Consider the following 144179-nt stretch of genomic DNA (forward strand, 5'->3'; position numbering starts at 1 on the left):
GACCGAACCGACACTCTCCGTCCCCGGCTTGCAACCTCCCGTCCCGCCGACAGCGCATGCTCTCATCTCTGCTGCCGGCATTATGTGCCCGCAGGCCCGCGACCGTCCCGCCGACAACAGGTGCTCTCATCCCCGCCACCGGCCAGACTTTAGATTCTCTGCCCGGGCCGACCCTTGATCAAGCATTTGTGCGTGTGTTTTGTAATAACTCAAAATGATGACTGTATTTCTAGCTACAAAAGGCATCTCTCTCCTCCCTCCATGTTGTTTGTGCCGCTGCGTGGTTTTACACGTGAGTGAGTGTCCTCGTGCAGAAAACGTGACTTGCTATTGCTTGATTAAAGTTTTCTAGTTTTCTGCTGTGATAATTTTGGGCATACTTCTGTTTTAAAATCTGTTCCAGGACTCTTGTGTTCTACCTGTAACTTGTATTATACACCTTTCTCTATATTATTTAGCCATAGTTTGATATGGTACTTGCCTTTGTTACCTCCAATGTCACCTCAGAGTGTAATGTTCATAAATATCCTGCTATTTATTTTTATAGATTCGGTGTCCTCTAAACATCTAAACTGACTCAAAATTAATCAAAACTGGGAGTTGAAATGTGGTTTAAACTGCCATTTTGAATTTTGAAAATGTTGGATATTCCTGTCAGCATCAGATGTTGATACTTCATGGAGAGCACTTTGATCTATGCCACCCTCACAGAAGAAGCACTTGTGAATATCCAGTCGTTGCATTTCATCATTACATCGGCTTTAGCTATGTACTGTCACACACAAATAGGATTTAATGTGATGTGATGCAGAACTAATGGCCAAACTATGAACTCAGTAGATGGCTATATGAATAACCTAAAGATGAATTAAAAAATAAAATAGAAAACCCAAGATCTCTTAACATTTAAGCAATTTTTTATTATTCCGCCTATATTATACGGGGCTTTTGAGGTTTTTTGGGGTCTAAGATGTCTTGGTACTCTATTTTACCCATATAATTTGGAAGATCTACTGGCCAGAGCACAAATTAACAAAAGGAAGCTTATTCAGTGGTCTTAAATGGCTATTACCATGAAAGTTTTACTCGAGAGGAAAAAAACGTTTTTCTTGGATATTGTTTTGAGAGTGATTTGACACTAAATTTCAATATTTCAGCTGGGCTCCTAGGCTGAAATCATTCAGGAGGTCCTAAAGAAGCTTCATGTAAAATTTGGTGCTTTTATCACCTCGGTAACGGCATTATGTAATTTGTGCGCTACCCCACTGGACTATATGAAATAAATCAGCCATCACAACATTCAGTTTTGTAATCAAACCCACTTTTATTGGTAGCCTGTGGTCACAGGAAGGCTGTGGCCGCTCTACACAGCGTGCAGGGCTTTCCAACGGGACAGAGGGCCTCTGCTGGGGATGTACTTCACCCCACAGCCATCTGAAATCAGACGCTTCTCAGCCATCATGTCATCAAAGTCGCAGGCATTGAACTTGGTGAAGCCGTACTTCTTGGAAATGTGGATCTGAATGTGAGAGCAAAGACACAAGTTCAACACAAGATTTTATGAGTAACTAACATTAAACACCTGCAAGCAGCTGAATTCATTTAACAGTGTAAGCCTGATAAGGCCCTTGACAAGATCTGTCTCAGTGGTCCCTTAAAGCACTCAGCACCTCCCAGCTGAGGACATACACAACCAAAGAGTCAATGTCTGCAGCCTTTGCACACCAGAACCACACTTCAGTGAGACTAGTCGGCTTAATAAGCTGCAGAGCTGTACCAGGAAGGTAAAGTGATGCTTGTTATGCAACAGTTCAAACAAAAATCAGAGTTCATTCAATATCTACTCACTCACAGCACAACAGCATTCTCTTCAATAACTCAAGGGTTTTCAGATGGCGAGACCAGAGGTCCCAAAATGATTTTTTTAAATAGACGTCATCCTATCCCTGACGTTTGGTTGGGTTTTTTTCAGATTTCAAACAAGCCCCCAGCCACTGCAGTTGTTTACCAGAATGCTACAACTGTTTTACTGTGAAGCTCCAGAAATGTTTTGTGGACTACAAGACTTCTGACTTTGCATCAGCATGGAGGGAGGAGATGACTGACTTTTGCTTTTCGGGTGAAAGTTTCAGTGCTTTAAGCTTAGCATTGCAACATTTAATCGATTGTGTATATTTACATTGTTATTATATTGATTGTCAAATCCTTTAGTTCTTGAATGCAAGTATTAAGAAAAGTCAGAATTGCCAGCTTCCAGCTTCTTAAATGTTAATATTTTCTGCTTTCTTTCCTGTTGCAAGATGACAAACTGATTATCTGTGGGTTGTGGACAAAATTTGAGAACATAGTCTTGAATTTAGGGAAACATTTTTTAAAATAGTTGACATTTTCTAGATCCAGCAATAAGCTGAGTTATTGAGAAAATGATTGAAACAAAGAATTGCAGTCCCAGTCAAGTTCTCTAGCCTGTGATATCCAATTGTTCCATATAATTGATTTATAAATACAACCCCATGGTTTGAGTGTTGAGAGGGGCGACGTGCTTGTTTACCTTCTGGCGTCCAGGGAACTTGAACTTGGCTCTGCGCAGAGCCTCAACCACGTGCTCCTTGTTCTGGGCCTTGGTACGGACAGACATGATCACCTGACCGATGTGCACACGGGCCACGGTACCCTGGGGTTTACCAAAAGCACCGCGCATTCCAGTCTGGAGCCTGACAATCAGAGGATGGACCAGAGATTAATGCACATGGTGGAATTAAAATCTGGATTTGGCTGAAAAGCTCTTCATCAATTCTTAAAAATCCCTCACAGCAACGTGATTATTTAACAGCTCACACTGTGACAAAGATTTTGAGATTCTTACCTATCAGCTCCAGCACAGGATAACATTTTGTTGATACGGATGACATGGAAAGGATGCAGACGCATGCGGATGTGGAAACCATCCTTACCGCAGGTCTTCACCATGTACTTGTTAGCACAGATACGGGCAGCCTCCAGAGCTACAGGAGGACATGGAGGTGGACAAAGGGACAAAAAAGAAAATGTTAGTACCTGAAGGTTCAGTTCCAGCATTAGTTGATCCTTAGCTATTTTGTGCTTCTTTTTGGGGAGATTATTTTCTCATTGAGTTTATGCGTACTAAGATGGATACAATACAATTTAGTAAACCACTGTAGCATATTGTTGCTGTAACCCATCTGCAAAGTTCTCAGAAATCTCCCTACCAAGTTACATACCTGCATTTCCCAGTTTCAACACATGCGAGCACCAAGCACCCATAGTATTCTGTGGACACCACTCAGATAGTGTACCAAGGAACCCTTTTCATAGGCATTCGTATGCACAGCCTAAATGTACAAAATATGCATATTCCAAACAACTGTTTCAGGTGTGGGCATGCATGCATGTTCCACTGAAGGACTTGAAAGATTTCCATGCTTTTCTCACCAATTCTTCAACTTTCATCCTAATCATTTAAGAACAGTGGCTTGCAACAGCAATTTAGGAGCACCATAAGTATCAGTTTCTCAGCTCCCCCAAAAAAAGCCTCCTTAACAGGTTCCAGAGGGCACATCTATGTGTGGTCATGGCTCCTCAACTACTCACCCTCTGAAGAAAGCTGCTCGTACTCATCAGACACCATGTGGCCGCACAGGGGGAACTCATCGACCTTGGCCTTCTTCCTGCCCAAATCAAAGATCCTGATCTTGGGATCTACATACGATCGTAAAGAAAAGAAGTTAACAGATCTTTTACCATTTAGGCATTTTCTTCCAGACAGCAAACATTGATTACAAAAAGGGAAATCTCCAAAGCCCTGAAATCATGCAGTCAGACACAGTTAAGAGCACTTATAAGGTGGATGATATCTGAACTGTCTACTACAATATAATGATCTAGTTGTATCACAGACATTCATACCAGTGTGTATAACACCACAAAAGGGTGAAAAGGCTCAGTCAACAATACTGTTTTGTCTCATGGGTCCCTTAAAGCACTCAGCACCTCCCAGCTGAGGACATACACAACCCACGAGTCACTGTCTGCAGCCTTTGCACACCAGAAACGCACTGTAGCACAACTGGTCGGCTTAATAAACTGCAGGATCATCAATAGCAGACAATTACTTAAAGACAAAAAAGGCCTGTGCACTACAGGTACCACATTTTCAATTCACGCTACCACAGACAATTATTGAATGATAGAATAAATTAAAGAATCATTTTTATCATTTCCACCAAGGAGGTTATATTTGTAAGTTTCATTCTTAATTCTTCTTGGCAGTATGATGAAAGCACACTTCTAATAGCAGATTGATCATTCCACATGGCTGTACGGATTAGTTAACAGTTAACATGTGTCATGTTTACGTTCTGAGCTAGGCTATGTCCTGAGGGTGGCTGAGCGCAAGCAAATATAATGGAAATGTATTATTTGTATCATGGATTACTGCAAATACATGTTTTCAAAGTAGCAAGTTGTCACAGCGAGAAATCTGATATTTTGAAGCATCATTAACAGTTTTATAATGGTTTCATAAACCTGTGAGTCTGAAACTTGTCCACATTGTCACACCTACTAAATCTACAGTCCATAACTACCATCATTTCAAGTAGGCATGAAACCCTGCTGCGACACTGCCACTTGCACTGACTATTCAACCAGACTTCTTACAATTTTAGGACATATCACATATTAAATCTGGTATGGAAACTGCTTACCAGGCACTCCCCTGCAGAAGCGGGACTTTGGGTAGGGCTTGTTCTTGCAGTAACGGTAGCTGTGAGAAAAAGTGGTGGATGGAACTATTTAGTTACAAGTCATTTATGAGATTGCATCAGCAAGACCCAAAAGACTGTTAATTACAAAAAAACTCAATCACTTCCTAAAACAGTTAATACTAGTTTTAGAGCCCGTTAGTCAAACAGGGAATGGTCCCTTCACAAAATACATGGTGTGTGTTCACCTTCATGTCGATTTAACATGATATCAGGCTGAAAGGAGAAATCCAACATTGAAGTTAATCCTTGAGTGGAAAAGTAAATACTAGAAGCCTGATGCCTACGTAATAGCGGTGGCAATTCCCTTTCAGAAGCTGGTGGTTAACATAAGTCGTGAAGGCTCAGACCATTTTAAAATCGGTCGTACAAATGTACGTAACGTTAGATGATAACGTTACGGACTTTTAGTGGCCCACCACTTTCGATTTCCAAAATAGTACAATAGTAACGTTACAATAGCTTGCACTGACCCAAAACAGAGAGCTTGATAAATAGGATTATCCGGAGCAAAGTCTAGTAGTTGCCACTTTCACAGACGTTAGCTTCTGGATTGATATGCTAATACTAGCTGCCGTTAGCTGGAGGTGCATTCGACAAACTAGCGTCAGTGAAACTTCATGACAATCTTGATAGAGGTAAAATTTACCTGTAGAAACACACCATCTAACAGACACAGACAACAAAACTACCATAGACAACAGTGTGACAGAAGGCCTGCCGGCATGCCAGCACAGTGCACATGGTGCGGACCGGAGCAGCTGCCATTTTCTTCTGACTGGGACTACATTTGCCCTGATCTGAAACGATTAAACACAGAACTTACCAGCGCGCTGGCCGGCGACCCATGGCTGCGATCTGTAAATTAACAAATACAACTTTGTTATTTGGTTGAATTTATGCTTCGATATGTGAAAAAGATCTTTAAATATGCATCTTTTAAGGAGAGCCACAGAAACGCGTTCCCACCACGCACTCACCTAATGGAGGAAAGGAAGATGAGGAGACTTCCGCCTCGTCATAAGCACAAGGGTCGTCTGGGAAAAAACATTTTTTAAATCATTATCGCGTTATTTTTGTGTCGGCATGATTTCGTTGCTTTACAAACGGGTTTGTACAAAACATTTAACAAATATATAGTCAAAAAAAATACGTTTAATAATAGTTGACAGGCATCAAATGCATTCTGGGAAGTGTAGTTATTTTCGCGATGACATCGGTTGAGGCTTCTGAGCGACATCTGCCGGCTAAACATCCACGTTACATCTACTATAATCTGAACGCCTTCGCCTCCACTTCAGAGTAGGCCGCTTGTTTGATTCCTTGTTCGACCAGCTGCACAAAGGTGTTAAATTATAGTTTATCAAGCTAATTCACTTCAGGACCAACTCTTAAATTAATAACATTTGGCGAAATGACTTGTGACGTGAAAACTGCTGAGATAGAATTAGATTGAGATTCATTATAAACGTGACCATTTATTAAAATATCACCAATAAACCGTATAACAGTATCAAGTAGTTAAAATTAGATTTAGCCTGTACTGACCAACTTTGGAATGGAAATACAATATGAATATAGGCTATAATAATCTATCATTAATAAGGACAATTCTGCAATTACTCCTCTTCTGCCTTTATTCATATGTTAAGTAGCAGTAGTAGTTGTGATGAATACTGATCTAGCCCTAGCCCTTGGTGCGAGTTAAATAAGACTTCATTCTTGAGGCTTGTGACATTCAATGCACTGTTATGTGGCATATGATGATCAAAACTTCTGCTGAAAACAAAGCCTACAGTAAGGAATTCTCCAGGCCATTAGGGGGCACTATTGCACCATATATGCACACACATGCACACGCACAGACACACACACAGACACACACTCATGCACGCACGCACATACACACTCACACACATACACACGCATATATGTTTTCCCCCTGCTTCTCTGCAGCTTACTTCCCTACCTAGCTAATTCTTAAAAAGGAATGGTGAACTCATATAAACTGTTATTAATGCAGAACAAATGTTGCCCTCTAGCTGGGGAATGTGAGGAATTCTGACCTCATTCTGACTCTGCTCAGTCGCAGAGATTGAGACATAACATAAAAAAGTGTTTCAAAATTTTAGGGGTCCTGGAGGACTTGTGAGAGTTATTTGTTTCTTAACAAACACCTCTTTGAATTTAGCGCAAGTAGCTGATGTTTAGGTTTTGATATATTTATTTTTTCCAATGTGAATTATACAGTCAACACCAGGCATTGACTAGTGGAAATGGATGATAGATAAAGAAATACTGTAAAGTTGTATTACACAGCCAGAGCTGAGAGTGAATCAAACACAGAGCAAAAATCTCTGATTCTCTGAACTCTGACTGGAATCCACGCACAGCCTCAAGTGAAGGTCAGTTATCAGCTCTGCAGCCACTCGTCTCAATCTCCTTCGGACTTTGCTGTGTCTGGGCTCAACCTCACTGAGGAGCAAGGATGACGGTGGAAAGGAGAAAGGACCAAAAATGGTCCTTCAGTATGTGCCAGTTTCTGGTGACCAATGACACACACACACACACACACACACACACACGCACACACACACACACGTGTGCACACACACTTGCACGCAGACATTAACACACACACACTGAGACAGAAGTAGCCTGCTAGTTTTCCAGACAGGACAAAGTCTTCCATTTTGATCTGAGCTGCAAAATGAAGCACTTCTGTGTATTCCCGTAAAGACAGTTGGTTTTTTTTACAAAGAAACAGGGGAGGTAGTGATTGATTGACTGATTCATTCATTCATTCATTCATTCATTCATTCATTCATTCATTTTTTACATAACAAACCAGACAGAATAACAAAGACAAACACACATAACCAACAGTTAAACATAATGTTCTCGGCCAGTGTCAACAAACATATTTACATATACATACACACATACGTGTACATACACACACACACACACACACACACACACACACACACACACACACACACACACACACGCACACACACACACACGTGTGCACACACACTTGCACGCAGACATTAACACACACACACTGAGACAGAAGTAGCCTACTAGTTTTCCAGACAGGACAAAGTCTTCCATTTTGATCTGAGCTGCAAAATGAAGCACTTCTGTGTATTCCCTTAAAGACAGTTGGTTTTTTTTTACAAAGAAACAGGGGAGGTAGTGATTGATTGATTGATTGATTGATTGATTGATTGATTGACTGATTCATTCATTCATTCATTCATTCATTCATTTTTTACATAACAAACCAGACAGAATAACAAAGACAAACACACATAACCAACAGTTAAACATAATGTTCTCGGCCAGTGTCAACAAACATATTTACATATACATACACACATACGTGTACATACACATACACACACACACACACACACACACATACATACATGCTTGCACATAAACACATATTTAAGGCCTGTAGTGATTACAGTAATGTTCAGTCTAACTGCTAAAGTATAATAATGTTAATAATAATAATAATAATAATAATAATAATGATGATGACATTGAATGTATAATATTAATAGTAATAATAGTAATAGCACAAATAACAACAAGAACAATAATGATAGTAATAGTAATAATAATAACAATAATAATAATAATAATACAAACTGAAGAGAGACAATGAGTCTTTTAGGCAAAATAACATAGTATAATAACTACTTTAATCATGATGATAATTGATAATTGATTATATCTGGCAATAAGGAGTAGGGCTACACAGGGCCCTTTTGGTCTCAAGCAAGAGCCTGTTGATTGATTGATTGATTGATTGATTGATTGATTGACATGTGGATAACACAGGACAAACTGACCGATATCAGGGATCAGACAGACTATATGAACACGATGCTGATTGACAAACAAGAGACAGGTGAACAAAGAAGAAAGGCGGGATATTCACACAAAGGGAGGAAATGAAAAGCAACACATGATACATGAGGGCAAAACTTCAAAGTAAAACAGGAAATCAGCAAAGATAAACTAAACCATGACATGGTGTCTACAAGGGGTTTAGCTTCTGTAGCTAAACATGAAGTAATTAGAGACTACTTAGTAACCACTAGTGTTACCAACATATCTATACTATTATTGCATGGTACAGAAGGACCATAACATTAAAAACAACATATTGTTGTAGAACTGTGACAACAGTACTTTGGTTGACAGGCTGCATGTAGTTACCATGTAACTAAACATAACAAGGGTGGGCTGGTTTGTAACTACAGAGTTTGCTGTCAGTGATTCAAATGTGGTGTCTGGTCTCGTGCTATATTTGTCTTTACTCCCCGGGATGAACAGAGGTTGTACACAGAAATGAAAAAAGATTAGCTTGTATTTTGAGGAGCTGGACTGCTGGTGGAAGAATACTCTCCTGTTTGACTGTGGTTACATTGAAACACAAGTAACATATAGGCTGTGTGGCAATTAACTAGTGTCCAGTAACAAAGTTTGCTGAGGTGAGCCAGTCTAAAGAAGCTGACAGTATCAATGACAATAAGGTGTCCCCTGGACATTAATTGCGAAATAAATAAGAAAATGTACCACCAAGATTAATTTGCTTGGCTCGTTAGACATAAAATCACACAAACTGTTGAGTGACGCAGAAGTCGTCACTCCATCTTCTCTAAAATGCCCTGATAATGGAATAGGAACCCAGTAGTTGAAAAATAACTACAGTATAAATTCTCTGTAAATTAATCCCAAACATCCAGATTATTGCTCTGTAGTCTTGCAGACCCTGTAATAATAGAATAGGTACCCAGCAGGGGGAAAAAATCTACACTGTACATACAAAAGATTACACCTTAACTCCAGAGTACTGACGCTGTAAATTGCAGATTGAAAGTGTCACCAACATTTCTACAATCCAGGTCAATTCACGTTTACATAACATGCTCATGACTTGACTGTCACATCAGTTGTAGGAGGGGATGGTGGTTAGCTGGAGTTACAGCCAGGCCAGAAGCCTATCAAACCAGTCACTGCAGTTTGCAACTGCATTTCATAATTTGTAAGTGTGAAACCACTAGATTTTAAGAAGACCTCAGGACAGTTTCCAGCTCTGTCAGTGGCAACAAAAAATTTTCATTTTTCATGGGATGTCTATCTGGCCATCTCCAGCTGTATTTGTGGTGAATAAAATGAGTATTTCAAGAAAAAACATGATGATTTCCAAACCATAACCAAGTGTTTTTGGTGCCTGAACCTCACCAGAACAAAAACACAGCATTGTGGCAACAAAGTGAAAATTAAACCATAAAAGATTTTAAGTTGCAACATACTGTATCTGTGGTTTGCACGAACATACATTGCCAACAATTGTTCTGCTGTTCAGGTTGAAGCTGAGAAAGAATGTGTAGGGTTCAGAAGAACAAACAGACAATGATCACTGACAAAAATCCTAATGGTTAAAACAATAACTTGTGTCATGTACTCTGTCAGATGCTGCTCTTTTGGCAACCTAAATGGAGAAATACATTAGTCACTCACCACACCCTCACACACACACACACACACACACACACATTACACACACTGACCAGTGTGGCTGATGAGGGTGTGGTGGCAAACACCCTGTGTGTTAGTCTGAAAACGGAAGTGTGTCTGGGAGGTGCATGTTATCTGTTAGAGTGTAATCAAGTTCACATGTGAAGGAAGGTTAAAGTCAACTCAAACTACAGGAGCTATAGCATTTTGTCCTGTTCCTTGTTCTGTAGGATGGAAATTAAGTTTCAGAGAAAAGCATGATGTCTTCTGTTCCCTTATGAAAATAGAGCTTAGAGTGAAGAAGAGTGCATGGGCATATGGGTGGGGTTATAAAGCACTATAGTAATTTTAGAGTGTTAATTGTGTGTGTGTGTGTGTGCGCGCGTGTGTGTGTGTGTGTGTGTGTGTGTGTGTTTGTCTTAACTGTCATTATGCAACAGCAAAGCATCTCCCTGAGTAGCATGTTGCAGAAGAAAAAAATAATAAAATAGATACCAAAGATCGCCAGCACTTACTTCTTCATACAATATAAAAATTCCAATTCAGACGGTAATGACCTGACATTATGCTCGTTTTAAAAACATGATCAGTGTTCAAAGGTAGCTCCAAAACTACGACATAGAGGGTAGAATATCACAAGTACAAGCTACAAGGTACATTTAAACAAGGGTTTAAAAACACAAAATTAAGTTTGAGTCCTTGAGTCCTGCTACATCTATTTTAGAAATGGGATGGCTCGATACCGCTTTCTCATGTCTAATACTGATAAGATAACATTAAGTATCTGCCGATACCGATATCAAAACTAGCCTGTGAAAAAACGGCATTGGTTGTTGTGGTGCAATTTTCTCCCTTGTCACTCGTGTCACTCCAACAAGGCTGCCACGCTTTGACACACTTGCTTTGCATGTTAGCTGTTAGCTGATCTGTTATCTCAAAGTAATTCCACACAGCTGACAAGATGAGAGCCTCACTTAAGCTCACTCAAGCTAGTCACGTGACACATGCTGCTTTCTTTATGGCATGTCGCACATAGTTTAAGCATTTATGGAAGAGTTTAGGCTAATAAATCAGATTATACATTTTCCCGTCTCAGATATCTGATCCAGTGATTTTGGCCAATATCAGACCAATGACGATAATGAATATCAGATCAGCGCACCCCTAATTTTAGACAATGATGTGTTGATGATGAATTGAGGTCTCACAGCCTGGGTAATAAAGCTGCTCTGTAGTCGGGTGGTGCAGCAGCAGATACTTCTGGATCCATTGTCAGGTGGCAGCAGATACTTCTGTATCTGTTGTCAGGTGGCAGCAGAGACTTCTGTATCTGTTGTCAGACGGCAGCAGGGTGAACAGACTGTGGCTGGGTGGGAGTTTTCTTTTAGTATCCTTGGGCTCCATGCGGACATCTCACTCCACTGATGTCACTGATGCTCTGTAGATGGTACCAGTGATGTTCTGGTGCATTAATCAGCCTCTGTAGAGCCTTCCTGTCCTGGGTCGTGATGAACCATGATAGTTTGAGATGTTTCCAGTCAGGATGCTTTCGATTGATTCTATTGTAGACCAGAATCTGGCTCTAGAATTTAGCCTTCCTAAGTTTCCATAGGAACTAAAGCCTTTTCTGTACTTTTTTAATCAGGGTGGTGATGTGTGATGACCATGAAAAGTTCTTAGTGGTGGTAATTCCAAGGAACCTAAAACTGTTGACCTGCTCCACCTCAGCTCCACTGATGTATACAGGGGTTTGTGCCTTTGCCTCCTTCTTTCTAAAATCAATAATAAGCTCCTTGGTTTTGCTGATGTTGAGCATTAGATTGTTCTCTGAGCACCACCTGCAAGATTGTTGGTTATTAATATGGTCAATGATGGTGGTGTTGTCCTCAAACTTCTCAACAAAGTTCTCCTGATGTCTTGGAGTGCAGTCATGGAGAAACTAGAGTAACTGACACCTGCTGCTCCTTGCTAGCTATCCTTAACGGCAGCTAGCCAGCTTCAGCTATTTGGCTCATGGATTTGTTATGTGTGGAGTCAGTCATACTAGAAGTTGCCTTTACCAGGACCTCGGATTACGGGAAAGTCACCCAGGGTAACAGTGCAACACTTAACCAGGTTTAACATGCTGGAGTTCAGTTTGAAGTAGGGCTGTCAATCAGTTAAAATATTGAATCGAGGGTCATAACGGGCATGCAATAATTGTGTGTAAAATGTACGCTGTTAAGAGGAATTTGTGTTTAACATTGACAGCCCTAGATGGAGGCAAGGGATACAGTAGACCTACTGAGGTAATTGACGGGCCAGGGTTGGCTAGTTAGCATGCTTACTTCAGTAGAAATCACTGCAACACAGTACAGTGATGTCTTTGATATAATGTCAGCACTGTTGTTTCTGCACTGTTCAATGTTTTAAACTAAAATTCCTGCCGGATCTTACACATTGCTACCTTGACAATTTTTTTGTCTTCTGTTTCACTTGAGTCTTGAATATATTTACAAGTCTGTGAGAGTTCTGTCTCAAGTCTCAAATTCATTAAATTCAGTGAATTGACCTCAACCAGCAAGTGTGTCCTCTGTGCCTTAGAGATCCACCGTCACACAGAAACAGCATGTGTGTTCACATATTAGCACTTTATGAATGCATTTTATAGTAAATCAAATGGGATTTGTTCTATTACTTAAAGCAGCAGTCACCAACAATTCACAAGATAGTATTTGGAGAATGAAGGATGGCAAACAGCTCTGTGTCAGTGTGTATCAGATTGTGCAACAATGGGGGGATTTTTGCTTAGTGGGCATTTGGTACCTAAACTGTTAATAAGGAAGTGAAAATGATCTGTTGTCACAGAGACTTAGGCCAAGGAAAACAAACAAATGAGTCAGATTCATTCCTCCTTAACATCTTCCTTATTATTTGTTCTGCATTTCCTATCTGTGTCCATTTAGATTCCTGCACATTGCTTCAATCTTGTGGTCTCTCTCATATCAGCCACCATCATGGAGGGAGTACTCACTCACACCACACTGAGTGCAACTAGAGTAAACAGAAAAATAAAATGAAATTAAGTGTTCAACGTAATCTGCAGACAGGACACTTAACATGGAACATTTGGTTAAGGCAGCTTGTGTAGAATCTGCTGTTCCCCCTGTACCTGTGTGGGTTTCCTCGGGTAACTCCAGTTTTCTCCCACCATCAAAACGTGTATAATATGTTAATTCTCCTGTCAGGGCCCTTGCCCAATGCAAAGGCCTGGATCTGGTATATACATTGCTCTTATAGGGTGGGCTGAATGTGAGAACCGGTTAGGCACATTAAATCCCCTACAATATAGACAACATGTTCATTTTGTATAATGAAGTTGTATATATTAGATCAGGTTATACTGCAGCACTTGGACTTGTCTGTCTGTCTGTCTGTCTGTCTGTCTCTCAGGTCGTGCCTCTGCAGGTATGTGTGTTGGGCTCATATTATATGATGTCATGCAGTTCATGTGGGAGCAGCCTTTCTGGGCTGGCTAAATTGTGATATGCGTGTTTGTGTGTGTGTGTGTGTGTGTGTGTGTGTGTGTGTGTGTGTGTGTGTGTGTGTGTGTGTGTGTGTGTGTGTGAGTGTGTGTGAGTGTGTGTGTGTGAGTGGGTGTGTGTGTGTGTGTAACAGAGAGAGAGAGAGAGAGAGAGAGAGAGAGAGAGAGAGAGAGAGAGAGAGATAAAATATAAAGATCATAAGACCTCACAGGAAACACAACAACCTCAATGTTACAGTACAAGTTAAACATTTTAATAATAACGTTATTCTGTAAATGTAACTTCTTGCCTGTTCTCTCTTATTATGTCTCCTCCCAGCAGTCTTCTGTCCATTTATTTCTTAACCCCCTAAAAAAGTGTGGCAGGAATGAGTCCTAAAACACAGAAATAAGTTAGTTTCTTCGCACAAGTCACCTTCATAAAAGCTGCATTTAAATATTCAATATCTATATTCAAAGGGCTGCGCAGATATTAGAGTTTAACTGGATGATCATCATGGCTGAAAGAATTCAAGATGATGATGTTATTGCAAAATCTATTAAAAAAAAATAGGGAGTGGACAGAAATATATATGATTCAAAGTTTCAATTAATACTAATTTTAGGTAGACAAATCATTTAAAGAAAGAAGAAGAAGAATTCTACCTGATGGCTCCAGACTTACTGGACCCCTTTAGGTAACAAGTATCGTGTTACCTGTGTTTCGTCGCCATCAACAATCTTGTTAGTTTCTACAGTATGCACCCAGCACGTCACTGCCCAAACATTAGCTAGCTAGTTTGAGCAGCGTTAGCGAGCATTAACAAGCTAGCATTAGCAACCTTAGCTACAAACTGGCAACCACTTGAGGGGGTAGATGATAAACCTATTACAAGTAAACCAGTATAACAGCTTTGTAGAGCTAAGTAGTCTTGTATTCCAAAAGTTTTTAATGCTTCTTATGTTTCATATATGTGTTTATAGTATCAAATGTACTCAAGGGACCAGTTACAGTGAGAGCTAGATGCTATAGGCCCATGAGGAAGAGCGAGAAGCCTGATGTTTGACCATAGACAGAATGCCGGTTGGAAAAGGTTCAAATTAAATTTGCCGCCCACACTTTGAAATGCACAAGTGGCTTACAAAGATGGCACAGACCGAGAACACGGGTGCGTTTGTTTCTGTGCACTTTAAGTTAAGTTATATTAATTGCTTGTACTAGTGCAAAGTTTACTTGTTCTGTCTATGGGTAAATACATCCATATTTATTCATATGAACAAATGCATGCCTTCAATATCTATAATAACATTTAATACATACAATAATAATATCTACAGCAATAATGAGCTTTTTTTACTCAATTTTAAGAGAATCCATCCTGAGCCTGTCAGTGAGCTTGTGGTGCAAGACCCAAAACGATGGGCAGGTCCGGTCTGAGGTCCACACTGTACATGGCATATACAGGCGACATATATCCTCGCTGTATAAATGTCCTAGGTGCTTTTTTGATAGTGATGCTGCTTGAAGAAGTTTGCTTCAACATACGGAACAGTTTAATGCATTGAATGCAGGCTACTTGTTAATTTGATAAATCAAGAAAATGCATTGTCAGTTAACCCAAGTTTTTGTTTTGATTAGACACTAACATTTACAATTTAAATCAATCACTATCAACTTAAATTCTGAAGTGCGTATGAAAAATCACCATGTGAGTATTTACAGTTTCACTCTCATGATAAGAATTGCAATGGAATGAGTATTTGGTGTATTTCATCTCTCTTCTTTTTTCCAGGACAACTTTCTGAACCTTACATAATGGCATCTGGAGCCAAATCAAGTCACGTGCAACCACAGCCTCTCATGGCTCTTGTGCTAGATGGCTTTTCCAACATGGAGCTGACACGATCCAGATTTGGACCCATGTAGATCACCAATATCTTATCACTGTCCAACAGAAAGCTCCAGTGACCTCATTATGCATCACGTGGCTCCAGAATTTCCTGCCCTTCCTCTGATGCAACAGTTTGGGAGATAAGATTTTTTTTTCCCTGATTTTCAACAGCTCATGCATCTCCAGTCTCTACAAATGTCACCAGCAATGTCCAAATAGATGGAGAAGGGAACCAGGAATCAGTCCAAGTGTCCTGCATGAGCACAGCTACAGCAACCAAAGTTGACAGCCAGTCTTTTTGTGAGGCAGGCTGTCATGGGAAGGGAAGTGCAGAGCAGAGCAGCAGCCTGTAGCCTGCAGCCAAAGCAATAGCAGCTCATATGATCGGAGACTCCACAAAGCATACAACTGCAAAGGAATGTGGTCTCTTGATGGAGAGAAGTTACTGGCAAACTATGCTGAACTGGCACGTGTAAATGTCCTACCTTTTGAATTTGTCATTCTCGCTGAAGCTCTCGGAGCCAGTCCAGATTGGAGGATGTATGATCCAACGAGGTCACCCCATTTGAACTTGTTGAGGTGAAAAGCAGCTTGAAAATTCTGTCTGTCAGGTGTTACGCATCAAGGTCCAGGACCATGCAAGTCTGAGGCATTCATACAGGTATTACTTGCAGGTTCAGGGCCAGCTGGCAATTACTGTACCAGAATGGTGTGACTGTCACAGTGTGTGCAGTGGCAGCATGTTTTATTGTTAATTTTCTTGTTTTCTCCCTAGCAGTCCGTAACCAAAGACAGTTGACACCTCTGACAGGCCCCAAGTGTCTCTTCTTTTCTGGGGAACCCACTGAGCCCACAAAGTGCGTCCTCCAAATAAGAGAGACTCCCATCCACATCCAGACAACTAGGACAAGCCCCATGTGTCTCCTTTCTAGGCAACCCGTCTAACCTACAAGCCTCCCTCGAAGCAGCAGGGCTCCAAACAACATTCTGACTCCCTGGCAACAGGCTCCACGGTCTTGTGATTTTGCCGCTGCCCAGCATCACAGCTCTGGTGTCGGGGGATATAACTGAGATATGAATATGAATATTACAAAAAATACAACAACAACAACAATAACAATAACCATAACAACAACAATAACACCACAGCAGCAACAACTGCCATCCATGAGGACCTGGGAGACGAGCGAGCTCAGAGATGGTGTCAGTCTCCCGAACTGACCCTGGAAGATGGTTCCACAGGAGAGGAGCTTGATGGCTAAAGCCTCTGCCGTTCAGTGGGATAATAAAGTACTTTTAGGTCCTTAAGATGTGCAAGTGCCTGGCCACTTGCTTTGTATTGACTAATAGGGAATTATATTAATCCAGCTTTGAAGTAACACAAGTTGGACTTATTTATCTGCATCTTTTTAAGACAGAATGTTCCTGGTTTTTGGATTGTGGTAGAAGCTGTCCTTGTAGTCTGCTGTATGTGGGAGTTAAAAGACAAATCCTGATCAAGGATAACTCCCAGATTCCTTACAGTGTTAGGGGCACAGTAAAATAGCGTCTGTTTTATCTAATCTTAGAAGCAGAGAAGTATAATTGTTTATCATCTCATAACAATGGAAATTAATGGAGTGTTTTCTAATGGTACCCTAAAGGAAGCATGTATAAAGTGAGTAGTATTGGTCAGAGCAGAGAATCTTGTGGAACTCCATGACTAACTTTCGTATACAATGATGATTCATTGTTAACTTGTACAAACTGAGATGGGTCTGCAAAATAGGACTTGATCAAATCAAATCAAATCAAATCAATTTTATTTATATAGCCCAAAATCACAATCACATTGCCTCAGTGGGCTCTACAATCTGTACAGTGAACAACATCCTCTGTCCTTAGATCCTCGATTCGAGTGAGGAAAAACTTCACATTATGATGGAAAAAAAAACCTTTTAACAGGGTAAAAAAAAAACAATGGAAGAAACCTCAGGAAGAGCCACAGAGGAGGGATCCCTCTTCCAGGACGGACAGACATGCAATAGATGTTGCGTGTACAGAAAAGAGCAACAATTCACAGTTTACAAGGTACATCAACAGAAGATCGGATACAAGTTATGCAACGTTAGTGGAACCAGGAGACGACCGAGCAGGACGAGGCATCAACAAGTGGAGCCCGAGCCAGACGACCTCCTGTCCACCATGTTGACCTGGAAGAGGGCAGGCCACACAAGATCATTAGTAATAGACAGAGAGAGGCATCAAGATTTACAGAAATATAGATATGAGGAGATAGTGAAGCAGAGGAGAGCAATGATCCAGCAGAGCCCGGGGTGTGACGATCCAGATCAGTCAGTATTTCAAGGCAGCAGGAGCCTGGAAATGGTAGATGGTCCCAGGGGCCCGTGGTCCATCAGAAGGGAGCCTGAAAGAAAGAGGGGAGGAGGAGAAAGAGAAGGAGGAGAGAGAAGAGGAGGAGGAGGGGGGGGAAGAGAAGGAGGAGAGAGAAGAGGAGGGGAGGAGAAAGCTATAGAGAGTGACACAGCTTGCAGCTTGTGGGAACAGAAAACAAAAACAAAGGTTAGAGAAATGCAGTATTTATCAGAAAAAACAGATTGTTTCTCGTCGGCAGCACAGTGTAACTCTAGTAGTGTAGGAACTCATTGAGACTGACACCTGAATCTTACAGTTGATATCAGGGCTAATTAAAGGCTAAATCGAAGAAGTGAGTTTTGAGTTTAGATTTAAAGGCGTCAACAGAGCCAGATTGTCTGATGTCAGCTGGGAGGTTATTCCAGAGGAAAGGAGCCCGATAGGAAAAAACCCTGCAGCCAGCTGACTTCTTTTTGATCCTGGGAACCATCAGGAGCCCTGAATTTTGAGCCGAGTTGGAATATATGGTTTAATGAGATCTGACATGTACAACGGGGCAAGGCCGTGTACAGTTTTGTATGTCATCAGCAGCACCTTAAAGTCTGATCTTAGATGTACTGGGAGCCAGTGCAGAGATGCTAAGATTGGTGTAATATGATCAAATTTTCTTGTACTTGATCCAGCTTAATGCAGTTCCTTTAATGCTAATTACATGTTCTTGTCTTTACAATAGGATGTGATGGTCTATAGTTTCAAGAACTAAAAAGACTAGCAGAGACAAGACCCTCGTCAGATGTGATTAACAGACATTTGCAACTTCAACTCATGCTGTTTCCATGCTATGCTGTACTCTAAAGCCTGATTGGAAATCCTCATACAAATTGTTGTTATGTAGAAAGTCACACAGCTGATTAGAAACATTTTTCAAGGATCTTGGAGAATAAGGGAAGGTTTGATATGGGTCTATAGTTGGCTAAGACCTCTGCCTTTTAAGAAATGGTTGAATTACAGCTACTTGAAAAGGACTGAAAAGAAACGTGGGGTTTTCTTATTTTCTTCTTTCAGTGTTGAATAATAAGCTCCTCTGGCATTACGGAGAGCTTTCTTTTAAGTTTGAAAGCTTTCTAGCCGGACAAACCGAGCTTCTTCCAGATTGGAGGAACGGCATTTCCTCTCAAAATTTCACAATGTGTGCTTTGATATCTGAGTTTGGGGTTTGTGCCATGGAGCTAATGTCTTACGCTTGACTGTTTCCTTTTTAGAGGGGCAGTAGAGTCGAGTGTCATTCACAGAGAGCCTGCAAGACTATCAACAAGATGATCAGTCTGGGAGGAACTAGGATCAGCACAGGAGTCGACTGTTGTGTTGGGACATGACATTGAAAAAAAAGCAGATGGAATGATTTCCTTAAATTTAGCTTCAGCACTGTCGGACAGACACCTAGAATAGAAATGTTTGTGGCGTGTAGTTCAGTAAAAGGAATTCAATGGTTATCAAATAATGGTCCGATAAAGTATATGAGACATACATGACAATGTAGCGACTACTTCTCAACTCAAAAACCGCTAAGAGGCCAAGTCGTATCTGTGACTCATTCCACCAAATCCATGATGTCAGATGCAATTAACTGTTTATTTTAATGTAAAGACTGACAAGCAACACATCTCAAAGCAATAGCTGTTGAAACTTTTCAATCAAAAGCACAAATGTGAACCTCACAATAATGTGCCAAGCTACAGACTGACGTTAGAGACTGAAGAGAGGCAAGAGGGAGACAGAGGAAAACAAGATGAGGACGGGTGAGGTTTCAAACCATAAAGACAGATCGTCAGGGTCAAGAAGAAAACGACAGATAAAAGGCAAACACATCCCAACCCCCGACTCCCCAGCGCGCACACACACACACACACACATGCACAGACACTCTCCCTGAGCATCTTGTAGCAACACGCACACATAATCAGATGAGGAATGCACTGCTTTGAATTACTTTGGGCTGACATCATTATTCTTTCCTTTAACATCTGTTTCCAGTGAGTGCAGTCCAGACGCAGGTGAGCAGGAACACTGTCACCATATATTTCATCATGGGATCATGTAGCAGGTCAGTGCAGATGACTGACAGAGAGACAAAGACATTCCAGGGACACACTCTCAAACACAGTCACATAGTCGCTCAGACGTGATCTGTTCATGAGTGTGTGTCTATGGGACCTATGTTTTTCTGCTATGGTGATGTAATGCACTTATGCACACAATTCTCCCTGAGGACAAGAGGAGCTTTTGCGTGCACACAAAGTCACACACAAAAACACTGAGACACACATCCAGTCATTCAAACCTAACTGAGTGAGGCAATAGGTTTACAGTGATGTCATTGGGATTTGAAACACTACTCTGTCTGACCTGGAGGTGTATGTGTGAGTATTTACTCAAGTATGACCCCAGTGCATGTGTGTAACAGGCATGAAAACTAGATTCAGAGGAGGAAAGAGGGGGCAGATGGATGAGGGGAGGGTGAGAGAGAGATAAGTCATTCATAGTTGTTCTCTCTCCACATTCCTCCCCCCTTATATGGACAAAAAACACTGGAGTCCAACTCTTAATCTCTATACCACAAATGCGGAAGCCCCCAAACTGTAAGCAGGAGTTCATCATACTTTCAGCCCCTGACCCACATTTAAGAAATGTTGTTCAGTTCACTGAGAGTATATAAAAACACTGTATCAAGAGTCCATCTCTCTGCATCGCTGCAAGCCCCTGTTTGCTTTGCTCTCTTCCATGTTTTCCACTGTTCTCATTTCTCCTCTCTGTTTAAATGAGTTCAGACAGAGTAGAAGACCCAAGAGAGACGCATTGGTCATGAGGGAATCCAGCCTGGTTGGGGTTAGAGCCAGAGAAAAAAAAAAAAATGGAAGAGTATCACGATGCGGGTGGTGGGGGTTGGTGAAGGTTTGGGGAGTGGGGGTGGTGGTGTACAGGCAGGCTGAAACACACAGACAGAGTTCGTGAGTGGAGGCAACGACAGACAGGCAGAGGGGTAGGACGGGAGAGCTTACCTTAAAAGGCTGTGTTAGTAGATGGAGAGGGACGTCAGAGTTGTTTAAATGAACTCATGTATGTGCACTCTCAGGTTTTAAATGTCCCTAACCTATATTAGCAGATGGGTGGAGGGGATTAAGAGGCCTTATAGAGCAGCATATAGACAACTACTTCAGAGGAAATTCAGTTGTGGAGAGAGCAAACTTCTCAGAGCTGGACCTACATCATTTTCTAGTCTGTACCCTAATGATGATGTTTGAGTTGTGTGCATGTGTGTGCTCGTGTGTGTGTGTAGGTGTGTGTGTATGTGTGTGTGGTTTCAAGGTGTAATGGCCAGTAGCTACTAGTGATAGATTCCTCTTGTCTGAATCATTCAGTTCAGTCAGGTCTCCTTTTAAAGACTGCAATTGTGTTGTCTTGATGCTGAACATCCCTGTCTCATTTCTACAACACCTGAAATCTACACACACACACACACACGCACACACAGTTACTGATAGACTGGCTTTGGACAAACAGTTATTCCTCTTTTACTGTAGGTCACTTGCAAAAGATTGCATGTACTGAATGATTACATGAACACACACACAGGCACACACCCATCTTGCCTCGGCCCCATGTACTCATTACCCAACAGGAACTGAAGATCTGGGAATAGATCCAGGTTTCTCTGTGTCCCTCCCGTTCGGTTTGTCAGCTCTGCTCCCCTCCAATCTGAGCCATTTTCTTAATATGGCCAGAAAGGGAGTTGTTATGATCCCTCCCTTTCTGCCTGCAGTGGTTCAGCTGGCCTCTGTCTGCACAGGCTTTCAGTCAGGGAGGATTCTTAAAGTACATTTAATGTGATGGCACCTGTGTGGGCCTTGATCCAGCATGGCTTTAGCTACCTGCCTGGTCTCATGGTTCTCTCTCGATAAGTCTCCACACAGATTTGGTTTGATATTTGATGTTTTCACTGAACCATACATACATCCTACTCACCACTGATGCAATTCATTGTAATCTGGAAGTAGTTTTTTTTTTTTTTTTCAAATACTTAACTTGCACTATGACCTAACTTGTCTCCCCTCCTTGTCACATACATTAGTTCTCCCTGCACTTCTGTCGGTTCGTTACATCCTCCGTCAGCCTCTGTTCGTCTCTTCGTGATGTTAAGTAGCATTTCCGTCAGTCTCTCATCCTGTGTCAGCTTTTTTATATTAAAGCTCGCTTTTCTTTCCCCCTATCCTGCCTCCTGTGTGTGCGTTTGGGTCCACATCTAGTTTCACACATTATTGTAACAGAGAACAGACTGACCCTAATTATGGACCGAGCAGACATTTGCACACTTGTGGTCTGCTTGTCTAAGTGGCAGGATAAAACTGGTAGATGCACTTCAGGCCATCTTGGATCTTTAGACTAATTGATAGGCCCCTTATTGGGAGGTTCGGGGTACTTTGGAAATGGTAAGGGTAATGACAAAGGTCTGAAGGGACTTTTAGATGAGTGGCAGGGCAGTGCTTTCCCATTTAGCTGCTAGCCACCTGCCTGTTAGCCTCTTGCCAACTCTGGTGCTAGCTAGCCATCAGCCAGTTAGTCTCCTGTCCGCTTCAGGACCTGTCGGTGGTTCTCAGTCGGCTCCCAGGCCGACACCTGCCAGTGGTTCTAGGTCAGCATTCCTGCCAGCACCTGCTCCTGCTCCTCAGTTGGCGGTCCTGCCGGTGTCTCTACATCAGCAACTCGTCTGACACCGGTTCCTGTCCCTCAGTCAGAGGCCTGGCCGAGTCCAGTTCCTGCCATTGGATCCCCGTTGGCTCCCAGGTTGACTGCTGCCAGTGTTTCTCTGTCGATGGTCCTTCCGACATCCAGGAGTGTTTCCCAGACAGCAGTTCGGCTTCCAGTGGGTGACAGCCTTCACCTTTGCCTTCACCTTCACCTTCGCCTTCACCTTCGCCGCCGGCTTCCAGTGCGTCTCAGCCTTCGCCTTCACCGACGGAGGATCACTGAGTCTCAGCCTAAACATTAGCCGCCAGCTTCCAGTGGGTCGCAGCCTACACCCCTGCCATCAGCTTCCAGTGGGTCACAGCCTACACCCCTGCCATCAGCTTCCAGTGGGTCGCAGCCTACACCCCTGCCATCAGCTTCCAGTGGGTCGCAGCCTACACCCCTGCCATCAGCTTCCAGTGGGTCGCAGCCTACACCCCTGCCATCAGCTTCCAGTGGGTCGCAGCCTACACCCCTGCCATCAGCTTCCAGTGGTACACCCCTGCCATCAGCTTCCAGTGGGTCTCAGCCTACACCCCTGCCATCAGCTTCCAGTGGGTCGCAGCCTACACCCCTGCCATCAGCTTCCAGTGGGTCGCAGCCTACACCCCTGCCATCAGCTTCCAGTGGGTCTCAGCCTACACCCCTGCCATCAGCTTCCAGTGGGTCTCAGCCTACACCCCTGCCATCAGCTTCCAGTGGGTCTCAGCCTACGCCTTCGTCGCTGGTCTCCAGAGGGCTTCTGCAATGATTCTTCTGTCATGATTCTGTGTCTTGTTGTGTTTTTGATTTATTTTTGATATGCCCTTGTGTGCCTCTTCAGTTTCTCCTGTGTTTCTCCCTCTCTGTGTTTTTCCCTTTGTTACCTCACCTGTTCTTTTCCCCCTCACCTCAACTGTTTCTGATCCCCTCGTTAGTGTGTCTGTGTATTTAGTATTTGTTCTCTCTGCAGTCATCAGTTCATTCCATCAGCCTGCTGTTCATCTCTTCATGATGTTTGGTAGTGTTTCCTCGAGTCTCTCCTCCTGTGTCTTCCCCATTGGTATGTTTGGATTTCGATTTTGTGTTTTTTTTCTGTTGATTTGTACTTTGCTTTTGTTGGTACTTTGTTTAAGCCTTAAGTTGCTACTTGTTTTTGTCCCAGTGACTCGTTTTGGTCTTCTTCTCGGTTTTTGTAATTACAGCTTTTTTTATATCAAAGCTCGTTTTTGTTTCCCCCTTCCGTGTGCCTCAACATCTAGTTAGCCCCATTATTGTAACACATACCGGTGTATGTTATCAGTGACTGTCCACATCTCACTTAGTAAGGGCCATATGCGTCCCCAAGAGTTAAAGGGGCAATCTTTTTTTTTTTTTTTTACCACATAGATTTTAATAGATATTCTCAATCTATATTGAAGAGTTATACAAATGGAAAATCAGCATTTCTGGAGTTACTTAAGTAATGTTAGGTAAATTATTTTAAGCAATTACCATGTTAAGCCTTTGGCCATAACGCATCAATGTACTGAAGACACTTCCTTCCTCACAGAACATTTGCAAAACTGTTTTTTTTCATATATTTAGGGCACCAGAAGGTCCCCAGGACGCACATGCAGTACTATTCATATCCAGTAAAGGGTTTCGCCCTATTCTGATGAACAGTTCGTTGAGGTGACGTTCCATCTACACAAGGCAGAAAAGGCCTGGGACTGACCTGGACTTGGCATGTTTTTAGATTTTCATAATGTGCACTGAAATGTTATGTGAGTGTAGAGAAACAGTGGGAAAAAAAGGGATATGGGGAGGCCAGATGATGTGTGTGTGTGTGTGTGTGTGTGTGTGTGTGTGCGTGTGTGTGTGTGTGTGCGCGCATGTGTGTGTGTGTGTCTAGTTTAAACTAGGTGAGGTTGGTAACTGTTTTCTGATTGGTAACCTTTCTGTACATTTGGCTCTGACCAGTTGGTTGACTATAGCCCGGTTACAAACACACAAACACAGACTCACCTACATAATATACTTACACACATACTTGTGAGTACATCAATGAATTAATCCCCAGCCTTGTTAAAGTACGACTGATTACCTCTCAGGCTGCAAGGCTATAAAGTTGTATTGTGTGAGTACACAGAAAAAATGTAGATAAACTTTCCACCAGTGCACACAAAAACACACACACACACACACACACTTGTGTGCACGCACACACAAGTTATTCTTGAGATTCTGACGTCCTGCGTGCGTGTGAGTCAGCCTCACATGTCTGCTCCTCAGTGAGTCTGTGTGATTGCTCTGCTGGGGCCTGACTGTCTTTTATGCCTTGAAATCCACACACTACAGTTTACTGTGCTGGTGGTAAGAGGTGATACCACAGACCAGACAAACCATATGGAAGGAGTGTATGAGCAGGTGCAGGAGATATTAAGTAGTAGTTTTTGCTGTAATGACAGTGGACTGGAGTTCTGTGTTTGCTGTTGTGTTGCTTGTGCAGAAGATCGTGAAGAGGCTTTACTGTTCAGGTTATCTAAGCTTTTGCACTGTTATTTTTTTATTGTTTAGCACCATTTTGTGTTGCGGTTTCACTCAGCAGTCTGATGAGGAAAAATGTCAATTGTATTTAATTAATATTGATGCTCAATAAAGTTTTGACCCATCATTAGGCCCACAGTTGGATGCAAACGTCTTGCCCTCTGACGGGTGACTCCATTAGTTTACCCATTGATTGTCTTTGAAATCCTACCCTTATGTCTTTATTGTACATGCTTAGACTAAAGTACAGTGGCTGGTCCAATTTGCTTTACACTTGAAAATGTTTCATCCAATCCAGTGTTTAGCCTAGCTCTTCTTGAGATTTGACATTTCAAAACAGGGTTAAGAAATAGAATATGGCCAGAAATAGAGCCGGTAGAAAAAGAAAAAGACCAGGTAGAGTCTTGTAGTTTTGTGAAAACTGAAAATGTTTGGAGTACTGGGAGTACTTGGAGTAAGGTTGACTCACCCTCCAAGGGATGATAATTTGCTCTCCCAATACTTAGTCATGTAATTCATTGTTTGCTCTCCTTGTATAGACAGAAATGTGTTGTGTCTTCTAAGTAGGATGCTGATTGAAAGAATTAGAAGGTGAATTTTGAGTAGTAACAACTCTGTAAGGACACTCCAACAAAGACTTTTAAAAGCCTGCACCTCCCCTCCAGTCAGTTAGAACTGAAGAAGCCTCTTGGATGAGAGGTGAAACATCTTCAAGAAACTGAAACAAGTCCAGTTGACTACGAGACAGCACTTAGGTTTACCATGACCTAGGAGACTGATGACTAAAGTAAATGAAAGTGTTCAGTGTTTCCCACAGAATCAGACTTTAATTGTGCTGTCCAGCTTGGGTGCCATAGAGCATGTGGACTCTGTACTTCCACTGACCGAGTTGGCTTACTTCAAATTTAGCGCCAAGCTAACTTGGATGGTGACAAAATGATATTAGGCGGCTCTTCTAGAATTTTCATGGACAGAACTGCCCAAATCCTGACAGTAAAACAAGTCATTTCACGGAGGTTGTTTTACCGACGCGTCTTTAACAATGTGAACTTTTGGGGAAAAGTCCCCCGTGCATCACATGATGATGTAGTTACACGGCTTGGCCACAACAAAAACTGTCTTCAAGGCCTAGTGCTCTTTGCGGGGCTTGATACAATGATTGAGGCCTGCCGTCTTCTTTGCAGAGGAAGTTACGGTCAAGCTAACTGCGTTTAATAGTCCTTCTCCTCTTCTTTGTTGGTTTGTACTGGCAGACTAAAATCCACATGGTGTCACACCGTGGTGAGAGTTGTCTCGTTCTGGGTTTTTATTTCGTGACTTCCTGTTTTTATTTTGATAAGTAACTCTCCTCTGATTTCAGGTCATTTGTCCTTCCTCATGTGTCATCCGTCTGATTGCCTCCCCTGATTCCTGATTGTGTCCACCTGTTTCCCCTTTACCCTCATGTGTTTTAGGCCACATTTACACATAGCCGGGTATTTAGAGAAACAAATATTTCCCCCCCTCCGTTTTCAATAATAACATCGTGCACACAACATCGTTTTCAAAAAAGTTGTCATTTACATCAACCCGCATAAATATGCCGTCGAGCGCCATTATAACTATGACAAACCTATGGGCGGCAGTGTAGGGAGAAGGATAAAGCCATGCAAGCCAATCAGAATCCTCAGAATCGACAACAATGAATGACACGAGCCACTTCCTGTTCCTTTCAAAACAACAAATATGGCGCGAGGTCGTCCGTGTGGACAGACAGATAGGGCGCTCATATAACGTTAAGCATTTTCTGGTGCATAATGTGACGTTTGAGAACCTAAAACCTGTTTCTCCCAGTTGTCATGGCAGCACATAACCGGCGTTATCAGAAATCTCCACTTTGGCTGGAGTTTTTTAGAAATAATCGTTTTTCTGTGTGTAAATGAGAGGCCAAACCGCAGGGAAATATCTGCGTCTTCCCTTGGTGTAAACAGGGCCTTATAGTCTGCGTCTCCCTTTGTCTTGTGCCAGAGTGCCTCGTTCTTCTGTGCATCACAGCCTTTCGCCACAGCCCTCGTCTTGTCCAGGCCTCGTTTTCCAAGTCGGTATCCTGTATTTCATTTGCCTCTTAAAGAGTGATTTTTTGTTGATAATTTTATAGCGCAGCTCAGACTCGCAGTTTATAGCCTTTTCTTTCCTCAGTTGGAGTGATCTTTTGTTTGGTAGATTTTCACAGCTCAGCCTGTTTGTGTAGATTTGTTTTATAGCTTTCCTCCGTTGGAGTGATTTTTTGTTGTACCTTTTCATAGCCAAGTCTTGTAGTGCAGTTAGATTGTAGTCTTTTGTTTGCCTCCTGTGGAATGAATTTTTGTGATTACCTTTTTGTCTTGTTTGAGTTTCCCTCCTTTAGGAGTTGTTTTGCTTCATCAGGAGTTTTGTTTCTTTTTCTTTTTTATTTAGACTGTTTTACTGATCCCACTCCGCATCTGAGTCCTCCTTCTAGTCCAGGCCTGACACATGGCCATCCACTGTATCGGACTATATAACGTCATGATATTTACTAACAGGTCTGAGCTGCCTTGAGTGAATGAGAATGGGACGAGCAGCTCCAACAATAGAAAATCAACATGTGGTGGCCAATGTTGATTGGTGGCAGACCACCACAAATAAATTCATGCGTGGGAAACACTGGATTCTTTTTGGAGGGATCTTAAAAACCGAAAATTGGAAGTTATTTTAGTGGGTCAGAGTAAGCTTTAAAGGGATAGTTCAACATTTTTGAAAATTGGCCCATTGTCATGATCCCTCTAGTCATAGCAGTAGGTTCGTTACCTTTAATTGTCGGTCCAAGCTGCTTTTAGATCGGCGGAGCCGAGTACCAAGCGGCACAGCTACGCTACGGAGGCTAATGGAATTTCTTGCTTTCCCTCATCAAACTCAGCAAATACACAACCAAAAAACTCCAAAACGCTGTGGTGGACAAGTTGTGACCTGCACATTCACCACGCTATGAGATAATAACAGAACGTTACGAGACGTGAAGCAAATACTTGGAACTACTTTCTTCAGTAAAAGACTGGTCGGAGTGACACAGTGTGTGCACCTCAGGCAGTGCCGTAGTTACCTGGGCTCGACTGGATTATCATCGCGGGACGTATTAGAAACTTTTGAACATTTTTCAGAGTGTTGTGTGTCATCCATTAATGGTTTACACGTGTATTGTAAAATGTTGCGGTAACAAGCCGAAAAAATGGAGCAGCGTGAAGTTTCACCACATACCAACCACAGATGCCAGCTCTGAGTCTCTCCTCAGCTCCTGGCTGTTCAGCAGCCTCAGCCTCTCTTCTCGCTCTCTCTTCTTCCCAAACCTGCAGCTCTTCTTCTGTGTGTTCTGGCTCAAATAAATACAGGTGTGGGTCTTGGTTGGTTAAAAAGTCGTCCTCATTGCAAACTCCATCACAAAGTCTGCCATGATCACACTTCACTTCTTCACAAGTTTTGCCGACAGAAGTATCTGCAGTAAACGTGCGCTTTTGAAATCACTCCGCCGAGCAGCCGTGTCTGGAGTGTAAAGTCCGACTTTACCTCTAAAACAACTCTGTCTCGTAACGTTCCGTTATTATCTCATAGCGTGGTGAATGTGCAGGTCACAACTTGTCCACCACAGAGTTGGAGTTTTTTGGTTGTGTATTTGCTGAGTTTGATGAGGGAAACCAAGAAATTCCATTAGCCTCCGTAGCGTAGCTGCGCCGCGCCGCTCGGTACTCGGCTCAGCCATTCTAAAAGCAGCTTGGACCGACAATTAAAGGTAACGAACCTACTGCTATGACTAGAGGGATCATGGCAATGGGCCAATTTTCAAAAATGTTGAACTATCCCTTTAACCGGTCCTAGTCTGCTGAACAGCTTCATTCCCCAGGCTGAGACTCATGAATTCAACATCAACACTTCACTGTCTAAAATACATGTAACTAGGGTTGGCTACTGAACTCAGTACTTTTAAGGGTACTGACCAATTTACATTAAATCGATCGGTGCCAAATTCTGGTACCTGAGAGCACATCTTTACAGTGATGATGGAGAGAGAGAGACAGAAGCCCTTTTCAAACTGAGATTCCACACTATTGCCGCAATTAAGGCTTGCATTAATGCTGCCTTTGTCTATTCACACTGAACCAAGCAGTGCCTACTTAAAGCAGAGCTAGTGTTTTTCATACAGCATGCAGAACCAAAAGAGGCCTGACGGTACACATTATAACGTTGAGATCTATGTGTGTGTGTGTGTGTGTTTTTTATGTGTTTCTCCCTGGTTTCCATCTGTAAATATGAATATGTATCTGCTAACTGTTTATAATCATATGGATACTCTTATAATGTGCTGTGATTGAGATCTTCACCCATAATGCATCGTGGAAAGTGACAATGATAAGGTTTTTGCTCTGTGAACTGAATACTGGGTACGAGTAAATATTGCAGCATGCTTTCTTCAATTCCCAAAACAATTCTATATAAGAAGCATTCACTAAGCTAGCTTGATGCTAACATATAATGGGAATTCCTGTTAATGCGCTAACGGAGATGAGCATTGCTACCGCATTAAAACTATATTTACAAAGGACCCATTTCAATTCACTTCACATATTTAAAGCTGTAGTCTGTAACTATTTTTTGTTATATTTGCTAAAATTGTTATTATGATCTGACAGTAGAATAAGGTACGGTTCAGCTGTCTGTGGGTGTGGCTGTAATTTGATTTGCACAAATCTATCGCTCTGGATCAACACAACCAATCAGAGCCAAGGGGAGTGTCTGAGAAGTGTCAATCATTCTCGTGCATACCCTACTGGCAGCCCCCCTCCCTCACGCAGCGCGTACTGGGCAGTGCCCCTCCCCCGCACAGGCGCAGTGCCTGCTCTTACCTGGTCAGATATGTTCAAACTCAAACTGTAAACAACGGTGCACAATGTCCCAACATTGCCCACTTCAAAGAGAAGAAATGCAGTGTAAAAACAAAGAATTGGACCGAGCCAGAAAGAGAACTAGGATAAATATTGGAGTGTCATTTCAGAGATGGAGAGAGCTGCGGGATTTGTAAGGACTCAAGAGCGATGCAGAGTTTGCTGCTTTTCTGCTGGACAAGTAAGGACCGCTGCTTGATATGTTTCATTCTATGTTTTAACCACAAGGCTAAGATGGCGGTGGTTAGAGTAATACTCGCAATAGCGCATATCGACATACAATGTCACAGTCGAGCTGCTAAATCTAGCTTGTATGCTAACTCCGGGGTTTAGCTTTGTCTTTATGGCTACTAGTTAACAAAGTCTCTTTCAAATGACCGGGAGTTATAATGTTAGTTTGTGTTCAGTAGCTCTGAAGTGGTTGAATTGGTTTAGAGATATAACCTTACTTATGCTTCAGAAAGGCAGCATGGTGTTGCACTGGGTAATGATTAGCTGGTAACTTCATCTACAGTGATGTGAGGAATAGTGTTTGTTACTTGGGATATATGCAGTGATCTGCATGAAGCGCGTGGCATTGTAATTTAGTTGTATTGGTCAGAAAATAGAACAATCAGGGCTTCTGTTGTTGTTGTTGTTATTCTGAATGCGCCGTCTTGGTTATCTGGTGTCCTCTGTTACCATGGTTACAAGCCTGCAGCAGTCTCCTCTGTGGGAGGGGCTTAGAAGGCAGGGCTGCAGCACAGCAGAGAGGAAGAAGGAGGGACCTGGGAGCTGTATCATTCAAATATTATGGCTAAGTCCACTTTTTTCTCAAAACTTCAGACTGCAGCTTTAAAATAAAACTATATGTGTGCTTATATTTACAGGTATATATGGTATTCAATATGCTCCTGAAAACAAAATTATAACTACATTATTAACTCAATCTGCTGCTGTAGCACTGTAACATTCAGCTGCTACAGCAGGGGGTCAAAAGGCAAACTCAAAATTCCTTACACGTTGAAAATACAGCCACCAATAGTAGAGATGTTTTGTGTCAGAAAAGGGCAGCACATATATATCTTGATGTGTCTATTATATTTATTCTTACCACACTAGGATTATGAACAGGAACAGCTACATCTAGCAGTTTACTTCAAGAAGCATTTCATTTCACAGATGTATATGCAGTATAGAGCACGATGTTAGTGAAATAAACCTTAGAACGCCTGACTGGCATGTTGTATGCATTGTTACTGGAAATATGACTCATCACATATTGTCTCCAGAAGTGAATCATTTAACTGGTTATAACTGAAATTCCTCTTTTTGTTATTACTGAGATTAAAGTACCAAAAAAAGTTTCCGCTGGGCAGCAGTATTAAATTCCGGGTACTGGTTCAAATGCAAACAGTACCCAACCCTAACTTAAAAGTTGTTCCATTTTTTTTTTTTTAAACTTTGCACCTTGTATCTAGGAGGATTAGGAGTTATCGTCAGGACATCTTTATGTGTTTTAGTCATACGTACACTTGGACATCCCTCAATCCATTAGCACACAGTTCTTTCATTGCTGTTTCTGTGTAACTGATTTGTGTGCCTCAGCTGGTCATAAAAGCTGCACTGTATGTCTGAATATGGATATTTAATGAGTAAAGTTTTTCCATATTCACTCCACTTTGTCATTCAGGCACCAATTTTTATGTGTGCCTTTGAGCTCCAGTCAGATGGGTGTTTAGAGAGAGCAAGTAACTGAAGTAAAGAGACCAAAGATCTTTGTTTAATTACCTGCAAGAGGCATTTAATGTGCTGTTTATGGGTCTAATCGAAGCACTTAGGCCACGTGTCTGTATGTAATCAAATGGGCAGCAACTTAATGTGCATGTATATAGTTAGTCAGTATCAGCACGTTTGTTAACATTTATCTCAATCACGTGTGTGAAGGAAGACCAGAGGCAATAAGCAAATGCACGAGGACCATTTCAGACCAACATTCCTCCATCTCTTCCAGTGAAATAATTTACCACTTTAGTTCCTTAACGGGTGAACAGAGAGAAGCCTAGTCAGCTGGGCCCTGACTCCCTGATCTGTAACTACTTTCTCTGGAACTATTACTAGTTACGTAAATAGTTCAAAGAAGCTTAATTCTGGGGCTATTATGTGAATAGTTTTTGAATGAATGATATATATACCTACATATCACAATTTCTGGCTTAAATCAACAACTGGGGGTTGGTGGTTGGAAGTAGCCAAGGGTTGTTATACTTGACCACTTTTATTTGAAGCACCACCATTTCCAGTGCCACGCCCCTAGTATGGGTAAAGGTTCAGATTTTATTCATAAATATTTAGAATATAATTTGGATACAATTAAGCCCTTACTTTTGGGATAGTCTATATACAGGCTTCTGGCTGCAGGTTTAATCTTTGCGATGTATTGAAGCCTTCTGGGGAGTGGGCAAGGACTGTAGATGACAAGTACAGTTATTTCTGATGTTAGTGTTTTTTTGTTATTAAGCTGGAGAAAGTTTGGAAACATACAATACTTAATTACTGATGGGCCAGATAGAGCTGAGGGTCATCAGATCATCCACATGACAATGGCAGTGAACATTGTGTGACTGCAGTGGTAAACAGAATGTGTCATTATTTGTTCTTCTTTATCTGTCCTGTGTGTGTGTGTGTGTGTGTGTGTGTGTGTGTGTGTGTGTGTGTGTGTGTGTGTGTGTGTTTACCCCAACAGTCTCTGGTGATGTAACTTTAACAAGCTTCATACAGATGATGTCACTGACCGCCTGGACAAGCTTACAACCACAATGGCAAACATATGGCTCTTATTAACACACACACACACACAGTTACACACACATACACACACATGCACACAGAGAGAGAGAGAGAGAGAGAGAGAGAGAGAGAGAACTTTATGGCTTAAATGCTTTAAAGAGTCAAGTTGATAAATACTAGTTTTCTAATGGTTCTTTTATCCATCCCCTACTTCCCTCCCCCTCTGTTCGTCCTCTTCCTTCCGACTGTCCATTCAGCCTTCTCCCTTCTGTCTTCATCTCCTCTGTCTATCCCCCCACCTTCCTCTCTCTACTCACCTCCTTTAGTCTTCTGTTCCATACAACAACCTCCTCTCTCACAGAAAGAACCTCCAGTACATGCTACATTGCTTCACTTTCAAGAAGGTTTGAGACATATTCCCTTCAGAAATGTAGATGACACCAAACCACACAACACCATAAATACTGTAAATTCCTTTACTTTCTTGCCATGAGTTAGATGAGAAGATCAATACCACTGATGTGCAGTACCACGATCGCTGCTCTCACTGTGATTGAATATAAACCCGTGAGGACTCAGCAGTTAACTGCTACAGTAATGAGACATGGCCAAATTATGAGCTACATGGACGTAACTGTAGTTCTCTTGTAGTAAATGCATAGTGTATGGAAGCAAAGAAAGAGCATATTTAATTAAAATATTAAAAGCAAACTAATCGACTTTTGTCATTTCAAAGTCCTGAAAAAAAGACTGAAAAAATGGATACCCAATGAAAACTAAACTGCAGAATTGGACATTATTATGCATTAATTATTAATTAATTATTATTATTAATTATGCATTTTTTTCTAAATGAATAGCACATATCAGCATACGATGTTGCAGTTGAGCTACGTGCTTTAACACATTTCAATTACAACATTAAAGGTCCAGTCTGTAGGATTTAGGTGACAGACATAATCTAACAAACTATTCATAGCTATAGTTTCATTAGTGTTCACTCTCAGAAGTAAAAGTTCTACCTACAACCATTTAGGGATCTTGGATTTGTCCCTGTCCCATTTTTTTGCTTCCGGTAAACCTTTTTATAATAGTTTGGCCTTGAACCCAATCAGAGGGTTCTACCCAAAACCCAACATAGAGGGTGACACCCTTTAGCTTGTGACCAGAGGGTTGATGGTTCAAATCCCCAGACTGGCAATCTTGGTGGGGAAAGTGAAAGGCAGTGCTTGCTCCACCCTAGTTACCACCAGTGCCCTTGAGCAAGGCTCTTAACCCTGACTGCTATAGTGGAGCTGCTCAGTTGCTGGCAGATCAAACTGTGATTGTACCGTGCAGCTTTCAGGTGTGAATGTGTAACTGTGTGAATGTGAGTGTTCCTGAACAACAGAGCATCACTCAGCGAAGGCTGGAATTTAAAAAAGTCAAATTTACTTTACTAGACTAAGCTTACTGAACGAAAATATTACATTAAACTTAACTTGATTGAAGTTTTGTCATTTTCTGTCACTTCAATCCAGCTTTAATTACAAACTATCTAGCAGAATTTCAGGTGCAGGACCAAACCTCAACCACATCGCTTCATGCTTTTCTATTAATACCCTCCTTACCTCTCCCCCCTTTTGTTATCATATTCAGAATCAGAAATCAGAGTTCAGCGTTCAGTGCTCTTGGTTCTGCGCCAGAACCAAGAGCACATAACATTGCTGCCACCCATACCTCCACCCATCCAGCATCATCAACCCTGTCTGTCATCTTTTCAGTGACCATTGTCATAGACAACAAAGGCACTCCCAAGAAGGTCGCAAAATATGCAACGCAACAACTTAACGATGCTGGTTGCAACATGTCCCAGTCCTGTTTCTCCATGTTCGCTCTTATTGTGGTGGAGGCCACTCCTGCCCAGATTAATATTATTATTATTTGCTGGATCCTGTCAAACAACTATAAACTTCTGCTCCTCGTCCGTCTCTGTGACGATATCCTCATCATTTCCCTGCCCCTCATCACCACCAGCTTCCAGTCTCATCACTCAAACCCATTTTCTCTGACCTCAGGGTCCTTCTATCTGCAGAAAAAAAACCATTGCCCCTCTACATCTCTCGAGTTCCATGGAATCACTCTTGACACAAACCTGCTTCAAGCCTCGCTCCCACTTGAAAATATCGACTGCATCACCTTTTGATTTCCAATTTCCTTCTTGCCCTATGCTGCTACAAACATCAACTTCTCTCCCTCTTAGGCTACGTCAGGTATATCCTCTGCATCCTCATCTGCCTTCATCTCTCACCCACCATTAGTCGCTTTTCTGTTTCATCAATCTTGACCTCCATCTCTTTCCACAGCACAGGCCACCCCCACTCCACCTCAACCTCCTTGCCAATTGGAACGGGATCTTTTTAAGACCAACTGACTCAACGACATGACCTCCATCTGTACACTGATGCCACTCCTTGTGTCTGTTTAGGGGTCTTTACAACAGAAGATAGTTCACAGGCAAATGGTCACCTGAACTCAACACAAACTAATGCCAGGTCACAAATAAATCCTCACATACTCAGACAACCTTGCAGTTGTTGACAAAATCAACTAAGGTTGCTCCAATTCCCCATCATCATGCTGTTCATGCACTGGCCCTCCATCACTCACTGCCATCGCTGACTGTCGATCTCACTTTTCTATCCAAAAATTCAGAACCTTGACCCCTTTTGCAAACAAACACCGACAATGGTTCCTTCATATTTAGCTATGGCATTCAATCTGTAAATCCTGCCATAATACCCTTGATCATCGTTTGCCAGAACTCCATCATGATAGCCTTGTCTCCTCAACCTCTTTTTCTCCTTGTTAGCCTAGAACTGCTTTGGCTACTTTAATCATCTGTAGGCTATGGGCATCAAAACCCATGCTATCAAAGTGTATCTCAGTGGTATTAGCTTTTTTATCAAACTTCGACAAGCAGCCTGGGCCCAGCCCACAGCCAGCTTCAGATATCCTCACTCCTAAGAGGGGGTATAGGCCAAGAGCCAGCCCCAAATCATCACTGATTTCCACTTAATGTAGACACAGGATACAACCAATCCTCACGTCGCTTGAACCTGAGAAACCATGTTCTTCCTTGCCTTCTTCGGTTTCCTCAGATGCTCTGGATTCACTGCCTCAAACCTTCACTTCAGTGACACGCATGCATTTTTCTCAGACGATACCATGGTAAATTAATTGAAATGAACAAAAGCTTATCAATCTGGTCAACACACTTCAGTCTTCTTCCTTAATGTTCAATTATCACTGAACCCTATCATGATCTATGAGTATCTAGTATATCATGAGTATAACCTAGGAAGAACCTCTCTTCATCTCTGAGTCTGGACTGGGGGTTAATCGTTTCTGGTTCCAACACTTCCACCATGGTCTCTCCTTGCCAATCATCTTTCCTGTCCATTACTATGGACACTCACTCAGCCACTGCCTTGCCTTCCCACAATGGCATCCCAGAAGACTTAATACAAATGATGGGCCGATGGTCGCAAGCATATCACCGTTACGTTCTTTTGCATCAGAAAGACCTCAGATCTGGTCAATCTTGTCTTACATAAACATTGTTGGGGGTCGGTCATGCTCAGGTGCTACAGCAGATTCCCTTACAAAGCTTTCCCCAATGCAACTGGCTTTTCTATAAATATCCTCCTAATCCTCTCCTCCTCTTTTGATTGCATATTTTGCACAGCAAACCCCAAACCTAACATCTACATATCAAAGTACCATTTGAAAAATAGGTAAAGAGTGGAGGTTGAGGATCTTCAATACCAGTGCATTTAAAAAAAAAAAAAACAACTCAAAGAGCTGTGACTTCAAAAGAGCGTTCTTTGGATGAAATGGTTCTTAATGGTCCTACACAAACATTGAAGAATCCTTTATTTCCAAAAAAAGGTTGCCCAGAACAGATAAACCAAACACTAGCCCCATCCACACTGCCCTTTTCACAGGGCCCAATTCTCTGCACCCTCCTCTGTGTGAAAGTCCCAGATGTGGCGCGGGATGAAATTTGGGTGCGGCTCCAATGCGCCTCTGTAGGTAGTAACAGAGGAGCAGCATCGGCGAACCGTACATGTGTGAATGGATAAGTTGGCGGCGCGTATCAAGGGGGTGTCATTCTGTCAGTCTGATAACTACACAGGTCCCTCATTAGACAAAATAAAGAGAAATGTCATACAAAGCAACGTTACAGGACCGAAGAACAGTAATGTGGTAAGTGTAACTGTCTTTGGCAACTTATATGAGGAAAAAAATACCGCAGTTATACGTGGAGAAGTGTCTGTCCTCCTGCCTGTCCTAATGACTCTTCATCACATTTCTGCCTGTCACTGGCAAAAACTTTAACTCACCAAATGTTTGTGTTGAAACAAATCGGGGTGACGGTCAGTCCTCCAGACCGAGACCTCAGTGAACTTTCCCCCGGAAAACAGCCTCCCTCCCCGTGAGTGTGATGCAGTGAGGCAGAGTCAGACAGCATCCTGTTTACTGATGGTGATTATTTAATGATGTAATTTATTTAATTTTTATTTATTTTTGTTTTATATTTGTTTGGTCTTTTATGGCTTTATTGACAGTAAAGCTGAAGATATGACAGGAAACAGAGAGAGAGAGAGGAGGAGTGACACGCAGCAAAGGGACGCGGGCCGGGAGTCGAACCCGGGTCCGCTGCAGAGCCTCAGCACATGGGACGCGCGCTCTACTAACTGAGCTAAACAGCGCCCCAATTTATTTAATTTTTCAATGTCCTTTCCAGGATGTTTGGTGTGTCAGGATCTCAACAACAACACATGATGACAGCATCCATATGATTATAAACAGTCAGCAGGTACATGTTTAGATTGACAGGAGAACACCGGGGGAAACATGTTGAAAAAACACACAGACATCATCATGACATGTACCGTCATGCCCCTTTAGGAGCCGCAGCGCCGGCTTTCTGTGTGAATTACTCAGCGGTTCATCTTTATGCCAGAGCTGCTTGGTTTCTGTGTGAACAAACAACTGCGGACAAATGGCGAACCACCACTGCAGCGACTCTGTGTGAAAAGGGCTACTGTCTGTAGAGAGAGCCTTTTTGCGTTTTTTGTATTTTTTGCATTTTTAGCAGCCATTGTAAGTTCTCCTACACTCTAGAGGAAGAGGACAGGAGAGGTGTATTAAGTTGCTTCCAATCTATAACTTTACCACTAGATGCCACTAAATCCTACTGACTGGTCCTCAGTAGGATTGGAAGATTAGAGTTTCTGTGAAACTTTTGTTTCACTAGCAAGGACCACACCATCAACAAGATGAACAAAACATTGGTTCTTCGAGCTCTGTAGAGAATCCGCCACCACACCCGGGCAGCGATGGACCCCCTCATGGTCCTATGAAGGAGAGGAAAGAAAAGAAGTAGGGAGAGAGAAAACCCTAACCCTAACCCTTTTTTTCTAAAACGTGGAACTATTCATTTGAGATAAGAGGTTTCTATCAACCCACAATCACAGACACAGAAGACACATTAAGAAATATTTGCTTAAACCTTCCAAACCAATCCACCTTCACCTCACCCACCACCTCCCCTCTTCTCTGCTGCTGCCTCCATCCTCCCACCAGACTGATGAACTGTAAGTAGAGGGCACAGCTGAAGCCAAACATTCTTGTTTCCTGAGCCAATGCTCAGCTGGAGAGCTCTCAAACACACACACACACACACACACACACACACACACACACACACCTCCCACCCCCATGTTCGGCAGAGCAATGTCTTAGAGAGACACAGCTCCCCGTGTTCACATGTTTGAAATATAACAGATAAAAAAAGAAAGAGATGTGAAGAGAATGTGGGGTCCTACAGCCCTCTCTCTCTCTCTCTTTCTCTCTCTCTCTCTTTCTCTCTCTCTCTCACACACACACACACACACAAACAGAACGACACAAGGACAAACTGAAGATGAGGGTCTATCCGCACACCCCCATGGTAAAATAAAAAGGGGACGGGTGAGATAATGGCGATGCTCTGGCCGGTCACATCATACCTTTAAAATCCCGAAGGCGCGGTCATGACGTCACCCATGGAAAAAAGAGAGGCAGAAAGTGAGACAGAGAGAGAGTAACACCCCCAGCACCTCTTATGCTTTACCCGTTTACCAATTAAGGCTGTCGTGGTGTTGGATACAGAGAAAGAGAGAGAGAGAGAGAGAGAAAGAGAGAGAGAGGTCGAGGAGACGCAGATGTAGAGAGAGACATCTCTTTCTTTCCTTCACGCCGACAGTACAACCAATACACCCATTTCCCCCCACCGGGACAGTGCGCGGGGAGGGAGGTCCGGGACCTCGGTGCAGCACACAACACAGTGACTGGAAGTGACTGAGCGGACGAGCGGACAGCTGAAGAGACAGATACTACACACATGTAAGTTTGTCCCTCTGTGGACGTGATGAGTGAGTGAGTGAGACAGAGACAGATGCTGCTCCAGCTGTCACTGTGGGACACGTTCTTTCAGGGGCTTTCTCTTTAACAAGTATGTCTGTAAAAGTTGAGTCGCTGTGCTGCGGACCGGATGGCGCGCTGTGAATGGGTGTCATGAAGTGATCTGTCATGTATGATCATGTCCGTGAGTGTGTTTGGACGGGAGGGAGCGGGCAACAGACACCGACGTGGTCTGGGAGAGCCGGTACCGGACGGTCCGCTGCTCTCACCGGGTGGGCAGCTGCTGCGTGGAGGCGCGCCACGCCTTACAGCGCTGCTCTGTGGCTCTGGAGTTAGATCGCTCTTTAGGTCCGTCAGTGTGACCCCCTGTGACGGCTTGACTCCGCGGAGATCAGTCAGGACGTGACAGCAGTGATGTGAACGTGCGCGGTGCTCCTGCATCATCTCCCCTCAGTCCTGCACATGAAGTTTGTTTAAGGCCAGTCGCGCACGAGCACGCTCCTCCGCGTGCACTGCAGCAGCGGACTGGAGCATCTCGCCGGTGTTACATTTAGGGGCTCCGCACCAAATAAGGTAATCCACGGACACTGACGACTCTGAGGCTTTTTACCGGGTCGTGGAAATGGGGTGGGGTGGGGGGTGGAGGAGAGGACTTTTAGACCCATGTATACATAGTTTAATATCTACACGTTCACTATATGACATGTTTCTGATGAATTAAAATAATTTAATTTTAGGTGAAGAAATCAGGTCATATCTCACACAAATATATAAACATATATATTGCAGATATGTTTTTCAATCAAACTAATAATATGTGTGACAAACTGCTTTATAATGAAGAGCTGTAGAGCTGCAGACACCTACAGATCTTGTTCTACAGATATAACATCATAACTCAGATATCATCGTGTAATAGTTTTTCAGTGACAGTGAAATTGTGTTGGAAAAATGATGACATTCACTAATCGTGAATCATATTGCAAATATAATATCGGTCAAAGTAATGTCTCTTTTTTACATTATGAGCAGCCCTATCACACAGAATAACATGTTTAAAAAAAAAAGTGTCATCTGTATTTGCTACATATGAGAGTGCTAACAGTATATATTTTTAAAGATGTAGGGTGGACTAGGGTTGACATGTAAGGCATAACAGACAATAGATAGATAGATAGATATACTTTAGTGATATGTAATAATATAAGGATAATATGTAAGGATACAAATGTCTTGCATTTCTTGTAAGGCAGAGTAGACATTCTATGACGTCCACTGTCAATCCCTTTTGCCATCAGGAAAAAAAAGAAGTGAAAAATATATTCAGAAAAACACAGAACCAGTGGCTATATGTATGTTCAAATGTCATTTTCCAGTCCATATAAGATCATATAATGCTTTCTTGATCAGGAGCTACAGCATCACACAATACAGATACTTAGAGAGACTTATAGAATAAACAAATAATTTGTATAGATATCTGTATTTCAGTAGAGGATTCAAAGCAACTTTAGGGAACGCGTGTATTCAAAGGGTATGTTCATAATGCAGCTCGATGACTCTAGAACCGGGATTGCTGGGATAACTGTTGTTTGTGTGATTGGACCAGTAACTGCATCACCAAAGACCTGTGATGTCATGAACATGGTTACAACAAGGTTGTCCCCAATAACCAGCCTCAAAGGAAGTGACGGTGATATGTGCGACCTCATACGTCATCAGCTGAACACCAAGTAATTCACCTCTCTCAATTCACTTTTAAATCGTGTTGATGATGAGACTGAAGACTGGAATGTGCCTCTTTCATCCTCACGGTGATGTAACTGTTTGCTTAACCTTTTCTGGGAGGTGATTTCATACTGATGTCATAACATTCCTTTACCCCCTCCATCTACAACACAGTTGAGAACAATGTGTTTTCAGATTGTAGGCTGGATATTAACCGACTCTGTAGGCCTGGCCAAAAAGTTTGAGAGAGTCTTGAATGACTTATTGCAGTTTCTTGGTTTCCTAACACCTTTACAAGAGAGATGTGGTGAGAACAATGAGAAGAGTAAAGGAAGAGGGAGCTGGTAGAGAGTATGAAGTGTAAACATGTAGACCAAACCTGTCCTTATTTGACACTGTCTTGCTTTCACCCAGCAAGTGCCACCGAAAGACACACACACACACACACACACACACACACACACACACACACACACAGACGTAGTATGCAGGGGAATTTTTGCTAACTTTGCTGTAATCTCTGCATCTGACTTGCTCTTGTTCCCCAACACTATTTGTGCATATGTCAAGTGGTTAGCGACCTCGCGTGCAATGTTCATCGAGCTGCCGTGCTGAGTTCTGCTCTGGCGGGCTTGTGGCTGACTGGGTGTGGTGAGTGATGATGAGAAGTGGTTTGCACTGCAGGCTGGTACTATGATAACAGTAGTGTCCCTGGAAGGAGAGCCCACATTCATCTCAATAATGATCTTATATAAACATTGTTGAATTTAATATCTAATACATACCACAGGCTGTCAGTATTCCTAATCGTCATTTTAGGCAAATTATCTGACATACACAATACATGATGATATAATCATCACATAGCATCACACTGTGTCTCCTCACCAAACAAGATTATTATTTCTCAGGCTGTACTTAATCCTACTTTGAAGGAAGGAACATAAGTGCCAGTAAAGATATAATATATACAAATTTAGCATTAAAAAGTCTAAGAACGACTAGACCTTTGTTATTTTGTTGAGTTGTGTACTTCCAATGTAACAGATCTGTCCAACAATGTTCAAACCAGAGAAATCCAAAAAAGTGGCCTCAAGGTGACGGCTGTTCCATTCGCTCACATGTCGCTATAACTTCCAGGAGAGAGTCAGACAGTGAGCAAGTAAGTCAGGGAACGAAACCAAATTTAACAAGAGTGAAACTTAAACATTATCTTGTCCGTGAACATTGACCAAAGTCATTTAGAGAGCTGGATCATTGTGTTTATTTGTATTGGAGTGTCAGCAGAGACTCTGGTTCTCTCCCTTCTTTTTCCCCTCTCCTCTCTGTAAATTATGTCCATGAAGTAAAGTACTTTTCCCCTCTAGCTCCAGTCAACATTACCGAACATAAACACCTGACAATGGAGGCCGCCTACGCAGATCACTGCTGCAGTCAGGTTGATTCATAGGAGTGAAGATAAATCCATTTTTTAATCCTAGAATATGAAAAGCTCTGAGCGCTCCTCCTGTCCGTGAACTCCTCTGGATCAGAACAGAATGCGATGTGGCTCTGCACATGACCCTGTCCTCCAGCTCTGGCTCTGAGCAACTGAAAAAGGGCTCTGAACACATGCAAGATACCTAGTGGCAGACATTAATCATTGTGCCTTTAAATTTGCTCTCTACCTTTTGGGTTTATTAGAGAATATGAGGCTAACCCTGCTATTGAAGCTTTGGCTAAAGGCCTTGTCTTAGCTTTATGTGAAATAACAGTACAAGATACTGACCTTGGTCTCAGCTCACCACTGGATTTGGCTCAGATGTCTTCTCTCAATTTTGGCTCAGTTTATATTTTTTAACCTTTTGTTTTTCCACTTCATTCACATTCTTTCTCGGTCTTACATTAGTGAACTATTGATCCCATTGGTATCTGTTTGTATCTGAGGTTCTCAATGGCAACCTACTGGCTGTGTCTTATCAAAACTTGTGGGATCACTCCTTTTGTTATCAGTGATGGGAGAAGTAATTAAATAGGTTACATTTTTAGCAAGGCAGCTATTTACTGACCATTCAACCGTAGTCCAGTTTGGCATCTGTCTGCAGCATTTTGTTCAGCGATGCTGTGAACAACAGCTTAAAGCCAGTCTGAGACTATTGTCTCTTGCTCAGTCACTCTCTCTTTTTCTCTTGTTGGCCCCTTCATCCTCTCTGGTGTCTTTGCCTCTGTCATGATGTCCATACAGGCTGCTGGGACCAGTTTCTTTGCTGGCCCTCCCGGCTCCGGTTCTGGTGGCCCTATAGCAGATCTGAATTGCTCCTTCTGGTGGTCGAAAGCTACTGTGATAGTGGTGTAAACACCAACACTTTTTGCTGCTAACTTGAAGCTGCATTTAAAGTTTGCTTTCAGGAAAGTCTGTGAATTGAGGGAGAGAAGCCAGCCATCAGAGGGAAAACCAGAAAAACTTTTGTCCACAAAATCACTCAGAGTTGGTGCTGTGTTATGCACTGCCATAACGAAGAAGAGGAATCTTTATTTGATTGCATATCATACAATGTTTGTCATACTGAAACTGCTACTCTGCATCTAACCCATCCTGGGGGAGCAGTGGACAATGGTTGCGCCTGGCGACCAACTCCAGACCTGAGCCAGCGCCTTGGTCAAGGGCGCTGTGCCACCGTGCTGCACAGTGTGAGGTGCTGTGATGATGTCCACTCACCCTAAGTTACACAGTGCAGAAACAAGCAGTAGGGGATCCGAGTAGCTTAGACAGAGACACCATTCCCCCATTACAAGACACTGTAACATTAAGATTTTGATAATTTTGTTATTACTCTTATTATTTATTTTTGTTATTTTAAGGTGAAACAGTTCCACAATGTCGATTCAAGGGAAAAGAAAATACTCCTTTCAGAGTGTTGCTATATGTTGTGTTTGGATTGGATATCATTACTTAAAGTTAGGGAGGGCGATTCTGGAGAAAGACAATTAATTGTTGTTTTTTTGTTCAAATTTTGGGCCAAATCCCGACCGACTATTTGTCAGTATTTGACAACTTGGGAATGAGACTTAACAATTAACTATCTGTCTCCAGAATCACTTTCCCTACCTTTAATGTGGCACTGTAATGATGAGCAACCTGTTCCTGCTCACAAGTTCAGTTAAAAAGAACCAAGTGCAAGCATCATATTTTATAAGTTCCTAATATGTTTTGCTTGTAAAGTTTGTAAAGTAACCAGCAACTACTTCTGTCAGTTGTAGTTTAGTACTGTACTCCACCATATTTCTCTCTGAAATGTAGTAGAGTACATTGGTGTTATATGGTATTTGTCCTAACCCTGCACTATCATCCTGAAGTAGTTGACCTTTATTAGAATAGTGCATGGAGGAGTCTAAGTTGTGCAATATAACTATGTTAACTTAAATAAACAGTATTTTAATAAAGATTCCACTTGAATAAATTACTCATTCATTCACTTAGCCATTAAGTTCCTGTTCCATGTGGACTAATACAAATTTTCCACTTGCTGATAAAACCGTTTTTCCAGTATTAGCACACAGTTTAGATTGAAGGCAGAAAAGTGATTCATTAATAACCTATATCATGGTTATCATGTCTTCATTGTTGTGCAACAAAAAACATGACTTATACTGAAATGTAATAAAGACACACATCAAGTTTAAGTCATATATGTTTTCTTTAAACTATGAAAGAGGAAGGTCTCAGTACAGCTTTTACTCTCATCTAACGATGCATGCTGGGAAGTCTGCTAATCTGCTGCGGATCAGACCCTTCCCTTCCTTGTATAAACATAAAGTTATATGTGCTTAACGCGATCATTGCACAGCATGTTTCATCTGATTAGTGCAAGCAACTAACTAGATTTTGCAATGGCCGAGGGGTTTCACAAAACATAAAAGAATAGTTAATGTGTGCTCAAAAGTTACATTTAAATTAAATCTGGGTTTACAGTGTAGGATGACAATTCAGACTAAAATATATAGTACCGTAAATAATCACTAGAGGGAGCCAAATGATAAGCCAAAGGGATGGGTTTGCTCTTCAGCTCCTGAGGCACAGTAATGGTCCTGCTCTATGTGGTCCCGCCCTGTGTTTTGTCCTATTTACTTGGTGAATTCCACTGAAACAATAGGCTGCTGCACAGTGAAGGTTTCACCAGTTTACTCAGCTTACACTTACTCACAGACAACAGTTTGTGGTGCTCTCAGACGTTCTGTAGGATTTGAACAAATGGATGATCCCTCAAACATTTCTGTTAAAACATATGCATCCATTTAAACATTAATGCTGTCTACATCTTATCCTTGTCCATATTCAACATATTCTGCTGCTCTTAACCAGCCCTGCTGTCCTGCTCTGCTTCAAACACTATCTGTTGTTATCATTGGTCTATGTATTTTAATTATGACCAAAGCCTGTAAACTCTTGTGACACGTTCATGCTACATAGATAAATATGAGAAATGGAAAGATGTATACATCTATAGGGACCAGAGCTCAATTACTTAAATCTAAATCATGGACGTGAATGTAAAAGCACGCTGGTGTGTGTGTATTTGTGCGTGTGTGTGTGCTTTACATTAATAGAGCCCTTTTATTGGGGTGTTATTAAGGCTGGGGGCTCCAGGGTTGTTTGGGGGGGTAGGGGGCATTCTTCAGATTCTCCCCTTACCAGACACACACAAACACAGACACAAAGGCAAAGCATTCTTGATGGCTCATGGCCACACTGTGGCTCCTGGCACCGAGCTCCTTATTTAGTCAAAAAAGCTGCAGTCACATCTCTTCCTCAGTTTTTACAGCGTCTACTGGTCTGTAACTCACAGCCAGAGACGTAATTGAAAGACATGAACTTTTGTGTATGTTGTTGAGACCTGCAATTAAAAAAAAGGAGCTGGTCATATTAAGGGACCAGCCATTTACTGTTGCATTTTTGTATCTTGACTTTTAATCCCTGGTATGAGTCAAGCTTTAACAATGCTAAATGAACCTACAATTCCCCTGATGCAACTCAACAGTATGGGACACCTCAACTCATTCTGTCATTCTGTCACACTCTCTATCTTTCAAACATGTTGCCCCCTGTTTATGATGCAGGTTTTCTGTCAAATATTTAGAATCTCAGGCTGAAAGGAGCCTTCAGACAGGGAAGTCGGCAACAGCAGCTAGAATTTATGGGATGATCGTGTGAATATGCGCAGCTCTTTGCCTTTGCTGTTTCTGATGGTTCAGCTTGTTCAGTTTGGTGCTCTCACTGATGCTGACTCAAAACCCAAAATACAGACAATGTGAGATGTCTCCAGTGACATCATCTAAAGTCAACAGAAAGTCAACATTAGACGTGAGACATTATTCAGCTGTTCTCACAGGCTGTAAAGTAAAATGAACATCATGTGTTAAATTCTCTGAGTGCCTTTAATTATTTCATTATAATATATTTCCCAGGGGAAAGACCTCTTGATTATAACATCTGCCATCTCATCCCTTCTTCATCCCCTTTCTGTACGGAGCAAATTATGAGACAAACCTAATGAAACAATAACAAATACTCTTCTGTTGTGCTTTCACAGTCCACATAGAACATTTTTAAGACCAAACACAAAGAAAGTAAGACTACACTGGAAGAGCTTTCTGTGGAAATGAGCAAAAATACCAAATGAATGGGTCTAACCATTATCATACGTATTACATATTGATTAGAATGTGGCCACTGATATGAACCCTCAATCTAGTGTCAGTACGTCATATAGTGCATGCTTGGTGTGCGATGTCATCCGGATGTTTGGTCAGTATAACAAACAGAGGAGGTAAGGTCAGTGTCATGCCACTCAGTGTTTGGCCGATCCATACTTAGAAGGCAGAAATGTAGGCTGCATACTCAATAAGCACACTGTACAGACTTGGAAACACAAACAACTGCACAGAAAAAGAGGAAAGCTGCATGCAACAGACCAACAGACACAAACAAACACAGCTCTGTGACCTTATGAGGACTCACTGATGCTCATATCCCTCTGGATATCTCAAATATTTATTTCACTGCCTACTGGGACCCATGAACATGACCATTAGATGAGCTCATATACTCACAGGGACCCTGAACATGGGCCCTTCATCTCTGTACATCTGGTACAGTGTATCTTTGGTCTTCCGGCTCAGAAAAGAACACCCTTTTCTCCAGCAGACACAGCATTGTTGTATGCAAACACATCTATGTATATAGCAGCAAAAAACTAAAAATAGAGAGAAATTACACACAAGGCAAGTCCAAATAACTGGGTGCTAAAGATGTTAAATGGACATGTCAGTCATCAGCTCTCCCCCTGCTGATGGAAAGTCAGGTGAAGGTTCATTGTCTGCACAACATTTCTGAAGCTTCACAGTAAAACAGCTTCTCCGAGCAACTGAAGTAGCAGGGGACTTCTTTTAAAACGGAAAAATAGATAATGACTGGATTTTACCTTTTGGGTTTACTTGACCTTTAAGTCAACTGGGAGAGAGAGTGACAGGTGTTGGCATGAAGGTGGCGGATCACAGGCCTGTCACAGGTCCAGTGTTACACTGCAGCTATCTGCCACCTGAGCTCCACCAGAGCAGCTCTGAGCACAGGACCGATGTCACTCAGGAGAGTCCATTTTCTTTTGTCTTTGTATTTCTGTTTCAAACGGCTGTGAGGTTGGATGAATGAGTGTAGCGTGTGCTGAGGATTGTGCTGATTACAGCTTTACTCTGACATCTTTTTAGACGAGTGTCCGTTTATTGTTAACTTGGGAGCTCATTGCTCTGGAGTTGCCTCACAGGCGATCAGTGGCACCCAGAATGACTCCCTTTTCTGCTCCCCGGTGCCATAACCGCCTACTTTCTCAGCAGAACCTCTATCTCCGGGCTCGGCTATAAGTCACTCTCTCATGTTCACTCCCCTCTTTCTTTCTTTTCTCCCTCAGACACAGACAAGCTCCAAAGCGAGAGAGAGAAAGAGGGAGCGGCCACGAAAAGTTGAGCAGACTCCACCCAGAAAACAGCCAGCGAACCGAGAGACAGTCGAGGCCATAAAAATGAGTGGTTCACACCCCCGGCTCCACCAGAGCGCCGCGCCCGCACCCAACGCTCTCTCCACGGACAAGGACGCAGAAATGCCCGCCACGGAGAAGGACCTGGCCGAGGATGCGCCGTGGAAGAAAATCCAGCAGAACACCTTCACCCGCTGGTGTAACGAGCACCTGAAATGCGTCAACAAGAGGATCGGCAACTTGCAGACGGACCTCGGCGACGGGCTGCGGCTCATCGGGCTCCTGGAGGTCCTGTCCCAGAAGAAGATGTGCAGAAAGTACAACCAGAGGCCCACCTTCCGCCAGATGCAGCTGGAGAACGTGTCGGTGGCTCTGGAGTTCCTGGACAAGGAGAACATCAAGCTGGTGTCCATCGGTGAGTCACAGAAGCCACACACACACACACACACACACACACACAATGCAGAGTGGAATGAATGAGTGGCAGGATGTGAGCTTTGGTTTGGCAGCTGTCCCTAACACACCTCCTCCTCCTGTTAGGTGCCCTCTATCTCTTTTAACTTGTTCTTTCTGCGTACTGGTGTGGTGCAAAGCATCAGACAGTGGGACTTCAGAGATTGTGATGATGGAATGTGTGCCTGCAGGCTTCCTTACAGTGAAGCATGTTGCTGCTCAGTAAAATAATCTGTCACCTTCAAAAGTAAGAGTGGTGAGAGTCCACCCTGTTCTCCAGAGAACAGTGTTAAACAAGTGTGCAGGAGGGATTCTGCTGTTGGTGACATTAGCAAGTGTCTGAGAAAGCAGGCGTCTCCCTGCTGCTTTGTCTCCAGCTCCAGCTGAGGAGGGAGTGTGACTGCAGAGAGGCCGCAGCTTCTCTGTGTTCCCCTGCTGCCTGAGCTGGGCCGGGCCGGTCTGAGCCAAACTCAGCGGGCCGGGATGTCGTTCAGGCCTAGTATGATGGAGCTGATCCTGTGCACTCACTCACTCACTCAGTCACTCAGTCAGTCACTCTGAGAGAGAGCGAGAGAGAGAGAAAGAAAGAGAGAGAGAGACACAGGGCTATTGTCTATGCTCATGCCGTGCAGTGGGCCTGGGCTGGATCTCCACAGCATTCAAAAGGACTTGGCTCACGCTTTGTGACATAAAACTTTGTTTGATGGGCTTTGCCTACATTCAGCTGCCTGCTGCTCACAACACTGGTGATTTTGCAGTTGTTTATCAGACTGCAAGTTAGTTAAAGTCATTTTCTGCTAAGCTGTCATTCAAAGCTAGGAGAATATGGCCTTTAGACATTTCTGTCCCCACAGAATTAATCATCCCATTGCAGAGAATCAGGTCAGGTCCCTGATGTACATTTAAGCACACTGTTAATTCAGTCCATTGGGTTGATTACATAGGAATGAATAATCCTATCAGATGTTTCACCCTCCTCAGACCTGGACTGAAGAACACAACAACACTTCTCTCTGAGACCAAACATTCATCAACAGTGAGTCTGTGGTCGGAGGGGAAAGGGTGTGTGTGAATCAGACATGAGTGTGTCCCGCTCATCCCCTGTTGGGGGAACATCTGGCTCGCTTCATGGTTTCTACACACATGTTACTGCTTCATGCTGCAGCCAACAAGGTGAGGTGACGGTGCAGTTTGAGCCTCGTGTCAAATACTATTGTGCCCCGAATTTCATCGTAGCGGAGAGGAAGAGGTGGAGCTGCTGTCACAGATCACCACATCAGCACAATGTGCTAATCAGGGCAGCGGTTGGCAACAGAAGGCACCACTGCTGGTGTTCAGGGCACAGTACCAGGCACCAATGAGCCATCCTAGTCAGCACTGTCTGTTCCTCCAGCTGACTCACCCTCATCCTAGCTGCTAGCCTTGAGTCACTTAATCTGAAGATGAGAGAGGAGCCTGCCTTCCTCTTTTACTTCCTCCTTTCATTGCAGAAAATGGGCACACCCAGCAACCCTCACCACAAATTACCAAATTGCCATCACTGCTCAGCATGATGCACATGCTTCCTCCCTCTTTCTCTCTTGCTGTCTCTCTGTTTTCTTTTGCCAGTTGACTTTGAACTCTGACTTTATTTTCACATTTTCTGCTCTTTAAGTCATTTATGTAGTCATTTTGATTGATACCTTTTAAGTTCTATTCTGTTGGATCTTGACACAACCACACCCTCTTTCACTTCTCATTTTGCTTCTTTTGTACTTGCCTGCTAAGATGGACAACAACGTAACACTGTCTGTCATGATGAGATTCTTGCGATAAGCTAGTTTTTTCTCTCTCTCGTACCACTCACATGTCTGTATATATGAAGCTGGAGCTAGCAGTGGTTTAGCGTAGCAAATAAACACTTGACAGGGAGATATCTAGCCTGGATTTGCAATAACCTCTAAAGATCACTAATTACAATGTTGTATCTGTCTAATCTGAAAACCCAACATTAATTTGTCAAGAATGAGTTAAACCACAACTTGACTTTTTAACACTTAAGTTTTTGTATGGATTGAGAAATATAATACAGAGTGTTCATCGGTGAGCCTCAGAAGTGCTGTTGGGTGAATGTCGTTACCTTTCGGGGGGATCCAGGCTAGCAGTTTCTCCTATTTCCGGTCATTATGCTAAGCTAAGATAACCAGCTGGCTGCAGCTCACCGTGTCGCTGTTGATCCTGGAACATTATAATTAATATTGCTCAAAGACCATCATTGAAACTGATCAATCACGTTTTTGTAGTGACTTGGGGCAAAAGACTGGAAAAATACACACATGGTGTAAAACAAGTGTTTAATGTTGTGAACACGTTTTCCTAAAACTGACTAGGTATTTCTGTAACCTAAACCTCACAAGGTATATTTATTCTCTATACCTAACCAAGCATTTTTGTTCCCTAAACCTGACCAAGTCAGTTTGTTCCCCAGAACGGACCAAACAGCGCCAGAGAACTGAAATGAAAGGATAAAATGATAGGTGGGTTTACATGGGTTTCTTATACAAGGGTCAATCCTCTAAAAATCGCCTATTGACCTTATTCCCACTTACCGCAGGCAAAGCAAGTCTGTGATTTTTATCTGAAGCATTATGTTGTACGTCACTGATGTCACGTTTCATGTCACAAATGGACCAGAAACAGTTGTTACAGAAGAGAAAACAACAATAGACTATAAAAGTTTCATAATTTGAGCCATTCGGTCCTATATCATTTGGAAAGTCTAGAAAGTCTAAACCAGGAGCTAGCCGGCTCAGTCTGCAATCCAGGCATTTCATAGCCAGGATGTTGAGCTTTTTTGACTTCGAAACACCACTGAGCAGCTTTCATAGGAATGAACGGGGCTCCACTTCCAAAACTGTGTTATAAAACATCCTTAAATAGACCACATCCCAAATTCATTCCTTATTTACGTGCCACCACCGGAAGTTGATAACGGGTCATCACATCACACAGCGGAATGTAGTGTGTTCACCCTGGTCTCGTGTTTAGATCAATACCATGCTGACGTGATGAAAACTTGTGTCTACTGGAGGGTCATTAACCTGGCTGTAAAATACAGAGTTTATACATTCCCATTGCACACAAAAGCCAGATCGTATCCAGTATAAGTGGGATTTTTGACCAGTGGAAAAGGGGTTCAACTGAGAGTCCTGCACTTGACCAACTGAGCCACAACGGCTTGCCAAAAATGCAGACTTAATCTACAATGTAATTTGCAATGATGGTCCTGGAGCAACATTAATCCTGATGTTCCAGGAACAACACCAATATAAGTTACATTGCTATGGTATCGAAACTATTTAATTGGTCAGTTAGAATGATGGTCCTAAACAAGATCACTGATTATAGGAACAGCACTGACAATATCACCGGCAGATGCAGATACAACAAAGCTTCATAATGTACAGACATGAGTGGTATCAATCTTCTCATCCATCTCTTGGCAAGAAAGAAAATAAGTTACTCAAGATGTTGTGCCTTCACATGCCTCGTTAGCATCACTGAGATGAGGGTTAGTACTTGAAATGGATCCACTGTAGTTACTATGTTGGATCTTTCATCAGACTGTGGAGCCAGAGAATGTCAACAGTTAACAAACTCAGCTCTACCCTGCAGAGCATCTAGCCACAGTGGCACTCTCTTCACATTTGCAGCAAGAACTGCAGTTTAATGAGGTTTCAACCCAACAGGTAATCTCTCTTTTTGTAGTTTTGACAAAATCCCACATGATCTGGCACCGGCAGCAGACACATGATTACTGATAAATCCACAGGCAGCTCACATGTATTGAGTTAGGAATGCTGTTAAAGGCCTGCAAGGTTGCCATCTAGCAGGCAGAGGAGTAGATGAGAGAAGAGACACTGATCAAACATGCTCACAACTTTACAGTTTAGTGTGATTTAATCTGTTGTGATTAGTGTGTGTGTGTGTGTGTGTGTGTGTGTGTGTGTGTGTGTGTGTGTGTTGTTTTATTAATGTAAAATGTGCTTTCTGTGCAGACATTCAGTCTTTTAGCAGCTTCTGGTCCGCAGCATCTTTGCCTCAGTCTGTCAGTAGCCCTGCCCACATTTTTAAAACCCTTCATCAAATGTCTTTATCTGTACTTGACTGAGCCTGTGTGGAGTTTGGCGAAAGCGTATGATGGCAGCAATTATGCCAATCTCTTCCCGTCATCCACGCAGGCAGGATGTGTAACAAACAGAGCTGTGGTGTAACTCTGTACCTGTCTTTGCCTCGGAGCAAAGACATGCAGGTTGAGACAGATGCCTGTGTGGCAACAACTGCTGTCTCCTGCTGTTACACTGTTGCATAATAATGAAATGTGTCCTATATTACTGATACAAGAAGACGATAAACGTGCTTATAGCATGTGCTGCTGTAGAAATAGCTCTTACTACATGTGCTGCTCATCTGAGTTCATTTAAAGTGAGAAGAAATAATATAACATCCTTCATTTTAGCACTGAAAGGGTTCATCCTAATCAATAAATCACACCCTTGTCATTTCAGGACACTCAGAAATGTTGATGCTTACCTGACTCGATCTGTTCATCTTCTTTTCATAGCACATGAGACGAAGTACAAAATAGACTAGTAGAAACAAAATTGGAATACATGTAGCACATAATGATGGAAAGTACAAAACAATCACTTCAGAAAGAAATGTGGAGGAAGAGCCACAAAATCCAGGAGGGCTTGGCAATGGGTCCAATGGGTTCCTAAATCATAAACATAAAGTGACAGTGTTGCTATGAATAATTATCTTGTCAGGGCCCACTTGCATCAACAATGTGTACTCCTGGCCAAGTCCGTCGTAACTTGGCATTCTTACTCTGACCTGACTGTTACCTGACTGGGCTTAAACCATCTGAGACCGGGTGTAAATCTTTCGCCTTGTCAGGAGCAAGCTTAAAGTCAAAATTTAGGCTGTGTTTCCGTTCACAAAATGTGTTATTACATTGAGCTGTTTGGCAGCCAGCATGTTTTTTGCTGGCTAAACAGCCTTGTTAATTTTCTTATCTCAATGTCAATGAAATTGACTACTTATTTTGTTTGAAACGTCCGTTCTTAACACTGGTCTGAACTCCAATGACTTGGCAGTTTCGACCAGGCTTAGTCAAGACAAGTTGGTGCAGCCAGGTCCACTGTGCTGAGACACCCACAGTATGATGAGACTGGTCTGTGAGAGTGCTCAACAGGAAATGTGTCGAATAAGAGAAACGGCTGAATAATCAGACAATTCCAAGGATACATTTTTCCTCCCGTGTGTGGGGTGAGGTGTTGGGTGTCAGTGTGGGTGGATGGAAGTTACTGTGATTCACTATGACTGTCTTCTGCACATCTGCACATGGACATGATTTTCACTTGTACATGTTTTTGTTTAAAAATGGTCACACACAGATTTAAGATACAGAAAATCAATGTATCACAGCCCCTGCACTGCAACGTCGATATTCAGACACTAAATGCAAGTCCCAAGACTGTCTTCACCTCACCTCTTTGGCTTGTTGAGCCCAATCTATGGAATGGTGAATGAATGAAAGTTAACAAATAGATCAAGTCACTACATCACATGGACACAAAAATGTTGTTAGTCATGGCTGAGAGACTGTCTGTGTCAGGGATATCACAGGCTAAAACATCAAATTGAGTCTTGTGTTTTCAGATAATACAAAATGAAAGTGCATGAGTTTGGGAATGTGGTGGCTAGACATGAATGTCCGCCAGAGAGTGAGATAACGGAGAGTTCAGCCACTCTGTGACGTCAAAATGGATCACTTCCTGCCAGCTCATTATCATTAGCGTAGCTTCCTGTACGTGCAGGTGAAAGAGGGCTGGTTAATAGGATACTGAGGATTAGCTGAGTATGCATTCCCATTCAGCACAGTGGTATTCAGCCTATTGCATTACATCAGAGTTGGATACATGCCCCAACAGCCCATGCCTCATGTTCAGACTGAACAAGCTGATATAAAGCAGCATATTCTCAAACCAACTGGCAAAATCCTGAAGTTAAGTCAGATATTTCAATAAACTGACATATAAACTACACTGACACCTTATGGTGGAACTGTAACAGCTTGTTTTCAATGTAAAATGGTGAAAATCAAACCAAAGAAGACTGCAGTCAAAGATCACAGTTTTTTATGCTTTGCTTATCGTCACTATATTACATGATTTTACCTACAATCAGACGGACTGGGCTCCAGTATCAGAAGAGTGTCTGCAGGCAATCTGTTTTTCCAGACCTGAATCATTTTTCCCAGGTCAAGAACTATCAATTACTTGTAAACCCAAACTGTGCTCTTATGGTTGATTGTAGTTCAGATGTTTCCAGGAAGCAAACCGTTGATTAAAGCTGACTGATTGATTTAATGTGGTGCCAGTGTCCCCCTCTCACCCCACCAGTCTATGTCTTAGTCTGTTCCTTCTTGCCGCTCCTTTTTTCCCATGTTTTTCATTTTCTTTTCTTTGCCTATCTCTTGTAACCTCATTCTTCTAATGGTTTTGTCTATCTGGTCTCCTCGGTCAGATGAATGTATCTTGGCCCATCCTCAGCGGGTGATGTTGTCAGTGAGGGCTTTAAAATGTATCACACAGCACTTTTCCCTGCCTTTTTTTTCTCCTTTCTTTCTTGGCCCTCAACTTCCTGTCCTGCCTCCCTTCCCTCTCGCCGTGTCCTCCCTCCTCCCACCTCCCTCTGCCTGTAACCAGAGCCCAGGGAATTGGAGGGCTGCCAGGATCCAGTTTGCTTCTGCCCTTTTATGGCTAAAAAACCAGGAGGAACTTTTTCCAGTGGAGGGAGTGAAGAGAGGGAGAGCAGAGGGAGGGAGAATGACTGGAAGGAGTAGAAAGGAAGGGGAGGAAGTGTAGTAGCTCCACTGTGGCTTGTTGCATGGAGTTAGAGGAGGGAGGAGGGAGGGAGGAGGGAGAGCTCCAGGTCATAGATTTTCAGCTATGGGATGTTTGAGGCTACTAGCTGAATTCATGTCAACGTTATAACATAATTAGCAAATGTTGTGAACATTCTTCTCATTTTTTTCTTTTTCTTTTTTTCCCCTGCATGTGCATACACGTGATAAGAGCATTGTGGAATGTGTGACATTAACTCAGTGTGGTCTGTCTATCTTTTGGTCACTCCAACCACTCCCCCTTTTCCAGTCAGACATGGTGTGACTTGATCTGCTGTGATTATCGTGTGTGTGTGTGTGTGTGTGCGTGTGTGTGCGTGTGTGTGCATGTGTGTGCGTGTGTGTGTGTGTGTTTGGTGTGTGTGCACTTTAACATTTATAGTTTTGGGAACCAATGTGAATTTTAGACTATGGGACAGATGTTCAAAGGGCTGTATTAGGGTTCAGACTTTGTTTGGTTAGACATCTAGTTAGTGTGTGTGTAGGTGGGTTTGTGTGCCTGTGCAATCAATCAGTCAATCAACCTTTATTTGTATAGCACCTAGTGACAACAAACATCATCGTGACACTTTCCAAATTGAGCATTGATTTAGTCATAATTCAGCAAATTTGGAATCATTGACACAGTTTATATTTTGTAACATGTAAGGATATGATTACAAATACACATGCATTATTTGAATTTAATTTTGAGGCAATATTGATACTTAAAAGTTTTAGAAATGTCCATATGATGGACCATGTTACATAAATGCAGCGCATATCAACTTAATGTAACATGTCATATGCAAAACTATTTGCATACTGAATTTTATGCTTCTGCATAATATCTCGTAATAGCAGCACAATTACAAGGAACAACAAGGGGCCAAGAATGGAGCCCTGGGGATCACCACAAGCTAGAGGGGTCACAGAAGTAGAGGCATCACTAAAAAATTCTGTTTGATAAACAGAAGATTGTGACTAGTCTGGTGCACTATCCCGACTGCTAACCCACTTCTCAAGGCAGTCCAATAGAATTAAGCCATCAGCTTTGTAGCTCTAATGATGTGTGCGGAAACCTGTTTGAAATCAGTCAAAGATATTATGATCTTTTAAAAAATGGTGACTGTCCTGCAATGTTTTACATTCTATTATCATATTTTGTATATATGAATTAAGGGATGAAATAAAGGATACTGTGAGCAACTGACAGGGTAGGGAGAGACTTCAGGACTATTATTCGACTTCCAAGATTTCAGGACTAATCTTCTCCAGATGTTGCAGTACAACCTGAATATTGTGCAGAGCCTCTCCTCCTGCTGTTGCTCTTCTCTGTGCCCCCACCTCCCCCACCCTATCCGAGATGTGGGATCAGGTCAGGCTGTGGGTCAGGGTTTGTGATGATGTCATAGCAATGTCACTTGGAGGTGGGGGAGTGCCATAACGAGCCAAATGGATGAATCATGGGAGTTTTTGGGGCAAAAAGAGCATCGACCACAGACACGCATATGATAGGCTCCGCACTCTGTTCTCTCTCTCTCTCTCACTCTCTCACTTTCTCTCTCACTCACACACACACACACACACACACACGGACACACACACAAACACACACATGTACATGGGTATGAGTCAGCAGGCAGAGGGGGAGTCAGCGGCAGTGTGTGTCCGTATATGGGCTCCGTCAGGCTCTGTGTGCTGTGGTCTGTCGGGAATGCTGGCAGATTCCTTGCATGTTTAGTGGCTTTGTGTGTGAGAGGCATGAATCAAAGAGCAACACATACACAGGCTTGTCTGCTGTTCAGATCTGAGATGATGCACGCTGGACAGCAATACATAGTGAGAAGTGATGGTCGATTCTACTGTTTACAACCCAGTTATCGCATAAAATGTTATGTTGCTATATCTTGTTGTTGGCTTATTTTTATGAAGACACAACATGGCTCAGGAACGTTTTATAACTTTAGCCATTCAACAAAATACTATATTACTGAGCCAGGGAACCTGTTAGCTATAAGATTACATGTTCTGTGGGGGTGTAATGTAAACTGTACTAAATCGTCATGTTATAGTTATTAATGTTACATAGCCACAACTAGCGGAGCCAGCTTGTAAAGAAGGAATGAAAACATCTCTCTATTGTTCTTTCAGTAAAATACGCTCTTCAGTTCTGATATAACTGATGCTAAATTGATTGATTTAAATTTTCATGCCATGCACACAAAGCACACAACTGTCAAAGGAGCAGCAGCTATGCTTACATCTTGAGGGGCGGCTGGTCATCACGTCTACACGCCCATAGCTGCCGGAGGTGCTCCCACAACTGATTGGTTGAACCACTGTGTGTTCAGGCACAGGCACACAGTGTGAAGCGTGGAAAGCACAAAGTGATAGTTTTCCATTAGTTGAACACTCTCTGTGGTCCACTCTTGTTGGGTGTGTGTGGGTGTGTGTGTGTGTGTGGGTGTGTGTGTGTCTGTGGCAGCTGACAAGCCACTATGTGACACACCTCTACCTGCATTCCTTCTGCATGTAGCAGCCTGTGGATGCATGCACCCATTCACATCATCCTATCAGTCCAAATAACACTTTATATCTGAAGGTTTTATCTCTGTCTTTAGGCAACGGTTCTCTTCCAGTCTCTTCATTACACCGACTCTTCTTGTCTCATGTCTTCTGCATTTTGGTTCCTGTTCTTCCACTTTCCTGCCATTCGCCTTAGTGGACCGAGTGGCCCTGTAACAATCCAACCAAGTTCCCATGGTGATGGGTCATCCAAACAGGCCTTTCGTCTGACCCTGCTGCTCTAAATCACCATGGAGGTCGTATTATACCACTGGGAGCAGCTCACATGTCATGTGTCGTAGGGTTGGCAGCTTGTGAGCACAGAACTTGCATAACTCACTCATTTAAAGACATCTGACGTAACGCACGTATTTGTGTTTCTGTGCGTTAGAATTGCTTACATTTGTTTCTTCCCAGCCTTAGTTTCCTGACTGTCTCACAGCTCAGCTCCTCATCTGCATCATGCATGAAATTCCACCCCCTCCGGCTATCCTTACACTCTTGCTGCAGTTTTCAGAGCCTCCTGCTGCCGACCTTAACTATTGAGCCATTTTAGTAGCCCAACCCCCCAACTGCAGCCCCAGCACTCTGATGCAAGAACACCTCCAATTTTAATTTTTTTTCAAGACCTCATTGTTGAGGTAGAGCTGCTGCTACCAACAATTACTATTACAATTACATTGACAACAATGTGAGCAGCACTGGAATCAGAATAGCTTCAAGCTCTTCTGTCCAAAGATGTGTTTTATTTTGTTTTTCATGCTTTCTGCAGCCCTTATCAGAGTGTCCCAAAGTCTGAAATCACAGTTAAACTGCCAACTGGACACAACTGTTGTCAGAAATGGTATTCACACATATCTACCAAATAAAAGGACCAAAACTTCAACTCTTCAGGAATCCTGGATTGAGCCATTCAGGCCTCTGATGAACACCCTTGATAGCCATCAGCACAAACACACTGCTCCACCCGTCCTCAAGACTGGACCTGAGCAATCCCTGATCGACCTGATCGTGTGTGTGTGTGTGTGTGTGTGTGTGTGTGTGTGTGTCAAAGCATGTGAGCTGAGCTGAGCTGAGCAGTGAGAATTTCCGCTCCCCGCTTACGTGGGTTTTCGCTCCATCGCTCAAAGTTAAACCAGACAGCTCCGCTCACCTAAAATTTCATTCAGCTCCGGTGAAATCGCTCCACACTCGCTCAAATTTAAAGGAGGGAGCAATTCCTGACATTGCACTTATATGACCTGTCTGCTTGCATTTCGAAATATTTTACAAACTCCATCTCTCAACGAATGACCTCCTTGAAGGCACACGTGAGTCTGTGTGGACTTGTGCATGCCCTAGACTCGTGGAGAGCGGTATCGGAACGGAACTGGAGCGAAACGGAACCATCGATCTGGCCTTTGGATTAAAACCCGCTCTGCGCTCCGACTATATTTTGCACGCTCCGCTCCCCGCTCCGCTCACATGCCCTGGTGTGTGTGTGTGTGTGTGTGTGTGTGTGTGTGACTCCTCTGGCAGGGCCCCACTAATGCTTACAAAATCTTGACTTGTGTGCAAAGGTGCCCCAGCTCCTAAACTAAACTCAGTGTCTTCCATTAAATTACTTCTTGATACTATTGCTTTTTAAAATGATACATAAAGTAGTAGTAGTAGTCAGTGCTTAAAATGTTTTTAAAGCAATTCTAATTGTGGATTTGGAGAATGGAAATGTTAAACGTGCCAGTTTTTCAGGTCTGTGTGAATGTTTTAAGCGTGTTGACATGACATCATATCTCTCTCTCCAGACTCAAAAGCAATAGTAGATGGGAACCTGAAGCTGATCCTGGGTCTGATCTGGACCTTGATCCTGCACTACTCTATCTCCATGCCCATGTGGGATGAGGACGAGGAGGGGGATGACGGCAAGCAGAAGACACCTAAGCAGAGGCTGCTGGGATGGATCCAGAACAAACTGCCCGAGCTTCCAATCACCAACTTCAGCCGGGACTGGCAGAGTGGCCGGGCCCTGGGTGCCCTGGTCGACAGCTGTGCTCCAGGTGTGTGTGTTTGTGTGTGTGTCTGTCTGTGTGTCTCTGGGAGGGACTTGTGAATGTGTTTCCCCCCACAGCGGGGGGTTGAAAAGAACACCAGCCTAGTGCTGTGAAACTTTCCATTCTTGTGCTGTTAAATGAGGAAGGGAGGAGGGATGTAGGTGAAGGAAAGTTTTTCTGTTTACATGCTCAGGATGTTTCACATACCTGTGGATCACCAGCAGCCTGGAGCTGGGGAAGGATAAGGATTCACCAAAAGCTTCATTTTCTTCCAGACTTCCAACATTGCCCAAATAATAAAAACCTAGAGACTTGGGAGATGGTTATGAACAAGCTAATGAAAAATGCTGACACACTTTTCCAGGATCCACTGGTGTGATAATGAAGAAACACCATAATATCAAATGGACTGATCCATGGGCCATCTTGTTGGGCCACTGAGACGGCTGTAGGAGGGCAGACCTGATTACTGCTGCACATTCCCCTTCAAATAAACATTAGGGATATTTTGCATTCTCCTTTATCTGATGGACATTGCCAAGACAGTTACTGGAGTCAACATTTAGCCAGAATCAGATTCAAGATTAATCAAGAATCAAGATTGATCTCAGTTTCTTGTGTAGTGAAGAATTTCTCTGGTTTATACTGAAATCACTTCCAACTAATACATAATATTATCTCACTTTGAATATTACTGTCTGTATTTGTCAGGATAGTGTTCATTATGTTTACCTGCTTGGTCTTTTTACAGAAGAAGTTATAAATAAAATAGTTTTTTCACATTTACACTATAGAATACATTATTAATGAGGTCTGGCTGCCTGTGTCCTGTAGTAAATCCAGCTTGCCTCGTGTCTTCCGTGCAGGTCTGTGTCCTGACTGGGACCAGTGGGATCAGACCAAACCAGTGGACAACGCCCGTGAGGCCATGCAGCAAGCTGACGACTGGCTCGGCATCCCACAGGTAAAATCAGTCCCCGTCCAGTGAAGCAGAGGTAACACACTCTTCCTCTCACAGATGAAAGTTGAATTTATAAGCAATACACTGGGGACTTCTGCCACAGCCGTACTTGTTCTGATCAAAAATGTATGGCTGCTACTATTAGCAATGAGCATGAAACATTACACTTTTTGACCTTTTTTACTTAAAATCAGTTAACCTACAGTTTTACCTGACAAGACCAGGATAAACTAATTGAAAGGTAAATTCAATGAGGAGATGGTACCTTTGTTGGGTCTATTTTCAGTTTTTTTTACATTTGGTGTTTTAGTGGGTATTCAGTGTGAGAGTTTGATCAATTTAATGGGATTTGTTGACAGAAGAATAGATATGGAATAACAGCAGACTTATCCTTTAAGGTCAGCTCGTCCATACTGGACTGACAGAGGAAGTGGTTTTCAATGACGGAACAGAATCTAGTTAACTAGCAGTGCTGCAACAAGTCCTGTAGTATGTTCACTTAGAAATCCTCCTCCCTCTCCTCCCCTTTGGAATGACACATTCAGTTTCTTACAGATTTTAAATGGAATTCACCAAATGTAGTTTTACTATGCTGGTTCGTGGTCAGATTGCTCTGGTGAATGTCTGACAGTGTTGTCAGACATTCACCAGACATTCGCATGGTGCAGGCAGCTGGCAGCTGGCACAGCATAGCATGCCAACAGTTGGCTCTGTGGTCGCTGCTGTTTCCGCCCTCAGCGCTGCATTGTTAAGAAACTGTCTGTGTGTCCGTCCCCTGCTGTCTCTGTGGGTTACACAATCAGACAGTAACTGTCTGTATGAGTGGGTGCATGCTGGATTGTGTGTTAGTTTGTCTCAGGTACTTTTCTGAGCCCAGGAAGAGGTTGGTATGTGGTTTTGATCACTAAATCACAACACTCCTCAGTTGATTTTTATGGGTAATAGTCTCCACAGCAACTGAGCAAGCACTGCTTCAGGCTGTACGGCTGTAGCCTCTCTTCTCTTTCAGCAGCAAATATGCTAACAAAGAAAAACTGCCCTTTCATTCAGGAATCATCTCTTTGTTTCTTAGGTTATAACCCCTGAAGAGATTGTTGACCCCAATGTGGATGAGCATTCAGTCATGACCTACCTGTCCCAGTTCCCCAAGGCTAAACTGAAGCCTGGTGCACCTCTACGACCCAAACTCAACCCCAAGAAGGCCCGCGCCTATGGGCCAGGTACACACATACGCACACATTTGCAGCCAGACTGCAACAACGAAACAAATGCAGCTGTGTTGTGTTGAGCTGAGCAGCTGAACCAGCTTGGATAAATGTACATTTTACAGCCAAACTGAGTTTAGTCCAACAGGTTGCAATTTAAGACCATCACACCTGCAGTCCCATTGGTGTCTGTCAGGACATTTTCATGAACTGTCCCTTCTGTCTCCCCGAAGGTGTCGAGCCGGTTGGTAACGTTGTGATGAAGAAGGCTGTGTTCACTGTCGAGACCATCAGTGCAGGAATGGGAGAGGTGCTGGTTTACGTGGAGGATCCTGCAGGACACAGAGAGGAGGTGAGACAAAGTCCTGGGGAAATATTGTCTTTGATCTTTTTGGTCATCATGGCACATCATCATAACTTTTTAATACCTTCCTGCAGGCTAAAGTGACAGCCAACAATGATAAGAACCGAACCTACTCTGTCTTCTACATCCCTAAAGTCACAGGCATGCACAAGGTAAGTTCCCCTTATTTAATGTTGAAGACTGTGATATGACTCTCTTAGGCCATGTGGACTGTTCACTGTGTATAGGTCAAAGATACTGGGAGTAACAGTCAGTGCGTTTACATGACACTCAAGAAAACCAAATTACTGCGTTAGTCTCACTATGATCGGATTTTTAAGATGCATGTATACACCTTAGTCTGACTAAAATCGGACCGGATCGATTTCTCATAGTCGAATTAAAACACCTAGATTATTTGCTTGATAGTCGCATTACTCCTGCATGTACACGTTCCGGTGGATCGGATCGGATTTTGTGTTCTGCGCAGGTGCGAGATTTCTTTCCCGGGCCGTGAGCCGGAAGTAGAATGACGGCGATCTTTCCTCCAAAAAATCCGCAAGAAAGAGCGCCATTGTGAATCTAGTTTGTGTAATTATCATGTACACCATATATGAAATGTACAAAGATGTAGCTTCGTCTCACTCTTCGCACGCCATCTTTCTCGAATGCCGAGGCAGCTGGTGACGTAGAGAGGTCAGCCGGAGATGTTTCTGTTACCACTAGTTGAAATGGGTACAGCGCCACCTATTGGACCGGGGTATGACATGCTCCGGCCAGTAATCCGATTTTCTCACCGGCATGTATACTCGGACAATTGCAGTTGTCCGATTGAGTAGCATAGTCAAACTATGGCTGTAATCCGACTAAGATGTGCATGTAAACGTACGGAGTATATTATATAAATAGTATATTTATTGATGCGGTGTACTTAAGTGCAGTTTTGAAATACTTTTACATGCTGCTTTACAGAACAGTTTCGATGGGTATTTTAAAGATTATTTGTTATGTTAGAAACATACCTGATGCTCTGAAAGTTGAGTTGAGTCCTTAAAGTTTGTTTCTCTTCTAACAAGTCATTTTTTTTAAAGAAATTAATTAATTAGTTTGAGATGAAAGTGTTTTAGGACTATTTCAATGTTTTCAATGCAAATTAACTTGTTTTAAGGATAAAGTTCTTCATGAATTTTAGGGATGCACGATATGGATTTTTTCAGTCGATCCAACCTGTAATTAATTCACACCTGAGGGTAAGAAAGGCTCAGATGTAGTGATCACAGATGGATTATGTAATATTCCACAGCTCTAATACATTTTGTTGTGTTAAAACTCTGGAACTCGACTTTCTCCTTAAGGAGCAGTAAAGGTGCCAAGTGTATAAATGCTGTTTGGCTTCATACTATCATCTCTATTCATCAGCTATCATTTCAAAGATAGGATAAATAACCAATAATATTAAATCATCAATATATATTGTGCGTCCCTAATAACTTTACTGCCAACTTGCCTTATTCTGTAATGTTAAAGATACAGAGACTTACTTGTAGAACATTTAGTTTGATAACAGGTTGAAATATTTTCTGTGCACTGCAGGCTTTACAGGACTTTATTACAGACAGCTAACTGCTTCTATGATCAAGATCAACACAAACACTGCTTACAAATGCATCATTAGTAATAATTCTATAATATCTATAAGATATGACAAGGTAATACTTCTCGTTCACGTTAAGTAGGGTTTTGAATTCAGGACTTGGACAGATAGACAGATCATCAGAAGTCAATCTGTCTGCCTGTCTTTCTCTCCATCAGTCTTGATTAATCAATTGAAAATTACCCATTGATCATATTTGACATTGTTTTGTGTTAAAATGCACAATTGCCCATTAAAAGATGAGCTTCAGAGCTACTGCAGCTAGTGGCAGTGTTGTAGGTCAGATGCTGCTGGCTGAAACTGAAACATGATCACATACAAATATTTTTTTGTAACTTCAATAAAATGACTGTTTACATTAGGCAAAGAGAATGTTTAACAATTTAAGATGATTTCATTTCATAATTTAGCTTAAAAGAAACTGCTGTCATTGTTTTGAAGACTTTTAAAAGAGCTGCGGACGCCCTGTAAGCAGGACTTCAGAGTTCCAGACACAATTTTCACTCTCTTCTTTTTGTTTTGAAGGTGACAGTGTTGTTTGCAGGACAGCACATCTCCAAGAGTCCCTTCGAGGTGGAGATCGGCATGGCTCAAGGAGACTCCAGCAAGGCCACTGCCCAGGGACCAGGCCTCGAGCCCTCAGGAAACATCGCCAACAAATCCACCTACTTTGACGTCTACACAGCAGGTAAGAACATGGATGACGTGCACGGTTGGAATGAATTTCTCGACCTGTTCCCACTCTTCTAATATTAGTGCTGCAGCTCTTAAAAACCCAGAAAAAAAGCTAGCATTTCTGTAGCTCAGAAAATCTGCATGGATATGTTTTATTGCATGTTTTAACTCATTTTATCATTGCCATAATATGAATCTCCCTCCTGTTCCTCTCAGGTGCTGGCATTGGCGAGGTAGAGGTGATGATAATGGACCCTGCTGGCAAGAAGAACACTGTGACTTGCAACATTGAGGATAAGGGAAACAGTAGCTACCGCTGCACCTACAAACCCACCATGGAGGGCCAGCATACCATCTATGTCACGTTCGCTGGGGGTCAGATCAGCAAGAGCCCCTTCATGGTCACTGTGGGAGAGGGTAAGAGTTCCTGGTTTGATTCGTGAGCAGCTTGCCTCTTCTAGTCCTACTACAGTGTCACTGAGACAACTTGTTTATAAGTCATTCTGTGACACATTCTGTGCTTGAATGTTTGTCCTGTAAATGACCAAAATGACATAAATGGAAGTCTTAGTGACTATTATAGGTATTGTAGGTAAAACAGCATCCACTGTATATCCTTCAATATCTGCTCGCTCTTTGCTGTTTGTCCTTTACTCTTGTCTAATGCTGTCTGTCCTTTTTTTCTGCCATTTTACGGGATGCCGGCTCCTCTCTTCTCTCCCCGTCCTCCTTCCCGTCTTCTCTTTGATAGAGGCCTGCTGGTGTCTGTCCTCTCTCTGGAACGGCCCCTTCCTTCTGCTGTCATTTCCTGTTTCCTAGGATCTCTCTTGGGTACCCTGTGTGTGTGTGTGTGTGTGTGTGTGTGTGTGTGTGTGTGTGTGTGTGTGTGTGTGTGTGGATATTAGACTGACTCCCTCTGTAGACTTGTTTTATATGTGCAGTCTGTGTCATCTGCCTGTCGAGCTATAAACTCAAACTGGCTCTATATCCGTGTGCAGAAACTCTTCCAACAGATTGACAAACAGGTTGTCAGATTTTGAGGGAAGGATCCAAACAGCTGTAGCTTGTAGTTGCCCAGGAAACAGGTGCCTCATTTCTTCCAGCTCAGTTGTGGTCTTTAGTTTGTCAGCTATTAGTTTAATTTATTATCATTTCAGGAATTCAAACTCCTACACAAGAACAACCACAACGTTATAACAGTTACAATCAAAGACCAATATGTAACAACATGTGCTTCACATCATCACCAACAAGAATACAAACAACAAAATGTAAGTGACACACACCTAAGATAACATAACACAAGAGATCGTTTCACAGAGCTAGCATTTATAGAGGTGAGACGATAGCAGTATTTGCATGACCAGTATTGTGTTTGTGTTTTGGCCCAATGATTCATATTTTCTAATAATTAAAACAGATATGTTGTAGGATAGGGATTCCCCTGCCATCTCTGAAAGATAACAACACTTGTCAAACCATCTGTTAAGGCACCCTTTAATTCTTTTTCTCCAAAGTTGGCTCATATTGGCTAACATTAGCCACCATTAGCAACTGGTCATCTCTGACCTCGAAATGATCTCATCTCTCAGCAAAACTGAGAAATGCTAATGGGTCATTGCAATAGCTCAATTTGACAAATCACAATTTGCCTCTTTATAGTAAAGTTAAAATGTCCATAATTCATCAAGGGTCTAATCATCATCAGAATGAATTGAAGTATGGGCTGGACCTGCTCTAATGGGGTATGAGATAACTTTTGTTGTGAACTGGTGCTAAACTAATAATAATGGAATGATTGACTGGAGCTGCCTCCTGAAGCTAATCAGGAATGAGAAACATGTTTAACCATCAGTGACCTGGATTATGTTGGAGAAGAAGTTTTTCAGATGATTTGCACTCACATTTCCCATTGATTTAAAAAATGACATTCTTTCTGTGTTTTAGTTTTCTGATCACATTGCTGCTGAACCAGGCAGACCTTCTTGTTGATAGCATTTGTCATAGTTGTTCTACTATACTACACATTAAAATAGATTTTATTAGAATGAAATATACAATTATCCTTTTTCTTAGAGAGCCAAGTAGTCCACTCCCTTGAAATTATCTTGCGCCTCCGTTCCTGCGGGGTTTCCTTTGCTCCCTGCAGGGCGGCAACTGTGACTCAGCAGCTCCTAATTCATGCACTTGTAATCCAGAGATATGAAGGATACGCCGCTTCTTGTGTTACTTCCTTTTACTGTGGTCTCTGAATTCCCTCTGTGGAATAAGATAGATGGATAAGGGGCACAGGATGGGTGTGCAGAGTAGGAGGAGGGCTGAAAATTGAAAAGCACAAAGTTTTCCCTTAAGTCTTCACCCTTCTTGAAAATGATGGATATACTGTTGGAATGGAAATAGTTTTTGTTCTCATATTATTCACCCCGCACCTCATTTCTCCTCTCCCCACTGAAACCACCACTGAACTCACATGTGGTCATAATGTTGGAGTGGGAATACTGAGAGCTGCTGTCTGTCTGTTTCTTACTCTTTCATTGTGTGTGTCTCTCCACAGCATGTAACCCCAGCCTCTGCAGAGCAAAGGGTCGTGGTCTGCAGCCAAAGGGCCTGAGGGTGAAGGAGACTGCAGACTTTAAGGTTTACACCAAAGGAGCCGGCACCGGAGAGCTGAAAGTCTCCATCAAGGGACCCAGTGAGTTACACTGAAAACACCAGTCATGTGTTTACAGTTGTTAGATGATTTATAAATGGTACAGTATTAATAAATGGTACATGTATAGTTGATTCAAGTTTAGCTAAAAGTTATTTGACTGTTAAAAAACAATGAAATGCTTTATAAACCATTTGTTAGAGATTTGTAAAGGTTTATAAAGTCAGTTAGTTGTATTCACCTTTACAATTAACAGTTGCTACATCAAATCTATCCAGATACCACTGTTAACACACAAATAAACAAATGACATGCATTCTAGCAAGAAACACCAGCCCTTTTCACACAGAGACTCTGCATTGTCTCCGCAGCAGCGTTTCGCCAATTCCTCCGCCATTGTTTGTTCACACAGAACCGAGTAGCTTCAGCGTAAAGCTGTATCAGTTCATACAGCAAGCTGGTGCTGCTGATCCAAAAAAGGGCACACATCTATGTGTTTTTTGATCCTGACCCACCATGCAGCCTGGAAAGTGACAAAATTAAGTTTTTTGCTCTAAATTACATAATTAGATAATCGCCATCAGTAAACAGGACGCTGTCTGACTCTGTCACTTGTGGGGAGGGAGGCTGTTTTCTGGGGGAAAGTTCACTGAAGTCTTAATTAGGAGGGCTGACCGTCACCGTGATTTTCTTTTCAAGACAGTAACTACAACAACACAACAGTGGAAGGAGACAAAAACTTGAACACAATTAAGTTTTTTGCCGGGGACAGAGGCTGTTTTTCAGGCAGAAATGTGATGAAGAGTCGGCAGGACAGACAGGAGGACAGACAGGAGGACAGACAGGAAGACAGACACTTCTCCATGTATAACTGCAATGTTTTTTTCCTCATTTAAGTTGCCAAAGACAGTGACAGTTACTACATTACTGCTGTTTGGTCCTGTAATGTTGCTCACTCGGTTTAGTTCTCACACTGTAAACACCATCAGATTGACATGCCCCTGCTCGGCGCTTCCGGCTTATCCATTCACACAGGTAGGTTTGCATCTGCTGTGCCTGTGATACTACCTCCAGAGGTGCAGTGAAAGTTCACCCCTCACTGCCTTTGAGAGGCGGAGAATAGCACAGGATCCCTGCTCTTGAAGGGCAGCGTGAATGGGGCTAGTGACTTGTTTTTACTTGACTCCTGAAATTAGCAGTTAAGAAGAAATGGTAAAAAGTGACACTGTAATCACAGTATTAAGTGTGTCACTGTGTTTGCAGAAGGTCTTGAGGAGCCTTGTAAAAGGAAAGATCTTGGAGATGGTGTGTATGGCTTTGAGTATTACCCCACTACACCTGGAACATACACCATCACTATCACCTGGGGTGGACAGCACATCCCCCGAAGGTAAACAATCGTATGGGCACAAATGCTACAATGAAATCCCATTGACTTGTCATTGTGCCTGTAATGGTGATTGTGACTCTGCTTGTTCAGTCCCATTGAGGTCAAGATTGGCGCTGAGGCCGGCCAGCAGAAGGTGAGGGCCTGGGGTCCAGGGCTGGAGGCTGGCATTGTTGGAAAATCTGCTGACTTTGTTGTGGAGGCTGTTGGAGACAACGTCGGGACACTGGGTGAGGATGCCAGAGACACAACAGATAACATGGGAGAACATTCCTGAAGTAAATACTGTTGTTGGTATCCAAAGTTTTTCTAACTTGCTGCATTTGTTCTTTCCTGGTCAGGTTTTTCAGTGGAAGGTCCTTCTCAGGCCAAAATTGAATGTGACGACAAGGGCGATGGATCCTGTGATGTGCGCTACTGGCCCACAGAGCCTGGGGAGTATGCTGTACATGTGCTCTGCAACAATGAAGACATCCAGCACTCTCCCTTTATGGCTGAGATCGTCAACCCACCAGGCAAAGACTTCTACCCCGACAAGGTATGCACCTAACTAGGAACACTGCAACAAACCATTTAAAAGTCATCTCTTTTAGTGTTACAATAGCTTTTTTTCCCTAAAGTTCCATGAATGTGTTATTCCAGGTTAAGGCATATGGTCCAGGCCTTCAGAGCAGTGGTTTGGCTGTTGGAAAGCCCACTGAGTTCACTGTCGATGCCAAGCAAGGAGGAAAAGCTCCTCTGAAGATTGTGGCTCAGGTAGGGCTCTCTGTCAGCTGGCCATGCTTCAGCCCCTCAAACACCTCTGTCTTCCTGTTTGGTACATCTTCGACTGAACAGTTCCACTATTAATTTCACTTCACGTCTCTCACTCACGCAAACAGGTTGTGATAGGTTCAATTGGCAAAAAGGTGTGAACATTTGTCATAAAATCAGGAGAAATACAGGAGAAGTGTGACCAGGAGAAAAGAGTGTGGGAAGGCAAGTATGCTTTAAGCTGCTGTCATATTTAATTCTTTGGTTTTCCATATCTGCACAGGATGGTGAAGGTACTCCTGTGGATGTACAGGTTAAGGATAATGGCAATGGCACCTATGCGTGTTCTTACACCCCACGTAAACCTGTGAAACACACTGCCATGGTCTCCTGGGGAGGAGTAAATATCCCTGACAGCCCATTCAGAGTGAGTACACGAGGAGGGTTTTGTTTCTGCATCAACATTTTATCAGGGGACAGTTTCTGGAGCTGCTCTGTTTTCAACCACAGATGAATATCGGAGCAGGCTGTCATCCAAACAAGGTCAAGGTGTCAGGACCTGGTGTGGCCAAGACCGGCCTCAAGGCCTTCGAGCCAACATACTTCACTGTTGATTGCGCAGAGGCTGGTCAAGGTAAGGCTACTTAAAGCTGTTGCCGATCAGCCAGTTCAGGCTTACTGAGCGTCTTTCAGCCCATTGTTTTGGTTTCATGAGCCGCCTAAAGGATTTCTTTGTTAGGCTGATTTTGGTCTTCTGTCCTCAGGTGACATCAGTATTGGAATCAAGTGTGCCCCTGGAGTGGTGGGACCTGCAGAGGCAGATATCGACTTTGACATAATTAGAAATGACAACGACACATTCACCGTCAAATACACCCCACCTGGAGCAGGCAGCTACACCATCATGGTCCTGTTTGCTGACCAGGTTAGTTTAAGTCATGTATTTTCTGTCGCATGACTGACAGCAGTATCTGCCCTTGTAGGATTGGGTGTATTCTGTCTGTTAAAACACCTGTGTTGGTTGTTTAGGCTATTCCGATGACACCCATCAGGATCAAAGTGGATCCTTCTCATGATGCTAGCAAAGTCAAGGCTGAGGGACCAGGGCTCAGCCGCAGTGGTAAGGAAACCATATTTATGATTTTAAAAGCATGATATCATATGGAGAGTGGATTGTGCTATTTGTAATCCTGGACCCCATATTGACATGTTTGTGTGTGAAAATGGATGCAATGTAATCACATGGGTCTACTAAAAGTGCTTGTTTTATTAACTGACAGGTTGAGGTTGTTAATCTTAAAGTGTCTGACAACATCACATTAAAGATTCCTCTGGAGAGAGACCTTTTGTTGAACAGTAAGATCCAGACTATTCAACAGGAAGAACCAGAAACACAAGTCACCTTCAAGGAGAAGTCTCGCTCTATAATCATTTACTCACCCCAACATGTAAATACGGGGCCCAGAGTCCATGTATCACTCGTTCAGTCAATTGTTCAATTCGATCTGACAAACAAAAAATGAAAAACAAGTGAGAATTTTGTCTATTAGTTTTCCTGTATCCACCAAAGACTGAGAAAAGACGTATGTTTCCCAGCATCTGCTTGATTGGGAAAATGTATTAAAAAAGGAAACAAAAACCAAATAAGTCAAATTTACCTAGTTCGTTATTTTTAATTATTGACTCTGCAGAGCCGAGGCTGTAACACACGTGAGTGACCTCTGCGATAGCGAGCATTCATACACATATGCTGGCGTGTCAGGTTGCTGGCGGCGTTGAGCCGATAGCCAGCTGTATTTTCACCTTTTTAAACCCACCGACTGCTTCAGCTCACAGCCTACAATGTCGGCCACTTATATAGGCTGCGGGATCGGCTCTGCGTAGAGACAATGAATAATGATAAAAAACAACATAAATGTGACTTGTTTTTTTTTTTTTCCCTATTTATTAGATTTTCCCCATCAAGTGGAATACCAATTGAACCTCTGTACAAGTTGTAGTTGAGTGGAATTATAACTGAATTGCAGTCCTGACTCGTGTGATCTCATCAACTGCTCTTTCTCTCTCAGGTGTTGAATTAAATAAGCCCACTCATTTCACTGTGAGCACCAAAGGAGCAGGAAAGGCCAACCTGGATTGCAACTTCAGTGGCCCAGCCAAAGGAGAGGCTGTCAAAGACTTTGAAATCATCAACAACCATGACAACACACACACTGTGAAATACACACCTGTGCAGCAGGTAGAATGGGAGAATCATGCAGATACACATTTTGATACATAAACACAGCCTGTCACTTAGAGTTAGATGAGAATATCAGGACAAATCTCATGAAACTCATGTCTGCACTCACATGCCTCGAGTACTAACAGAAAGTAACAGTAAAATAAAAAAATAAGTTGTGGTTTCACAGGGAGTAGCATGCCGAGAAAGCAAATTCTGACGCCTGTTATTTCAGAATGAAACCACAACTTTTTGTTTTTTTCATTTTTGTTTGTCTACAGTTAACAGTGCAATTGGTCACATGTCAAGTTCATACTACAAACAAATAGCAGGCAGCATATCTCCACAGTAACCACTAACTGTAGCTAGCTTAGTTAGCTGTGCAGCTAGAGTAGTAGGAGCTCTGAATGAATGTTGGTGGGGAGCAATGGTCAACAGAACTGAAACTGGGCTAAGCAGGACTCTTAACCTGGGGATGACAAAGAGACTGTGGTTTATTTATGTTTATTTGTGCAAATGTTTTGATCTTCAGAAAGTTCAGAAACTGTAATTTGCTTGGTCACTCAGAAACGGGCTGGATTTTTGAGCTGTTACTGTCACACGTTGGTTCTTAGGTTATGCTGTAGGTTAAGGCAGCATTAGTCTGTCCACCTTTTCCCACATAATAGTTTGTATGATCACATCCGTCTGCCTCCTGTCTTCTCTGCCTCAGGGTCCTCTTGGAGTTGCTGTGACCTATGGTGGAGATCACATTCCCAAGAGCCCCTTTAATGTTGCTGTGGCACCCACAGTGGATCTCAGCAAGATCAACATCACAGGCCTGGGAGACAGTACGTACAATCCTGTCGCCTTTCGATCTCTTGTTGAACACTCGGTACCAGAGCTGAAGTCATTTTTTTCATTCTTTCCAGGATACAGTGTGAAAATGATCTTGTTTTACTCTTGACCTGTACCATTTCTCCTGTTTGTATGGAAGCTCACTGCTGCCAGGAAAAGGAAAAAAAAGATGAAAAATACATGATAGATAATAATGATTATGATTATGAGTTAAGTTGTAAGTAAAACACTTGGGCTGATGACAAATATTTACCATATGTTTTCATAAATTATTGTCTTTTAATGGCTGCCTACATTAAACACCTATCATGGATTATCTGGAATAGTCCTTTTCCAACCAGTCACTTTGCTCTGTGTGAAATTGTTATTCTAGAGATGACTGTTGGCAAAGACCAGGAAGTGACTGTCAAATCAAAGGGTGCTGGCGGTCAGGGCAAGGTAGCTGCCAAGGTGACGGCGCCATCAGGGAAGCCAGTTGCCAGCAAGGTATGGCCTATGATTGAATTTCTTTATTCTGACATTATTTTCCAAGCTAGGACTTGCCTTGATTTTTATAATGCAACAAATATCTTAGATTTCTTGCATCTCTAATATGTGTTGCTGTTAATATCTATGTTTTTAAATCCTGTTTATACACTGATGTTTCTCGTTCAAGGTTGAGCCAGGGCTGAGCCCAGAGACCAGTCAGGTGAAGTTCATCCCCCGGGAGACAGGGCCATACCAGGTTGAACTGACCTATGATGGCGTGCCAATCCCTGGTTCACCATTCACTCCTACAGCTTACCCTGTCTCAGATCCCTCCAAGGTCAGTCACACTTACTGTCAGGCATTAGTGTTCCACGTCTTTCAAATTAATTTATACGGCACACATTTTATTCATATTCTATTAATTTGAAAGTAATTTTGTTGCTGACGCACTTCAAGGCATCAATTGTTTATCTCTGTCCCTTCTATCCTGTCCTGTCAGGTACGCTGCTCTGGCCCAGGCTTGGAGCGCGCCAAGGTCGGGGAGAAAGGGGAATTCATTGTGGACTGTACCAATGCTGGCCCAGCTGATCTGACCATTGAGATCATCTCAGACAGCGGCACTGAGGCCGAGGTTCACATACAGGACAATGGAGACGGGACATACACAATCACATACATCCCTCTCTACCCTGGCTCATACACGCTCACCATCCGCTACGGTGGCCAGGATGTGCCTAACTTCCCTGCCCGGCTCAACGTGGAGCCTGCAGTGGATGCCAGTGGAGTCCGTGTGTTCGGACCAGGAGTGGAGGGCAAAGGTAAAAAACCTGCTGCATACTTCAGATGTGCTTTTATGTATGTGACACAGATATTTACTTGTTTTCAGTTTGATTATCCTGCACATATTTTGTTAATATCATTCTTTACAATATTGGTATCATGGCTGACACTGGCCTTAAAAGACAGACTTGGTATCACATTAAACATTTATTTGTCAATACCATTTTAACACAGCACAGCTATTGACCTCATTTAGCCTTATATAAAAAAATTAGTTCCACAAAGTGTGATGTACAGATTTAGTACTGGTATTAGTGTACTCAGTGTAACCTAAGCCTTTACAAGCTCACAGACAATTCACCTACATGTTATACGTTCCCTGCCCTGTTTTTAGGTGTTTTCCGTGAGGCGACGACCGATTTTACTGTGGACGCTCGTGCCCTCACACAGACTGGAGGCGACCACATCAAAACCCTCATCAGCAACCCGTCTGGCAGCCGCACAGACGCCCTGATCACCGACCTCGGAGATGGCACCTACAGTGTAGAGTACACTCCCTATGAGGAGGGTGAGTTCAAAAGTAACAGCATGTGCATAATTTGTACGTTTATTATTAGATCCTCCATTTCATGCGTTTTGATTGGTGCTCATACTGTGTGTATGCTTCAGGCCCACACAATGTCGAGGTTTGTTATGAGGGATCTCCAGTGCCTAAAAGTCCATTCCGTGTTGCCGTCACTGAAGGCTGTGATCCAGCACGTGTTCGTGTGCATGGTCCTGGCCTGAAATGCGGTACCACCAATAAGCCAAACAAGTTCACAGTGGAAACCCGGTAAGTGAACAAAACAGTGACTTGGAAAAGTTCAAGGTGGACAGCACAAATGTCACTAATGTGTTTCCTTTTTATGTCCATCATTCCCTCTTCAGAGGAGCAGGTACAGGTGGTCTCGGTCTGGCAATGGAGGGTCCATCAGAGGCTAAAATGTCCTGCACTGATAACAAAGATGGCAGCTGCAGTGTGGAGTACATCCCATATGAGCCTGGCACATACAACCTCAACATCACCTATGGAGGACAACCCATCAAAGGTGGGAAAGAAACATTTCCAAATTACTATCAGATGTTTAACATTAATTTAGCACTGATCTGGTTGTGGTTTATCCCACATTAAAAGTGTGGTTCCTTTTCCTGAATGGACAGGAATACAGTGAATACACTTCTGTTGTGTCTCAGCAGCTCAGGTCTGACAGCGTAAAGATGGGAACAGTGAGAGAGGGTTTTTCATATGATGAAGTTTATAAAACTTGACTATGTAGGCCTGTAAACTACTAAGACACTTCAGAAGACTTTTTTAAAAAGCTACTTTCTGATGTTTTGTCCATGCAGGTAGTCCATTCTCGGTGCCAGTCAGTGACACAGTGGACAGTACCAAGGTGAAGTGTCAGGGTCCAGGCCTTGGCAACAATGTCAGGGCCAACATTCCTCAGGCATTCACAGTAGATGCCTCTAAAGCTGGGGTGGCCCCCCTGCAGGTCCGCGTACAAGGACCCAAAGGTAAGTGTGTGTTCCAGTGTTAATGCATGGGGATAAAAATAGATACTAAGCAAGAATTACAATGCTTAACTTCCTTATGTTTCTGTGTGTGTCTGTGTGTGTCTGTGTGTGTGTGTGTGTGTGTGTGTGTGTGTAGGTGTGGTGGAGCCTGTGGAGGTGGTGGATAACGGTGACCAGACTCACACAGTCAACTATGTTCCCACTAGAGAGGGACCATATTCCATTAATGTATTGTACGCTGATGAGGAGATACCACGCAGGTAACCCACTAAAGCACACATCAACATTATCCAGCAATCTGGGTTTATGTTTCTTGTCAGTTTGTCTTCATGCTTACAGTTTCTCCTCTCACCCTCTGTCAGCCCCTACAAGGTGAAGGTGCTTCCCACACACGATGCCAGTAAAGTGCGTGCCAGCGGACCCGGCCTCAACACCACTGGGGTGCCTGCCTCTCTGCCTGTTGAGTTCACCATTGATGCTAAAGACGCGGGCGAGGGACTGTTGGCTGTGCAGATCACTGTAAGTGCTCACATGTGACAAACATTTTTAAAAAGAAAATTGCTGGTAAATACTTTGGTAACTGTTTTCAAACTTTGGTAACTTCCCCCGACAGGACCCAGAGGGGAAGCCTAAGAAGGCCAACATCCGTGACAACCATGATGGGACCTACCTGGTGTCCTATGTGCCAGACATGACTGGCAGATACACCATCCTCATTAAGTACGGAGGAGATGAGATCCCATACTCACCATACCGTATCAGGGCCCTGCCAACCGGAGATGCCAGCAAATGCACTGTAACAGGTATGTCAAGGACTGTGCGACCTCCGTACAGGTTGTTACACAAATCCTACTCATACGTTTTATTTTATCTTGAAGAGGAAGTAATGCTCTGACTTTATATCATTTGACTCAAAATACATTGGAGTTATAGTCATTCTGCAGGATGATTCATTTGAATGGTGTGCACAATACACGCCAGATTTTCATGCTGTTACTTCCTGCTGCAGTTGAACACATTTTATAGTTATAATGGTCCTATTGCAACAATGACATCTCACAAGATTGTTCCATGTTGTAATAGAAAAACACCAATGAGTCTCATTTACCCCTCAAAATGATTACCAAATTAAGCGTTAAACTAAATTGTTGTTGTTGTTGTTGTTGTTGTTGTTGTTGTTGTTTTTGTGGTTGTTGTTATTAATTGTATTATTATTATTATTATTATTATTATTATTATTATTATTATTATTGTTGTTGTTGTTGTTGTTGTTATGTTTCATCCCGTTTTCAGACAGTTTTAAAGTTTTAAGCAATAGCCTGACATTATAGGAAGCAGGCAGGTTTTGTAACTTTGTAGTCTCAAGTGCTGGTGGTAAGAGGACACACATATGGGTGGGACATCAGTATGTACTTAAGAATGCCAAGTTGAAGCCACAAGAGATGTCCATTGCTGATGTAAACAAATGACACATAACATGTTTATGAGAGAGCTTTAGAGGTGCTGATTGGTGGATTTATGTACCTTTTGAACAGGGCTGGACCAGCCATTTCCCTGTTCCCACTTCCAGTCGTTATGCTAAGCTAGCGGCTGCCGGCTCTAGCGTCATAGCATTCATACACTTTACATACATACAGTACGCTCTCTTTCATTCAAGAGAGTTATGGAACCAGAAAGTGAACGTCTGTCCTTACATGTCAAACTATTCCTTTAAATGAAACAACATTATTCCCTGTTTAGTGTTTTGTTGAGCAGCAATTGTAATTCACCGGAAATTATTTTTATTTCCAAGCTGCATTGTGTGCCATTTAAAGTAATCACAAACCATAATCTCCCATTATAACTTTCATTACACTTGATTTATTTCAAGTCAAATATCCTCAGAGCAGATTTTAAAGAGATAGAACATCTGTGAGAGGGCAGGAAATACCAGCTCACTTATTTAAGGTTATGTCTCTCAGCATACCTGCTGCTCATGTCTCATTTTTTCATGCATTGTCATGTTGTGTTCCTCACGCTGTGCTCCTCAGTTACACTTTCCCTGACCCAAGTTCCCGCTACACACACACACACAGACCCCCCAACCACCACCACTACCTGCTTCACTCTCCTCCACCACCATTTGTTTTCATCCAAGTGATTGAAGCACAGTAATTGCCTCCCACCACCCCCACCCCACCTGACTGTCTTTTATTTGTCACTTTTTTTTTTCTTGCTCCCCTGCTTCTCACCGTTCCTATTATCAGTCTCAATCGGCGGTCACGGTTTAGGTAAGCCTACTGAACGACTTCAGAATGTCGAGGAACTCGTCCAACTTTCCTGTCTTTTCTGTCAGCATGGAGTACGTTGGCACCAGCTTTCAATATGCTATGCCATTCTCTATCCCTCACTTTACTTTTTCTTCTCTTGTAGTTCTCTCTGCCATACATTGTTTCCTCTCATCTCATCTCTTACTTCCACTCTCATAACTGTTTGTCTCTGTCTCCTCTCTATTATTGGACAAACTAATGGACTAACAGAGTAGGTAGGATGGCATGGTGGAAATGGCTAATCTAGTTTTCAGTCCTCATGGAATCTGTTTGATGATAACGTGTGAGTCATTGGTAACAACACACAGTAGATGAAAATAACATGACTAGATTTCATTCAACTTTAACCTGGTCTCATGGTTGGGGAATGTGCATGCTCATTATTGAGGTTGCGTGCGTGTTTGTGTGTCTGTGTGTGTCTGTGTGTGTCTGTGTGTGTCTGTGTGTCTGCCTCATCACTGATCTTTTCCTCCCAATTCTTAAGGTGCCGGTGTTGGCCCAACAATCCAGATCGGCGAACAGACAGTCATCACAGTGGATGCTAAAGCTGCTGGGAAAGGCAAGGTGACATGCAGTGTGTGCACGCCGGAGGGGGCAGAGCTCGACGTGGATGTTGTTGAAAATGAGGATGGCACATTTGACATCTTCTACACGGCCCCGCAGCCTGGCGAGTATGTCATCTGCGTCCGTTTCGGAGGAGAGCACATCCCTAACAGTCCCTTTCAAGTCACGGTGAGTTAACCCTTTATTCATACTGGGCAGGTTGGCTGAGCATACAAAACTGATGATGAACCAGGTGCAGACTCAGGCAGAGCAATCACAGACAGGCAGAAAAAAGTGTCTAGAGATATGATATCTGAGTTTTGCATTAAAATATCTGAAACAGTAAGACCTTTGTTCCATTGTTGGTCAGTTGTGTACTAACATTATTCCAAATATTTCCAACAATGTTTAAACCAGAGAAATCCAAGTTGATTCAGTGTAAATGTGCTTTTCATCCGGTTGCATTGGTCACTACGAACGTGAACAAATTTAATGTGAATCAAACTTTAAAACATGACCTGTGAGCATTTGTGCATGGGTCACAGATTTTCTTCATTAGAAGGGGGATATTTAATGGTGTGTTCACCACCAGTGAAGGGACTTTGATAGCAGGATCCGTTCTGTTTATTCACATTTTTGTTTTAATTCACCCTAAACAGCCAAATTACTTAACTGCACATTAGCTATAAGTTGGCAAGCATCAGCACGCACCAAGGGTCGTTCTGTGTGTCTGTCTGTCTGTGTGTCTGTCTGTGTGTCTGTGTGTCTGTCTGTCTGTCTGTGTGTCTGTGTGTCTGTCTGTCTGTCTGTCTGTCTGTGTGTCTGTGTGTTTGAATTGAGGTGAACCTCTGAGTGAAGTCAGCACTCAGCAGAGACTCTGGTTCTCTCTCTTCTTTTCCCCCTCTCCTCTCTGTATAGTTACGTTCATGAACTAAACTGCATTTCCCCTCCAGCTCCAGTCAGCACTCATTATTATATTACATTATACATTATTGTAATGTATGTCTTTAAATCTGAAGAATAACGAAAAAAAATGTGGATTCTTGTTATGTGTTATGAAAATAGATACATTGTCAAGCGCATTAAAGTAATGTTGTGATTTCTCGGTGGCTCATTGAACAGCATCAGCAACACAGTTTATAACACTGTCATTTGCATAATGATGGATTTTACACTCACATACAGAGAAAAATAAACAGAAGAGTCGCTTTTTATGATCAAATCCAAGGCAAATTTAATGACAAGTCTTATGATATTTAATAGCACATAATGATGATAATGCTCGTCATTATTGTACTAGAACAAAGAAAAAAACACTTTGCACAACTAAATGAAGACACTACTTTCTAAACAACAAATCTGTGTGTCAGAATCTTTTTCATGGCGGCCGGGACAAAAATAGGTACAAGGATGGAACTTGCTATTGTAGGCTATGGACTGATGGATTGATGATTCAGGGCTAATTTGTCTTAGTTATTGGGTTAGGGTCCAAACCAAACTTACTGATTTCATCATTCAAGAGGAACATTCCTGAGAAACAGCTGATGTTTCCTTAGGAACACCAACAGTGTGATCAACGTACTTCGCTCTGTTTGTGTTTGGCGTTAGAGAGAGAGAGAGATGCTGTGTGGACCAAAGATCCTTGACACTGTTTCTCCTTACAGAAGCTTCATGATTGGCTCCTGGTGGCATCAGACATTTTTTTTGAATCACTCTGACTACTGTTTTATTCCCCACCATTCCCTTCCATCTGTTTGACCCTTTCCATCCCCTACCCACCCCCTTACCATCTCCCACCCTTTTCAGGCGCTGGAAGGAGCTCCGTCAGACCAGCTCATGCAGCAGAACCAAATGCCCCAGTACTACGCTCAACAGCCCTGGGTACCTAAAACCTCTGCCTCCAGCTTCTCTCGTCCCTCTCAACTAAATTTTTGTTCAGCTTCCTCTGTTACCCCTTTCTCTTGTCTACATCATTGTCATCAGCCTGCATCAGTGTCTGCTGTCTCTCATTGCAGGTGTTTCATCTCTGACGGGCTTTTTCTCTCATTTACCTCCCATCAACTCATAAACAGGATTCATTACACACATGGACAGTGCAACAGAGCTGCGCGATTTCAAAACACAAACTTTCTCCTCATGAGTGTCGCACTACTAAAATCACGTGCAGTTTCAATTCAGCAACATTGAAAATATTTTGAGTAATTTGGAAATAAGATATTTTCCATTGATTGTGCAGCCTGTCTGTATGTCAACTCGCTTAGGAGACCAAACCAGCCATTTTGAGACTCATCAATGTGGACGTGTCAGCTGCTCCACATTTTGAAAATGGCTAACTTCTTTCCTCTCCCTTATGCTACCAGTGTTTTTGTCCTCATCTCATTCTCTCTCACAGTGTGTGTTGATGTCATCATCCTGACCTTGGTCACCATTGTCATCTCCATTGTCAATCATTTCATCTCATGATTGTCTCATCCTATTGTGTTTGTTGGTGTGTGGAAGCTTGTACCCCTCTGTCCTGCACTGTTGACTGCATCTGTGACGTATGCTGTTACTGTAACCACACCCATCATCCCAACCTCCACACAGGCAGTGTCTGACCTCTGCCCTCTGTCTTCCAGGCAACGGACAGACCGATGGGAATGAATGGTCTGGATGTGGCAGGGCTGAGACCATTTGACCTGGTCATCCCATTCACCATCCAGAAGGGAGAGATCACAGGTAAAATACACACATCTGCAGCAGTCTGTAGTGATGATTTCTGTGTTGTTGAGTTCCAGAGAATAGTAATCGATCCCAACCCCAACTCGCCTCATGATGTTCGAAGCATTTTCTTTTTTTTTACCCTGCTCGCGCCAAAAGTTTGTGACGAGCCGAGTTTGAAAGGAGGAACTACTTGTACTAGTCTGCAAATTAAAGTTGTATTAGTGAAAAAAAGGTTTTGATGAGTAGGTATTCAAGATCATTAAATTAATCATCTGGCAACAAAATGCCAATTTCAGTTCACTCGCAAAGGGTCAAAATTACAATGATATTAATTTATTAACAATGGCTATAATAATAATGATAATATTATTGATCCACTTCAGCCAAATATCTTGACCACGCCCAGTGAATCTGTGTATAGTGTTTGCTCCCTCACTCTTCATGAAGTTAGGCTAGTCTTTTCACATTCAGTAGTTTTCCAAAGGCGAAGTTTGCCACCACTGCCGGAGCAGCTGGGAACCGCACAGATGGTTCTGATTTCCAAAACATCATTGTTACATATGTTACAAAGAACATAGAACAGCTAGCATTCAAAATCACAAATATAGTAGGGAGGCACCACAGCGATGGTCACCCTCTGGCTTTAATTTGTGTACAGCTGGATATAATTTGTAGAGAGAGTGAAAAGGTGAATATGGGTAAATGATCACATAAGTAACAGTTGTTACCATGGTTACAGCTTGCCTAGTCATCCTGATTATAGGTATGTACAGTGTGTATTACCTCAAAATGGCACTGTTCTATGCACAGAGATACAAAATAGAAATGTATTAACATATGTTTTACATCTTTGAGGCAACAAGCCAGACCCGGACCTGAACATCGTTTCAACATTTTTCTTGCAGCCCGACCCATGGCCCGGCCGGTCCCGGCAGGTTCAGACAGGTTTCCATGCTCTAGTGTTTACCACACTGTCTGTTTCTGTTTTCTGCTAAAGGTGACGTCCGAATGCCTTCAGGCAAGGTGGCCAAGCCTGACATCACGGACAACAAGGACGGCACTGTTACTGTTAAGTATGCTCCCACTGAGGCTGGCCTGCACGAGATGGACATCAAATATGATGGCATCCACATCCCAGGTACAGCATCCGTCTGAAGAGTTTACAGAAATACAAGAGATGTTTTATGAGGTGCAAGATAAATGATATCTCCTGCTCTTTTTCCTTTTCTCTGTTGTCATTCACAGGAAGTCCTTTACAGTTCTATGTGGACTACATGAACAGTGGTAATGTCAGTGCCTATGGCCCCGGCCTCATTCATGGGACTGTCAACAAGCCTGCTGTCTTCACTGTTAACACTAAAGATGCTGGAGAGGGTAAGACGCAGTCACGTGGCAGTATACACCTGGCAGTATGCAGCAGCTGTTGTAGAGATGACACTTTAATGTCCGCTCGCACTGAAATTTCTTGTGCATCACATGCTCATCAGAATAACATAAAACATCATAAAGAAACATCCAAACATGGATAACATCACAGAATAAATAATCATGCTACACAATCATAAAAACATATACAGTTAATAATGAAGACTAATCACACAAAAACACCATCTGTTCCTGGCATGTTCTTGTAGGTGGTCTGTCTCTGGCCATTGAGGGTCCATCCAAGGCGGACATCAGCTGTTTGGACAACCAGGATGGGACGTGCACTGTGTCCTACCTGCCTGTCCTGCCAGGAGACTACAGCATCCTGGTCAAATATAATGACAAGCACATCCCTGGCAGCCCCTTCTCTGCTAGAATTACCGGTAATATCATCTATTCTCAATCCATCCATTGTATGTAACCACTTTATCCCTTTTTATGGGGTTGCGGGGGTTTTTGCTGGAGCCAATCCCAGCAGTCTCTGGGCAAGAGCAGGGTACACCCTGGACAAGTCGCCAGCTCATCTGATGGCAGAGGCCTCCATACAAGGCGGGATTTGAACCAGCGACCTTCCAATCACTAGCCGACCTGCTCTACCCGCTGGACAACAGTCGCCCCTATTCTCAAGTCCTTGATTCTTAAATGGGGAGACGCATGAACAGGGTTAAAATGTAGAAAGAAAATGGAGTCATATTTTGGCTTGTCAAACACAGGTGTCACTAATAGTGTTATTTATTGCTGCTTTACATTGTGATAATTGATGGAACAAAGCCCTCATAAATCACATCGATTCAAATGCAAGTCAAAATGTCTGCATTATTCCATAAGCATAATAACAAGCAATGGTGTTCACCAATCAAACATCTGCAGTCAAGAACGACAAAGATGTGTAGGAGGAGACGGCTGAGTCAGTTGTGTGTAAGAACTCTGTCAGTGGGGTCAGAAACTTTCTTTAGGCTTTCTAATTTTCCAAATATTGACAGTAGTTGATAAAAATGTAATCGGGGGTATGGCAGAAAAGATTCTGGAACCACTGCCCTATAATTTATTCTCCTTTCAGGGTGTGCCCTAACTGACCTGTCACTGTTATGTCTTCAGGTGATGACTCCATGAGGATGTCCCATCTGAAGGTGGGCTCAGCCGCAGATATCCCACTGGACATAGGAGAGCTTGACCTCAACCAGCTGACCGCCTCACTCACCACGCCCTCGGGCCGCGAGGAGCCCTGCCTGCTAAAGGTGCTGCGTAACGGACATGTTGGTAAGTGTGTGTCGAATGTAAGCAAGGAGAAGGCGGCTGAAAAGTTCAGTCTTAGCTGTTGTCAGATTATTGACCTTGTTCTAACCCTTCCCTCCTGCTAATGTGTATCTGTCTGTCACAGGCATCTCATTTGTTCCTAAGGAGATTGGAGAACACCTGGTGAACATCAAGAAGAACAATCGCCATATTCCCAACAGCCCCATTTCTGTTATGATCAACCAATCAGAGATTGGTGATGCTAGCCGTGTGCGTGTGAGTGGCCAGGGCCTGAGTGAGGCTAGGACCTTTGAGCCCGCTGAGTTCATCATTGACACCCGTGAAGCAGGTAGTTGTTGGTAACAAGTATTAAATATTTATATAACAAGTATTTTTTTTTGTCATCCTTATTGCATGTTTGTCCTACTCCCACATTTCTTCCTGGCAGGCTATGGTGGCCTGAGCCTGTCCATTGAGGGACCCAGTAAAGTGGACATCAACACTGAGGACCAGGAGGACGGCACCTGTAAGGTCACCTACTGCCCCACTGAACCAGGAAATTACATCATTAACATAAAGTTTGCTGACCAACATGTGCCAGGTGTGTACCTTAAAGCAGACCGGAATGACAGAGCGTAGCAATGCTGTTCTGAGTGACTAAACTGAATCAATCATGGTGTTTTTATGTGCACAGGGAGTGCGTTCACAGTGAAGGTAACCGGGGAGGGCAGGATGAAGGAGAGCATCACCAGGAAGAGGAGAGCAGCATCTGTCGCCAATGTTGGCAGCCAGTGTGACCTCAGTCTTAAGATCCCAGGTGACTGTGACAGGACATAATGAAATTCTAATGCATCTCATTGTAGTCATGGTAGAAACTCTTCAGAACTCACATTATGACGCCGTGGGTGTGATTTATGAGATTTATTATCGCTGAAACTGTAGAAAGAATACTTTGGAAAATCCTGTTGTTGCTGAATTTGGGCAACAGCTTTTCTCTATTTTCTGTGCATGACTTTAGAGTGAGACTACTTCTACTTTTGAAAAAACAAATTACACGTTCTTCCTCTAACACAATGAAAAGTGTCATGAGTCATGAGCCAGCACTACCTCCCTCAGTTAAGTGCAATCTGGCTTTTTTTGCTTCCGTGTTCCTTCTGTGACAGTTTACCGGTCGGTACGTAGACTAGCTTTAGCTAATGTTAGCCCACACAGAAAAAAAAGCAGAATAAACGTGTTTTTGCTGATGGTTGGATTTTGTTACCTTTAGACTACCTGCCTGCTGGATTTACCTTCACATTAAAGGAGCAATCTGTAAGTTATAGCCAGAATTAGTTAATTATTTTTAAAACATGAAAACAAGAAAAATGAACTAACATCACAGCAGAGTGTGAAGAAACAACATTGCTGAAGTCCTGTCAAAGACATGTTACAGAGATGTCTACTGATGTTAGCATGCTAATGAGCTAGCCCGTCCTGTCTCCTAAAATTCCAAGAAATTAAATATAATTATATCTATTTTCTTTCCTAAACAGAATAATACAACCGTACGCAGTCTGAATTGAAGTGTCTCTTTTTTACTGAACTAAGACGAGCTTAATTGCAGTTTAATGGTAAGAATGGTTGAGCTGAGCCTTGTTGCCTGTGGTGACTCCCCCTTTGATCTGAGGTTTCGGCGCATACAGACTTCTCTCTGTTGAAAGGGCCATTTAGCTCCACAGCTAACTGGGATTCTTGCTAATGGTGGCTAGCTACAGCCAAATAAAGCTGCAGCAAAGAGAACTTGAAATCAGTCTTTTCATCCAACTCAAAGTGAAGCATATTTCTTAAAATGTCTGTTTGTTCATTTAGTAAATTTCATCACCTAATGCATGTGTGTTTTCAATGATTCAAATGTCTGTGTGTCGTCTCTTCAGAGATCAGCATAGCAGACATGACAGCTCAGGTGACCAGCCCGTCTGGCCAGATTCACAAGGCGGACATCATGGAGGGAGAGAACAACACCTACTGCATTCGTTTTGTCCCCACTGAGACGGGTGTTCACACTGTGTGTGTGAGATACAACGGGCAGCATGTGCCTGGCAGCCCCTTCCAGTTTACGGTCGGCCCCCTGGGAGAAGGCGGGGCTCATAAGGTTCGTGCTGGAGGACCAGGCCTGGAGAGAGCAGAGGCTGGAGAACCAGGTTTGTGTGTGTGTGTGTGTGTGTGTGTGTGTGTGTGTGTGTGTGTGTGTATAGTGCACCTGACTCTGTTTTGGCCTCTGTGCTGTTTGTAGCGGAGTTCAGTATCTGGACAAGAGAGGCTGGAGCCGGAGGTCTCAGCATTGCTGTGGAGGGACCGAGCAAGGCTGAAATCGCCTTTGAGGACCGCAAGGACGGCTCCAGTGGAGTGTCCTACATCGTGCAGGAGCCTGGTGAGAGGAGACATGATTGGATGACAATTGAAAATCTGCTGCAGTATAAATTGCATTTGTGCTGTACATTTCTGCTCTTTAATGCATTTTAACCTATGCATGTCTGTTGTTAAGTCCTGTCACTGTCTTTGTGTTAGTGTGGCTGTTTCTGACCTTAAATCTGTTCTCCAATAGGAGACTATGAGGTGTCGATTCGTTTCAACGACGAGCACATCCCTGACAGCCCCTTCATCGTCCCTGTGGCTTCGCCGTCAGATGACGCCCGTCGCCTCACTGTTGCCAGTCTTCAGGTGAGGCTCTGAGACACACACACATCCGTGTGCACAGACACCAGGCCACAGTGCACTGCCTACAATGCAGCAGCAGCAGATCATAGTTTTACTTTGGGCTATATCAGATTGAAAAAGTCTGGTGATGGGCAGGATATATCATGAACAATGCAATGAAAAAGATTTGCAGAAAGGTCTACCTTGCTGAAAGTTTTGCAGTTCAGTTTGTGTGGTTTTAAACAACAGACGCACCAGAACTTTCAGCTCAGGAGGGTGTGGATAGTGTAGAGTTGGTACCAATGACAGATGGCAGAGTCTTATTTGGCAATTCTACCAGTGAAGTGTAATAGTTAGGTTCAGTAAGTGTTTTGGCAGGTGTAGATGGATAGAGTGAAAGCATTAGATGCAGGAGGGGATCAGCTCTGCTACTGCATTGTCAGACAGTGTGAGGGCTTCTGGAATACTAGAGGACTGTGTGTGTTTCTCGCGCCTCATTCTAAAGGCTCCCAACAGCCTCCCACCTCTGACAGTGATAAGGGGCGCTAAAGGGTTAAAGAGGTCTGCCATGGGCTGTTTCTCTTCTGTCTCTGTACACACTCACACAGGTACATACAACCCTGTGGAAGCAAGGACCAAAACAACCATCCCATAATTCTGACTTCTTTATTATTTTTTCTTTTTCTGGTGGAGATGGACAACACTGACTTTCATACATTAATATGTATCTTCAACTGCACACAGACCTGCCCTCACACAAAAACACATATGCATAAACGTACAGTTATTCTCACTGATAAAACTGTCAACACCTGCTCATTCTCACAGAAATATGTCACTGACTTTCTCTCTTCTCTTCTGCTTCTGTCGAACTGCTAACAGTTACCTGCCCTCTACCTTTTCACTGCACAGCCCTCCTCTTTAGCCTTTTTAGCGACCTCCAGGTAAGGCAAATAGAAGCACAAGTTATCTAAATATAATACTGTGGTGATCATGATGTTATTTAGTAGACGGTATTAAGAAACAGTTTGCTGATCGTTGAGGTCAGCGGAGGAAAAGTTGGATAGTTCTTCAGTGAAATAATGGTGATCCAGTGTTGAGTGTGTGAGTATGTGTTGTTGAGCAGGAGTCGGGTTTGAAGGTGAACCAGCCAGCATCGTTTGCTGTCAGCCTGAACGGGGCGAAGGGTGTGATTGATGCAAAGGTCCACAGCCCATCTGGAGCTCTGGAGGAATGCTGCGTCACAGAGATTGACCAAGGTAGCGACGGCTTCCAAACCCTCTTCTCACATGATGTCACATTTAGGGCCAACTTCTGATAGAAGATGTTTTCATGTGCCTTACCTTTAACCTCCTCACTGTTTGTCTAGATAAGTACGCAGTGCGATTCATCCCCAGAGAGAATGGTCTCTATCTAATTGATGTTAAGTTCAATGGAAGTCACATCCCTGGAAGTCCGTTTAAGATTCGAGTTGGAGAGACGGGCCAGGCTGGAGACCCTGGGATGGTGTCTGCCTACGGACCAGGACTGGAGGGAGGCACCACAGGTAAAACAAAAGGAGACGACTAAATGACACCTTAACAGTCTCTCCACATGCCCTACTAAACTTGACATCTATCTCCGTATTCTGTCTTGTTTGCCTCCAGGAACTGCTTGTGAATTTGTGGTGAACACGAGCAGCGCAGGCCCTGGTGCTTTAGCTGTGACCATCGATGGGCCCTCCAAGGTGAAGATGGACTGTGTGGAATGCCCTGAGGGCTACAGGGTCACATACACCCCAATGGCTCCTGGCAACTATCTAATTTCCATCAAATACGGCGGTCCTTACCACATCGTTGGAAGCCCCTTCAAAGCCAAGATCACTGGTGAGGAACATCTTTATATTCAGCAAGACAAAATATCTTGGAAAGGATTTAATTTAAACTGTACATAAATACTTTTGAGAATAACTTTCACTCACCTCCTTCTAGGTTCCAAGCTTGTGTCCAGCCATAGTATGCACGAAACATCTTCTGTCATGGTCGACCCTGTGACCCGTGCCATCAGCTGTTCTCACCAGGGTGCTCCCACCCAGTCAGATGCCAGCAAGGTTGTTGCCAAGGGCCTGGGCCTGACCAAGGGCTTCATCGGTCAGAAAAACAGCTTCAGTGTTGACTGCAGCAAAGCAGGTTTGTGTGATTGTGATCTTCTTTGTTTGCTTCAATTCCACCAAGAAATAAGTCTGGGACAAAAGCTGGAATGTGTTTATGGAATAATATTTTGGGACACTTAGTAAACAGAAAAGAGAATTTTTAAATGTTATAATGAGTGGAGAAATTGGGGCACGAAGGATAATTTAATTTGAACAAATAAGAATGTATTCTGTGCTCAATAAATGGCAACCTGACAACAATTAGGCCTAAAAAAGCATCATCAACTAAGCATTCAAACATCAAAATCATGCAGCAAAGTAAATGACTGTGGGGCACAGTAAATCAGTCAGTGGCTTCGATTTGTGGGTCAAATTTCGGTCAAATCTGCACAAATACCAAGCTGTCTAGATGGTACTGACCTCTGAGGTGCGCTGACCACATGTCCTGGAAAACCTGGAAATTGACCAATTTTCCAGTCATGTAAAACACATGATGTTTTACATGAGATTTAAAGACAAATTTAAAAGAAGGCAATTAAACCAGCCTAAAGTCTTACCTGCCAACATTGATCAGCTGTTTGAACACACTGTTTACACTGATTTCTCTATTTACACTCCATTTATGAAAGAAGACAACATTTTATAAACGTGTCAAATTTTACAAAGACACACCTCAGAAGCTCAACCCTGGCTAACCCGGCCCGGTCGACCTCCTGTCTAGTGAGGACTGTGGAGTGTGAATTCCGTGCCGAGCTGGCACCATGTAATTGCATCTTACTTATCTATTTTATTTTTGCACTAAATTGTCTCCTGTTTTTTGTGTTGTACTGTTGTTGTCATTATGTGCGGTGTCCTTGAATGCTTTGAAAGGCGCCTTCAAATAAAACGCATTATTATTATTATTATTATTATTATTATTATTATTATTATTATTATTATTATTATTATTATTTATAATAAACAGTAACAAAATAGGCTACTTCTTTGTCCCCGTGGAGAGAGTCCCCATACACAAATGTGTCCGTTTAGTGAGTTGAGTTGGAGACACTTTCTAAACTCTGTGAAACTCTGTCTCTGACTCATTCTTCGTTATTTGGACCATCTTGTAAATTCAGCAAATGTTCTACATGAGCTTCTTTCTGTCTTTGTGTAAAAAACATTGTGTTTGTTTGTCCCAGAGATGGATGTGTTCATTTGTATATAGAGCAGGAATTAATATCTGATCACAGTTGGTTAATGTAGCTGTGAACTAACAGACGTTAACATCAAGTCTGAACCGACTCTTGAGTGAGACTTTACTATTATCATTTTTCAATCATCACTCATATTTCTGTGCTGAAACTGTCACATTGCACACAAAGAAATTATGCACAAATACAATGTCTTTTGACTATATAGTATCGCATGAGCAGAGCTTTGAATCATCAAAGTAGCAATATTTGAATGTAGATGCTCTGTGTTTCCATCAACAGGTCGTAACATGCTCCTGGTTGGTGTGGATGGTCCCAAGGTCCCCTGTGAGGAGATCCTAGTGAAACATTTGGGTAACCGATTGTACAACGTCAGCTACCAGCTTAAAGACAAGGGAGAGTACATCCTGGTGGTCAAGTGGGGAGATGAACACATCCCCGGGAGCCCCTACCACATCACTGTCTAAAACCCTAGCTCCACAATCAGAAACTCATACCACTGTTCTGTACTCAACAACTGATATTCTATCTAATTGATCATTGTTTACAGCTCCAAACCCTCCCATGTTCCAAATTCAGATTTCTGACTTTTGCTTTGGTTTTTTGCATCTAATGTTTAAACTATTTAGAGAACAGACATCTGACATCTGGCTGAGACTAAACACTGATGTGAGAGTTTGTTCTTCCACAAATGAATATCAGAACACCAAAATATCCCAAAGATGAATGCATAGTCACAGAATATCTTTAATAGTCTTTGTGGTCATTCATTCCATGTGTTTCATTCAGCTCATCACGTCATTCAGTAAACTAGGGAGGAAGAAGATGCACCTTTTCTATTACTGTAAGCCAGCAGTGGACATTAGTAGACATGTCTGAACTAGTGTAGAATGATAGCATAGTGTATTGTAGTGTAGTGTAGCAGCAGTAGATTTTGGCCCCGCTGAGTCCGGCTTTGGATGGAAGGTTACTGTTTACACTGGAGGAGCTACTCTTACATACATATTAAATGGATTTGGATTTTTATGAACAATCACAGGACTTGAACCAAAGAGTGTCAGAAGTAATGTGCCTTCCTGGCCCTTGGGTTTCTATGTAAGAATGTGTAAAAGAGCTCTTTGATGTAAGACCTTGAATTGTCCATAGAAAAGTCAGATGAACAGCTTGTCCTTGTTCTATATCCCCAAATGCTCAGCCCAGTCCGCTCCAGCATGTGGTGGTCATGATGCTCTTTAACTAACCCAGTTGTTTGATCTGCTGCTAGTGTGATCCAGTTTTAGGCACTGCTGTTCTTAAAGCCGTTATATGGATTAGAATAGGGAAATAATTCCAAAAGATTACAGGTAGGGCAACATGAAGACACATTTAACAGAAGCTTTCTCATGGTTAGTCCCACACCTGCTCTCTCACCACTGCTGCTGAGAAACAGCGCTTTCTGTGTGTGTTAATGTGTGATACCAACCTGTGATCTGCATGTTCCCTAGGTTGTAAAACTCTTAGGATACAGACAGCCTCTGATTCAGAAAAACATCAACATTACGTGTGTGTGTGTGTGTGGTGGATTGGAACTTTTTTGTATAAATCAAAAGGTTTAAAAAGGGACGTTTCTAAAGTTGTGCTGGACAGAAGGGCAGAAGATGATTTTATGGTTTGTCACGTCCCGAAATGATGACCAAAACCAAAAGAGAACAGATGTTGCTTTGTTTTCTGCTCAGTGTTTGTATCTCACCCCCCCTTCATCCTTCCAGCTCGCTTTGTGCTTAATCTATCTTTCCAAACAAAAATGAATCTTGTCCTTAATTAAGAAAAGGCTTTAAAAGTGTTTGTAAGACAGTATTTTGATACACAATAAAGTTGTCTAAGTATTTTTCTGTCAATCTCATGTCTGTTTTGTGTCTCCAGACTTTAAGTTCACATTAAGTGAATGGGTAAATAAGAAGTTATATCATGACAAATACAAAAAATATACAAGAGCTACACTTTATAGTAACATCATTAATAATATGTAGTTGAGTAAACTTGATTTATTTTACTGTTAACAAACAAATGCTTTTTAAACCATTACAATTAACCAAATAAAAGTAATCTGAACATAATTTGCAATTTTACAAAAACAAATGCTTGATTAATAATTTATAAAGCATTTGTTTGTTAAGAGGTAAATTACTGGATTGTATCAATTAACCGTAAATGTACCATGTCAATGATGCTTATTATAAAGTGTGACCAGCTCATCTGTAGAGCGCTGAGTTTGTAGTGAGCCTGAAAAACAAAGGAGCTGACAACATTTATTTTTTTTTTTAAATGTGAAGGTTGATGTTCTCATCAGGGACTCTAATGAAGCACAGAGTGTACATGGAAGTAATGTGTATAAGTAGTGCAAAAAGTAGAATAAGTGTATATCCAGAGAACTTTCCAGTGAGGGGAAAATGTGTACATTACTGGAGTTGGAAGCCAACGCCCTTCCTGGAAAACTCTATCTCCATATTAGGTCTGACTCACTTTCTACCTCCAGAGGACGCTGCAGGACGGGGAGTCTCACAACTTTATTGTGTCATTATGTATGCAGAGCTTGAATGACAGGCCTACCTTTTAATGGAGCCATTTTGTTTCAAGTGCATTATTGAGACCAGCTTGATGTCCCAGAGTCTATTTAAGTTTAAATGCAGCTCGGACAGCCTCAGGAAGAAACCACATAGTTACAAATACCAGCAATAACTTGAGATTTGAAGTCAGCTGTCACTGAATGGAAATCTTTAGTCAGCTTGCAGGAACGCATCAAGGAACTGAAACCACCTGGCTATTTGGAGGTCAGTTATCATTAATCAATTTCATTAAGCACACCTACACTAAACATTGCTATATTCTTGTGCAGATACTGGAACACAACAGCTCTTTAATCATTTAGTATGAGCATGGCCTTTAATGCATTTGTTCTCATAAGATAACATCATTTTAATGTGTGGGTGAGGTAAAGTGAAAGGAAACTTAGGAAGGCACAATTTTGGACAGAAATTCTGGTAAATTTTACAGTGAAGCAATAGAAAGCATCCTGACTGAAAACATCCCAAACATGATTCATCACGGCCCAGGACCGATTTAAACCACCAGAACTTCACTGGTACCATGTACAGAGCATCAGTGACATCAATGGAGTGAGATGTCTGCACAGAGCCCAAAGATACTAAAAGACAACACCCACCCAGACACAGTCTGTTCACCCTGCTGCCGTCTGACAACACATACAGAAGTATCTGCTGCCGTCTGACAACACATACAGAAGTATCTGCTGCCACCTGATAACAGATACAGAAGTATCTGCTGTTGTCTGACAAAACATATGGAAGTATCTGCTGCCGTCTGACAACAGATACAGAAGTATCTGCTGCTGTCTGACAAAACATACAGAAGTATCTGCTGCTGTACCACCAGACTACAGAACAGCTTTATGCTCCAGGCTGTGACTCCTGAACTCATTCTCAACACACACGATAAAACATGTTTTTTCCTGTTCGTCAGAAGGGAAACACTTGCATATCGTTGCACAGCCTATGTTGTATAATAATAATTAAATGAACCTTCAACCCTAATGTACGAAACTAATGTATCTAATGTAAGAACATTCAGTACAGATATCAAACATGAATACAGTATAAAGACTGAAACAAAGCAGTTTGTGTTTATATATAGAGATCTATAATCACAATCAGACAGGTTTCAATCTACTCAGAATGTAGTTTATTACACTGTGTGTTGGTGAAGCAGGAGAGTTCAGCGGAGGAGAAAGGGAAAACTTGGAGAGAGATTGAGCAAATTTCTGTATGCGCATTAAGAATTTTTCATATGAAGTTGAACATATATATATATATATATATAAGTGAATATATTCTTGTGAGCCAGCTGCTGGAGCTGGCCCGTAGGTGTGTCAAGTTCCTCCTCCAGATGTTGCCAGAGGTTCCACCCACTGTGCTGTGGAGCCTGCTCACTGCCGCCCTGCCGCCCTGCCTCAGCTCAGCTCAGCTCAGCTCTTCAGTGTGATTCAAAGGTGAGTGGAATCATTTGGTTTCAACTTGAATCCAACAAATCTAAACTTAAAAATCATTTTTAATCCTATTGTTCGCGAGGTGGGAGTGGTCTGGTCCCGGGGCGGGTCGAGTCTGTGTTAGCCTGGTGAAGTTAGCCTGCACGGCCACGACACTGTAGCAACAGGGAACAAAAATGGCGCCAGGAGCGAACTGGTTCCTCTCCTGTGACTGTAACGCGCTCACAGCTGTGTCCTGCCGTCCCCACAGGCTGACTGTCTGCTGCTGCTGCTGCTGCACATGGCTCTGACGGACAGAAGTGACGAGGACATCAGCAAGCTGCTTGCTGAGTATGGCATCAAACATGGACCCATAGTTGGTGAGAAATACGCTCATGAATGAAAATATGAATGATTTCACGAGCATAATGATGTGATTACTACTCACAAGCACCACTTAATCATGTTGACACACTCACTGGAGCAGGACTGTAGTCATGAGTGTGAGGCCTTTGAATAGAGAGCAGGTTGTGCAGAAATACACACCAGTGCCTCCCTGACTGACATCCAGTCCAGCTCGTTTGGAAGGTTCACAGATGATTACAGTCTATGTTATATCTAATGTTATGTTTATGCTCTGGTACTTATTGACATTTATCTATTTGGGCTCCAACATCTAGTTTACCTTAATATTCTGACAGTTTAGTTTTATCCTTTAGCTATCATAATAAGACAGAACAGAACTCAAACAGAATCACACTGTTTATTTTATCACTTCATCATTTCAACATTGCACATGATGAAACCCCAGTCCCCTCCAGCACTTAGTTGATGCAGACATGTCATATTCTCTCTATTTTGTGTTCACTGTGGTCAGGATATTGAAGCACTGTTAATGTGCTTGTGTGAACACAGAGTCTACTCGGAAGCTGTATGAGAAGAAGCTGGAAAAGGCCATGGAGAGCGCCCCCGTGACAGCCTCGTCTGATAAGACCTACTACAGAGAGGAAGGTAGGACGCTCCTGCAGAGGTTGTGTGCCACTTGGATAATTGTTCATGTGTGACTGTCAATGAACTGCGTGAAGTTTGTATGTGATCATTTCAAAACCTCAACTTAAGTGATTTACAGGTGGAAAAGCTATGAAGGTTTATACTTTGACTGCAGGGCCTACAGAACTCACTTCCTCATCTGACTGGCTGACAAATAGCCTTTGCTTTACATCTTTTATTTGTGTTAATCTCTGTATTATGTTATTTATAAATCAGAGCCTGTGGTGAAGCCTTCAAATTGTTTTTAAAAAACCCAAAGAAAACTAAGATATTATCACATCAGGCGATCCTCACAACTGAGAAGCTGAACCTAGTGACTGGCAGTTTTGCTGTAACTATGAGGAACATTTAGGTGTTTATGAAACAGTCTGGTGATTCCTCTGATGATTATAAATGATCTGTAACAGCAAATGAGACCATCAGCAAAACTGCTGCTATTTGTAGATAGTTATTATAAATGCCTGGGCTCGGGTCCGATCACATATATCACATATAAACTCACTTATAAATACATTACCTCATCGTTATCCATCCTGCAGTCTCTCGCTGTCACTCTCCTCCAAAACACACACACGCCACCGACACACACTAGCACAGATCTTCACACAGCTGGCGCTGGTGTCATACTGCTTTTCTCAAAGGGGCTGCTAGAATTAAAACAAGCTGAAAGTTCCTTGTAGTCTCTTTAAAGATATGATTCGAAAAATGTCCACGCAAAAGCATTGAGAAACAACTAGACGTTTATAATAGATTTTGTTCAGTTGAGTATTTGCAGTATCTCAAATGTCCACAGGTTTATTCATGGTAACGTAAGGTGTTTTTTGCGGTCGCCTGTCACTAGGAGAGAGTCCGGGAGTGAGGGAGGGAGTCGGTGAATGAGACTAAACCAACACAACTACATGACACAACATAAATCTTAAGAACATTACCTCGTCTGGGAACATTTCTGCGATCGTTTCAGTGATCGCTGTTTAGCAATGAGGACACCGACTCCCATGATGCCACACTTCTCATGTATTTTGTTTTTGTTTTGATTGAGAGATCCCTAGTGGCAGAAATTACGTACTGTGCATTTAAACAATAAATCAGTTCAATTCAAACAAAATTTGTTCACCAATTTTCCACATTAAAGTGTGTTTACAGGCTGTAGGGAGGAGTAATGTCTATGTGAAAAGCACCAGGTTTTTAAAAGAAAGAAGAATGTGCAGAGTAAAAAATGTGATGTCTCTGGTTCTGCTGTATCAATTGCTTTCTAACTGTCCAGAATGAGTCCAGCAGTGTTACAGGGGTGCAATGTTAGACCAGTGAAGTGCTTTTTTCAAAACAGGCACCCTATTAACCATCGTGCAACATGAGTGACATCATTGGAGGCAATTTTTCAAAATAAACTGCAGCTTCCTCCAGAGCCACAAAAGGCTTTGTACTACTTTATTCACAAGTGCAGTAGTACTCCCCAACACCTGTTAACTTACTTTAATGTGGAAAACTGGTGGAGATACCCTTTAAGGGACAATATGAGGTAATTAAGTTTGCCAACACAAATACACCAATGACTATTCACACACACTAAATAACCTAAAAATGGAAAATGTGATAATGTAAAGACAGCAGGTCAAAGATTTGTGGGTCGCCAGCCATTTTGTGTCCATGCTTATAAACAATAATTAGGGCTCTCTGATTGGCTTGCTGCTTATGCAGAGTGACTACCTCTCTGAAAAGAAGATAGCATTCTGTGTTGCTCATATTTGAAATCTGCCTGCCTGCTCTGAAGCATCAGATGCCACAAACGACAGAAGAGCTGCTCTAATGTAACATTGTTGTAAATCATCCTGATAATAGATGTGTCTTTAAATGTGAACCTCAGCTTTTTATTCTCTTTAAAGATGTTAATGTTTGTCAAAGTGTACTAATGTGTGTTATTTCTTTACAGAGGAGGAAATTACCTACATCACATATCAGAGTCCGGTAAGTCCTTATCATCTGCGTATCCCTCAGTGTTTGTACTAAATACTGCTCTGTAACTGTCCATGATATCAGAAATGATCCTGCTTCATTTTCACAGGTTAAACAGGAGTCTTATGGGGACATGTGAGTACAGTTATAACACACACACACACACACACACACACACACAGAAAAAATTCAACAGAACACCCTAACCTGTGAGGGGGCCGGGATTGACAGACCCACCTACCTCTCACCGTCTGTGCTCACTGTGTGAGCCCTGTCGCCTCCAAGTTTAGGTTCAGAAAGTGCAAACAGAGACCCAGGAAACATCTGGCACTCCTATGCAGGGACAGGACCTGGCCATCTGTTCTCTGTTTGTCAGTTATTGCAGTTTCTTTCATTACCCTAAATGCATTTGTAGGAAAAGTGTTTATTCATATTTCACTTAAAAGGGTTAGGTTCAAAATAAGTAAAGCAGTGCCACGGTGTAAACATATTCCATTACGAGGGAAAATCCTGCATTTAAAATCTTATCATCAGCAAGAATTAGGGCTGGGTATTGTTAAAGGAGAACTTCGGTCGATTTCAACATGCAGCTTTATCGCTCAAGCTACCCTTGACTTGCCAGTACCGAAAACGCGAACACTTTTGGTCCACATCTTACAGAGCTCCTTGAACGGAGAGTTAGCATTGACAGCTAACAGCATGGGGTCAGAACTTTACACTGTGTTTTAAGCGTCTTAACATGCTCCACATCTCACACCAGAAGTTATGCAACATCAGCAGACACCTTAGCACACAGCACTGTAGCGTGTATGACTCACAATGAATAAAAAAGTGGTTAAAACAGTGTGTTTGTGCAAGGAGCTACATACAGGTTTGTTGACATCCCTGTCGTCCGGTAGACCAAACTAGTCGATCCGTCGAGCGTGCGCTTACTCCCTCACTAGCAGCGACGGAAACTTGAATTTTGCAGACAGAAACGCATTTCAGCATTTTCGTTTTTCTGTTCATAACATACATGTTCATGTTACAGCCTGTCATGAGCCATGAGCCTTACAATAGCCTGTTATGAGTCTATTCGCTCTGCACCGAGAGCTAGCTTGTCTGCTCATGCTAATGGTTCTTGCAGAGAGCAGAGCAGAGACCGATGTCCTTGGCCGTGAAGCCGCCTCTGCCTGTTCCGCTCTCTGCGCCTCTCTCTCCGCTCTCTCGTTCTCTATTGCAAGTAACTCTTTATCTGTATACTCCGGTTCGAACAAATATGGTCTACCGTCGGATTCAAAAGGTTCGTCGTCGATGTCTTCCACTTCGACATCAGACAAGCTCTCCATCGTGACTATTTCGGAAACAGCTTCGATCATCAAGGACTCTCTGCTCTGCTCTCCTCTCTGCAAGAACCATTAGCATGAGCAGACAAGCTAGCTCTCGGTGCAGAGCGAATAGACTCATAACAGGCTAATAACTTGACTGTAAGGTGCACGCTTCGTCCGTGTTGGAAACTTCTCTCCACCGCTGCTAACACTACCTCCAACAACAAAGCACCCGGAAGCACCTACAGAGACAGCACGCACACACAGAGCTTGTTGCTAAGGAACCGTGGAGCAACACGATGTAATGAGTAATGTAACTAATTACTTTCTTCAGGGAGTAATCACGTAATGTAAGGCATTACTATTTTTGAGAGTAATGTGTAATGTGTAATATATTACTTTTTTGAGTAACGAGCCCCAACACTGGTAAAGCTGAGAAAGTGCCGATGTTTCTGGGACTGCATGGTTCATTTTTGTGTGACATAAACATAGACATAACCACGGTCCCTCTGCCCTCCGGCTAGATGCGAGGGGGTAAAACGTTGACACTGAACCCCCCTTCTAAACCATCTAAAACTGCTTAACCATCATTTAAGCTCAGCAGATCTGTAACAGCCAACCAGAGGACAACAACACTGCAGGTGGAATCATAAACTCCACTGAGGTTGTGGAAGAAGAATAGATTTACTTTAGGATCTGCATCAAATTGGACTGACTTATAGATAGCAGCCACCCAGATACATATTTTTTTTCATCAAGAGCCATGCATTGTTCCTGAGAAATAAATGAAAATGTGAAAAGAAAACGTCCTAACAAATGTCAAGGAAAGTGAGAAAAAAATCCTGGATGTGTCCCTTTATCTGTATCAGACCAGATGTTACTGAGGTCTGTTCTGAGACCCATCCATCCCTAATCAACTGACAAGCAGACAAACGGACAGGAGTGAAAATATAACCTCCCTTGCAAAGGTAATAAGGCAAGGCAGGGGTCTGCATTAGAATTATATCAAAACCAAGGGGGATAGTCACAAAGGAGTGCAGCCCGTTACTGGTTTGAAACAGTTATTTACAAAAGGACTCCACTGGTTTTGTGCCAGTAAATTGGATGAAGGGCAGCACTGCTTAAAATTTAGAGTTTAGCATCATGCAACGTGTATTTTCAGGCATTTGAGTGTTATCAGCTGTAGACAGACCACAGCAGAGAGGACTGATATGTGGAACAGCAGGTGTAATTATGCTCCAGTGTTTTATCAGACTCACACTGAGGAGAGAGAATATAGCTCAGAGAGAGAAACATGATTAAAAGATGTACCGTGAAGTTGAATCTACAGTTTACAGTAATCTTGTCAAACTAATCCAACGTGTTTCCAGCCTTCCTCTGGAAGGATGAATCCACAGCTTCTTTTCAAACAATGTTCCAAGTTGTGCAGGAAAAAACATACCAGTATAACACTCTAGATATGCACAACATGCTTCAGAACAGCCGGGCATCAGAGCCAACATAGCAGCATAGTGTACATCTGATGAACTGTGGCTTGGCTCATTTACATCTCTAGTCTATGTGTCATACTTCACAAACATTAAATAATGCGTTGATTTGGAGTTTGGGTCTTGCGGCAAAAATGTGCAACCGACATAGTAAACATCCCCCCAGAGCCTAAAAGCATGCTAGTGGCTCTGTGCTAACATGCTAGCAACAGCATGCTGATATGCTCATATTGACAATGCTGACATGCTGAGGTTTAGCATAATGTTATCCATGTCCACCCTATGCCAGTGTGTTATTTGAGATATTTCTATCCACCAGGTGGTTTGACCAATCGGCAATGCCATGCTGCTAGCATGGATAAAAAAACATTGTTTTGTGTCAAAAACAGGTTTGAAAATCCTATCGCACTTTGTGCAAAATCACCACATAAAAATGACCAGTGACTGTGCTTAGCTGTCAGATATACTGTACATATAGTTGAATAAAAAGTATAATATTTCCCTCAGAAACAAAGAAATTAAGTATAGCATAAAATGAAAACATTTAAGTAGAAGTGCCCTGAGTGAAAAAACTTTGCAGTATATTCCCAGTGACATCTCATTGTTACCTGACAGCAGCATTGGTTACTGTGTATAAATGCCATTGGATACACTGCTAGATTGAATTTAATTGTTCCTCCATCCAGGCTGAAGCGAAGACGCAACGTGGAGCCAGGTGAAGAGGAGGAATCAGACCATGATACAGAGTGAGTCTTGTAGAATACACTAGTGGCATGCTTGAGCAATTGAGTTCATCACCAGGTTTAAACATCATCTCCCTCCTGTGCTTTAGGCCCCCCATCCAGGTCACTAACAGAACAGCCAATCACAGTGCAGTACAATCCAGGCAGCCTGTCAGAAAGTCTGGAGGCAGCGTGTGGAAGATGATCCGGCTGCTGCTGCTGTTAGCTGTGTTAGCAGCCGTCCTCTATTACGCCTACTGCCATGTGATTAATGTAGACAATCCTTCTGGGGATTCAATGATCTGAATTGTTGTCAGGAGGTCAGTTTTTTTATTCCTGATTCCATTTAAGGCACACACAGTTACACAGTTCGACCACAGCCCATAAACTTTTAAAAGATGCCAATAGACTAGATTTCTTAGTGTCACCAAATCTCTTGAAATGATCAAACCCAGACAAAATCTAGTCTGACACTGTATTCCTCTCTGCCATAAAGCTCCATTGTTGTAAAAAAACTATTAAAAACACGTCAGTAATCTACACTGTTGCACTGGGTGACTTGTTGCTGTATTACCATGTGAACACACACTGCTCGTGAAAACAACACAGTATAATTCTGTGGTCAAGTTAGCAATAGTCTAACACACAGACCTTCTATTGAATAATTTCCCAGTCTGGGATCATTAAAGTAATTCTATCTATCTATCTATCTATCTATCTATCTCTACAGCACTGTGTCAGCTCTAAAAAAAGACCTGTTTGCACCAGTTAGCATTCTGCTTTAGGGGACTTGGCTTGTTTGTTTGTATTCTGTGAACCAATCATGAAAATTAGTTTTGACATTGAAATGGCTTAATCCCAACAAAAGAAATGGTAACAGGTCAGCTGCAAGCTTGTTAACATATGTACCATCAGCCAGCAGTTCAGTGCTAGGGTAATGTGCCATTTTCAGTGTTAGGTTGCAAGCTCTGTGTGACCGTGAGCTTACGCACTGATAGAGGAAGGAGGCGGACGCAGCCTCAAATAGGCGCCCAATGTCAGGGTTATACCACCAATCTGCATCCACTAAGTGAGACTATAAAGCCACCAAAAGTAGTTGGTTAGATTTAGGAAAACATCATTAGCTTTAAATCACTGCCTCTCCATTAGCCATTAGCTTCATACAGGATTCAAACAGTGGTTGTCTGAGTGCAGGGTCCATGAATAAACCAACCCTAACCACCCCCTGATGCACACTTCATACTGTATATGCTGCGTGATGCTACGCACCCTCATATGCGTGTGTGACTACTCTGACTCCCTGGATGTGGCCTGTGGGTATAAAGTTCCTCCTCTTCTGCTATCACTGTATTAGATTTTTCAAAATCCCTGTCTCTGTGAGGAGCAACAATAACTTCTAAGCTAGCAAGGCAGGTCACCCTAACACTCACTGGGTTGCTAACGGTTAAACAAGCTAGCAGCTGTCACCGTTTGAAGGATTTGCCTCATCTATTTTGATGCCAGTGCTAACCTCTACATAAAAAAAGTGCCCCCAAATGAAGCGTCCCCGGTTTCCCCCTGACACTATTCTGCTGCTTTTTACTGCTCCCTGGAAAAAATGTACACAAACAGGAATACAGGACCGGGGGAAAAAAGTTGCAAAACCCAAGACAGCGTTTTTATTTAAGAGTAACACAAAGAAACAAGTTGTTTCAAGAAGAATTATAATGCCTCACTGTGAATATCCACCAACAGATGTCAAGTTCTTCTCATTTGAGTAAAAGAACTAAACATTTTTGACAGAGAGGAGGACGAGAGGAAAGCTGCAGCCCTCTCACCCTCTCTGCACGGAGCTGAGGCACCTCAGGAGCACGCTCAGCCACAGGCTCATCCGACCAGGAGCCTCAAAGTGCTTGGGGGGCTCTTTCACACCATCAGCGATCAGACTACACAACACCACCTCCACCACAGCTCCAACACCTCAACCATACACTTCAATGTCACAAACACTCTTTTCTGTTGTTATTTATTATGTCAGGAACCCTGCACATTGCACATTTGCACAGGCACATTTATGAAATTGCACATGTCACATGTACACACAATGGCAGTTACCATACTAGAGATGCACCGATCGATCGGCATCCGATCGCAATCGGCCGATAATGCCCCTGTCGGTTTTGATCGGAGTTCTCAAAATAGATCACATCAGGCCGATCAGATGACGTTTAAGTATAAAGACAGCTGCATTAACTGCATGCCGGGTGGGAATTTCATGGCCGCCGTTGCCCCGCACTTTGGCCTTGATGCCCCGTGAAGAAAAAACTCATCGTACGGCCACAGTGGCGTCTGTGCCCCTGGCCCGGTCAGCGTAGCGAGCTTGCCCTGAATTACAGCCACCTGAGTGCACAGTAGTCACTCACAGTAACTTCAGTGGGTTCGCGCAGGTGGAGTCTCACGATGACGATGATCTCACGTGAAAGCCTCTCAGACAGCAGCAGCAGCGTCTCAAAACACAAGAACGAAACTTACAGCACAGCGAGCGAGCGCAGCCGGTTTGACATGATACGTAACTGACTTATGTGGTAGGATTTAGTCCGGTAAAGTTGGAAATATATTCACAGATTCGAACTTCCCGGATCAATAACGTATAAGTGAAACCTTGTTAAAACACAAACGACGGCTCTTTCCTACCGTAGTGAGGAAGACAACGAGCTACAACCGTATTTTCATCAAAACTAGCGTCTGGACATTAACTCTGGTCTGTATGGTCAGCCAGCTGTGAGACGAGGGCGCAGGGACCGTCCACAAAGTGCAGCACTGAAAAGAGAAACTACAAAAAATTCAATAACTTCACTATTATTCAGAGTGTAGTGCCACCAAAATCACTCCACACATCAGTGGTCTCCTGCTGGTTATTCTACAATTTTTTGTTTGGAAAAAATGTGCTTTGCCATAATTTTGGGGAATTTCTATTGGGAGAAATATTCAATAACACTAATATTCAGTGAGGTGTCACAAAACTCACCTCACCCTAACCCTACTTAACAAAAACTACTTTCTAATGTAACTTTAACTTTTTTTTTTTTTTTTTTTTTTTTTTTTTTCAATGTAACTTTGACTTGATTTTGGTATAAAAAAATGTTTTAATACACAATCCATGTCTTATTATAAATTAGGATGTTATGGTATCAGTCTGAAAGGTAAATCAACACATTTTACTCAGTGGCCTTTGTGCCCTGTCATGTGGCCTTGGTGCCCCTGAAAAAAAAAGTGCAGGCCAAATGGACTTGCCCCTAAAATGACAAAATTCCCACCCTGACTGCATTCCCACTAGTAAGCTACAGTTACTCTATGTAAGCTGAGTCCAAGTTGTCTCTAAGAGTCTCTAGAGTGTGAAATATTGCACATTGCCTCAGCCTGCAATAAAACGGTGGTCAATTCATGATACTTTCTCATCTCCTAATTTTTATGCTTAAAGGTGGAATATGGAATATGAGCTGAATGCCGCCATGTAGTGTCTCAAGATCGTAGTCGAGACAACAAAAAGGTAATTCCAGCGGTCGGGTTGCCAGGTTTGGACAGGGCAGGAGGATTGAGCCGCCTCCGTTTCCTCCGTTTACTGGGTGTGGAGGTCGATGGGTCACGATCAGTATTCTCATATCTAGGATCAACGTGATATAATGAAAATAAGTATAGCAGAGGAGTTTGACCGACAGGTAACGTTAGCTAAGTTAGCAAGCGAGTTAGCTTACCGATCCAGGAGAAAGTTTGCCATTTCCGCGTGTGTTTTGATGCGTGGAAATCCTTTACCTGAGTCCATCGAGTGTATGCTTCACCGATATTTACTCTGGTTTTTGCTCTTCTCCGGTCACTCAGCTGCTGGGACAGATAACGCACCGTTCGCTGGGGCTCTGAAGAGCTTGCAGACTCCGCCATTTTACCCAGTGTCAGCCTAGCTGTGCCGAGCTTTGCCGAGCATTGCCGAGGTTGCGAAATTGGCAACCCGCAATGCCGGCCGCTATTTGGCTGGTACGATGTAAACAGGAAGTCATTGTCGAACCCGTCAAAATTTCTTAAATTATTTATTTCAGACTAAATATAATTTTTCAAGGAAACGCACTACTTTTAATCTGCGCCCCTCTAAACGCCCAGTGGATGTATTATTTTTGAAAAAATATAGCTTTTAATAAGCATATTACATATTCAACCTTTAATAATACAATGTCAATGTTGTGTAAGAAGAATCATTAATTAAATATATGAAAGTTACGCAAGACAACAATATAGAAGAATTTATGGATTTGACGCTGTGATCGGTGATCGGCAATATCGGGATCGGCAGATACTGCTTTCGGTGATCGGCCCCAAAAATCCTGATCGGTGCATCTCTAGTATATACTATACTATATACGATACTATTTTATCCTAATAGTTTTTATTATATTTCATTCAAATTCTTATCTTATTCTTCTTACTTACTTCCCTCTATACTTCTGTGTTACCTGTGGATTTCTCCCAAGGGGGAGGAACATCTTGTCTTATCTGCAAGCCACTGTTCAATCTCACAGTGTCATACAGTATTTTTTGACTGACTGTGTCACTTAAGTCCACCCATACCTCTTCTGTGCAAAGTCCCACCATCGCATTTAGCACACAATCAACGTAAAGTAATACAAAGAAAAATAGATGTAAAAAATATTATGGATCAGTGAATTCATTCCATGTTGAAGCAAGAATTACAAAAAGAGAAAGAACACTACATGATGTCCAAAACCTGCCCACACACACAAGTCTTAGCTCTCCAGGCTTCAAGGTAAGATGTGATTCTCCTGCTTTGTTGTAAAATGTACATAAAAGGACTAGACTCTATTTAACCATGTGTAGTGGGGCCATTTAATCCTATAGTGTTTGTAGGATGTGTTATGTTGCTTTTTTCCCCACCTAGGATGGGGAAACTTGCTTGTTGATGCAAGTTGATGCCAATAAGAGCCAAAGGGTTGATTGAAATGTGCACTAAAGTTATAGCTAACAGTTATTGAAGTGGCTGCCTCTGTTTTATTATCCTGTGAGAGAGTGCTTTAAAGATTGTGTGTGCCAAGTCATGAACAGCCATAATTTGCAGCAGTATAACTTATAACACTAAATGGAAATAGAGTAAAAAGGGGAAAATATATTGTTCAAAATTCCATTTGTGTGTTGTCAATCCCAGTACCTTAAAAATGCCAAAAATGGCACCAATATTTGATACTGTGTTAGGACATCAACTATAATTGTTGTCTAGTTGCTGGTGACAAAGTCACAGTGAGATGTTGCATGATCTGCAGTGAAAGCCATGTTATCTGTGAGGCAACTGACATTCATCACCAGTGTTGGGAACATTATTTTAAAAAAGTAATTAGTTATAGTTACTCACTGCTTGATCCAAAAAGTAACTGAGTTAGTAACTGAATTACTCAATAATAATAGTAACTCGTTACCAGGGAAAGTAACTATTTGTGTTACTGTTAAAAAAAAAGTTGCTGTATGTCAAAGAATTTGGATTTTTTTTAGCAGTTTTCACAAGTTAGTTGAAATGAGTAGAACAGACAGGTGCTTGTACATAACCTTCAATATTTATTGCACATCGACAGACAGCAAGAGGTTTATTCTGCACTTCAAGTATTATCTTTGTAAGAAAAGTAAACAGTTAAACCATATAAAGTGTGTTTAACTCTATAGCAAATTAAATCAAATTCACACAACCTGAGACAACTGGTCAAGTAAACAACCTGTACTTCCAAGTATTTTGTTCACAACAAAAGTAAACACTTAAACAACAAAAAAGTGTGTTTAGCTAGTCTTATTCAAAATTAAATAAATCAAACTCCCAATCTCAGACAACTGGTCTGGTAGACATTCAAGTATTTTCTTCAAAAGTAAACAGTTAAAACATATAAAGTGTGTTTGCAGTAACTGTATCAAATTAAATAAATCAAACTCTAACGACCTGAGATAAATAGGCTGGAAGACATAGGCTGCTGTATTTCTTTATCTTCATTAAAAAAGTAAACAGTTTAACAAGATGGAGTGCTTTTAAAGACTGAACTTTAGCTCCTAGATATTCATCTACCCATCCAAACACTCCATCGAAAACACTCATATATTCATGTATCCGTCATGTATCCGACTAACCATCCTACCCTTCAAACCACTGGTTGTATCTAAGAAGCAGCAGCATTTCAAACCTCTTGTCTGTCAGCCTGTTCCTCTTTGGGGTGAAGACCAGCTTCCCCAGGCTAAATGGTCTCTCTACTGGGGCACTGGATGGAGTGGCTGCATTGTATTTGACGGAAATTTTCTTTATTAGTGGGAATCTGTCAAGAGTGTCCATCCCTTGTTTTAAATAGTCAGCGACTTGGCTTTCCACAGAAGCAGAAGTGTCCTCCTCATCCTCAAAGGAGAAGAATTCATCCTCTATGGCTGAGTCGGTGCTGAGGCTGTGCGTCGGTGCGTTGGTACCTGTTAGCTGGTCTTCATCGTAGGGCTGGGTGATAAATCTGCAAAATCGATTAATTCGAGTTTTTGGTTTAGGACGATTTGAAAAAATTAAAATCGATTTTTTATTTAACTTGCTCCGCCGTCGCTCCTTACGGGCTCCCGTAGTTCATAGTGGGCTCCGCCCTCCCTGCATTGACTTTCCACAGTGAAACAAACACAACATGCAGCAAGCCAAGAGTTTGTTCCTAAAAAGTCACTGTCTCGTTAGTAGTTTGGTTTTGTAGCGTCGGACCTCGAACAAACCACCGCGTAAAACAGACAGCAAGCACACACCTGATGTCCTGTACATCTACCAGCATGTCATGTTTACTATGCAATGCATGCAGATGTTTAATTTAGTTTACATATCTTCAGGGATATCAAATACTTTTTTGTAAACAAAGGCACCTTTTGCAAAATAAAGTATTTAATGAAAATTATGTTCACACTTTATCAATACCAATATGAAAACTGATCTGTTTTTATAATAGCAAGCAATCTGACATGTTAAATTTATGTTTACAAAAGCATTTTATCAAAAAGGGACACAGTCTTTTCAAAAGGATGCACTTTTATATATTTTTTCAAGTGAGTTTGAAGCTGCACTGTTTACAATGGCAGGGCAAATTTGTTTAAAATCATAGCAAAAAAATAAACGCAATGCTTTTGATAATTTCTTTGTAATTTGAAGAAAAAAAAAATCAATTAAAACCGTAAATCGAGTTTGGTGTGAAAAAGATTCAATTTTTAGGCCATATTGCCCAGCCCTACTTCATCGTGGGCACTTTTACGGCACTTCGCCAGCAGACTTGCCATGGTGTTGTCCTTCCTTTCCTGTGTCCGCAGCCAACGAAGTTTAAATTTGGGCAGTGTCACCGCAGCCAAGACGGCAGTCTCACTTTCCAGCACCTCTGCAAATCTGGTTTTGACTGCCTGAAATGAGACACACACACACACACACACACACACACAGCATTACACATTATGAGCTAAGAGATGAACATTTAATTTTACTTTGATTTCATAATTCGTAATTAATATGTAGTTCATGTATGGGAGTATGTATTCAATGTATTTGAAGAAATACTAGTTCTTACCTTGACAACAGCCTCTGGAAGGTCACCAAGGATTTAGAGGCCACTCTCAAGTCCAGGGTCTTGGAGATCAATGTGTGGGTAGGAGGGTGCCATAGAAACAGTTATCTTCACCTTGAAGAATGTCAAGGGCTACTGTTAGTGGCTTCATCACTGTGCAGTATTCTCTGAGGAACTGGTACTCCCGATCTGCGATGGCCAAAATTGTAGGAAATGGTGTTCAGATCGGTGATTGGGAATTCACAGACACGAGCAACGGCATCATGAAAGAAGTTCCATCTGGTCGTACATGGGACAAGGAGCTTCCTTTCAAGGACTTCATCCACGATCTCTGCAGCCACTGTGGAACGGCTGGCCTTGTTCCACAAAGCTGTGCATTTGGAGGTGGCACTTCTGTACACAGCTTTTATGCCTGGCCTTGAAAGTAGCCACTTGTCCACATCAGAGCATGAAATAAGGTTTGCTGTGTGCGATGCACATCTGTGGTGTGGTGGCAAAGTCACAACATCCTCTTCCACATTCATGTCTTGTAAGACATCATGAAGGTCGACAAAAGTCACATCATCACCATCCTCCTCCTCCCCAGAGTCATCATCCTGAACAGGCTGGTAAACTTTTAAAGCTTTGACAAAATGTGAACCATTGTCTGTGACAGTAGCTGTGATTTTGTTAGATATACTAAAGGATGAGTGGATATTGTCCAGTTCAGTAGCAATGCTGTCATACATATGACTGCCCTTGAAACGTCTGCAGGCCAAGGCTGCTTTCTTTCGCTCTGGGCTGTGTGGATCTAACCAGTGGGCGGTCACGCCGAGGTAACTGCGGTTGTGCGCAGTCCAAATATCTGCAGTTGTAGACAAAAAGTCCACCTCTTCAAAACACTTTTTAAGCTCTGTGTTCATTTTGGGGTACTCAGCATCTAGGTATTTCGCAAACGTCTTTGAGCATGGCGTACAGGCCCCTGCTTTCTTAGGTATTTTAGCAATAATGGCTCGGAATGAATCGTCCTCCACCGTCGACAATGGCAACATACTTTTAATCACATACCTGCCTATCATACGGTTGACTTCAGCCTGTGTCATAGGTTTTTGTTGTGAGGCAGAAAAATCTAGCTTTTGCTGCTTTGGCGACTTTGCTCCGTCTCCTTCTTTGCTGGTGGATGGCGAGCTATCATCTGTGGTGGAGGTATCAGTGTTTTTGGCCACTAGCTTTGTAGATGCGTGTGTCGTTGTGAGATGCTTCATTAAATTGGAGTTGCTTACAACGGATGTCGACAAAGTCTTCGCTCCTGGACATGATCTACACATCACATGCACATTCTTGCCTTTGACCACGATGAATTTAAAGTAGTGTTTATATCTCCACCTTGAAAATGCTAACTTTGCATTGGTTTGCTCCAGGCTCGCATCTCTGCTGCTTCATCTAATCTGTTTAGTGGTTGTATGTGTGTGTGGCGCGTGTGCTGGCATGTGTGTAAACACTGGCTCTGATTGGCTACCATGAAACATGACTCGCTTACCTCGTTATTAACCCACCTCCTCACTGTGTATGGAGCCAGGGGTGCATTCGGATTATACAGTTTATTCAATCAATGCATAGTATTGCACCGCATTTAACGCTCAGTAACATTAACGGCGTTGTAACGACGGAAAAAGTAATTAGTTAGATTACCCCGTTACTGAAAAAATAACATCACTACCTAACGCCTTTATTTTAAACGGCGTTATTCCAAACACTGTTCATCGCAGGGCTTGCAGTAGTTTTCATAACCTACTATGTGTTCAACTTGCAATACTGAGAGGAAGCTACAAGGACACTGGAGTTTGTTCAAAAGTAAATCCTGTGCTAGTCTAGTACACTGTTTAGGTATTTTGGCCCTCTTTCCAGCTCTGTTCAGGAATGTTGAATTGTCATTTACTATAATCTGTGCCTTAAATCAGTGGCTCTCTCTTTTGTTTCTATATCAACTTTACGATTATGGTTGTTCCTTTTGATAGCAAGTTGAAGCTTGTTCATTCAAGTGAAATGCTGGGTTCAGACCAAGCGTATTATCACACTTTATTTCTCTAAAACACAGAAGTGCCTCAAAGCATCATTCTGTCCGATCATTATGGTATTTTTTTGACATCAAAATACTGTTCAGAAATCATTTAAGGTTTAATTTTAGAGGGTATTTTGCCTAATGCCTCAAACCAAAGTTGATATAAAAACTACTCAACTGTGAATATCCATGTGGCCACTATAAATAACCTCATGGACTCATGCACTGCTACCAGTCATTTCCAGGTAGCAGGTCTCAGCATCGTGTTCTGTTCAGTATAGTCAGGCAGTATAGTCAGAAGGCAGGGTACATTAAGTGAGGTATGCAAGTTGTAAGATTGCTGAGAGCCGGGGCGCCATTTAGCTCAGTTGGTAAAGCAGGTGTCCCACATACAGAGGCTTTGTCCTCGCTGCAGCGGACCCGGGTTTGACTCCCGGCCAGGGGCCATTTGCTGTGTGTTGCTCCCCCTCTATCTGATCCTGTTTCTTGTCACATAGCTGAATAAAGCCATACAAAGGCCAAAAAAAAAAATAAAAAATGTTAATTGTTCGTACAGATTTTATTTACATTTACATAATATTTTTACATTTATTGCTGGAAATTTCTAAGCTTCTGAACGTGTTTGATGCAGTGGCCTTAATGAATGTACTGTTATATGGCCATTTGTTGTCAGAACAATTCAGGGTACATGGAATGGGACATTCAGATGGAGAACCTGCTGAATGAGGATGGTGTTTACGGATTGTACTGTACAATTAATTAACAGTTAATTACTCAGTTAATGAATGTGTTAATACTGCATTGGCTTTAATAAAAGCCTAATGTTGAAAGGCCATCTCTTGTCCCAGTCATATCTATACAAATAAAAATGTTGATAACAAATGTATCACTCTTTAAATTAATAGTTTCTAGCAGTTTTAGACTGATAAGATCACATTCTACAGTACTTGATTGCATTTTACAATAATAAAGTGTTTATGGTGATTACGGTAGGAATACTAAAATAACAGTATAATGGCAACCAAACAGCTGACAGTATTGTACTGTTAGGCGTATCTTCTATACAGCCCAGTACTGTAAATATTTTAATAGTAATAAGCTGTTATTGTAGATTACAGCAGGTACACTGTAGAATAACAGTAAATACAGCTGCCAGTAGTTCGCTGTAATTTAACAGGGACATATACAGTGTAACCCTTAGATTTCTAGGCTTTGAGGTAACACATGAACAAGGCACCGTCTTTGTTCTGTCCAAAGACTGGTCTAAATTCCTCCAGTCATGTTAAGGTCGATGGGCAGAGGGTTAATGTGAGGCGCTGGTATTGACAGGGCAGGTGACTCGTATGACCTGGGAAGAAAACGGGAGACAAAATAAAGGTCACAGGAGTTTTCCAACAGTAACAGAGTGTACTGTATGTGTGCTCTGTGTGGCCTACCTGACAGCATACCCCTCAAATCCAAGCGCTGTGATGAAGATGTTGATGAGGACGGTGAAGAAGACAAAGACCGTTGCTACATTGTTCATCCTGTTCAACTTGGCATGTTTCCTCACATCGTTCAGATCGTACTTCACTGCCGCCACAGAATCACAGAACAGCAAAAACAACATTAGTGACACTATAAGCTGATGAACAGAAAGACATTCAGATGGGAAGAAAATATGACTGGAACTCTGAAACTTTACTTCAAAAAAGCCTCAGACTTATTATTATTGTTATTATTATTATTATTATTGTTATTATTATTGTTATTCTTCTTATTTTTATTGAGTTGAGCACTGTTAATACACTAGGCATACTATAACTACTACTACTGCTACTTTTACTACTACCACTACTTATACAACTACTACTATTACATCTACTAATACTACTACTTTACCACTACTTCTACTACTACTTCATGTACTGCTATGTCTACTATTACTACTACTACTTCTACTACTTCCACGTTTACTGCGGTTTGTACTACTACTACTACTTCTACTAATACTACTATTACTTGTAATACTACTGCTACTATTTCTACTACTACTACTACTGCTACTTCAACTATTTGTACTACTTCTACTATAACATCGCCCACTTATGCTACTGCTACATAAGGGGTTTTTCAGCAGTGTAGTGTACACATTATAGTGTTATGCATTCTAGGCAAGTATTTTCCAGAATATTCAGTTTTTTCAAAAGTCCATTAGCTGTCTGCATTCACACTGTATTTTTGCAAAATACAACTTTTCTAGTTTTATTGGTAGAAAATGCTGAAGAATCGACTATTTTTCTCATCGGTATCATTCATAATTTCAGAGATTTTTTATCCCCATTCTTATGGCGGAATGGCTTTAAAATCCCACATTTTCAGACTATTTTCCAACTCTACTCCCTTCTTCATACAGTCTCATTGAAACTCTTATTGAAATATTTTCAAAAGAATCACTATATTAATTTTACAACAAACCTAACTAAAAAATTAATATAGTGATTCTTCTGAAAATATTTCAATAAGAGTTTCAATATTCTATATTCTATATTAATTTTACAACAAACCTAACTATGGGGCGGCTGTAGCTCAGTGGGTAGAGCTGGTGGACCAGTGATCGGAAGGTCGCTGGTCCTGCTCCCCTGGGGTGGGACTGAGCTACATGCCGAAGTATCCTTGAGCAAGATACTGAACCCCAGAATTGCTCCTGATGTGCAATTGGCACCCTGTAGGGCAGCCACTGCCATCAGTAAGGGTCCTGCAATGAGCTGGCGACTCGTTCAGGGTGTACCCTGGCCTTCGCCCATAAGTCAAACTGGATTTGGCCCCAGTAAGCCCCGCAACCCCCCACGGGGGGATAAAAAGCAGCAACATCCCGCAACCCTGACGGAAAAGCGGAAAAGAAAAACGAAACAAACCTAACTACTGATTTTACTGAAAATAAAAGCTTGCATTGTGAAAGAAGTGTCTGTAAAATGTAACATTAGCATTTTATTATTTATTTATTAGACTTTAGCATCACAATCCTCAGTAACATTTAGATAGTCTAGAAGAGTGACATATTTAAATCAAGTTATACCTGTTCATGTTTGTGGAGAGCTTAACTGGAAGTTTGCCAGTTTAGTGCACTGTGGGGGATGAAGTGAAGCAATGGTACAGCTGCTTCCTCCACATTGGAAACATATGGGAAACAATCTTTTGGGTATAATAACATTGTAGTGATCCAGTTTGGCCACTATGTCAGACTGGCTTCAAAGTTTTTTTTGTTTTTTTTAGGGTTTGTTTCATGTCCCACTGAGGAGTGGTCTGAGGACCAATATGACCTTCTAAGATCAATAAGATCAAAAGTATGTTTTTGAGGTGCAAGAAAGATGGAGAAGGAGGACAGATAATAGTGGCGAGATATAAATAGTCTAAGTCACTTGCCGATGAAGACGAGCAGCAGCCCCACTACAACCTGCAATGTGATGGACAGAGACAGCAGGACAATGAGGGGGATGTAGAAACGGTATCGAGGCCCCACATAGAGAACGGTCTTCATCTGGGACGAGTTGGCCATCAGCAAGGCAACGTCCAGCATACTCTGAGCTGCACTCTTCTTAGTGGCGTAGTGATTCAAGTTGATGGGACGATGTACTTTTCCAGAGGGGGCTGTCAGTGCCTGTGAGTGTAGACAGGATAACACTTAGGTCTGAGAAAGAGGTACCTTTGGGGTCGTGTTGAAGTACAAATTCACACGGGTGCTATATTGCAGCCACTGTTGTACACACTTGTTATTCTTTGGTTCCCAGTCACAGGTCTGATTGCTCTCTGCACACGTGACACAGTCACAATCACAGCCAGGTGTTGTGTATTTTGTTACTAAGGACTCTATGTACTTAGTTGTGGCTATAAGAGAAGAGGGAGTGCCAGAGTGACAGGTGATGACTCACCTTGACTAAAGAGAGAGCAACAGAATCAACATTTCACAACATGCCCTGACAACTTCTCACATCAACTGAAACATGCATGTGCAGGGAGGCTGACTCTCTGAGTGGGATGTGTTTGCAGTATGGTTGGTTATACTAAAGCCTGAGGAGAGGTAAACTGTTGCTCTGGGTGGAACCTCCTGCACCACAGAGAGAAAGCTGCTGGTGTATTTGTTCAGACTACATCAGAGGCAAAGGCTTTTCTCAGGGCTTTGACCCATCCCATAGGCAAGACGTCACACCTGGCCCTTAGCAAAAAGTAGTTTATTCAAGTGTACAACAAGTATACTTATTTTATACTAAAACTGAGGCAGTATACTTGAAGTGTACTTTTTATATACTACATTTTATATACTTAGGAAAAGTATCGTGAAGTATACTTGGCTTATACTGAAAAGTATAAAGAATAGTCTAAGACTAAGTACATTAATACTTAGACTTATACTTTAATATTAAAGCTTATACTTGTACTTTAGTATACTGTGGACTGTGGCGCAAAGACTCTTGGGTATTCTGTTGTTGTTAGTGTAATTATGGTTTGTGAATGTGTTTGTGAATAAGATGATGTGTAAGACGGTTGCGGGTTAATTCACATCCTTGTTCTGTGGTTAAATTGTGTTGAATTAACAAAGATGATAAAAATGTTGGCACCGTGAGTGAAGGGGTGTTTTCCAGGAGAGACTTCCCGTCTGTTAAACTGTGGGGTATGTATGGTAATAAATGGTGGATCTCTTGCTAGAGCTTGTCACATTGCAAGTGTTAATACTTACAATATCTTGATGTAAGTACAGGGAAAGGTTGAGTTATTGAGTTGTGCTTACATTTAATTTAGCAGAATAAAAATGTTTTTCACTACACACATTTACCTTGAGGTATTACCCCTGTTATAAACTTACATGTTAATAAACTAAAATGTGGACTAGAAGTATATACTTAGTACACTAGTAGTATATAGATTAGTGTACTTGTTGTATACTTGAAAGTGTACTTCTGTAAACTTAAAATGTCCTTATAAAGTAAACTTAAAGTATACTTTATAAACTTAAAATGTTCCAATTTAGTCCGAAGAAGTATTAAATTAGTATACTTTCTAGTATGCTACAAGTACATGGTCCATAGTATACTAGCTATACTTATACTTATACTCAAGCATACTTAATAAAATGAACTTCAAGTATACTGCTTTTTGCTAAGGGGGGGTGCAACTAGCCTAGAGTCAACAAACTTCCATCCATCTCTCTGAACAGCTGACAGATTCTGTAGGAATCTAAGAGTTACGTCATTACTGACATTCCCCTAAACACACACGAGAGCAGTGGTTCCCAACCTGGTAGTCTGGACCTTAACAAGGGCTCACAAGGTGAATCTGAGTCGATGGAAGACTTTCCTTTTTTTCAGACTTTTCTCTTCTGAGACTTACATGTCTAAAAGAACAGGGAAACAGACAATGCACCCTGTATAACCTTAGAGGAAAGTTGTCAGTTTGATTCTGCTTATTCCCTTCTGCTCAAACAGCCTTGGTTAAAACCTTTTAATTTAATTAGTGTTGTTACGCTCAGCAACAGACAGAGCTAATGAATAGGCTAATTAGGCGACTAACAAAATGTTCAAAAGGCCTGAATGATAAAGGGCTTACCTCTATGTCTCCCAGTTTATTCAGAGCCATGCCCTCTCCATTCTGCCTGTGTTCCATGTCCACTATCCCCTCTTTGGTAACTCCACAGCAGCTATCAGGAAGCTGTCCTTCTGCGTTTGATATGTTGAGGATGAGCTGAGATGTAGTCTCAGAGCTCACTGAGAAAGTCGAGGGAGCAGACGGGACTAACCAGTCAGACAGCTCCTCCAGTAACCGGGACATTAAGTAAAACCCCTCCCCCTATGAATCCAGCTTGCTGCGAGGTGTATAGTGTGTTCATGTTTTAAGGGTTTCAGTTTCTTCCCAGCGTGAATAATGTAAACGTTTATATAATATCTCCTCCATGTGTGACACTTACAAAAATACTCAGTATCATTAAATACTGCTTGACATAATATTTCAAATATAAGAATACTGTACACACCTTTGATTTGGAAGCACTCACATCTTTCAGTTCGTATGCCATTTATAAGGCAACAGATTTGGCCTGTTTCATTGGACTCCCGTGTACAGTCGTGGTCAAGCTTTTCCATTCAGAAATGTAAAGAACATACTTGTAAAGAACATATATATCCTGCAGTCTTCAGTCCCAATGATTTCTACAGCTCTCATCTGTGATGTGATGGATTGAGTGGAATTGGAATCAGAATCAGTATTCCTTTACTGTCCCACGAATGGAGAAATTTGTTTGCCACAGCAGCCAAAGGAAATGATGACAAAGTGGTTTGTCAAAAACATTCATGAAGTTTGATTCAGTAATTAATTTATCATAGGTCTTCTGAAAATGTGGCCAAAAATGTCCTTTGTGTATTTTTGTGATGATTTACATTGTCCAGTAGAGGCCACTGTACTCCATGTGACAACACGTTTTACAGATCTTCTTTTAACCACCAATTCTTTTAAATACCAATCCACATTTGTGTAAAAAGGATTTTTCTAGCAATGTTCAACCTTCTTGTTCTGCATAAAGATTTTTAAAAAAGTCTTAAGTCTTAAGTCAATATTGGAAAGTAGAAATTTTGGTTCTACGTTGCAATAAATGTTCCAATAAGAAAAGACTTTTCAAAAAGCTGTACAAAATGTGAAAATGTTACCTTCAGTAGTAAACTTCTGACCAGTTGATTGACATCGATTTCAAAAGATAGGCCTACATATTACTTGTTTGATAATGCACTTACACTATTTTGCTTTTGTTGAAGGCAGAATGTTAAATATTAGTCCAAATTGTAATGTCACGTGTAGAGTGCTCTTATAACAATTTGTTCTAATGGGACAAGGAAAACAGGCTATTTACAGTATTTATACTGAGAGCAGCCTTTTTACATATTTTGTCATTCATGGTTATACTAGATCCCATGATGCAGCTAGACCCTATTCATACCAGACATTTTGGCATAGGATAGCTATGACTAGTTCCTGGTGTTAAGCAAGGAACCTAAAAAGGAAGGAATTCCATTACATTACACATGACATTACATCACTGAATCTTGCTTTGGGGCCAGACTGTGGTGACAACTGCATTGAAGTCTATAGGAGATGCACACAAAAACCCAAATTATCTGTGATATTTGAGTGGCGATGAAGAAAATAAAACAAATACAAGAGAGGAGGTTACCAACTGATGTTTTTATCTATTTAATTTGAGAAAGGCTCCTGTTCTCAGTGGGATTTCAGTGCCATCACTGCTTTTTTCTTGGCACTGCTGAACACTTAAGTGTATTCTTTCATTTTTTGGAGGCATTTCTTCATCAGATATCAAACAACATGGATATGTTAAGTGTTTAGTGTTGGTGTTTCTTCATCATCTCCCATAGGCTCCAATACAGCTTTCACCACTGTTGGTGACATAATGAGCCTTCCCTGTTTTTAAACGTGTTTCACCTGTGCTTTTCCTGCTGTGACAAGCTAAAATGTCTGCACTGATTAAATTGCCTTATGTTGTAAGCAGAAGAACCTGACATGTAAATACCTCGTCAGGTTTGCCCAATGAGACCCATTTTGGCAAAACTTTCTATGGTGTTGAGACAAATCATTCCTTGTTCCTGTTTGAATTGTGTCATGAATCTTACAATTTCAAAGATACATTTCAAGAAAGATGTAACACTAATGAAATAAGACCTTGAAAAATATGTAATTATACCACTAAAACCCATAACTTAAAGCTGGGGTCGGTCAAGTTGGAAGAACCATCAAGCCCAGGCTAGATTTTGATAGTATCCAGCCAGTAAACCTCGCCCCCAGCACTCAGACCTCTCTCTAAAGCCACTACCCCCAAACCATGAATGCACACTGTCCGACAACTGCCCAATACTTCATATATAGAGGAACACAAGTGTCTTGGAAATCATGATAAAACATTTGGCTAATTGCACAATAAATAAAAGGCAATAATAAATTAGTTTGCAAATTAATTAATGTATAATATTTTGATGAATGAAGCATCAGCTCCCTCAATATTTGCCAAACCCTTTTTGTTCAGAAAGGTGGACAAACACTCAAACACAGTTTTCTTTATTTAAATTATAGTTGCAATATAAATTGATACATACAAAGAATCGTCCTGAGCTTTAGAATTTAGGAAGGTGGAAGTTTATTTCTCAAAATATATTAAAAGACATGCTGTAATCAAAGCAATAACCTGTGTGAGTCCATTGTGGTAGCCATCTTGTGTTGGCGCTGAAAGGGGAAGTGTGCCTCAACAGTAGTCTTTTTATGTGGGCGTGTTCTCAGATTTGATTGGATAGTGGATGTGTGATGAAATGACATGTAATTTAGATAAATACTAAATGATGTACAAATGATTTGTTTATTTTGAATGTACAGTAGTTAACATATTGAAGAATGATTTTAAACCTTGATGTGATGAGAAAATTAAAGGGATAGTTGTTTTTTGAAGTGGGGTCATATAAAGTACATATCTATAGTCGATCTGTTTCCTACCGTAATCACCGATCAGCGCAGCTTCAGTTTGGAGAAGTAGAGAGCCGCTCCAGCCCAGATGCTCAGCTTTGTACTGCAGTGAACGGGGTCCAGCGTTCACTGCACCTAAAACAAGGCTCACCTAAAAAAATCTATATCAGTTCAAGTGTACGTTGTATAGAGAAAATTCACACCGCTTTACATCGCCGTCAGACCACCCTTATACTAGTTACATAACTTTTGGATTACTCCATGACATCACCTGAGATGCACCATACCTGAATTGCCAATTAACACTATAAAATTAAACAAGATGCCTAAATCAGCATGAATCTTTATTCTAAAAGGAGGACATGCACACGATCTCTTTTATGCTCTTTAATTCAAGAAACATTTCACAGAAAAATGTGTCAGAACAAGGCTACAGTACTAGCAGTATGCAAAATGTCTCAAAATAAAATGTATCATTTAAAATTTCATTGGAAACCTGTATCATCATAAATGTCTTTCTATTTAAAGGTCATTAGATATGCATCACCAAACTTAAATTCTTCACAATACAACATAACTTAAAAGTGGTTGTTTCAACAATTTAGTGCACTCATGAATTTGTTCAAAATAATATCTTTAAATAAAATATGTCTCTGGCCCTCATGAAAATATTAGATGATGATGAGAATTCAAAGGAAAACAACACTGAATATGAAATGTAATTTAAACTGTATTTAACAGGCCAAACTCACTGTAGCTCACTCAACAAACTATGGCCTTACAGCTATTTTTTCCATCTTACTGGACATTCAGATGTTGCTCAGTGGTCCAAAGTCCTCTTTTCAGATGAAAGTAAATGTTGCATGTCATTTGGAAATCAAGGTCCCAGAGTCTGGAGGAAGAATGGAGAGGCACAGAATCCAAGTTGCTTGAAGTCCAGTGTGAAGTTTCCACAGTAAGTGATGATTTGGGCTGCCATGTCATCTGCTGGTGTTGGTCCACTGTGTTTTATCAAGGCCAAAGTCAACGCAGCCGTCTACCAGGGGCACCTCCTGCTTCCTTCTGCTGATCAGCTTTATGGAAATGCTGATTTCATTTTCCAGCAGGACTTGGCACCTGCCCACACTGCCAAGGGTACCAAAAGCTGGTTCAATGACCATGGTGTTACTGTGCTTGATTGGCCAGGAAACTTGTGTGACCTGAACCCCATAGAGAATCTTTGGGGTATTGTCAAGAGGAAGATGAGACACCAGACCCAACAATGCAGATGATCTGAAGGCTGCTATCAAAGCAACCTGGGCTTCCATTACACCTGAGCAGTGCCACAGGCTGACTGCCTCCATGCCACGCTGCATTGGTGCAGTAATTCATGCAAAAGGAGGCCCAACCAAGTATTTAATGCATAGAAATACACATACTTGTATGTAATATTCTAATTTTCTGAGACACTGAATTTGGGGCTTTCATTATCTGTAAGCCATAACCCTCAAAATTGCAATAAATAAAGGCTTGAAATATTTCATTCTATGTGTAATGAATCTATATAATATTTGTTTTTCACTTTCTGAAATGAGTGACAAAAAATATTAAACTTTTTCACGATATTAAAATCTTTGAGATGTACCTGTATAGAATCTATCTGCAATTTAAGACTTATCTATAAACAAAGAAGACATTAAAGATGCTAACTCATCTATAAAGTAGGAAAAGAAAGCTTTAAGTTTAAAGGAAAGGTTGTGTGTGTGTGTGTGTGTGTGTGTGTGTGTGTGTGTGTGTGCATGTGTGTTTGGTTTGTGTGTTTGCAGTACTGTTGCAGCTATTGGCTGCTCTGCACCTGGCCCATTTCCTGCAGGAGGCTCAGATCTCTGGGTTGTATGGAGAGTCAGTCGGAGGAGGGGGGGGGGGGGGGGGGGGGCTGCTGCTCAACTCTGACAGGTCAGCAGCACACTCACGGAGTCTTCTCTCCAGAGGCTTCTCGGAATGTGCTTGTGAATATTAATTTTCCTTCAGTTCCTTCATTTGTTTTTTCTTTGTTTGTTTTGTTTTGCATTTTAAGTTTGATAATAAGGCCAAATGATCGAATATGTGGTTAATGTTTACCAGACGTAGCTCTGCACCTTCTGTGCAAGGCTGTTTTGTGCCCATCTGGATCACTTCTTTATTTTGTACAGTTTACATGGCTGAGAACATGCTGCTGCTGCCAAGGTTTGAACAATACGTATACCGTCCAAAGGAGTTTCTTTCTCCTTCAATCAGTGCGTTTACATGACACTCAAGAAAACCGGATTACTGGGTTAGTCTGACTATGATCGGATGTTTAAGATGCATGTATACACCTTAGTCTGACTAAAATCAGACTGGATCGGATTTCTCATAGTCGAATTAAAACACCTAGATTATTCGATTGATAGTCGCATTACTCGTGCATGTATACGTTCCATCAGCGCAAGAAAGAGCGCCATTGTGCATTTAGTTTGTGTAATTATCATGTACACCACATACGAAACGTACAAAGATGTAGCTCTGTCTCGCTCTTCATACGACATCTTTCTTGAATGCCGAGGCAGTTTGTTGTTGCTGGTGACGTAAAGAAGTCAGCTGGAGGTGGCTCTGTTACCACTAGTTGAAATGGGTACAGCGCCACCTATTGTACCGGGGTATGACATGCTCCGGCCAATAATCCGATTTTTTCACCGACATGTATACTCGGACAATTGCAGTTGTCTGATTGAGTAGCATAGTCGAACTATGGCTGTAATCCGACTAAGCTGTGCATGTAAACGCACTGAATGTCTCAGACTTGAGTGGTGACATCAGAAAAGTGCCACTTTTTTGGCAATGTTACACATAGCCCTTTCCCTGGTGATCAGTGATACTCAATAAATTTTTCTACATAGTTGTTGCCCCTAGAGGAAAGTGGCAATAGGCTGGATTACTGACATATTGCTTCAAACATACAGTGAGCCTTGGAATGAGGAAGGGCTTTTTCCACATTTAGCTCTACATACTTAGTGTATGGAGTTGATATGACCTCCTCCCCTGTAGCTCTGGGACCTTAAGAACCAAAGTTATTGACCGAAATCCATATTTAGAAAACAGTCCTTTTTGCAAATAATTGACATTATGCAATCAGGTGCCAGCAATAACATTTGTTCAAGTGCCTGCAATTTTTGAAGCAGAAACTTAATGATTCTAATATTTTCACTTTAGATTTAGAGTAGTAAGAGGAATCGCAATTGGTGATCTCTGATGGTACATATTAATAGGCTACTTGGTCCAATATCCATTGCATGCAATGACTGCCTAAAGTATGCAACCCATAGAGGCATAGACCACCAACGTGTTAATAAATCAATAAGAGCCTCACAGGCTATTAGGTCACTGCTGCTAATGTTGCAATCTACCAGACGTTTTAGTAACACTGTCGGGTTGTCTACACGGTTGTCTATGTCTAAATTCTGACCTTCATGTGGGGTGTGGTTCACATCTTTATTGATATAGCAAAAGGTGTTCACGGTTGTACCCAGGTTGTGGCCACAAAAGAAATAAACACACTCTGTGTTTGAGTTTACTCCAAACTATTGCTTAACTACACTAACTGTACTGAACAAGTGACCAGAACCCCAATATATTGCACAGATGGAGTTTAGCATGAGTACAATAAATGTTAAAATAGCCTGGCTCTTGGTTACAGATGTCATGCAATAGCAAATCACGTTACTTAGTCTTATTCAGTGAAAGACACACGTCAGCGTGGACCTCTGCACATTCCCACTGTTATCAACACTGATCTGCCCAATCAGATCCAACAAGTTAAAGTTGCGCCCCTTTGTGTTTTGGAATTTTCAGTCGTAGTTTCCAACTTGCAGTTGTGTTTTCTGTCTTAAGCATCTGTTTGCATACTATAGTAAATTAAGCAATATTTTGGTGAAAAATGTTTTTTCAGGCTAGTAGCCTAACAAGAATGGGTAAATTTGGATACATATTATGGCACACATGGTTTCAATTGAGTTTCACTTTATGTTTTGTGTGGAAGACAGTGATGTCACTTATTTTCCACATAATAAGTGTTTTTGTTGTTTTGTTTTTGTTGCACAGAATAGTAAATTAAGCAACATTTCTATGAAAATGTGTTTTTCAAGCAAGTTTCCTTATAAGGAATATTTCAAATTGGATAAATATTATGGCACATATGGTTTCAATGGAATTCCACTTCATTAGTTGTCAAAAGTCATATATTCCCATTTTGAGTGTTTCTTTGAGAAATAAGCATTTTTTATGCACAGTATAGTAAATTTTGCAACATTTCAGTGAAAACTGGAAGTCAGCCAGCTCACCAGTGTCCCCAGTAGTGACCAACCTCTCCTTTCTCCCTTGCCGACCAAAGAATGTCTAAATCTGAATAAATATCATAGCACACATGGTTTCAACTGAGTTCCATTTAATTTTGTGTCAAAAGTAATTTATTCTCATTTTGAGCGTTTCTTGTGAAATTACCACTCCATGTTTTGTATAAAAGACAGCCACGTCAATTTTGGGTTTATCTTGGCAAAATAGGCGTCTTTTTGCACGATAAAGAAAAAAAAATTCATGCAAGCTTTCGACCAAAAATGTTTGAAGTTGGATTAATATTATGGCAAACATGATTTCAATTCTGTTTCAATACCTTTTGTGTAAAAGGTCATTAAGGGAGATTAAGAGTATTTTTGCACAGTACAGTAATATTCCAATGAAAAATCATTTTTCAAGGAAGTTGTGTCCCATGTGTGCTACATTATCCAAATTTAGACATTGCTTGGTGCGAAACTTGCTTAAAATATGATCTTTTACTGATATATTGCTTAATTTACTTTACTGTGCAAAAAGATGCTAATTTTGTGGAGATAAACCCAAAATTGACGTGACAAAATATAAAGTGGAATGCCTGCTATAATATTTACTTACATCAAATGCAGGGTCTTAACCATAATTTTGCTGTCCTGACTATAATTAAACACATGAACTATTCTTCAGCAGTCAAAATGGGTGCAAATAGTCCCCTTTCAGAATCGGTCCTGACTCTATAGCGCTTTTCCTTCAAATGCTCTTAAAAATGTAACATAAAATGGGTACTCCTCCTCTCTTCACGCTACCATCAGACCAGTACTATTTCATACCTGGTAAATCGTCATTCATTCCATATGATACTTAATTGTACCTTCTGATATGGTGATGAAGAGCATCAAGCAGTGGATGAGTGATGCGTGTGTGGAATTAACCCCAAAGGAAGTGAGATGATTTAATTGCTCAGGATGAGTGCTTAGCAGGTTTCCATCCTACAGCTCTCCTTACATTTGGCTCAGCAGCTGAATCTCCCAGCAGATTATGATGTCATGCTGGAGTGGGAATAGAATCAGCTCTTCCTCCGGAGCCAGGGATCACAGTCAGGATTAAGTGCATCTAGGTAGTGGTCGGTAGCCAGTGAATACTCAAGAGAGAGTAGAGCTGAGTTCATGCAGTCCTGCTGCATTCTCCCCTGTGGACCTCGCAAGCAACTCAATTATGGATTTTCCCTGCCTAAAAAAGAAGAATGACACAAAGAAGATGAGAGAAATCTGAGGCTTGTTCTCCCTCCTTCAGTAAGGTAAATTATAAGTCCAGCAGCTGCTGTTTGTTCAGGAAATGCCCATGACGGTTGTCTTTTTACATGTTGAGGTGGGTGCACTTATTCTTTAGCAGTTTTTACAAACATTGATTTTATTTTTTTTCCTAGACTGAGCCTGCCGCCCATAACAACCAGTAGGCAAGATGAAGGTGAAATGGACCATGCTTGGCATGGTTGTCTTCTTTCTGCTCTCTGTGGTCATGACCTGCTGCTTTATATGGCAGTATAGGATGCCAAAGCTGAAGACAGGTAAGGTTTATCTAGCCAAAACAGAGTTATCCTCAGAACACCCACACATAGACTTTTTTACAGCATGACTTTCCAACCTGGAACTACTTTTGGACCTAGTCTGTCCTTAGCCCCTTTGGTGTAATTGCTCATTTACAGGAGCTGCAGCAGGCTTACACAAGGCTGGATATAGTAGCAGCAGGATTACCAGCCCTGTTAGAGCAGACTTTAACTCCTGCTGAGAGATGGGAGGAGGAGGGGGGTGGAGCTGAGCAGTGCTGGGTTTCCCCGTAAAAAATGTCAACAGTCACTGCCTTTAATAGCTTACGCTTTATGTGATATAAAGCTGAATTTCACTCAGACACAGCTCAGTATTAAGGGTGCACTGTGCTGAAGGATCAATGAGGAACATAACAAAGCTCCATAACCTGGTAGCCCTAAGAAAACTGCACAACATGGCGACACAATCTACTACCACTATTACAGATAGTTAGATGAGGTTTTAGCATCTTAATTGTTTCTATTGTCATACATAAACAACTGAATAGGTCAATTCCCAGTGAACAGTTCACAAAACAACATGACTGTAGCAGCAAATCAGCCAAAGGTGGATCGGACATTCTTTGGTCAGGTTTAGGCAAGAAAACAACTTGTTTAGGTTGAGGAAAACACCGTTGTTTTGTAATTGCTATGGTACCTACAGGTCATCGCCAAATAAATGTGGGTGGTAATAAGCTGCTTTCACATATGACCAACATGTTTTTTTTTCTACTCATACTCACAAAAAAAAATATTATATATATATTTTCATAGAAATGAATTATTATTGAATAATGAATATGTCAGATTTTATTCTTGAAGGTCCATGCATTATTCGAAATTCGTATTTATTATGTAACCCTGCTGACAAACCAACCAATCAACAAACAAACGGATGACTGGACACATGCGTCTCATTCCCAACCCAGCAAAAACTGACACTTTAGGATTGTAGCACGGGTTGGCTGCCATCCTAAAACCTCAGTTTTTGAAAAGTTAGGACTGAGATTCAAAAGTCAGCTTTTCTTACAAATAGCACCTTTAACTGCTTCTGAAACTACAACCTTTGTCCAAAGACCTGTTATGACATGTTATGTCATTTCTGACAGAGCAACAATTTCTACTTCTTCAAGTTTCTGTGCTCAGCTCGGCTACACAGGTCTGTCTCTGTGGGGACAGATTGATGCAAATTAGTACTTTTTATTGATCTTCTCATCTATCAGTAAGATTGACAACATACTACAGGGTTAAAAGTTTAGTTCAGACACATTTGGTTATTTTCTGCAATACCAGACTACATCTAGTTAAAGCAGTTACCCACAGTCACACCTGGGGCTGCCACAACAGTCTACTGTGCATCTCGGGTTGTACAACTAGGGCTCATATTCTATGACGACCAATAGAGAAGTTGTGTCTGCATGTTTCATGTGATGAGACTGCATTTCCCCCCTTTCCACAGAAGTGGCTGTAAAGAAAGCAGCAGTAGAAGACATGTGCCCTAAATTCCCTGAGCCTGTGCCCCTGAAACATCCCATCACATCGCTGAGGGCAGCCTTAGAAAAGGTCAGTCTATTCAACAGATTTTTCTAGTTCATATCAAAGTGAAGAAATTTTGGATATGGCAATTCAGTCAGTCTTACTGAAGTTTCTCTTCACAGATAGATGTACTCCTTAGGTCGAGCGTTGACAACACCAGGCTCCCAGCCATATCAGCCATCGTGGTTTTAAATGACTCTGTTCTGTGGAATGGAAACTTTGGCAAGAGGAACATGAGTGACCCCTCCTCATCTGCACCCAATGAGTACACAGTGTACAGGTGAGATTTATTGTCAGTATTTGGAACAGGTGAGGAACATAGAATTATGATTAAAATTTACATGAAATATGACTGAGATTTGACAAAAAGGGAAGTGGTGATTCATCTACATGTCAGATACTTAGTTATTAATATTACCAGTCCTAAGGCCATCCAGCCAGTTCATAATATTAGCAGCTCCATCTAAAGAATAATCATTACCACACATGATGTAAGCCTTTGTCCAATTCTTCTATTCGGCATTGCATTTAATCTGAGGCTTAGTGTCAGAATTAGGAGTTAGGATTAGACCATCGTTGTATTAGGTAAGATCCATATGGGACCCATGATCATTGAGACTGAACCACTCACTAGATGAAGTGCTTAAATTTGATTTGTGCAGCAGCACTGGGAATGCTATGTATTATTAAACCAAGATACATTTATCTAATCAAATGTGTTGCATTCACTCTGATCACTTTAATCGCAGAATTGCGAGCCTGTCGAAGATTTTCCCCACATTGATGCTTTACAAGCTGTGGGAGAATGGCCTGGTGGACTCTCTGGACGACCCTCTGGAGAAGTACGCAGACAACTTCACAATCAAGAACCCACTGGGGAAAAGTGGGGGGCCAACAGCCAGGACACTCAGCCGCCGCTCTCCTGCACTCACCCTGCGGCGGATGGCTAGCCAGCTTTCTGGTAACCTCTAAATCTGTTTTAATGAAATGACAGCCATTTTTAATTGACCTACACCAGAGCACCAGGCATCCAACATGACATGAGAAGCAGAAACTTAATATGTACGTAAACGCATATAATTGCTTTGATTCTGGGTTTTGGAGCGTTGCATGTCCACAGGAATTAATACTGTACTGCATGGAAGCAAAGGTAGAGGCAGAGGAAATGTGTCAGCAGAAGCCTCTGAACCAATGACACTGATCTGAACGTATTGCCAACCACAGCTTCCATAATAATTCATTGATATATTAAGCTTCTTGAGTGTTGATGTCTTGGGTTATAACTACATTGTGCAAATGTAAGTTTGTAATATACAGAAGGACCTTGTTCAGTTTTCAATTTAGTGTTGAATAGGGATGGATGGGCTTTGATCTGACCCGAGAGGTTTAATCCTATGAACACACACAAGTGAGATGTAAACAATGATGCTCACATCACAGCAGCTTGTTTATGTATACACAGTGGTAAAATACACCTACCTAGGGTTAGGGCTGGTTGATGACCACATTATAGTGTCCACCACGTACACATACAAAGGCAGGAACAGTAAACACATTTGATGACAATGAAATCCACACAAAAATGTGCAAAACACAGGCTGGAAGATAAGACGTGCATCAACCTGGTCAAAGACTGAACATTACATGCATCACAAAGCTGGTAGTTTTTGGAGCAGAGTTAATATAAGATTGCATCAGACTGTGATTGTGACACTTGCTTCTTATTTTTTGCCCTCCTTATATTCAGTAACACTAACGCTGGTAGCATTGCTTTGGCTGTCTGCTTTATGAAAGCCATCTAAATGAGAACAATGTAAACAATGCATTTAAATTGTGTAAAACTCTGGCCTACAGTATATGAAATTGTGAAACAAACAGAAACTGAATTTTCTAATTTGGTAACCCTTTCTGCAAATGGCAGATAAAAGTAAATCTCTGATAAAGATGATCACTTAAAGTGATTCACTACCTACTTCCACAACACAGACACACACACACACACACACACACACACAAATATGGTGTTGAGTGTTGAAGATGAGCTCAGAAATGATTTTAAGTAGGAAGCTGCTCTGTAGTCTGATGGTGTGTAAGCAGATATCTCAGTATCTTTTGCCAGACGGCAGCAGGGTGAACAGACTGCCAGTAGTGAGCTCACAATGAAACCAATATGGTAAGAACCTCAGCCCGCATACAGCGACCATCATATCTATTTATGTAAAAAGGAAAACACAATGTTGATCTATGCTGTTATATTGTGTAATTGGTGGTTTTGATTCCTATATCTTTACATCATTGTCAAACAGCTCAGCAGCAGTTTAGTCAAAAGTAGGTCCTGACTCTCTCATACATCCCTTTGAGGACACGTCTCTGCCACCCACTACAGCACCTTAGCTAACACAGACTCCCATGAACACAGAGTGGAGCTATAATTACACTGAGCTGTGTCCAGAAATGGAAGCTAATCAGCTCTGTGCTCCCAGAATGAAAAGAAGGGATTAACAGAAGGGAAGCCCTGACAGTAGGAGTCAATCCGCACACAGACTCAAAACATAACACAGTATTTTTGGAAAGGTTGCATGCTAGCACTTGCTAACATGCAACCAAAGTAATGAATAAATTGATTTTTTTAATGTGACGATGGCACTAGAGGAAAAGTCAGGGAATCACTAGTAGTGGAAGTCTCCAGTGTTTAGTCTGAACCAACTGACTGATCAACACTGGAAGTCGTAAAGCCGATGCCAGCATGGCTACAAAGTCTTTAAGTGGATTTACCCCAACCATTTTCGTAAAAGAATATTGACTCAGCTGATTTCAGTTCTGACCTGTGGAACAACAAATTTTCGATAGAACTGAAAAACATTAGCTTTAGTACTGATCATGACCAGCAAGTCAGTGGCATTCAAATACTGACAGAAACTCTGTACCACACTGCATTGTAGTATATCCACTGAGCTTTTGAATGAGGCACTTAGAGCAGTCACCTATGAAAGTTGTGTTGACCTCACTGCTTCTTATAAGTCTTGTTTATAGAGGTCAAACCTTTCTGGTTGTTTGGAAAGAGTGCAGAGCATTGCATGCACTGTTATAATATATATACGAACAGAATAAAGGTCATGTTAAAGTTGAATTCTGGTATGTTAAAACCTGGGCCTTACATTTACATGTTTCAGTGAGCGAATGTTTTATGCTTACCAAACTTTTTGGAATTTATCTAGAAGATGGCATCAGCTGGGAGAACGGCTGCAATGGCTGCAATGTAATCTTTTACAGCAACACTGACAGCCTTTTGTTGTTATTCTCAGTGTTCCGTTCCGTTCTCTTTCCGCTTTTTCCGTCAGGGTCGCGGGGATGTTACTGCTTTATCGCCCCTTCAAGGGCCTTAAACAACTAGATCCATTTTCTAACCTGACACAGAAGGCTTGTTCTGAAATCTCATGAGATGAGTTTATAGTTGGTCCTTTTCAACACATGTGCAGATGAGTTTCAGTAACCAAAGCTAAATGATATTCTTTTTAGGTAGACCAGAAAGTAGAGCACTACAGAAGTCAATTCTGCGTGTAATAAAAGCATTCATTAATGTCTCTGTGGGCTTGCAAGAGGAACTGCCGCACTTTGGCTATGTTCTTAAGATGATAAAAGATAGTCTTATACATAGTATTGTTTCGGTGCTGACGCAGGTGGAGCTTATCATAAACAGAGAGGGATTAATTCAGATCTGTCCATCTTTGAGAAGACTTTGAGAAGAAGAGAAGCTATTTCTGTTCCTTGATCAGATTCCTGTAACATTACTAAGGAACATCGATAACTTTAGCTAATTCAGCAAAATTACTTTTTCTGAGCAACTGAATCTGAATCTTACTAAAACAATGTTTTCTTTGTTTATTATCGTCATATTAACAGTTATAAATCTGACAAGGCCTGAAATTAATTATTACCTCATTTGTCATGCAAATAAAAAAAAGTGTGTTAAAAATACATTGCATCTCTCTTTTGCCCGGCCAAAACAAATGCACATGATAGCCAGATCAACATCTTCCAAAACAAGGTAGTGGTGCTCATATTGTTTTCATCTAAAAATTCATGAGCAGCCACAGGTTTATTTACTATATTTACTCACTAAGGTTTTCTAATATTTTTACAGGGTTACCCAGAAGATTAAGATCCACTAATCTCCTCTGGAGTGGAGATACAAAGGCTGCCCTTAATTTGCTACAGGATGATGTCCTGGTGGCGGATCCAGGCACCAAGTAAGAATCTGTTTCCTTCCTGTGTTGCTGTACTTTTGACTGTGGGGGCTTTAGACCCACAGTTGGTTGCCCAACCATCTTAAACCTAATGGTGGACCACAGGGCAAAAACTGTATTACTGTATTGTATTGTACTGGTAAGATGCAAAATGGTACTATATGGAAGCCCCGAGGGGCAAGTAAAGCAACAAATCTGATGGTCCATTTCCAAAATTTGATCTCCTGTGTTATTGAGTTAAGAGGGTGAAAACATTTTTGTGCCAAGATAATATCAATTTTTTCACTTCTCACCTCTCATGGCTTCCATAGTAAAAGGATACCGAGTTGCATTAATTGATCGACCTCCTGCTCAGTGCCATTAGGCCCACTGTGCTCATATTATGAAAAATGAATGGATAGTATAGAGTTGGGGTTGTCAAAAACATAAATCATTTCTTTCAAAATATTGTTTTTTGGCCTGCGGGCCCAACTTTGGGCAGCCCTGCTTTAGACAATCCATGTGTTCCAATGGTCTGAAGGGAAAGAGTGCGCTGATGGTCTTTTCACAGAACTTTTGGTATTTTGTATCCAGTGGGCACTTGCTAACATCTGTGACATATTTCTCTCTTTTCTTTCAGATGCCACTACAGTAATGTTGCTTTTTCCTTATTGGCCAACATCTTGGCCCAGAAGGTGACTGGCTCAGACTTTGAGAGCTGGGTGTCTGACAACATTCTTCAGCGGCTCAGCATGGAGGACACTGGTTTCAACTTAACTACTGCTATTCAGAAGCAGATGGCTGTGGGTGTATACAGCAATGGTCAGCCAGCTCCCCTTTACAACCTCGGCTGGTACCGACCTGCAGGTCAGATGTATTCCACTGCAGCTGACATGGCCAAGCTCATGATGGCTCTTCTGGGCGGTTACGGCTGGACTCTGCTTCGCCAGGACACCCTCAACACCATGCTGACCCCAGTTATCCGATGCCACAGCAGCTACTTTGCCAACTCCACCGGAACACCGTGGGAGATCAACCAGAAGTTTGGCTATGATGTGGTGAGGAAGGACGGAGACCTGGACGGTTACGCAGCCACCCTCGCCCTGGTGCCAAGGCTCAAACTGGGACTGGTCATCCTGATGGCTGGCGTTCGTCCTGCGGACCAGGACCTTGCGAGCCAGGCATACAGCTATCTTATCCCTGCAGTAGAGAACGCTTTCAGGGATGCTAAACGAACTCTTAGACCACCGCTCAACCCGGCTCCTTATGTGGGCTTTTTCACTTACAGGAATATGACTTTCTATGAAATTAAGGTGGACTCAGATGGGGTGCTGGTCATGCAGCAGTTTGGACCACAAGTGGACACAAATGTGCCATCCAAGTACCGAACTATTCGACTGGATTACCTGCAGGACAGGGTGTTCAGGGTGGTTTTTGAGAGCCCATACCCCTGCAAGCTGAAGGTTAACAGTGCCTCAGTCTCACTGGAGGCACAGGACAGACAGCTTTTCAATTTTTTCCCCTTTAACAAGAAAGGTGTGTCGCCAGGGTTTGATTCTCCAGGACTCAACACTTACAGGGTGACAAGGATAGCTGGCAGACCATACTTTACTTCATAAAGACAGGAATTCAACAATAACTGGGGGGTTGTGTCAAGGACATTATATTATATTATTGTGATATTGTTATTCCATACTAATTGTATCATTTAGCTATGTTCAATTCTCCAAAGGAATCAAGTCATCCTTCTGCTACATGACTAGCACAAGCAAAGCAAAAAAGATATAATTGTATAGGTTACTGTATAAATGTTTGCTAAGTCGTGTTTGTGTTATGATGATGTGTTTGTATTCCTCCTGAACCTTTAAGTGCCTACAGTGTGACTTAGAAAGAGGAAAATCATGACTGACTGAATTCCACCAGGGAAGCATGCAAACATGTTTTCTGTGCACAATAAAGAGCAAAGTTGCAGAATATTTTGATAAATGAATTTCAAATTCTGTAATAAGCATTTAAGTGTTTAATAGGCATTAAAAGTGTTTATTTTTTTACTAAGTTCTACTAATTGGTAGACTTACAGTTAACACTGAGGTGACCACAGAACATCCATTGAACAACCCGGCAATATAAACGCTCGTATAAATGTGCAAGGAAGAAAACATCTGGGAACACCAATCAATATAATAATTAAAAACAAGATAAATAAACTCAATGTCATTCTTCATCTCATAACAGCCAAACTCTGAGCTCTGACACTGCTCTTAGGCTTTGTGCTTCGAGCTAGAATGTTACATCCACCTGCTGACAATGTGTACTTTCTTGTGTGTTAAATGGTAAATGTTAGCTTGCTAACATGCCAATATCATGGAAAATTGGAAAACGTTACCTGCTAAACACTATACATTGCCATGTGAGCATTTTGGCATGCTGATGTTAGCATTTCTTTGACTTTAAAAGTTCATTATTGTTGGATTTTTACAAATAATCCGATGAGTCACATCACTTGCAGCATTTGGCGGATTGCGAGCAGGTCGCAGTGAGCCAGGAGTCGTCTGGACTGCCTAACTTCTCTCAGGATGAGGAGCTTCCTTTTTAAAATTTCTCTTTGACTTAATATTTCTCTTTGGGTTTGGAATGAGAAGCTCCTTAAGTTTTACTTCTCCTGAATCAGCCAGTTCGGAACCACTTTAAAGGGATAGTTCGGGTTTTTTGAAGTGGGGTAATATAAAGTACATATCTATCCACCTTATTCCTGACTTTGTGAGTCTACCCATGGTTCATAGCGGTATTCGGTTATGCTCTTCCGGTTGAACTGGCTGACCTCAGTGTTTATGCTGACGTAGCTGTCATGCTCGCTCTAAAACCGGCTTTTAACACAAAGAAAGCGACAGAATGGATAAAAATCGGCGGTGGATACACAGTATAAATGTTTTAATAAGTCGTGAGGACAGTTCTCACAGTGCCTCACCCGTCAGTTCTCACGGAGTGGGCAGATGACATGAAGCATTAGCACGGCATTAGCCCGACGTTAGCTACATCGCTAACGTCGGGCTAATGCTTATCTTATATTTTCTGAAGATGTTGACGGCGGAGAATTACGCAGTTACAAAAGCACAGAAGCATACAACTACCTGCACAGTAACAACATAGGGAAAGTACTGTTGAAGAAACACAGCGAGTTTCTGAAGGCAGCAGTAGCGCCCAGCCATAGTGTCAATCAAGCTAAACATACAGCGTGGATAATGCTGAAGGAAAGTTAAGTCGTGGAGACAGGCTGCTGCTCGGACGTTGCCGGGTTAGTAAAGTCATGCAGCAGCTATTCTGTGGAAGATATTCATAAACCCAAATATTTATTTTAGTGTCAAAGCCACGAGCCGCGCTTGTCTCCGTTCCTCCTTCCTCGGCATGGCGTGTAGGGCGCAGGGCACGGACAAGTTTGTCTAAGTGGTTGATGTACTACACGAAACGTTTCTGAAAAAAACTTCAATTTTCATGAATTGTTGTGGCAACCAACAACGGCACATGTTGTACCTGAGCTCATTCTAAAAACAATTTAGCACTTATGACCTAACGCTAGTTGTTTAGGGCTAGCTTAGCGGCTGCGGCCATCATGTAGTTGCAAGGCAACCGGAAACAGAAAACCGCCGGTGGAAGTCTGTCATGACAGCCCACATAGGCTCCCGAGGAAACAGGTGGATAGTCGATCTGTTACCTACCGTAATCACCGATCAGCACAGCCTCAGTTTGGAGAAGCAGAGAGCCGCTCCAGCCCAGATGCTCAGCTTTGTACTGCAGTGAACGGGGTCCAGCAAAAAAGCAAAATTAACCACCTAAAACAAGGCTCACCTAAAAAAAATCTATATCAGTTCAAGTGTACGTTGTATAGGTAAAATTCACACCGCTTTACATCGCCGTCAGACCGCGCTTTCTTTTGGCACTACATTTTCTCAACCGCAGAACCCCCGTATCCGTACGCACTAGCGTAACTGGGCAACAGCTGATCTGTGAGCGGCGGAATACAGCGTGAGGCCCAGTTGCTGGACGAGAGGTTTACTTTCGTTAAAAACAAAACTTAACTCTCAGTATCCTTCCGCATTAGCGCTCATGCGTAGGGATAAGGGGGTTCTGCGGTTGAGCAAATGTAGTGCCAAAAGAAAGCGCGGCCTGACAGCGATGTAAAGTGGTATGAATTTTACCTATACAACGTACACTTGACCTGATGTAAAATCATTTAGATGAGCCTTGTTTTAGGTGGTTAATTACACTTTTTCGCTGGACCCCGTTCACTGCAGTACAAAGCTTAGCGTCTGGGCTGGAGCGGCTCTCTACTTCTCCATGTCCATAATCGAAAAGTATATCATAAAAATATGTGTGTGTGTGTGTGTGTGTGTGTGTGTGTGTGCATGCGTGTGTTATATAGGCCTATATATAAACTATGTTATGCATGCTAAACAGGGACGTGCACATGATTATAGAGGGGCAGGGGCTCAAAGTCAGAAAAGGGCAGTATGTGCCCATTTTTTCAGGCCTTAATGACATAATATGTAGATTAATTAATGTAAAATTAATTTTAACAAAGTACTTATAGAAAGCTAACTACTAAGCTGTGTATCCTGTGTAGCTGTGAGTGATGCACAATTGCCATTTCTTTTGTGTCAATAAAGTATTGTCAACATGATTTTATTCACATTATAATAATACTGAGGTTTGGAGGACATGCAATTCAGCTGCAATTCTTAAAAAGCAATACAACGATGTTTTATTATTTGGCTATTTATCAGAGGGCAAGTGCAAACTAGAAATACAGGCAACGCATCTAATAATGTGACAAACCCAAGAAATGACTTCGCTGACTGTAAGTAGGAACAGCAATGTTTACAACAGCAAAGTCATAGTAAACTCAATATCCGGAAGAAGTTTAAGATTGGAGGCAAGATAAACAGCCGACACAGACAGCTGTCATATTAGATTATTCTTAACTCTCATTAACAAGCAGTTAGCTTAAAGGAGAACTTAGGTCGATTTAAACATGCAGCTTCATTGCTCAAGCTACCCTTGACTTGCCAGTACCGAAAACGCGAACAAATTTGGTCCAACCATTACAGAGCTCCGTGAACGGAGACTTAGCATTGAACGCTAACAGCATGGGGTCAGAACTTTGCACTGTGTTTTAAGCGTCTTAACATGCTCCACATCTCACACCAAAAGGTATGCAACATCAGCAGACACCTTAGCACGCAGCACTGTAGCGTGTATGACTCAAACTGAATAAAAAAGTAGTTAAAACAGTGTGTTTGTGCAAGGAGCTACTTACCTGTTTGTTGACATCCGTGTCTTCCGGTAGCTAGACCAAACTAGTTAATCCGTCGAGCGTGCACTTACTCCCTCACTGGCGGAGACGGAAACGTATTCCAGCATTTTCGTGTTTATGTTTATCAATCAATCAATCAATCAAATTTTATTTGTATAGCCCTTTACAATATCCGGACGGTACCCAAAGTGCTTTACATCAAAGCAATAAAATAGTACATAAAAAACACAAGAAAGTGCTACAGTGCTGCAAGAAAACACAAGAAAGTGCTACTAGTGCTGCAGGGTGTTAAAGGCCCTCTAAAAGTGCATAAAATAAAAACAGGCAAAATAAGTACATCTAAAAGCAGGACTACCCTAGTCAGAGTTAAATGCCAATTTAAAAAAGTGTGTCTTCAGCTTTGATTTAAAAAGGCTGAGGTCAGTAGTGGTGCGAATGTCAGGGGGCAGTCTGTTCCACAGCCTGGGAGCTGTGACAGCAAAAGAACGATCGCCCCACTGTTTAAGTCTTGACCTTGGGACCTCTAACAGGAGCTGGCCGGAAGAACGGAGGGCCCTGCCATGATCACGGACAGTTAAAATCTCTGACAGGTAGGAGGGAGCCAGGCCATTAATGGCATAAAAAGCAAACAATAAAAGTTTAAAATCAATTCTAAAACGAACTGGAAGCCAGTGGAGTGACGACAGCACAGGGGTAATGTGTTCACACCTGGACGTGCCTGTTAAAAATCGTGCAGCAGCGTTCTGGACAAGTTGGAGACGCGAAATTAAAGACTGGCTGAGGCCGACATAAAGTGCATTGCAATAGTCCAGTCTTGAACTGATGAAAGCGTGGATCGCCTTCTCGAGGTCCTGCCGACTTAAAAAAGGCTTCACTTTGGCCAGGAGACGCAGCTGTAAAAAACTTGTGCTGACAACAGACCTAATCTGTTTATCGAATCTGAGCCCACTGTCAAATGTTATCCCAAGATTCTTTACATGTGGTTTAAAAAAGGGCGCCAGAGTCCCAGAGCTTGTAATTAAAACATTAGACATAGATGGCGTGCCAAACAAAATGCATTCGGTTTTGCTGTCATTCAAGTGCAAAAAGTTCAGAGCCAGCCACTGTTTTATATCAGTGATACAGTCCAGTAACTGTACATGTCCATGTTAGAGCCTGTCATGAGCCATGAGCCTTACAATAGCCTGTTAAGCCTGTTAAGTGCACACTCGATGGATATGCTAGTTTGGTCTAGCTACCGGAACACACAGATTTCAACACACAGGTAAGTAGCTCCTTGCACAAACACACTGTTTTAACTACTTTTTTATTCATTTTGAGTCATACACACTACAGTGCTGTGTTGTAAGGTGTCTGCTGATGTTGCATAACTTTTGGTGTGAGATGTGGAGCATGTTAAGACGCTTAAAACACAGTGTAAAGTTCTGACCCCATGCTGTTAGCGTTCAATGCTAAGTCTCCGTTCACAGAGCTCTGTATTGTTGGACCAAATTTGTTCGCGTCTTCGGTACTGGCAAGTCAAGGGTAGCTTGAGCAATGAAGCTGCATGTTTAAATCGACCGAAGTTCTTCTTTAACAAGCACAAATGGGCGCTTTTCTGAAATAGGACTCAAAGCACGTTTAATGAGTGGAAGGCGACTTGTTAGCCCCAACAAGGAAGTTATGTTAATGGATTTATAACTCACAAAGTTACAAGCTCCACTGTCACGTCTCATCTATATGCATGGTGGAGTTCTCGATGAGGCAGCAGCTTCTTTCTCTTTCTCTTTCTCTCTCTCTCTCTCTCTCTCTGTGTGAGAGACAGAACGGAGCTGCAGCAGACAGAGAAGCGGCTTTATAGGCTCAACACACTCACACAACACCATATTACGTACGAAATACGTACGGTAGATAACCTTACGGTGGCCACGTTTTTATACCGTCGTTTATTTCTTATCCCTATGCACAACAAGAATGTATTTATTCATTAAAAAAACACACAAAAAGGGCACTTTATAATAGGAGGCAAAAAGGGCAGGGGCTCAAGCACCCCTTGGGCCTTATGTGTGCACGTGCCAGATGCTAAATGTGTAGATAGAATTACTTTAATGATCCCAGACTGGGAAATTATTTAGGCCTGTGTAGGCCTATAGACTACTGAATTAATCACCTGCCCACTTTATATCTTTTATTTTTTAATTACAAAATCATTTTCATGATTTGCTGATTCTCTGAAACTACATTCTCCTCGTTGGCACTTCATATTTACGGTAAATCCGATATGTGACTGTATCATTCATTCAGTATATATATATATCGCAAAGTGGAGGGAGGGGGAGCCCACAGAAACATACAGTGTATCTAGCAGCCACCTGCTCTTCAGTCGGCAGGTCGTATTCACGGAAGATTACACAGTCTTGCGGTCTTTTGACTGTGACCGGCAGAGCACCGTCTTCACTGAATGTGCACGAGCGAGGACCGTTAAGTGCCAACGGCTGTCTGGAGACTGAGCGTTTGTTTTCTGCCGTTACAGTTTCCAACGAACTAAAAGGTGGGTACAAAGTCCGACAAACTTTTATAAATATATAATATTTGTTTATAAATGCTATCTGTTTTCATCTTGGTGTTTAAACCGGGTAAGTGGCAAGTGCAGATAAGGTTACATGTTACGTTACCGTGGCTTATTGTAAACTAACGTTACCATGACAGTTAGTTAGTTGTTAGTTAGCTAACCTAGCTAACCTAATGTTAGTAGCCACCAGACTCCATTGACAAAAACAGTAATTTAACCTCTCAGAACACAGGAGTTGCGTCGATCCGTGAGTTTGTTTGTGTTATTGTGTGACGAGCTAACCATTTGAAACACCAAAGTCATTGTTATTGTGACATTTTTGTTAGCACAGGAGCAACTCCCGTACGTGTTGTGTGAGGTAAAATGACCGTTACTGGTTGAAGTAGTTAAATCAGCACTGTAAAAGTACACAGCTATCACCAGCTTCATGTAGTTTCACAATACACAAAGTGCAGTGTAATGCAACGTTATATATGATAAGAATGCGGACTAATTCACTAATTGTAAATACAAAAATTATATAAAATCTCACTTTTTTGCTATGCTAAAGCCTGAAATGTCCCTTTTTGTGATAGGACTCTTGTCATTTTTCATCAAAAGTGTAGTTTAACTGAAGAATCTTCATCAAAATCAATAAGCTTGTGATAGCTCTCAACATTTTAGACAGATGTCCACAAACATTAAATTAATTTTTAATGCATTTTTAAAAAATAATGTATGAAAATGTAGGTGTGACGGGGTTGAGACTAGGGTAAGGGGTTGAAGATGGTAATGGGGTTGAAGGGATTAATACAGCTTAAAATATAAATAGTTGTTTTTTTTAACTCTCAAATTCACTGAATAGGATTTTCTATGAACATTGTATTTCATTGTTTAACCACAAGAATCAGGGGCATAGAATTGGGTCCAGCAACAATATCCAGCCACTACTGTGTAGTCCTTATCAATTGATATCATACAGCCGCTGTCTGTATCTGTATATCTCTGTCTGTTTAGTCAACTAGTACATTGCCCGTAGAAAGTATGTATTCCTATAGAAAAGTGGGAGGTTAAGTAGCTTTTTCATGGACGGCCAAATGAGGCTGTGTTTGAAGGTGGGACGTCAGGGATATAATTGGCCGTTTTTGACTATTTTAGATTTTACATTATATTTCACCGTAAAAACTATTAACCTTGCCTTGTGTCATTATTTTAGGTACAACCTCACGTGTGACTGTACAGGTATTTTTTCATTTTGACATACTGTATTAACACAATTGGACCTAAAATCACAAAAAAACATAAAATCAGAGTAGGAAAAAGTTTGATTTTTTACTGTGAAAACCACAAATATGTTTAACGAAACATTTTTTACTTGTAATACAAATATAAATTGTTGTTTGCTAAATTTGTGCATGAGTTTTTGAAAGTTATGTAACTATTTACATTTCAATGCAGGCAATGCCTCAGGCTCAGGCACTGCCTGCTCAACATTCAGCAGTCTCCTCATTATTTTGACTTACAACACAAAAAAATGACTCCACTACACACCACAACACTACATTACACTCTAACTATACACTCCAAACACGCTTTATGTCACAAATCTCTTAACTAAAAACTCGCCATCTCTATCGCTGTCTCTATCACCGTCACTGCTGCTGTCTCTCTTCCGCCGGCGTCCCTCCCACAACTTCCCCTGTTCCTCAGCAACCAAATCACATGGTTTGCCTTTTTAATTTTGTGATTGGTTGGTGTGGTGCCTTTTTCCACCAATAGGAACGTGTTTTCTTGCTTGCAAACACTTGCTGCTTGTGGACACTTTCGTGACAAAAGCCTGTTTGTACCGTTTCTTCCTGCACCAGACACAAAGCAAACGGCGCGTCCGTCGACTCAGGAGGTGATGCGTGGGGGTGGGCTAGCAGCTAGGTACACACGAACATCCACAGATTCCGATTCCAGTTTGTTGTCCTCGCGTATCCGGGTCTCCTCAGACCTGAACAGACTCGGTCTCGGTTCACTCTGCAGGCATTTCTCCCTTCTTTCTGGATCACTTTTAAGGCGTGCTCGATACTTCCTCTGCCTTTCTGCTGCTCTTGTTGGTGCCATCTTAAGGCAGGAACACACCGGCCCAACCGTTGGATGTCTGAAGCGTTTGGGGAGACTCGGACGAGGTCGGGAACAAATCTGTTTGGTGTGTTCAGCTGCGTTGGAAGCTTTCGGAGCCGTGCGGATGTTGTCTGCTCCGATTCAACATGCAAAGTCTGAGGAGGTTGGCTGTTGGCCGTCTGAGCCATTGGATTCTCTGATTGGTCATACAGCAAGCACGCAATACCTGATTGGCATTGTGCTAGTGAATCAGCGTGATGTGTGTGAGGGGCGGAATACTGTGTGCTCTTTGTTTTTCTTTGCACTCTGTTCCGTCATTTCCTGTTTTCATGTAGCGCCACCCGCTTATTGCATCTCGCGCAAGCGCGGAACATATACGCTACTGTGGAGCTGGCAGCACGTCGAAGCGGTGTGTTCAGTGCAACTTTTCTGCTGAACAGGTCAGACACGAGGCAACAGAGTGGTCGGATAAAGGCAGTTGGCCATTGATTTGAGTCTGGGCAGTGTGTTGGGGCCTTTACTCACAGCTTAAACACGGAACATAGATTACATTCAGCATGCATGTGGTAAAAGAATGTTTATCAGATATAATAATAATTCATTCATTTATTTATAATCAATTGGATAACTTAACAACAGAAGTCTTAAAATCACAAAACCATCACAATCTCACAACCCCATAACAATCAAACACGTAACAGGGTTGAGTGTGACGGGGTTGTGATTTTTGCACAAAATGGCCACCGCACTACATAGTGAATACCAGAGAGAGAGCTCATGGCATGCATGAGATTCAGAATTAGCATGTATTCTTGAAATACATTTTTTTTTTTCATAAGTAATAGTTTTCTCTAATTTTTTCATGTGAGGGAGTTGAGTCATTGAGTTTGACGACCACAATATCACAAGATAAATGACCAAAATAAAGTAAAAGAAGGGAGCCACTTGCCTGTCTTTGGTGTCCTGTTGTCCAAAAGACTTGAGTGATGTCACTTCCTGGTGTCCATGCTCATATGGATCATACCATTGTTTTTATGGGGGGAGTATCATTTGTGTATCAGGGGTTGAGTGGGAACTCAGGTACAGAACTAAATGTTATTTTAATGAATAATTATCAATTAATTTTGAAATAAAATATCACCAACAAATACGCACAGATAGATGTTTAGGTTTATATCAAAATGTATGGACTTTTTTTTATAGTTTTATTTGGTATATTCTAAGTATACTTTCAGTGAAGGCCATGAGGGACATGAGAAAATAGGTGTTGTCAACAAAAAAACAAATTTCTCATAAAAAGATAAAATGTTATTAATGTTTTTTACACTGTATTAAAGGGGACATTTCAATGTATATGTTAAGTTGTGAAAATATAGATTTTTGTGACCCAGTAGATACACCTAAAGAGGAGATGGGGACTCAAAATGCACCATTTTCATGGAAAGACTAGGGAACGGCTGCTGGAGACTGGGGTACCTCAAATGGAGTGGCCTGCACTTTCTCCAGACCTGAATCCCATATAAAACCTATGGAATCAGCTAAGTCGCCATGTTGAGGCTTGTAACTCTGTACCCCAGAACCTTAATGACCTGAGGGCCCCCCTTCAAGAAGACTGGGGTGCCATGCCTCAGCAGACAATAACTCGACTTGTGGATAGCATGAGACGTCGCTGTCAAGCTGTAATTGATGCTCAAGGGCACATGACAAATTATTGAGACATTGACATTTTTTGTTGTTGTATACCCACCACTGTTGTTGGCTTTTGTTTCAATAAATTGTTTGCGATGAGGAAATCACCATTGCATGCTTCTACTTAAATGCCCTACTTTGATGATATAATACCACTGTAGCGTGAACTTTTTACATTTTCCATAAATTTCACCTGAAAGCCAGATATCCCTAACTTTTTGTAGGTAGTTTATATTTGATTTCAGATAAGACTTTTACTCAAGTACTATTCATATAGCTTTACGTGTTTTATCTATCTATGTATTGATATATATACTTTTTTTATTTTTTAAGTCATGTATGACTTTGGATAGGCTATTTTATATAACACTGCTCATTAGGTGAAGGGTGACCTAAAGACAATTTAGGATTGCTTTCTTAAAGGACAACTGAGACTTCTCCAGCAGTAATGACAGTAGATGTCCCTGGAGGTGCCATTTGTCAGTTAGAGCAGTTTTCCAGAACTTGACATAAATTCATCTCGCTAAGAGAGGACCTGGTCTTCATGTTGGTGGTTGGCATATTACTGATGACTGGCTGGTTTTAGCCAGGGTGCTCAACTTAGCTGAAGCAGAGGCACTAGCCCTTTTTACACAGCATCTCCGTATTATCTCCGGAGCGGTGGTTCGCCAATTCTCTGCCAATGGTGATGTTGGGCCTCGCATTACACAAGGCCCGGTTAAGGAGTGTTTAACAACAATAAAAGGGCGATTAAGGTTAAATTTGGCTATCAATAATAATTAATGATTAATTGGGGATAATTATTAATTATGATAAATAATATGATCCAATTTGCATTAGATCACCACCCTTGAAGATGGGAAAAGACAGCAATTTTACTAAATCAGTCTCATAAAAATGTACTGAACTGTTTTTAACTCTGGTTAATAATTAACTTAATAACTACAACCAAATTTACCATAACAGCTAGTAATGGTTGAAGGATTTTGGAGTTCTTGACAGTGTAGAGGTTGGCAACATTCACTTTTGTACAATATTAAATAGACAGCAAGAACGTTCAAGGTCTTTTATTTAACACAAGATGGAAACACACAATCTAACTAACATGTACTATATACAAGTGTGTGTATGTGTGTGAGTGTGTGTGTGTGTGTGCCTGGCAGAACAAAGAAAAAATGGCGGTCAATGATATTACATGTGGGTGTGATATGCTCTAGCCTCAAGGAATGTGTGTGTCTGTGAATATGTGTGTGTGTGTGACGTGGTGCCAGGTTATAGAAGATGGTTAGTTGCATGCAGAGACCCTGAGTCTGCGTGAAGCATAATTCGACTAATGTAGAATTAGTCGTCTAGGAGAGCAAACTTCCAATAACTTGACTTGAGGTCACTATAACACCAAAACATAAATTGAACACATTACATCAACCAGAGTTTAAAGTCCTGTGCTTAGCCATGCTATGGTTTGCTATCTAAGCCCAGTTCAACGTTACCAGTCTTTGAAGAGAAGGTGCTGGTGGTTGCAGGAGAAAGTTGGGGCTCCAATGTTGAACAAGCTGCTCTTGCTATGCAAGGTTTGATGAAAGTCGGCAGAGGAGGAAACTGGTCGCTCCTTTCCTTTGTAAGGATAGCAGCTCGGTGCCAACCTGCTTGGTGTTCCTCAGCTCCTCAAATTGGCAGGACCTCGTGTCGCTGCAGTAAGGAGAAGTTCTTTGAGCCTGCTGCCAATGCAGCTTGCAGCTCTCCACAGCTTGTTGGGCCCAGAAGAAGGGATCCTGAAGGCAGGCAGCCCCGTGGGGGGAGGTGGAGAGGAGCCCTTGAAGATCCGAAGTTGAAGGAGTAGAGGGTGTTGAGTGAGAGAGAGAACATTGAATGCTCTGGGCTTTTGACTACCTGATCAGCAGGGGGTTTGTCACCAATAGTAGCTCAAACCTGAATTCTGCACCTAGGTGTGAAGAATGGGGAATTCTGGGACACTGAGTTCAGTTCAGAGTCCATTTTGGAATCCACAATGAATAACTTCATCTGTGGGTCCCAACAGTGATTCACACAGAGCGAAGCATCTCTGCCGTTCCGCCTTGTAATTCACACAGAAAGCCGGCGCTGCGTCTCCTTAAGTAGCGTGACGGTACACATCATGTTAAACCCGCGGACAGTTTATAATCGTATTGATGCTGTTATGCCACTAAATTACATAATTAGACATAATCACCATCAGTAAACAGGACACTGTCTGACTCCCTCACAGGCAGGGACGGAGGCTGTT

At 41.9% G+C, this 144179-nt stretch overlaps 5 protein-coding genes and 2 non-coding genes across 10 annotated transcripts; 3 read left to right on the forward strand and 4 right to left on the reverse strand.

Moving 5' to 3' along the window:
- Positions 1-1299: 1299 nt before the first annotated feature.
- On the reverse strand, positions 1300-5776 carry rpl10 (ribosomal protein L10). Its single transcript, XM_030423571.1, has 6 exons — positions 5611-5776; positions 4728-4786; positions 3613-3720; positions 2867-3005; positions 2552-2714; positions 1300-1519 (listed from the first exon to the last, which is right to left on the reverse strand). Exons 1-6 carry the CDS (start codon positions 5631-5633, stop codon positions 1364-1366), a joined length of 648 nt encoding a protein of 215 aa, XP_030279431.1. The 5' UTR covers positions 5634-5776; the 3' UTR covers positions 1300-1363.
- Positions 1637-1769, reverse strand: LOC115585868 (small nucleolar RNA SNORA70). The gene has a single exon (XR_003984791.1). It is a non-coding gene; the product is annotated as a small nucleolar RNA SNORA70 (small nucleolar RNA).
- Positions 3978-4110, reverse strand: LOC115585869 (small nucleolar RNA SNORA70). The gene has a single exon (XR_003984792.1). It is a non-coding gene; the product is annotated as a small nucleolar RNA SNORA70 (small nucleolar RNA).
- A 33489-nt stretch (positions 5777-39265) lies between the features above and the next one.
- flna (filamin A, alpha (actin binding protein 280)) lies at positions 39266-91815 on the forward strand. 4 transcript variants are annotated; one of them, XM_030423572.1, is made up of 49 exons: positions 39266-39502; positions 48193-48673; positions 59992-60243; positions 61104-61201; positions 62271-62418; positions 62637-62755; positions 62842-62919; positions 64926-65088; positions 65292-65492; positions 67630-67767; positions 68989-69115; positions 69206-69342; positions 69454-69650; positions 69755-69868; positions 70149-70292; positions 70376-70499; positions 70630-70790; positions 70895-70985; positions 71935-72104; positions 72799-72916; positions 73297-73409; positions 73579-73728; positions 73891-74209; positions 74566-74739; positions 74841-75003; positions 75099-75259; positions 75558-75725; positions 75862-75985; positions 76088-76244; positions 76339-76528; positions 77972-77995; positions 78519-78766; positions 80384-80458; positions 81196-81295; positions 82278-82418; positions 82526-82654; positions 82915-83088; positions 83804-83965; positions 84087-84290; positions 84390-84542; positions 84636-84758; positions 85855-86121; positions 86214-86351; positions 86526-86641; positions 87744-87876; positions 87987-88163; positions 88264-88482; positions 88588-88785; positions 90221-91815. In XM_030423572.1, the coding sequence occupies exons 2-49, from the start codon at positions 48304-48306 to the stop codon at positions 90403-90405; spliced, it is 7635 nt and encodes a 2544-aa protein (XP_030279432.1). In that variant the 5' UTR covers positions 39266-39502; positions 48193-48303; the 3' UTR covers positions 90406-91815. The 4 variants fall into 4 exon arrangements, with proteins under 4 accessions (XP_030279432.1, XP_030279434.1, XP_030279433.1 ...); XM_030423574.1 differs by lacking the exon at positions 80384-80458 and having other exon boundaries at positions 90221-90563; XM_030423573.1 differs by lacking the exon at positions 77972-77995 and having other exon boundaries at positions 90221-90563.
- A 2013-nt stretch (positions 91816-93828) lies between these two features.
- Positions 93829-101025, forward strand: LOC115584501 (emerin homolog 1-like). The gene is made up of 7 exons (XM_030421960.1): positions 93829-93983; positions 94231-94339; positions 94875-94970; positions 96940-96974; positions 97072-97097; positions 100443-100502; positions 100589-101025. The coding sequence occupies exons 2-7, from the start codon at positions 94261-94263 to the stop codon at positions 100782-100784; spliced, it is 492 nt and encodes a 163-aa protein (XP_030277820.1). The 5' UTR covers positions 93829-93983; positions 94231-94260; the 3' UTR covers positions 100785-101025.
- Positions 101026-110685: 9660 nt separating this feature from the next.
- LOC115584506 (ninjurin-1-like) lies at positions 110686-115872 on the reverse strand. The gene is made up of 4 exons (XM_030421966.1): positions 115695-115872; positions 113517-113751; positions 111548-111683; positions 110686-111459 (listed from the first exon to the last, which is right to left on the reverse strand). Exons 1-4 carry the CDS (start codon positions 115749-115751, stop codon positions 111375-111377), a joined length of 513 nt encoding a protein of 170 aa, XP_030277826.1. The 5' UTR covers positions 115752-115872; the 3' UTR covers positions 110686-111374.
- An 8068-nt stretch (positions 115873-123940) lies between these two features.
- LOC115584531 (putative beta-lactamase-like 1) lies at positions 123941-132257 on the forward strand. The gene is made up of 7 exons (XM_030422006.1): positions 123941-124227; positions 124357-124497; positions 125975-126078; positions 126174-126331; positions 126801-127012; positions 130196-130301; positions 130918-132257. Exons 2-7 carry the CDS (start codon positions 124392-124394, stop codon positions 131894-131896), a joined length of 1665 nt encoding a protein of 554 aa, XP_030277866.1. The 5' UTR covers positions 123941-124227; positions 124357-124391; the 3' UTR covers positions 131897-132257.
- Positions 132258-144179: the final 11922 nt, after the last annotated feature.

Source organism: Sparus aurata, chromosome 7, assembly GCF_900880675.1.
Source record: "Sparus aurata chromosome 7, fSpaAur1.1, whole genome shotgun sequence".
NCBI lineage: Eukaryota > Metazoa > Chordata > Actinopteri > Spariformes > Sparidae > Sparus > Sparus aurata.

What these genes read in the sequence shown, in the direction of transcription:
- LOC115584531 (XM_030422006.1), top strand. Translation starts at nt 124,392, where the DNA reads ATGAAGGTGAAATGGACCATGCTTGGCATGGTTGTCTTCTTTCTGCTC. An exon ending in TGAGGGCAGCCTTAGAAAAG is followed by an intron (nt 126,079 to 126,173) that starts GTCAGTCTATTC and finishes TTCTCTTCACAG; the next exon opens with ATAGATGTACTCCTTAGGTC. An exon ending in GATGGCTAGCCAGCTTTCTG is followed by an intron (nt 127,013 to 130,195) that starts GTAACCTCTAAA and finishes ATATTTTTACAG; the next exon opens with GGTTACCCAGAAGATTAAGA.
- flna (XM_030423572.1), top strand. Translation starts at nt 48,304, where the DNA reads ATGAGTGGTTCACACCCCCGGCTCCACCAGAGCGCCGCGCCCGCACCC. An exon ending in GTACACTCCCTATGAGGAGG is followed by an intron (nt 74,740 to 74,840) that starts GTGAGTTCAAAA and finishes TGTATGCTTCAG; the next exon opens with GCCCACACAATGTCGAGGTT. An exon ending in AGCAGAGGCTGGAGAACCAG is followed by an intron (nt 86,122 to 86,213) that starts GTTTGTGTGTGT and finishes TGCTGTTTGTAG; the next exon opens with CGGAGTTCAGTATCTGGACA.
- LOC115584506 (XM_030421966.1), bottom strand. Translation starts at nt 115,751, where the DNA reads ATGGAACACAGGCAGAATGGAGAGGGCATGGCTCTGAATAAACTGGGA. An exon ending in ATAAACTGGGAGACATAGAG is followed by an intron (nt 113,752 to 115,694) that starts GTAAGCCCTTTA and finishes CTACACTCACAG; the next exon opens with GCACTGACAGCCCCCTCTGG. An exon ending in TTTGAGGGGTATGCTGTCAG is followed by an intron (nt 111,460 to 111,547) that starts GTAGGCCACACA and finishes TTTTCTTCCCAG; the next exon opens with GTCATACGAGTCACCTGCCC.
- LOC115584501 (XM_030421960.1), top strand. Translation starts at nt 94,261, where the DNA reads ATGGCTCTGACGGACAGAAGTGACGAGGACATCAGCAAGCTGCTTGCT. An exon ending in CAGGAGTCTTATGGGGACAT is followed by an intron (nt 97,098 to 100,442) that starts GTGAGTACAGTT and finishes TCCTCCATCCAG; the next exon opens with GCTGAAGCGAAGACGCAACG. An exon ending in GAATCAGACCATGATACAGA is followed by an intron (nt 100,503 to 100,588) that starts GTGAGTCTTGTA and finishes CCTGTGCTTTAG; the next exon opens with GCCCCCCATCCAGGTCACTA.
- rpl10 (XM_030423571.1), bottom strand. Translation starts at nt 5,633, where the DNA reads ATGGGTCGCCGGCCAGCGCGCTG. An exon ending in TCCTGTGCTGGAGCTGATAG is followed by an intron (nt 2,715 to 2,866) that starts GTAAGAATCTCA and finishes TCTGATTGTCAG; the next exon opens with GCTCCAGACTGGAATGCGCG. An exon ending in AGTTCCCTGGACGCCAGAAG is followed by an intron (nt 1,520 to 2,551) that starts GTAAACAAGCAC and finishes TCTCACATTCAG; the next exon opens with ATCCACATTTCCAAGAAGTA.